Here is a 120,113-nt window from a genome sequence, read left to right as displayed (position 1 = left end):
GTCCTGATTGAGTTATATTATACCTAAAAAACATTTCAAATGGACAGAATCCCATCAGTGTTGATAGCTGGTAGGGGGGTAATGTTGACTAAATATTTATCTGACAATTAGTCAGACATCCTATGTTACTTACTTAAGTAAAACTATGTAGTCCTAATCAGGAAAATGTACTAAAAGTAGACTAATGGCCCATATGTTATATATATAATATTATATATCATTATAACAAAGGCATTCATGTAAAAGCAGGGTTTTACTGTTGCAGCTGGTTGAGGTGAGCTAACGTTTTTAACCATTACGTAGCTAATGATTATTTTCTGCTGATTTTTTTTCTCCACAAATTGATTGGTTGTTTGTAAAAGAAATACCAAAAAAAAGACACATTTAAGAAGCTGCAACCATGACATGTATTGCATTAAAAATGACTTCAATGTTTAAATGTTTATGTTATTGAACTAGTGTGTTCTGCTGAAATATGACATTATCCTGCACACTTTGTGTTTCTCTGATCAGGGTGGAGACACATACATATGATGGAAACTTAAAAACAACAATAACAACAACAATTATAAGCATCTATCGAAGTCAGGATGAGGCAGATTGAATATGTATACATATACATGTATATAATGTATAATTTTCATGTTTTTTCTGCAGATGTTCAGGTAATAACAGTTTCTTACTTTTCTCCTTCCCTCTCCCACAGTTTGATGATGGGCCTGTGTGATGGCCTCTCCCACTGTAAACTGGCCCTGGCCTTCGCTGTGTTGATGGACTTACTGGGAGGAGCCGCTCTGCTGGTGGGGGTCTTCGCCCCCATGGAGATCAAAGGACAAGACTTTGGAGACTTACTGGTCTATACTGGTATGATGTAACGGATCAACACTAGTGGCAGCATGATGTGAAATAGAAATGATGAGTTGCAAATGTGTAAATTAGAAAACAGAGATAAAAGTAGAAAAGAGGAAGCAGATAAAAAGTAGAAAACCGAGATAAAAGTAGAAAAGATGACCATGTTCCATTGTTGGAGGTTGAGTTGTGCTCTCAGTTATGTTGATCTGATTGACTCATGGTTGCTTCAGTGTGATTGTTCATTCACAGACATTTTTGTGACTAGCTTTGTTTGTCCTAGTGTTTCAATTTAAAATGTTAAAAAGCTAAATCTAATATATTTTTTTAAAGACATAAAACAAACATCATGCAACTGTATCAGTGCACTAAAACAAGAATGAATATGTACTGTATCTATACACATTTTATTTCTGGGTTTCACTCCTTAACAATAACATTGCAGAACTGCTTAATCAAGCGTCTGTGTTAAAACACATTCAATTCCCCAAACGAACAAAAAAAAAGCTTAACTAGCTATACATTTTTTTGTTTACAGGATGTTATAAAATGTAAAACATAAATCAATACGGAGCTAAAATAAGGAGAGAAATACATCAAAAATAGGGCAAAAAAATCACAGACGAAAGACAGTAATAACGAAGACAAGACAGAGAAAGAAATAATAACAAAGATAAATACACAATGCCACTTCCATTTCTAGCAGGAATAATAGAATAAATAAAATAACACATTAAATACATCTTTACAATACAAGTCTTTTTTTGGATCATTAACTTTTCTGGTTTTAATTAAGCTACTTCACAAAAAAGTGGCAAACAGGTGGATTTCCACTAATTGTACTCGTGCATATGCAACATGATAATATTTCTGTGTGACAGTGTGGCTGTTCGCCACTTGGTGTGTAGTGATAGTGTATAAATACTACATGCCACCTTGTGCTGTGTGTGCAGGAGTATTGTATAGATGCGGTGGCTGTGTTGGGTGGGTTGTGGGGTACAAGCTTTAACATCGACGGTCTGACGTCCAAGAGTGAACTGGGACACATCGGCAGCGCCGTCGACCGGCTGGCTCGAAACCTGAGCCGCAAGATCCGCACGTACACTTATTCATGAAGTCTGAATCCATTTCATGTTTAAAAGTCTTCTGATGCCTGTGTTTGTCGGTATTCATACGAGATACCGACCCTGGATCAAACTCTTCCTGTCTTAGTGTTACACGCATGTCGGAAACATTTTAATTCCAGATGTGCACCTGGTTCTGTTACATAGTTGTGCTATTGATGTTTTATTATGATTGTCATTTTTTATAGTATATAGTGTTATAGATTCAGTATAGCAGTGGCACCTTTCAATAAAAGCCATTTGTAAACATTATAAATGTCTGTTTTTATTTTTTTTTTTTCAACGACCAAGTGTAATGGAAATAGACTTTCAAAAACAGACATTGGGCCTCATTCACCAAACGTTCTTCAGAACAAATCTGTTCTTAAAGCCCACTCACGCAGTTTTCACGAAGATTCTGGCATTCACCAATGTTTTCTTATTTGGGATTTGTTCTTAGGGAAGAACAGAATCTACGCACACTCAAGAGCACTCTTACGCACAATTGAGAGCTGACATGTTTTCGCAAAACAAGTAGTTATACCGTTTTAGTCCATTCTAATTTAAAATGTAATGTCTCTCCTTTATAATTTTGTAACAATTTTTTTTCATTATTTTACACATAATTATATGTTTGTTTGTTTTAATAAATACACACTACACTTACACTTCTGCTCATTTGTAAAGCACTTTGAATTGCCATTGTGTATGAATTGTGCCAGGCCTATACAAATAAACACTCCGTGCTTTGCCTTCAATTCACATCAATTATGTTAGCGGGGAACCTTGCCATCCAATAATAGGTGATTGATCACGCTATTTATATGCCCAAAGTGTGCATATTTCTGCAGACTAGGACTACCCCACACAATGGTGTTTTTCTTTTTGTATGCCTCAGATTTTAGATCAAACCATGTCTTTTTTACTTCATCAGTTCTGCGCCCTTTTCTGGATACAGCATTCACTGCATGAGCAATTGCAAAAGTTTCCAAAAGTCATTTAGATTTGTTGTATTGTAGTCCATATCGACGACGTTTCTTTTCTGGGATTGTTCAGGTGCGGCCACAAATTCCACCTGTGTTGGCGTTTTAAACTCTGGTGGATTTCTGAGGACTATGGTCAACTGCTCCTCAGATCTCTGCAGGGTAAATCCAGACAGCTAGCTAGACTATCTGTCCAATCGGAGTTTTCTGTTGCACAGCTAAAACAACTTTTGAACGTTCATGTTCCACCAAAACAAGTTCCTTCCCGAGGCTATTTTGAAGGCGCCTCTGCGCTTAGCGCCGCCCTAGACGATTGTGATTGGTTTAAAGAAATGCCAATAAACCAGAGCACGTTTTTTGCTGTGTGGATTAGCTAGACCTTCCTCCGCAGCGCTGTGGAGGAAGGTCTGGCAATGCGAGACTAGTTGTATTGAAAACCATTGACGCTGCTGCACATCATATTTCATTTAATGTCAACTTAAATTATACACAAAACAGTGTCAATACCACAATGGAAAAATATTTCCTGAAAAGTTATACAGAGTGCCATAAGTTCACTTTTTAAATGGACTTACACAGAACAAAGGCTATTTATTTATAAGAAAAGACCAATTGTGTTGTAATATTTGAAAAATTAAAGTAAGGAAACCCATTGAAATGCTGGAGCTGGTGCTAATGTTGTAGCAGCTTGTTTCTCTGTGCTGACTTCTCTAACAGCTGACTCAGTCAGAGTTCTGTTGCTCTCTAGTGGTAACAGAAGGAAAGACTCTCTCAGCCTCAACACTCACTCCTCACTAAACCAAACAAGATTTAGGGTATATTTTGATTGCTGTGTTCTTACATCCTCACTGTTGCAAGGTGAGGTGTGTTGTAACTCAGAGGAACCATGAAGGATGTAAATCAGGTCTCTGGATTCAGTTTCTCAGAGAGCTCAGAGCTGTTGTGAGGAGCTGTAAGGAAAAAGCCACTGTTACTGAGCTGCCTTTAATAACCAGAGGATGATGCAGCCTGTCCAGAGGCTGGTCGTTCAGATGAACTCTGCAGATCCACCAAAAGGTGTTCAGTATTTCCAGCCTCTGAACAGGTTTAGCATCTGATGTTTTATCCAGAACCAAGAGACATGCTCCATCTGTCACAATCAATGAGCTGACTCAACAACTTGAATGTGACATTTGCAACCAGCAGCCTCCAACCCCAAGAGCTTTTTATATCTGCTTCTATACATATGTTTTTGTCTTTGTGAAGCACTTTGGTGCAAACTTGTTTGCTTTAAGGTGCTATATGAATGAAAAACTAAAGAAAAATTAAACTTTCCTTTTCAGTTTTCATTTTATTTTATTGGTCACACAAAAGTGTTGCGTTTATAATTTTGTTCAGTATATATACAGTATATACTGTTTATTAAAGGCAGCTCAGTAACAGTGTCTTTTTCCTATATATATATATATATAGCATATATATACTGTATATATACTGAACAAAATTATAAATGCAACACTTTTGTTTTTGCCCCCATTATTCATGAGCTGAACTCAAAGATCTAAGACTTTTTCTATGTACACAAAAGGTCTATTTCTCTCCATGTCTTTACTCAAGTCTGTTTTGCAGTAACACATCCTGGTAACAGCATGTCAGACCAGATACAATAGAATAAAAACAAGTTCTACTCACATGGTGGAGGGAGATTGGCTGAAACAAGAAGAGAAGACAAATCATTTCAGTTGTCACAGTTGAAAACACAATTTGTCATCTTTTCCTATCAAATCTGATCCTCTCCTACTCATTCTCCTATTTACGTTAAATACATATCTTTTACCCTTCACCTTTTACATTTATCATCATCATCATCATGCTACAGTCTCTCTGTTGGTTGCTTGTTGCAAGTAAATGAGAAAACCGTTTACTCCTTTGGTCTCTCACTTTTCTTCTTTTTTGTAAACTGCAAATTTTTGTAAACTCCAAAAGTAGACTAGATAACTTTTCCATTCTCCTCTCTCACCTTTCTTCTTTTTGTAAAAAATGAATCCAGTGGCAGCGGCGAGGACGACAGCAAGAACAGCCACTGCAGCAGTGATGGGAATGGTCCTGTCTGAAGGATTCTCTGTTGAACAAATAACAACAATATGTCAACAACCAGATAGACAAAACAGGTTAGAACAGAAGTACATTTACCTGTGTATTATACCTACTGTACACACATGACTTATTAATCAATTGCATGCATTGTGTGCACTTCCTATTCCAGTCTCACCTCTGTTGGTCCTGATTTCTTCTTTGTCCAGTTTGGTGACGATGTCGTCCTCCACACCAGAGAGATGAAACACACAGTCGTACCTCCTCCAGTCTTCAGCTGGGACTGATGAAAGGTCCAGGTCAACACTCATCTGGAAGGATCCATCGTGGTTGGGGAGGATCTCTCCGAGGTCCACGTCCTCATGAAGCTCCTCTCCATCTTTCCTCCAGAACATCATGGCTCTGTCAGGGTAGAAACCTGTAGCGTGGCAGCTGACTGGAGAGGAGGGAGACTTCTGGAGGAGAGACACTGAGGGAAGATATGCAGAGAGAGAGAGAGAGAGAGAGAGAGAGAGAGAGAGAGAGAGAGATGTCAAATATGAAAGGAAAGAAAACAACGGAAAAAGAAAAACGAAGAAAAATGCAATAGGGAATTGTTAACAGAAGTTGTGAAAATTCTTCCAAGTAAAATAAAGAAGTAAATAAACATCAACCAACAAGACTAAGAGTTTAAAGCCATGCTAGCAGCTCTGAGGTTGTTCTGATGTACAGCGACGCTTTGAGCTAATTTTAGCAGCATGTTGATGTTTGGCAGGTTATAATCTCAGTTCTGCATGTTAGCATTCTAATATTTCCTCATTAGTGCTAAACCTAAAGTACAGCTGAGGCTGAGAGAATGTCATTAGTTTTGCAGGTATTTGGTCATAAATCAAATGTCTGGATAAACAGAAGGATTTGACCTTATGATGGAGTTAGCTGAAAAGTCAGAGGTTCAAAGTTTTTACAATTGATTCTCTGGGGACCATGAATATATGTACAGTATTTTACAGCCATCCAGTCAGTCTGTAACAAGCTGAAGGACAAACAGACCAACTGACAGACCACCTGTCAATGCAGTTAAACTTACTCACCGTATGCTAACTGTGCACTGGCTATCATTGGCTATTGATAGAAAGTAATGTCAGAGCACTCTAACTTGTCAGTCTCTACTGATTGAGGAGGGCTAGATCTAATCTTACCACCACAGAAAACAGCCAAAAAGAAGGTGATGTCAGACTGATTGGAGTGATAATAAAATGGCAGTTCAGTCTGAGCAGACTGTATGAACATTGTTGTGTTCATGAAACTACATCAGGAAATGTGATTCTACCTTTTCTCAGCAGAGAGCTCTTCCCGTAGTCCACATACATCTTCAGCCATTCAGGATACATCTGAGTGAGTCGAAACTCATATTTTTTTATTGTAGATTTCTCAGTATCCCATCTTTGTTTGGTGATGACAGCCTGTGGTTTTAGAGCGATCCATGTCTCTGTCTTCAGGTCGAATGCTAGGAAGTCTTCTCCATCATAACCATACTGATTAAAACCATTGACCTCTCCAGTCTCATCGTCCCACTCACAGCCAATCATCTGCTGGAGAATGTGGACACCTGAGAGACAGAGACTGTAATTATTAATAATGCATAACAACAATAATAATAATAATAATACATTTTATTTATAGAGCGCTTTTGACAGTACTTAAAGACACTTTACATTAATTAAAATGATCATATAAAGCAACACATCAAAAATAAAACATAACATTACTCCCACAATAGGGAGATCTGCTGATTTGATGGCGTGGTGTTTGAAGGAGAGGTTGCTATGGGTGATGGAACCCCATTTCTATTTCACAGCTTAAATAGTAACTACTCTGTACATTCCCAGATGACTGCTGATGGGAATGAAACAAGTGTGCATTCTGTGCACATCCAACTATTATATATATATTTATATATATATATATATACACAAAGTGACACCAGTGTGGGTCACTCCATAGTTTAGGGTTTCAGATGTGGAACATGAAATGAACCATCCCTGCTTGGTGTCCAGCTGAGGACCTGATCTCTCTCCTCCTTGTGTTCTGTTATCATACAACTGGTGCTGTCTAACATCTGCAGCCTTGGATGCAGTCCCAGGTCCAAATGACCAACAACTTATAGTTATTGCATTATTTTCTACATCTTGGATTACCATCTCAGAAAGGCAGCTGCATTTCATTAGTCTGATTTTGTACAATGAAAGTTTACTTTGTTAACAAAATATTTATTTTGTACATGATGAAAAAAAGCCTAGACAGGCTTCCAATTTTCCAACATGCAATATCAAAATCTTAGTTATTTCACTTTTTAAGCGTTATGCAGCAAATCCTGAAATCAAACCTGTACAGACAGATGATAAGGCCCTCAATCCAATTATCTGACAGGTCAACAGAGATCGCAAAAGTTCTCACTTCCCGTACTTAAGTAGAAGTACAGATACTTGTGTTAAAAAATACTCTGGTAAAAGTAGAAGTACTAATTTAACTTCTTTACTTAAGTAAAAGTAACAAAGTACAGGCTTTGAAATGTACTTAAAGTATTACAGTAAAAGTAGCCTTGCGAATGACAAACACTTTTTATGCAAAGCTACCTGGACCACACACGTTACTAGAGTGCAAGATGAGAAACTTCAGTGGACATAAAAACCAGGCTCTTTATATGCCATTGTCTACATTTTAAATGGATGTCTGCCAAACATCACATATATGATTATTGTGACAGAGACTGGGACTCCAGCTTAATAAGATTCTGACTGATTAGCAAGATGAATTCAATTGTGATTCTGTGAGAATTCAGATCCAGTTTCTCTTTTTTAATCGTCCCCTTAACATTTAAAGGAATCTACATGCATGTGTGTGTGCTCAAATATAGAAAGAAAATAAAGGATACAATATGAATTACTAAACATAGAATGCGGCCGAATCTGTCGAGTCGTCTTGTAGTGGTGCGTTACATGCAACGTAGCCTACAGTATATTCCCATCCAATTAGATTGAATTCGGTATTGATCACGTGAAAAAATAATAACGGTAACTCCAGCAAAATTATTTGAAACTTGTTAGTGAGGACTAGATTAGGACCGTATTTAAAGCTGATGCTGGTTTCAAACTTCGCCCCCCCCCCCCCGGTGTGTCTGTAAAACACGGACAACTTCTCTCTTTTGATACTTTACAAGCAACGTGAAACCTAGCTAACAGGTGAAGAACACAAACAATAAATCACTAGCTAACCTACTTTAACTGTGCAGGAACTATAGACCAATACAACAACAGGCTTAAATGAACTGACAACATAAGTTATACGACTCACCGTTCTCAAGGACGCACACACACCATCTCAACTGATTATCCTCCGGACAGCAGTCTCTCTTTCTTTTTTCTCACTTTTTTCTGTGTGGCGCACGCGCCCGCTCGCGGTGTGAATATCTCAGCATCCCAACTTTGTTTGGTGATGACAGCCTGTGGTGATGACAGCCTGTGGTTTTAGAGCGATCCATGTTGATGTCTTCAGGTCCAATGCTAGGAAGTCTTCTCCATCATAACCAAACTGTTCGTAAACATTGACCTCTCCAGTCTCATCGTCCCAGTCACAGCCAGTCATACTCTGGAGAATGTGGACACCTGAGAGACTGTACCTTTTAACAATGCAGTATATAATTACAATATAACAGATAACACTCATAAATACTGTACCTCCAGTTTGGTTGAAGCGTTGCTTAAAGTTCTCCATCCAGAGTTTGATACTGTTAGGTACATTATCAAAACATTCTAGTGAACATCTCCAACTTCTGAGGATTGTCTTTAAATACATTTTCCATCCAGTCCTGTTTTAGCTCTACAATCTTTTTGTTGCTGTCACAGTAACCAAACAGAAGTTCATCCACCACTGCAGCAAACACAAGATCCGACAAGTTTGGGACTCCAGAAGATGCCGTTACGAAAGACTTGAGTGAGTGTTTCACTGCAGGACAAACAAGGTTTATACATTCAGTAGAAATATAAAAACATCATCATCATCATCATCATCATCATCATCATCATCACACTCATCGTGAATATGAGGTATTCAGTATGATTCAGTTAAAACAAATAGTCTCATCATGTTGAAGCTACAGTGAAACTAAACTACACGTGTGTCCCGGAGCTCCACAGGAACAAAGTGGAAAGTGAAGATTCATATATAACCTTTATTTTAAAATCTGGGATATCATTGAGGTCTCTCTCATCTTCAATGATGTCTAGATACAAGAAACAAACGAGAGCAATGCCACACTGAGGTAAAATGATTTGAAATAAGAAAATAATTCAAATGTGATCTTACCTGGAGATGAGACGTGACAGAAGAGAAGCAACAACAGGAACTTTTTCATCTTGTTTTGATAAAGACGTAAACGACCGAGCTGGTTCAGCTGTTTTGTCTTCTGTGTTTTTTGGAGGAAGGAGGGAGTGTCTCTGTTCTGATGAGAGATGGGCGGATGATACAGAAGTTGAGAAACCAGTTTTTCTCCAAACAGTTTATTTACTCACATTCAGAGGGATTAGTAGATCTTTAACCTGTGCTGACCTCTACTGGTGACCAGCAGGAATTACAACAAGATCAACATGTTCTATCTGTGGTCTGTATCAGAAAGATTAGAGCAGATATTATATTCCTAATGTCAGGGGAAAAGGGAATATATCATCGTGTAAATATGATGCTTACAGAATGTGTTTATATTCTATCTGAAAGTGAAAATCTTCTGTACTGCCCCTTCAGAATGGTTTAGAAAAAATATGTTTTTTGAGCACAGGCTGATGAATGAACTTCTGCAAATCAATTTATCAAATAAAAAAACATGACAAATCCCAATATTTCCAATGTGACATTTAAAAGCCGACCTGACAGATCTTTAGTGAAATACTCATCCTACCATTTTATCTTCATGACAACCACATCTGTTTGATCACTGATATCTGTGTTTTTTAAATGACAAGTATCCATACTGACATGTCTTATATACACATATGAATGATGGAAATGATGAACTCAGGTAAACGAGGAGGAGGGTCGCGGCGATTCACGGTGAAAGCGACGAAGAGGAGAACATTTAAATACTGACAGCAAGAATGTGATAGGCTGATAGAGATTGGAGCCAAATCTGGTTGGTTTAAACTAAAAGACTACACACTCCCAATCAGCTGATCAGGGGAAGCAGGAGGAGAGGGAGGTGAATGAGAAGGAGTAAGAAGCATTAGATAGTCTTCCTGACTCAACTCATGCTAATCTTCATGTGGCTAGTTTCCAATAACTTGACCTTGTCCTGTTCCTATTTGAAGGATACTTTATGAAAATGTGTCTTAAACTATGAACATGATGTGGCCAGTTTCCAATTAGGCTACTCTATAAAAAGATAACAATCACAGGGCACACCTCATGAAGGTTTTCCTGAAAAAGCACTTACTTCCTCATTTCACACATCACCTCACACAGCAAGATATGTTGACTAAGTTTCATATAATGAATGAAATACCTATTTGAAGTCACTTATGCATTTTTGAATTTGAAGGATGTTAATAAATGCACAAACATCCAACACATGTAAACTTAATGAATGAGTCACTCAGAGAAACAGAACAAGGCTGTGTTATGATGTTCTCCAGCTCTACAGGAACTGACAAAGGCATTTTACCTGAAACATAAGACAAGAGGAGCAAGATAAATAAATACATCTTGTTTAAAATAAAAGAAGAAAAGAAGTAGTGCTGGAAAGCTCAGCTCATCTTCATTCCAAAAGTTGTTTCCTGGTTTTATGAAATGTGAATGTTTCCCCCTGCAGTATGAGGTGTGTTCCCCTGTGAATGACTCCTTACAGGTGAACAAGGACTTCACTCTGACCAAAAGAGATTTTAGACATGTTCTGGTTCTGTGTAAACGGTTTCATCTGAGTCTCTGTTACCTGTTCCTGCCTGCTTCCACTAAAGCTCTTTGTTTGGGCTTGTCTGCTGCTAAAGTTCAAAACACATTGTATCATGTTACACAACATTTAGCTTGCTTCTTTTACGAGTTAACTTTCATTTAGTCCTTGCTCCTGTAATAAATAAGTCTAGTGTCAGATTCTAAGAGCCTCTGTGCTGCTTCCTTTCCCCTCCAGAGACCTGGGTTGGAACAAAGGTTTAGTGGACTGAAAGATCAGACAGGGAGTCCAGAAAACAGCTTCTGACTTCTGCCTTTAGTTTGACTAATAAAGTTTAAAATCTTATAAATCTGAGTCAGAAGGTTTCACACTTACTTACTCTGACAACAGAAAAAAACTGAATGGATGCATTTTAAATTTAAGAGTCATTTTATTTGACATTAATGATTCTAAAATAAAATACAAAATATGAGAATATCAAACACATCTGACATGCTGAGTGTTGGCTGAGATTCTTAAAGACCAAAACCACACTTAGAAAAGAAATATATAATCTGAATATTTACATATTTACATATTTACATTTTTACATATTTACTATTTACATAGAATATTTTTCTTTTAATTACGCTAAATAATCAGGATGTTGCTGTCAAGATGTCAAACACCAGAGAGGACATTTTATTTACCTCTACTTGATTGGGATGGTTCCATACATGTTACAGTAGTTTATCTATAAGACCCAAACCATATGCATATCTAGATAGAGTACAACTAGAGTTATATAGTTATATAGTGAGTATATGAACTGAATGTTTGAGTATATAAACCTATAATACAGAAAGGATATTAATTACACACACAAACATATTCTTCACCATAAAGATTTTCAATTCCACATAGTGACAAACTCAACATTTTGTCAACTCCTAATACATTTGTTTTTTTTTACACTTTTGTTTTCATGTTGCCTGTTGCTTCATGACTATTTCATGTTATAGTTATAGTCAAGATTTCTAAAGCAAGTTTTTTAGGGGCTTTAATATAAAGGTTTGTTGTAGGAAGCTTATCATTTCAGGTATTGTTTAACTGGAGATGTGAAAAGTTTACTGCTTTACCAGTGCAGGATGTGGTTGTAAATCAGGTCTCTGGATTCAGTTTCTCAGAGAGCTCAGTGAGCTCAGAGCTGTTGTCAGGAGCTGTAAGGAAAAAGCCACTGTTACTGAGCTGCCTTTAATAACCAGAGGATGATGCAGCCTGTCCAGAGGCTGGTCGTTCAGATGAACTCTGCAGATCCACCAAAAGGTGTTCAGGATTTCCAGCCTCTGAAACAGGTTTAGCATCTGATGTTTTACCAAGAACCAAGAGACAAGCTCCATCTGTCACAATCAATGAGCTGACTCAACAACTTGAATGTGACATTAGCAACCAGCAGCCTCCAACCCCAAGAGCTTTTTATATCTGCTTCTATACATATGTTTTCGTCTTTGTGAAGCACTTTGGTGCAAACTTCTTAGCTTTTAAGGTGCTATATGAATGAAGTAAAATTAAACTTAAACTTCCCCTTTCAGTTTTTATTTCATGTTATTGGTCATTTATATTTAGCCATTTCTCTCTATTTGAGGAAAGGTAAGTGAAGCTATTTTGATCTTCCACCAAATCCACAATCCGTGCAATAAAATTTGATCAGCTATTCTGCCCTGCAAAGGCAAAAGACCTTAACTCGCTAGAGTGTGAAACTGAGAAAAATGACTTTAAAGTTTTTGTTTTGTGCAGACAAAAGTATTATAGGTAGGTAGGACTCCCAAAATGTGACAACTAGTTGCTATAATGAAGAAATGTTTGTATGCAAAAAATCTTGAGTTCAAAATTGACCTTTGACCCTTGTTTGGCAGTTACTGTACTCTGCCTTTGTATCATGTGCCAAAAACAAGGAGTCATGCAAAGGCAAAAGGCAGTAACAGATACAATCAGTGTTGCCACAGTTACTTTGAAAAAGTAACTTAGTTACTTTACAGATTACTTGATTTTAAAAGTAACGAAGTTAGATTACAAGTTACTTAATTAGTTACATTCAGCAACTGCCGACAACACCCCTACAGCCTCAACATAAAAATGACAACCGGTTTACTGTGAGGCAGCTCGGCATTGCTAGTAGTAGGGATCTGGTTTATTATGGCACGAAAGAGCGCGAGTCAACCGTGTTTAAGGGCAGCATTTCCGCTACAATTTATAATAATAGGCCTACTGCCCGACCAACTTCTTCAACTCTCCCCCACTTACTGGTTTTGCACCGAAGTCCAGCTTTTGTTGTTTGGGTGGTGGGGGACCTCCTTCTCTCTGCTTCACACCACTTGGTGGGATTTGCTCTGTAAGTTTGACTGCAGTGCTGTGACTCCAAATGTTTCTTCAAATTTGACGTAGTGTTTTTGTAGCTAGATAGCACTTTGTCGCCACCAGCACAGAGTGTACAACGAACCTTAATACTGCCGTCTTTAGCTGACACAAACTCAAAATAGTGACTGTATTTCCAGCTAGAAAACGCGCATCGCTCTCCTTCCTCCATTGTTGTTTACATTTGTGTCGCTGCGTGGTACACGTGAACTGTCCTCATGCTGAAAACGTGACTTTTCGTCGCATACGTGACTTCACTCCCCGCAAGAAGAAAGTAAAAACAATATATATTTTTACTAAGGAAAATGACAAAAATAGTAACGCACAGTGACCTGGACAAGTAACTTTAATTTAATTACTGGTTTGGAAATAGTAACGCCTTAGAAAAAAGTGGTCAGATTAGAGTAACGCGTTACAAGTAACGCGTTACCTGGCATCACTGCATATAATCAATATTTGCTTGCTGTTCACCATACTGACATCCATTATAAGAACACCTAACCAAGGTCTAGTCATCATGGTATTTGTTTTAAATGATATAGAAGACCTTTGGTTGTTCCTATTTAGTGCTATAATGATCAGGATAGTGTGGCAACACTAACACAGTTGAACAGTATGACAGATAAATTACTTTGCAGTACAGTATACAGTATGAATAAATACAAGAAATATTTTCTCAATAAAGATAATTTAATTATAATTGAATACAAATATATTATAATACAAATATATTTATTGTTTAACACTGCCTGGCTAAACAAAGTCAGAATACCTTAACTCAACTTCAGCGTGCCGGAACAAAGGCAAAGAGCCGCAAAGAGCCACACAAATATCTAATTATTTCTAGTACTACATGTTTATGTTTATTTATTACTCGCATCTACAGTAATTCCAGGTCATGTCAAACAGTCATTGTTTTTGGTCTCTCTGTAAGCAGAGAAATCCCTGAGTGAGAAAATAGTTTACTAATTTATAATCTCCATATCTTTACTAAGTCTGTTTTGCAGTAACCTATCCTGGTAACAGCATGTCAGACCAGATACAATAGAATAAAAACAAGTTCTACTCACATGGTGGAGGGAGTTTGGCTGAAAGAAGAAGAGAAGACAAATCATTTCAGTTGTCACAGTTGGAAATTAAAGCTACAGTGCACAGTTTCTGTCGCCCCCGTGAGGAATTAAGTAATGACCACAACACTGTCTGCACATGCACATGATACAAGACCTCTCTGATCGCCCCCACCCCTCCTCTACGCAGTTGCTAGTAGCCAAGGAGGACACGGAGGATTAAAAAAACATGATGATTCAGAAGAGGTCATTATCCAAAGTCACGACACAATCTTCTGAACATACTGTATCCATTCTGAGAAATACAGAGAGAGTTGTGTGGAGTTGATAGTCTTAATTAGCTTTGTAGCAACTCATGTGGCAATGGCTTGAATGTAATGGATGTTCATTAATATCAAAAAGTTACGCACTAAAGCTATAAGATGAATGATAATGAACATCTGTCACCTTTTACCACTGAATCTGATCCCCTCTATTAATCATTCTCCTACTAAAATTAAATAAGTATATTTTACCCTTCTACTCTTCACCTATTACATTTATCATCATCATCATCATCATCATCATCATCATCATCATCATCATCATCGTCATCATCATCATCATCATGTTACAGTCTCTGTTGGTTGCTTTACAATAGTTTGTTTTAACTTTTTAACTTAAAGTAAAAAAAGAGAAAATCTTTTAGATCTTTAGTATCTCACTTTTCTTCGTTTTGTAAAAAATGAATCCAGCGGCAGCGGCGAGGACGACGACAGCAAGAACAGCCACTCCAGCAGCGATGGGAATGGTCCTGTCTGAAGGATTCTCTGTTGAACAAATAACAACAATGTTTACAACCATATAGACAAATACGCATTGAACAGATATTTCTATTTATTAACACCTGTACCACATTACTTATGAACCAATTACATGTTGGTTTGTCCTGCAACGGGTGGAGCAATTACTGACTTATTCCATAATAAACCAAAAGACAAAAGCTTATCCAGCAAAAAACACTTTTGTTTAGAGCCTCACTTTGGTGTTGGCCGAACCATCATGATAGTGCTGACTCTCGCAGGAGTATAAAATGGAGGAAGCTGTTGGTTAGCTGTTAACTGCTCTGTGAAATGGTAGAGTTTGCATCAGTCGTAAGACAGCAGTCAACTGTACAAATGTATCTCTGAAATAAAGGCTGACGGAGCTAGCCCGCTAACTGGTAGTTCCGGCTTTTTTGTGTGTATGTGGTAGTATGGCCACAGATATCAAACAGTAGGCTTACACACAGCATTAGAAAGGTGACAAATCAATAAATCATGAACTTCAGGACAACTGAAGTAAACTAAACACATCTTTCAGTCACTTCCTATTCCAGTCTCACCTCTGTTGGTCCTGATCTCTGCTTTGTCCAGTTTGGTGACGATGTGGTCCTCCACACCAGAGAGATGAAACACACAGTCGTACCTCCTCCAGTCTTCAGCTGGGACTGATGAAAGGTCCAGGTCAACACTCATCTGGAAGGATCCATCGTGGTTGGGGAGGATCTCTCTCGGGGTCCACGTCCTCATGAAGCTCCTCTCTATCTTTCCTCCAGAACATCATGGCTCTGTCAGGGTAGAAACCTGTAGCGTGGCAGCTGACTGGAGAGGAGGGAGACTTCTGGAGGAGAGACACTGAGGGAAGATCTGCAGAGAGAGAGAGAGAGAGAGAGAGAGAGAGATCGGTCAGAAATCAAATTGCTGGATAAACAGATTTGACCTGATGATGGCGTTAGCTGAAAAGTCAGAGGTTCAAAGTTTTTACAATTGATTCTCTGTGGACCATGAATATATGTACAGTATTTTACAGCCATCCAGTCAGTCTGTAACAAGCTGAAGGACAAACGGACCAACTGACAGACCATCTGTCAATGCAGTTAAACTTACTCACCGTATGCTAACTGTGCACTGGCTATCATTGGCTATTGATAGAAAGTAATGTCAGAGCACTCTAACTTGTCAGTCTCTACTGATTGACGAGGGCTAGATCAAATCTTACCACCACAGAAAACAGCCAAAAAGAAGGTGATGTCAGACTGATGTCAGTTTGAGCAGACTGTATAAACATTGTTGTGTTCATGAAACTACATCAGGAAATGTGATTCTACCTTTTCTCAGCAGAGAGCTCTTGCTGTAGTTCGCATATATTTTCAGCCATTCAGGAAAAATCTGAGTGAGGAGAATCTCATTGCGTTTCATTCTAGATTTGTCAGCATCCCATCTTTGTTTGGTGATGACAGCCTGTGGTTTTGGAGCGATCCATGTCGATGTCTTCAGGTCGAATGCTAGGAAGTCTTCTCCATTATAACCATACTGATTAAAACCATTGACCTCTCCAGTCTCATCGTCCCACTCACAGCCACTCATCCTCTGGAGAATGTGGAAACCTGAGAGACAGAATGTAATTATTAATAATGCATAATAATAATAATAATAATAATAATAATAATAATAAGAAGAAGAAGAAAAATACTAATACATGCTATTTATAGAGTGCTTTTGACAGTACTTAAAGACACTTTACATTAATTAAAATGATCATATATAGCAACACATAAATATATATATATAACACATAACATTACTCCCACAATAAGGAGTTCTGCTGATTTGATTGGCGTGGTGTTCAAAGTTGCTATGGGTGATGGAACCCCATTTCTATTTCACAGCTTAATAGGTGATGGGCCAAACGCTGTTATCTGCTTTAGTTTTTGAAATGATCGATCCTCGGCGATAGAGTAGCTGCTTTTTTCACATAAACTAAAACATTTTTGTTTGTTGTTTGGTGTCAAGTCGATCATATTTTTTGGTGTAAAATCTTGAGGAAAACACCATAAAATCTTCTCTAACGGAAACTACACAATCAAACATTTTCCAGCAGGAATCCTATCCGAAGTCGAGAAACATTAACAGCGGCATCCAAGATTCCAGGTGTAATGGCTCCGGTAAATACTGCTGTTTATACCTGTCTTATAACGTTAATGTTAGCTTAGTTAGTGCATGAACTCTGTAAACCGTTAACATATAACGTTATTCCGTTTTATGTTTGTATTTACAGGTAACGTTACATTTGTTAGAAATGACATACAGATCACAGAGAAGAAAACATTTGTTTTGAGGAGATACAGAGCTAACGTGTTAGCATGTAAACGTTAGCTAGATGTAATGTTAGCTAGATGTAATGTTAGCAGTGTGCATCTTAACGTTAACGTAAACACAGTTATTCTATCAGGCTGTAGCGCCGAAATTATATGAAAGACGATTACTAGACAGAGATTAAAGTGGAAAAGATAACATTTATCATATAAGTTTACATCTACTAGCTACATCACCTAATAGCTAGTCATGGACCCCAGGAAGAATAGCTTTTAGCTTATGCTGAAGCTAATGGGGATCCAAATAAAACAAACAAACAAATAGAAGAGATAACGTGTAACGTTATTAGCTAACTACATAAGATTACATCAACTACAGATAACCTAACGATTAAAAACTACAATCTGATTGGTTCAGCTACTAGAGCTGTCCCGCGATTTGCCTAAGCAGATTGACAATCAAAATATACGTTTGTGAAAATATATGATCAAACCAGAGTTGCCAACAAATTTTATTTGACAACATATAATTACTTAATATCGTACATAAAAGAATCATATACTCTATCGATGGAGATCGGTCAACAACACGAAAAAACGCATTCGGCCCATCGTCTATTAAATAGTAACTACTCTGTAAATTCCCAGATGACTGCTGATGGCTATGAAACAAGTGTTATATATATATATATATACACATACATACATATATATATATACACATACATACATATATATATATACACATACATACATATATATATATATATATATATATATATATATATATATATATACACATACATACATATATATACACATACATATATATATATATACACATACATACATATATATACACATACATACATATATATAATACATACATATATATATATATATACATACATACATATATATATATATACACATACATACATATATATATACACATACATACATATATATATACACATACATACATATATATATATACACATACATATATATATACACATATATATATATATACACATACATATATATATATACACAGTGGTGCTCATAAGTTTACATACCCATGCTAAAGTTGATTAAAAAGAGGAATCAAAAATTATCTTTTGGAAATTGATCTTAATGCCTTAATTAAAAAAATGAGGAAAAATCCAACCTTTAAGGACACCAATTTTCTTTGTGAATGAATAATGTATCGTAAATAAATAAATGTTCTTCCTTAAAATACAGGGGCCATAAGCATACATACCCCTATGTTAAATTCCCATAGAAGAAGGCAGATTTTTATTTTTAAAGGCCAGTTATTTCATGGATCCAGGATACTATGCATCCTGATAAAGTTCCCTTGGCCATCATCACATACCCTTCACCATACCTAGGGATTGGCATGGTTTTATTTCAGTTAGCCTAATAGCTGGTTTGATTTGCATTGATCTTATGGAAAGTACCCCATGCCAATCTCTAGGTATGGTGAAGGGTATGTGATGATATGGGGGGGCTATTTTAATTCCAAAGGCCAAGGGAACTTTATCAGGATGCATAGTATCCTGGATCCATGAAATAACTGGCCTTTAAAAATAAAAATCTGTATATATATATATATATATATATATATATATATATATATATATATATATATATATATATATATATACAGAAAGTGACACCAGTGTGGGTCACTCCATAGTTTAGGGTTTCAGATGTGGAACATGAAATGAACCATCCCTGCTTGGTGTCCAGCTGAGGACCTGATCTCTCTCCTCCTTGTGTTCTGTTATCATACAACTGGTGCTGTCTAACATCTGCAGCCTTGGATGCAGTCCCAGGTTTCAGTGACCAACACACCCTAGTTACAGTTATTGCCTAATGTTCTACTTCTTGTATTAGCAACTGGGAAAGGCATCACATTTTCATCAAGTTTTCATCATGTACAGAATGTGTTCTGTACATGATGAAAACTTGATGAAAATGTGATGAAAGACTGATAGAATTAATTCCAGTATTCCAACATGCAATATCAAGATCTTACGCTTAAAGCTTAAGATAGCAAACAAAACCTTTGGATTCCTGAAATAAAACCTGTCCAGACAGATGATAAGGCCCTCAATCCAATTATCTGACAGGTCGATGAAGGAAATGTCTTGTATTTCCTCTTCCTGTGTATGTGACTGTTTAGAATTTCATTATCTCAGGGTGGGAATGAGTTTAGGTCACTTTACAGTTTAGCAGTAAAAGTTAAATGTAACATGCATAAATATTGTACCTCCACTTTGGTTGAAGCGTTGCTTGAAGTGATCCATTTTGGCTTTGAAGAAGTTTGGCTCAACCTCAAAACATGTTTTAGTGAACCAGTTCAAATGCTGAGGATTGTTTTCTAAAAATGTTTTCATCCAGTCCTGTTTGGGTTCTAGTATCTTTTTCTTGGTGTCACAGTAACCCACCAGAAGTTCATCAACCACTGCAGCACCAACGTACTCTGGGAAGTTTGGGACTCCAGAAGATCCAGTGAAGAAAAACTTGAGTGAGTGTTTCACTGCAGTTCAAACAAGGTTTATACATTCAGTATAAATATACGCATATCATTATTTTCAATCATAAATATGATGGCAGTATGATTCAGTTAATCTAAAACATGATAGTCTGGAGCTGAAGTTAAAAAAACTGAAACTAAACTCCAGCTGTGTCTCAAAGCAAAGAAACTAAAACGCAGAACTGAGTTGAAAGTAAAGTAAAGATTTAAAATGTGATCTTACCTGGAGATGAGACGTGACAGAAGAGAAGCAACAACAGGAACTTTTTCATCTTGTTTTGATAAAGACGTGTCCAAGGACCGAGCTGGTTTACCTTCAGTAAAGTTGGAAAGACATTCAAAGATTCAAACTTCCGGGATCAATAACTGTCAATATTTAACAACTTTTATCATAGGCCTTTGGTTCCAAGGTCCGGACCTCGATGGTGGTTAAACGTAGCGTTTGGCTGAAACAAGAAGAGACGACAAATCATTTCAGTTGTCACAGTTGGAAATGCCAGAACACAATTTGTCACCTTTTTCCCATTGAATCTGATCCTCTCCTACTCATTCTCCTACTTACGTTAAATAAATATATTTTACCCTTCACCTTTTACATTTATCACCATCATCATCATCATCAGTGTTGGGAGTAACGCGTTACAAAAGTTATGCAATTACAGTAATGTATTCCTTTTTGCTGTAAAGCAGTAATATAACGCATTACTAATTACATTTTGGTAATATTATACCAGTTACAATCTCAGTAACACGAGTTACAATACATTTTAACGCAACATTTAGTGGTGTTTTGTTTTTTAAAGAATTCACCGAAACATTTCTTCAAAGGAAAAAAAAGGGGTGTTACTGTTGTAGGTACTATACATAAGGTATAAAATAATGCACTTCAGAATAATGTTAGATGCAATGTTATGAGTGTTTATGTGATGTGTGGCGGGAGAATGAGGACCCAAACACAGAGAGAGGCAGGCAGGAGATGGTCGGACTCAGGGATTTATTGCAACACAAAGCGGCAGCATAAAGACTGGATAACTCAAAAAATAAACCGACGGGCAAAGCACAGGCAGGAGTAAACTGATGCAGGAAGATACACAGGGCATAGGGAAGCAACACAAGGACACGGATACAAAACAATCTGACAAGACACAAAGGGATTCACAGAGGTTAAATACATGAGGTAGGGAGCAAACAAGGAACAGGTGGTAACATCAGGTGAAACACATCAGGGCGGGGCAGGATAATCAACAAAGGCGGGTAAACCCAGGAAGTAAATCGGACAAGACAAGACAAGACAGAAAACCAGACTATCAAAATAAAACAGGAAGCAGGAAAAACAGATAGAAAACATGACATCAACTAAACACAGACACTTGACACAACACTAGGCAACACAAGGGATAACAGAGAACACAGGAATTAACCGAAACACACAATACACAATACATCAACACAACAGGGAACAGAAATATACAGAAAATGCAGACACAGAAAACATACAGAAATCAATAAGGCAACAGAAATGAACAAACAGGCAACAGAAATGGGACAAAATGCAAAACAAAACACCGAAACCATAACAGTTTATGTTGTTCTTTGTTTGATTCTAATAGACATTTTTCACGGCACACATGTTATGTCATAGTAGGAAAAGTAGGAATAGTAGGAAAAGCACAGGTGTATTCAAATGTTATGTTATGGTGATGGCTGCATTCCACTTAGGAGAGGCCCTGGTATTGTGCATGCTGACTCACTGAAACAGCTTACTGGGACACTTGATGGAATTGAGCCATCGTTAAGGTTATCAATTTCTGCTGTGCTTTTCCTACTATGACAAGTCAAAAATGTCTGCTGTGAAAAAGGTCCATAAGAAGGAAAAAAAAGGAAAGTAGCCAGTTACATCACTTCCGTTGCGCAGCCTGTAGGTGGAGCTCTTGGCCAGCATCACAGTCATTAAACTACTGACTTGAGAGCTGAACAGTTGCTATTGTTTTAACTGAAGTTATTTCTTCCCCTGTTCAGGGGTAAAACATTTTGGAGGCACCGCTGGGATGAGAGCAATGTGGGCTAGCTTTTCAAGTTGCTAAAGTAAACCCATTTGTCACTCAACCCTTCAAATTACCCAGACCGGTGACATCGGGTGCTAATGTAGCAACTGTGGGCTGCGGGATATCTGATCACAGCCGCTTGCTATCTGAGGTACGACAACGTTACCAGGAGAGCTAACGCCGCTAAGTAGAGCTAACGCTAACACAGCCTTCTACTGTCCCCTTCACCGCATAGAAAATGGAGTCATCGGAGCTAGAGAAACTGCAACTGGAGGCCATACAAGCACTATGCACGCTGCCAAGAGAAAGGCTTGAGGGTTTATGTGACTTTTTGACTATTGCTGGTCCAAAGTTTGAGTGTGTAAGTGGCAAGAACAGAACTGCACTCATTTCACTTATAAGCAACCACCTGCAAAGAAAAGAGTTGGAAGAACTGGAGGACAAAGGTATGGCTGAACTCTTGTGTTTGATGGATCTAATAAATGAGGGTTCAGCGAGATAACTGAACCAGTTCAAAATGACAATGAACAGACAAAACAGGATAATGAGCAAGATAGACAGCAAAGTCAAGCAAAAGATATAATGGAGGAACAGGCTAAATTGATTAAGGAAATTGAGACCCTGCAACTGAGATTATCACTGCTGCAGAAACACAATGATGGTGAAAAACCAGAAAAGAAGGCACAGCCAGCCAGGACCTACAGTAGAATGTCAGTCCCTTATACTGCTCCCCCTCCAGTCTCTCCTCAGTCATGGCATAAAGATCTTAAAATATCTGGCTAAATTGGTGAGCCTGGACAGAAAGATCACCTTACCTTTTCCAGTTTAGCACGGCAGATAGAACATGGTCTAACCAAGGTTGAAATAGTGGATGCTGTGATAAGAGCCATCACTCCTGGCATGCAACTCCGCAGCTACCTAGAGGGAAAGACTGACCTGGCATTACCCACACTGAGACAGATCCTCAGGTGCCACTATCAGGAAAAAAGTGCAACAGACCTGTACAAATAATTAAGTTCTGAAGCACAAGCTGCAAAAGAGACCCCTCACAAGTTTGTCATCTGTGCCAGGGCACAGATGACAGAAGATTTGAGACAGAAGGTCTTATTTGCCTCACAAGAATCAGAGTCAGGATTAAAATATGACCCAGGTCTGGTCCAGAACATGTTCCTTCACACAGTGTTGACTGGCTTGCAAAGTGATAACATAAAAGGTGACCTGTAACCATACCTTGAACTACAAAATGTCTCTGATGAACTGTTACTGGAAAAATTGAACACTTCCTGTGCCTATGAGAGTGAGAGACAGGATAAGAGGAGAATGTTGACACCACAACGCTCTGCAGCCATCCATTCTGCTCAGACCAGCGACAGTCTTACAGTAAAAACAGTCCAGCAGACTAGCAGTAAAGTGCAGCCCGATATTTTATCTGAACTAAAAGAGATGCGGTGACATAGCTCTTTTGAGTGACTTGAAAGCAGACCTTTCTCAAATTAAAGAATGTATACAGAAACCACAGTGCTCACCGGTGCAGCACCCAAATCAAGTAGAAGTCCCACAAAACGGTGTCATCCGGCAAATGACAGCCCCACCACCATCACAAGCGCTACCAGCAGGACAGTGGTCCACGACAGGTTATGACAACCACACTCAGTACAACCACATGTCCACAGCCCTTATTTCCTCCACCAGCCCCTCGGTGCAGAAGTAAATTTTTTGCTTGTCAGCAGAACAATAATGAGGACTGTAAGCATTGCTTCAGGTGTGGCAACAACGAACATTACTCAGCTGGCTGCAGGATGAGAGGACCAAGAAAGTTTAGAGGGGGTTCTTGAAATGGACAAGGGTCGCTCCAGCGGGGCAGGGAGTGACTCACCCCACAAAATTGTCCCAGCAATGTATACACTGTGGCATGGAAGGGGATAAGGTGAGGCTCAGGCAATGTGCATCATGCAAAAAGGCATTTTATTGTTCCAAATCATGTCAGGTTGAGCACTGGACTGCCCATAGAAACCACTGTGCACAGACCTCATGTGAGGCCATCCAAGCCAAAGCACCAAAACAAAATATGACCCCACTAATAGGAAAGAAATACCTAATTGACTGTTACATCCAAGGCAAAATGACTAGAGCTTTATGGGACTCGCAGGTAACAATAGTGGATGAGAAATGGAGGGAGGAAAATGTGCCAAATGTAAAGCTCAGAGACATTAGAGAATTACTGGAAGAAGACAAGATTCTCGATATCACTGCAGCTAATGGAGAAAGTATGCCATATACCGGCTGGGTTGAAGTCAATTTCAAATTAGCCTCTGATGGAGTTCCAACAGTAGATGTGATTGTTCCTACACTTGTCATGAAAGGTGCCAGTCTTACCCGTTCCATCATCGGCTCTAATGTAATAGGACTCATCGTTGATACAGAGCTAAAACAGTCCAACACAACCGACAAACACCAACTGGTCCAGATTGTTACCGTAGCATTTCCTGGCTATGAGACAGATGATGTTCAAACCTGTGTGGAACAAGTGAGTACTGGCCCGAACCAAGAGTACATGGTTAGAACTACAAAAGAGAAATTAAAGGTACCAAAGCACATCTGTTAAAGTAGAATGCCGTGTACAAGCATCCTCTTTTCAGGAAGACACCACTCTGATATTTGAGCCCGATGTAAACCCACAGTGGGCAGAGGGGCTAGAGTTCTGTGACACCCTTGTAAAACTGAGAAAGGGGGTAAAGCCATTTATTGTTGTTGATGTACAGAACCCCACAGACCATGATATTGTGCTAGCTGGGAAAACAATTATTGGAACAGTACATCCCATCCAAGCTGTTTACCCCGCCCCAGTCCTTCAACAGCCTAACGCTGACTTGTCAGCCACAGTGAGCACTGTACATGTGGACACAGAAATCTCCAGTGAAGTTTGGGATACTACAGTTGACTTGAGCCATCTCTCTGAGCCTGAAAAGAAAGATGTACGAACAATGTTAAGAGATGAACACCTACCTCCAGTAGTCTGTGTCAGTAAAAAGTGTGGGGGTTTATGCTTGTGTATTGATTATCGTGAGTTGAATAGGAAAACCATCAGCCGATTCCAAGAATACAGAACATCATGGACAGCCTGGGAGGGAACTCTTGTTTCTCTCTGCTGGACCAAGGAAAAAAAAGGAAAGTAGCCAGTTACATCACTTCCGTTGCACAGCCTGTAGGGAGAGCTCTTGGCCAGCGTCTCAGTCATTAAACTACTGACTTGAGAGCTGAACAGTCGCTACTGTTGTAACTGAAGTTATTTCTTCCCCTATTCAGGTAATGTACTTTTCTTGGTTTATATTTTGTGTAACCTTAACCTGTATTGTTATTTCCAGTCATTAAACTACTGACTTGAGAGCTGAACAGTCACTATTGTTTTAACTGAAGTTATTTCTTCCCCTATTCAGGGGTATAACATTACCGCCTTTGACTCTTTTCTATGGGCTGAAATATGTGCCACCAGAAACTGAATTTGAATCATTTATATTTGAATTTGAATAGCTAAACTTGAATCATTGCATTGAAAAACTGAATCTGAATTTGATCCTCACTGAAATTCAACTCTCTATATATCCTCACATTCAGTTCTCACAATTCAGATTCAGATCACCAAATTCAATTTCAAGTTACTGAGACAGACATCCAGGTAGTTGGAGGATGAAGGAACAGCAATCGAGCGCAGATCGATAGATAGAGTTCAGTGGCGCAGGATCATCAGCACTAAAGATGCCAAACTGTTAAATGAATAAAAAAAACAGCAAGGGATAACATTTCAAAGGTGAGAATGTGTTTTATGATATATAATATGCCGCCTTCGACCTGCAATCTGAGCTCCAGCGGCGGGAGGCGGAGAGTTCCTTGTCCGGCGGCAGCATCTCTTCAGAATCAGAATCAGAAACAGAATCAGAAAGGGTTTTATTGCCAAGTACGTTTTTTAACACTTAAGGAATTTGTTTGGGTGTTGTTGGTGCACATCACACATTCTCTAAATGGAATATTAAACAATATAAGTATAGGTATAAACAATATAAGTATATGTACACAGTATGTATTAAATTAAAAATAAAGATAGAAATAAGAAAATAAAAATAAGATAAAAAAAGTGAATCAGAACCAGGACTGAGCTTAAATCAGAGGTTTCCTAAAGGGAGTCTGGCGGGACTGTGGATGACGAAACATGACTTTAAGTCTCGTTAAATAAATAAATACATGCAGAAATAAATTAATAAATAGTGGAGGGTGAGCCTGGACATTTCAGTCTGTTTAAACTTCACTTTGAAGCAGAAAATCTTAGTTCAGAAGGGTGAAGTTTCTGTTTGGACTCAGATCTGTGAACTGATTATAATAAATATTCTTTGTATTAACACATTAATTAGTCTCTTTGTTTTGTTTTATTATTATAAAGCTACACTTTTAAAGGGGTGATAGAATGCAAAACCGATTTTACCCTGTCATAGTTGAATAACGACAGTTCGGTGGGTAAATAGGACATACATAGAAGCTCAAAATCCCACTGACACCCCTTTACTATGAAAATCTAATTTTTTGAAACTGCCGCTGAAAACGGGCAAATCTCAACAAAGCTAGTTGCTTACGCAAGCGTCTCAAAATCCGGAACCTTTGTCACAGCTGTGGGTGTATTAAGAGAACGGTCACGCCCCAACATTTACATAGGCTACACAACTGACCTGAGATCAGGTAGTCTTCTGAATCTAGGTCACGCAGATCTCTGCTATTCCATTACAAAATTCACTTTTGAAACTTTTTTATGCGAGAAATCAACCATATAAAGTTCAAATATGGGCCGTTTTACGAAAATGGATGGCTAATTGCAAATTTTGTCAGACTGTGTGTCGGAGTTTAGCGCTGGTGCTGCCTGGGTTGCTACATCGCCGCCGTGCCTGTCCTCCGTTACAGACCCCGGCCTGCTGTGAGCTCGATTGAGCTCGGCCGGCGGCCCGGTGCTCAATACATATAATATAATCTTATAATGGATATGTGTGTTGAGTTATTTAAAACTACAGTAACAATCGGGGAAATAAACGCCTCTTGTCCGCGAGTCTCATTGATAGAGCCGCGGTGAAATGGAGTCCATCAGTGAGAGCTAGCTAGCCTCCTCCTAACTCTGACATTCACAAAAATACATTCAATTGAAATCCGAAATCGGACAAGTGTTAGCTAAGCTTTGTAAGACCTCGAGGAACCTGTAATTTTCATGCCGTGACGAAATTCAAACTGTAAATATACTTTAGTTATGTGAAAGTGAGCAAGCTGCGGTATTTCCCCATTGTAATGAATGGGACATATAGCTAGCAGCTGCTCGTCCTACAAAAGCGCCGCGCGTTCATTAAAATGCCTTAAAATCAAATCCGGACACAACGGTTAGCTTTATAAGAAGAATGTTTACGTGGGAAATAAACCGTAAATATATTATAGTTATGCCAGCAGCCGGCTGTGGAGCCCCGTAGTGCAGTATCCACAAAGGGTGACTTTGCGCTGGGTATGGAGCCCAGCAGGCTGCCGCTTTCTCGTCAGACTGTGTGGAGCTCCTAAAGTGCGACACGTCTTACCAAATTTGCAATTAGCCATCAAATTTTGTAAAACGGCCCATATAGTTGATTTCTCACTTAAAAACGTCTCAGAAGTGAATTTGGTAATGAAACATTGCAGTGTCTGGAATATGAGATTCTGTCGCTTCTCTAATGTATGTGTATTGGGGATTTGCTCAACCAATCAGCGCGCGTCTCGAATGTGTGTGTATTGGGGATTCGCCCAACCAATCAGCGCGCGTCTCTAATGTGTGCGTATGGCAATTCGCACAACCAATCAGCGCGTGTCTCTAATGTGTGCATATGGCAAGTCGCTCAACCAATCAGCGTGCAGCTCATCTAAATATTCATGAGAATACCATATTTGGAAGAAAAGCTCTTGTTACAAATAGGGCCAAAACACAGGGATGCATAAGGGCCAATCAAATTTTCAGCCCAACCAATGTTACATACCCCATTAGGAAACCATAAGGAACAGTGTGAAATACCCTGTATAATCATTCTATCAACCCTTTAAATCACAAACAAAACTAACTTTAATATTTATATAAACAATGTAAGAAATGAGACAAACGATCAGATATTAGAGTTGATAAAAATACTCAAATAATAATTTACTATTTTGTGTTTTATTGTGGAAACATGTATAAACTCAGGTGACTGGCTCTTACATCACATTGTATTGCAGCCTTGCTGATGTACAAAGTAAACCATTCAAATGTTTAAATTAATTAACATGTATTTTCAAATATGGATAGCCACACCATTGTACCATTTTGCATGCAGTAGGCTAGGCTAAGGTAAGTAGCGATAGTTCATTTTAAGTTTAGGCTACTTAAGTGGAAGAATGTGACTAATAAACCTAGGCCTACTAGCACTAGGCATTATATTTTGAACATGAAGTATATTATATTAATAGCAAAAGCTTACATTATCTCTGGACTGATCATAAATACATGTCTGACCTTTGGAACGAACCAAAAAAAACTAGAAAATCATATGAGATTTTGACGATTTACGATTTTATTTCCGTTAGACCTTTGCCGACATTGACACACACACACACACACACACACACACACACACACACACACACACACACACACACACACACACACACACACACACACACACATATATATATATAAAACGTTTTTTGAGCATAGGCTGATGAATGAACTTCCGGAAATCAATTTGTCAAATAAAACACCATGACAAATCCCTATATTTCCAATGTGACATTTAAAAGCCGACCTGACAGATCTTTAGCGAAATACTCATCCTACCATTTTATCTTCATGACAACCACATCTGTTTGATCACTGATATCTGTACTTTTTAAATGACAATTATCCATACTGACATGTCTTATATACACATATGAATGATGGAAATGATGAACTGAGGTGAACAGGGAGGAGGGTCGCGACGATTTACGGTGAAAGCGACGAAGAGGAGAACATTTAAATATTGACAGCAAGAATGTGATAGGCTGATAGAGATTGTAACTAAATCTGGTTGCTTTAAACTAAAAGACTACACGCTCCCAATCAGCTGATCAGGGGAAGCAGGAGGAGAGGAAGGTGAATGAGAAGGAGTAAGAAGCATTAGATAGTCTTCCTGACTCAACTCATGCTAATCTTCATGTGGCTAGTTTCCAATAACTTGACCTTTTTTGTTTAATCAGTAAATAGTTTATCAAAGCCCTGTTCCTATTTATGTTCTGGTTCTGTGTAAACGGTTTCATCTGAGTCTCTGTTACCTGTTCCTGCCTGCTTCCACTAAAGCTTTTTGTTTGGGCTAGAAAAATATATTGATATATGATTTAATAGCAGTTTTTGTGTGCGTGGACATTTTTGCCACGAAGGTGTCGAGAGTAAGTTTTTTTTAAAGGAGGGCATGAGGGTTAAAATCTTATAAATCTGAGTCAGAAGTTTTCACACTGACTTACTCTGACAACAGAACAAAACTGAAATTGATGCATTTTTAATTTAAGAGTAATTTTATTTGACATTAATAAAATAAAATACAAAATATGAGAATATCAAACACATCTGACATGCTGAGTGTTGGCTGAGATTCTTAAAGACCAAAACCACACTTTAAAAGAAATATATAATCAAAATATTTACACAACATTTTTCTTTTAATTAAGCTAAATAATCAGGATGTTTCTGTCAAGTTGTCAAACACCAGAGAGGACATTTTATTTACCCCTACTTCATTGGGATGGTTCCATACATGTTACAGTAGTTTATCTATAGGACCCAAACCATATGCATATCTAGATAGAATACAAATAGAGTTATATAGTTATATAGTGAGTATATGAACTGAATGTTTGAGTATACAAACCTATAATACAGAAAGGATATTAATCACACACACAAACTGTTTAACTGCATGTGAAGAGTTTACTGCTTTACCAGTGCAGGATGTGTTTGTAAATCAGGTCTCTGGATTCAGGTTCTCAGAGAGCTCAGAGCTGTTGTCAGGAGCTGTAAGGAAAAAGACACTGTTACTGTGTATATATATATATATATATATATATATATATATATATATAACCATATATATTGGTCATATATATATGACCAATCAAATTTTCTGTCCAGTTCATCCCAAACCAGCTCAATGGGGTTTAAGCCTGGTGACTGTGCTGACCACTCCATGTTTTTAAGCTTACCATCTTCTTCTTTTTTGCTAAGGTAGTTCTGGCATAGCTTGGACTTATGTTTTGGGTCATTATCTTGCTGTAGGATGAACCCCTGACCAACTAGGCCCATACCAGAGGGTGCTGCATGGTGCTGCAAAATGCTGTGGTAGCCGTTTTGGTTCAGGGTGCCTTTCACTCTGTACAAACCACCGACCCTGGATCCAGCAAAACAGCCCCAGACCATCACGCTTCCTCCTCCATGTTTGACAGTTGATGTCACACACTGAGGAACCATCCTTTTGCCTACTATGAACCGAAGATTTCAAATTTTTATTCATCAGTCCATAACACCTTCTTCCAGTCTTCAGTAGTCCATTGACGATGTTTCTTGGCCCAAGCAATCCTCTTTTTCTTATTCTGACGTCTTAGCAATGGCTTTCTTGCTGCAACTCGACCTATCAAACCTGCAGCTGCAAGTCTCCTCTTTACAGTTGAAACTGAGACTTGCTTATTACGACCACCATTAAGCTGTGCTTGAAGCTGTTGTCCTGTGAGCCGCCTATCACCAAGCTGTTGACTCTCAGAAACTTGTCTTCTGATTCTGTTGTGGCTTTGGGTCTGCCAGACCTCTTCCTGTCAGAGTTTCCCCCAGTTTCTGGCTTTTGATGGTGAAGAATAGTGTACTCACTGACACCTTGACTTTCTTCGCAATTTCTCTGTAGTAAAGACCAACATTCTTAAGTGTTATGATGGTCTGTCTCTCTTCCATTGTTAATTGCCTTTTCCCGCCATTTTTATGGCAACACACTACTTTCTGCAGTACAATACTGTTCAAATAATGCTGACGAAGGTACGATACCACAGTGTGTTCCAACAATACTTTTATACAAACAGAGGGGGTTGTAAGTAATCCAGACAAGTTGGAACACCTGTGGGAATTGGTAGCACCAACTTTAAAAGCTTTATCAACCTCCATTGCTGCAGAACAGCTTTACATTATTAACCCATTTCTTGTTCCCTGAAAAAGGCCTTTTTGTAAAGTACTGAAATGTACATTATTTCAAGCTATTCATTGGAGTTGAACTGCTAAAATTTCAATAAAAAACAAAAGAAATTGGGGTGCTCTAAAACTTTTGACCAGTAGTGTAGTAGTGCAACACTTTTGTTTTTGCCCCCATTTTTCATGAGCTGAACTCAAAGATCTAAGACTTTTTATATGTACACAAAAGGCCTATTTCTCTCCATGTCTTTACTCAAGTCTGTTTTGCAGTAACACATCCTGGTAACAGTGTGTCAGACCAGATACAATAGAATAAAAACAAGTTCTACTCACATTGTGGAGGGAGTTTGGCTGAAACAAGAAGAGAAGAGAAATCATTTCAGTTGTCACAGTTGGAAACATAATTTGTCACCTTTTCCCATTGAATCTGATCCTCTCCTACTCATTCTCATATTTATGTTAAATAAATATATTTTACCCTTCACCTTTTACATTTATCATAATCATCATCATCATAATCATCATGCTACAGTCTCTCTGTTGGTTGCTTGTTGCAAGTAAATGAGAAAATCGTTTCCTCCTTTGGTCTCTCACTTTTCTTCTTTTTTGTAAACTGCAAATCCAAAAGTAGACTAGATAACTTTTCCATTCTCCTCTCTCACCTTTCTTCTTTTTGTAAAAACTGAATCCAGTGGCAGCGGCGAGGACGACAGCAAGAACAGCCACTGCAGCAGTGATGGGAATGGTCCTGTCTGAAGGATTTTCTGTTGAACAAATAACAACATGTCAACAACCAGATAGACAAAACAGGTTAGAACAGAAGTAAATTCATCTGGGTATTATACCTACTGTACACACATGACTTATGAATTAATTGCATGCATTGTGTGCAATAGTTTAAAATCAAAAACAAAAAAATGACTTGCTTGTTCCATATTAAACTAGATGACAAAAGCTAAACCACCAAAAAGACACTTTTGTTTAGAGCTCCACCCAACAGAGGAAGCTGTCCTGTTAGCTTTAAACTGCTCGGTGAAATAGTAAAGTTTGTAATCAGTCTTAAGACAGCAGTCAACTGTACAAATGTGTCTCTGAAATAAAGGCTGACGGAGCTAGCCCGCTAACTGGCAGTTCAGGCTTTTTGTGTGTATGTGGTAGTATGGCCACAAGATATCAAACAGTAGGCTTACACACAGCATCAGAAAGGTGACAAATCAATAAATCATGAACTTCAGGACAACTGAAGTAAACTAAACACATCTTTCTGTCACTTCCTATTCCAGTCTTACCACTGTTGGTCCTGATCTCTACTTTGTCCAGTTTGGTGACGATGTCATCCTCCACACCAGAGAGATGAAACACACAGTCGTACCTCCTCCAGTCTTCAGCTGGGACTGATGAAAGGTCCAGGTCAACACTCATCTGGAAGGATCCATCGTGGTTGGGGAGGATCTCTCCGAGGTCCACGTCCTCATGAAGCTCCTCTCCATCTTTCCTCCAGAACATCATGGCTCTGTCAGGGTAGAAACCTGTAGCGTGGCAGCTGACTGGAGAGGAGGGAGACTTCTGGAGGAGAGACACTGAGGGAAGATCTGCAGAGAGAGAGAGAGAGAGAGAGAGAGAGAGAGAGAGAGAGAGAGAGAGAGAGAGAGAGAGAGAGAGAGAGAGAGAGAGAGAGAGAGAGAGAGATGAGAAAGGTCAAACATGAATGGAAAGAAAACAACAGAAAAAGAAAAATGAAGAAAAATACAGTAGGGAATTGTTAACAAAAGGTGTGAACATCAACCAACAAGACTAAGGGCTAGATTTATCAAGCCGTTTGCGCCTGTTTCCAGGCGCTAATTGGTTGCAAAGACGGACGTAACCGATGCGGCATATTTACAAACAGGGCGCACTTGGGTAGAATCGCAGATTGTCTGCCACATGAGCGAGAAGAGACAAGTTGCGCTTTCAATATGCGTTCGTGGGAGGGTCGTGGGGAAAGTGGGAGTTCCACCCAAAAAGGTGGGAGGATAAGCGCAAAGTGCACCTAATTATATATTCCGTGGTATTTACAAAGACTGTCAGTAAGACGCCCACTTATCTCGGGGGGAAATTCTCCACCTCTTAAAAGCAGGTCTAAACCAGCTGCAATCGAGTTTCCTCGTAGACCTTTATGCCGCTGGTGAAATGGCAACAGTAATTTGAGCAAGACGAAGCCATAGGCGAGGCTGAAAATATTTTTAAACACAAGAATTACACTTTGTCAGTGAACACAACATCATTTAGCGTTACAGATCAAGCAGCCATGTAATATTAGAGTTACTGGAAGAAATCAAAGATGACACTGAATCTCCCACTCAGCGTTCACATCCCATTCCAGCAGTTGTTAAACTCCTCGCTACATTACAAATATTGGCATCAGGATCATTTCAAACAGTCCTAGCATCAGCAGTGGGAATATCGCAGTCTGCACTCAGCCGTATCATAGCACCAGTACCGCTTTGCTACAGCGCAATTTACGGTATAGTGGGCGGAGAAGGACGCTGATTGCCTGATGGGTGCCAGGGTTGATAAATACTACGCAAAATGTGGAAGCATAGCGTGCGTTATTACCGAACTCGCATAAACAGACGCAGCGCAAACTGCACTAGTGTTAGTAAATCAGGCCCTAAGAGTTTAAAGCCATGCTAGCAGCTCTGAGGTTGTTCTGATGTACAGCGACGCTTTGAGCTAATTTTAACAGCATGTTGATGTTTAGCAGGTTAACTCTCTCAAATGTGATTCTACCTTTTCTCAGCAGAAACCTCTTGCCGTAGTCCACATACATCTTTAGCCATTCAGGACAAATCTCAGTGAGGAAATTCTCATTGTATTTATTTCTAGATATCTCAGCATCCCATCTTTGTTTGATGATGACAGCCTGGGGTTTTGGAGCGATCCATGTCGATGTCTTGAGGTCCAATGCTAGAAAGTCTTCTCCATCATAACCATACTGATCAAAACCATTGACCTCTCCAGTCTCATCTTCCCACTCACAGCCAGTCATCCTCTGGAGAATGTGGTCACCTGAGAAACAGACTGTAATTATTATTAATAATAATAATAATAATACATTTTATGTATGCTTTTGACAGTACTTAAAGACACTTTACATTAATTAAAATGATCATATAAAGCAATACATAAAAAAAATAAAACAACATTACTCCCACAATAGGGAGTTTTGCTGATTTGATTGGCGTGGTGTTTGAAGGAGAGGTTGTTATGGGTGATGGAACCCCATTTCTATTTCACAGCTTAAATAGTAACTACTCTGTACATTCCCAGATGACTGCTGATGGCAATGAAACAAGTGTGCATTCTGTGCACATCCAACTGTTATATATAGCCTATATCGCATTGCTCACATCTTACCTGGCAGACGGAACCTATCGGGTAGCTTGGAGAGGATCTAGCTCAGATCCTTGCCCACTCAAAACTGGGGTTCCTCAGGGATCAGTCCTGGGTCCCCTCCTCTTTTCTCTGTTCACCAACTCTCTCGGGTCTGTCATTCAGTCGCACGGCTTTTCTTATCACAGCTACGCAGATGACACCCAACTAATTCTCTCCTTTCCTGAGTCTGAAACTCAAGTAGCAGCATGTATCTCAGCCTGTCTGACTGACATCTCTTCTTGGATGTCCACACACCATCTGAAACTCAACCTTGACAAGACTGAGCTCCTTTTCCTTCCAGGGAAGTTCTCTCCTACCCAAGACCTGACTATAACAATTGACAACTCTGTGGTAGTCCCCACCCAGACTGCTAGAAACCTGGGTGTGACACTTGACAACCAACTCTCCTTCACTGCCAACATTGCTGCAACTACCCGATCGTGTAGATACATGCTGCATAACATCAGAAGGATACGTCCCCTTCTAACGCAGAAGGCGGCTCAGGTTCTGGTTCAGGCTCTAGTCAGCTCACGTCTAGACTACTGCAACTCCCTCCTGATTGGCCTGCCTGCATGTGCCATCCGACCTCTGCAGCTCATTCAGAACGCAGCAACTCGGCTTGTCTTCAACCTCCCCAAGTTCTCTCACACTACACCGCTCCTCCGCCCCCTTCACTGGTTACCAGTGGCTGCCCGCATCCCCTTCAAAACACTAGTACTTACATACAGGGCCACGAACGGATCAGCCCCAGACTAAATCCAGGACATGGTTAAACCATATACCCCAACCCGCCCACTTCGTTCTGCATCAGCCAAACTGCTTGCTGCCCCCTCACAGCGAGGGAGAACTAATCACTAAATGAAATCCCGATGTTCACTGTCCTGGCTCCCAAATGGTGGAAAAAGCTCCCCACCGATATTAGGATGGCCGAAAGCCTACACATCTTCCGCCGAAGGCTAAAAACACATCTCTTCCGACTACACCTCGGATAAAAAAAAAACCTTCTTGAATGAATCTTGAACCTGCACTTTCATTTCTCTCTTTGTAGCTTTGCTTATTTAAAGCTAATGTACTTGCACTTACTACTTGTTGTCTGGAGTTTGAACCTTCACAGTTGAAAGCACTTAATTGTAAATCTCTTTGGATAAAAGTGTCAGCTAAATGACATGTAATGTAATATACAAAGTTACAGTGTCAGTTGGTGCAAGATGAGGTGCGGGCAGAGGTGGAGAAAGATCGCCTGACCAAGATGGTCACGGCTTGGAGAACATGGCGGCAGCGGCAGCAGGTAGTAGTAGCAGCAGCTTGGCAGGCGCTGATTCTTCACCTATCCTAAAGACACCTGGGAAGCCGCCTGATATAAAAACTGCCGTAACCATCTGGACATTGTGGCCATTGACAAAAGATATCAATGCTCGGGCCTTAAGTATGCTAATTGTGTTGCTTTACCTGATGGCTCTCTCTACTACGCAAATGTATGGGAGCTGGGTAGCTGCTTGTGAACGCTCAAACTCACTTGGTGGTGAACGCTCAAACTCACTTGGTGGTGTGCCAAAGACGCTCGCTGGTCCCTTGGATTCGTGGAGCCAGTATATAATCTACTCTAACGTGCTGGACGGTGGGCGAGCCGTTTGCCAGGATGATCACCGCGGTCAGCTACGTGGTCAGCTACGTGCACGGAGAGTGGGTCGTCACGCAAAAGTTCAGCGAGGAAATGCGACGATTCTTTGCATTATGCTACTGCTATGCGGGGATGTTCATGCAAATCCTGGCCCTATGGTCGTACAACATTCACCACAGCTGAATACATCCACGGCAACACCAGTGACCTCCATGCCACAAGGTAACATCTTAACATGCTGTGTGTCCAAAACTGCAGAACTCAGCTCGCTGCAGACTATTGTCACCTCCAAACAACGAAACACTAAACTTTTTCAAACAGTTAATCATGCATCGGTACTATGGAATCCTAGAACAAAACCTAGCACAAATGTCATTCATTTTACTTGCTGTATATCGACCACCAAATGCGACAAATGAATTTTATCTTGGCTTAGCTGAAATACTTAAAATATATGAAAGAAAAGAAACTCTGTTAATGGGTGATCTGAATATAAACTGGCTTGATAAATTAAGAAAGAAAAAACTTAACAAACTCGGTACAAATGACTCAAATGATAAACAAGCCAACTAGACTAACAAAAAAATCCCAAACTTTAATTGACCTCATATTTACAAATAAACCAGATAGGGTGACTAAAACATACAATTTAATAACAGGTCTGTCAGATCATAACCTCACTCTAGTTGCTAGAAAAATAAATAAATCCAGGTATAGGGACAAACAGCAAATAAAAAATAAAAATAAAATGTTCCATATTCCTAAGAGAAATCAAATTGCACTGATGAATGATTTAAATGAAATAGATTGGGAGTGTAAAGTTGACAGTAAAGGCTGTGAGTATACATGCAATAATATTACTTTAACTTTACAGGAGACCGTTACCAAATATACAGAATTAAAGAGAAACAAAACTAATAAAAAGAAATTGCCATGGTTTGGTAGCTCTCTTTGGGATCTAATGAAGCAGAGAGATCTGGCACTAAAAACCTTTCTGAAATCAAAATTGACTACTGATCATTATGTATATAAAAGTCTAAGGAACAAGGTTACCACGCAGCTTAGAAAAGCCAAGGCAAATTTTTATTTAAATCTGATTAAAGATGCAAAAGGAAATAGTAAACTTCTTTGGAAAGGTATGGATAAATTACTTGGAAAAGAAAAAACACATTGTGATCGTGTGCAACTGAAAATAAATGGAGTTATTTTAAATGAGAATACAGAGATGGCAACGCATTTTAATGATTACTTTTTAGATTCTGTGCGGAACCTGGCAGACACGTTCCCGAAATCAATTTGTGAACATAGCTTTACTTGTGATGAGTCTCTCTTTAAATTACTTCATGTAGAAGAAGTGACAGTTTTAAAAGTAATATCACATTTAAATAATAGTAAATCTAAGGATATTTTTGCCATTGATTCTGTGTTTTTAAAAGAGCACAAGGAAATTTTAACTCCAGTGTTAACTTAAGTTATAAATCAGTCTATAAATGAAAGTATTTTTCCTACAGCTTTGAAAACAGCTATAGTAAAGCCTATACACAAGTCAGGAGACAAGCTCCAGGTCTCTAACTATAGACCTATAAGCATTCTTCCTACTATCTCCAAAGTCTTTGAAAAGGTGGTTGCAGCCCGGCTAGTGGAACATCTTGACTACAATGCTGCATTACATCCTCTCCAGTTTGGTTTCAGAAAACGATACTCAACGGAGACAGCATGTTGTTATTTAATAGAGGAAATAAAATCAAGTCTGGATAGCGGAGGAGTTGTAGGGGCGGTCTTTCTTGACTTGCGTAAGGCATTTGATACAGTAAACCATGAATTACTGATAGATAAATTAACAAATTTCTCTATTAGTATAAGTACAATTAATTGGATTCAATCTTTTCTCAGTGCAAGGCAGCAGTGTGTATCAATAAATAATGTATTATCTCCCTTACGAGCATGCACTATGGGTGTGCCGCAGGGCTCTATATTAGGGCCCTTGTTGTTTTCTCTTTATATTAATGATTTTCCGTCTGTGTGTAATAATGCTAAAATGATAATGTACGCTGATTATACAGTGGTGTATATTCATGGTAAAACTATTAAGGATGTTGCCCGAAAGTTAACTGAGGAAATGAAAAATATTTCTATTTGGCTAAAAAACTCTCATTTAACTTTGAATGTTGACAAAACGGTCTCTATGTTTTTTACAAACCGCCGTAAGCTCTCGTCATGTAAAACTGATCCAAAAATCATAATTGAAGGTCAGGAAATATCAAGGGTTGACCAAATTAAATATTTAGGAGTCATTCTTGACCCAAATTTAAATTTCAAAAAACATATTAAAAAGACAACCAACACGTTGAAAATCAACATAGCACAGTTTAGATATATTAGGAACTCTTTGACCATAGATGCATCTAATTTATATCTAAATGCGATGATAATTCCGCACTTTCGTTTCTGCATGACGAGTTGGTCACAGGCATGTAAAACAGCATTAAGGCCCCTGGAAACATTGTACAAAAGTTCTATTAAGGTTCATGACAAGAAATCTCGGCTATTTCACCACTGTCATATTCTTAAAAAACATAGTATATTAAGTTTTGAAAACATAATCATATATTCAAATATCTGTCTTTTGTTTAAGATAATAAATGGTATTGCAGCTCCTCCGGTTAAAAAGTATATCTTACTGAGCTCAGAAATTACAACTCGAGCGACTCGAGCGACTCGAGCGACTGCTCGGGGTGAGTGTAGGATTCCACAGTGTAAAACGGCATTTGGCAGCTCAGCTTTTTCAAGTGTGGCTATCAGACAGTGGAATAAGTTGCCAACAGAGCTGATAACATGTGCAAATTTAAAATAAAATTCATATCGGGCCAAAAAATGGCTTCTTTTAAAACAAACATGCTCACATAATGTATAGCAATTGATGTGTATGTGGGAGTGTATTAGTAAATTAATGCTGAGGAATGAATGAAGGGTGGGATCATTTTAATGCTCATTTGAATGTTGGTTATAGGATAAATGTTTTTATTCAATTAAATTTGTTGACATCAGCCTGCCCAGGGACTACAGGTGGAAACTAGCACATGTGCTACAACCTGGTATAATGCATTTCTCCTGTCTAAGGTTAATGTATATTGTACGTTGTCCCTGTTTAAATAAATAAATAAATGAAATGAAAAAATGCAACAGCAAGGTGCCTGGACTAGGTGGGAGAAGTCAGAGAAGCGCAAGATCACCTGGGCAGAGCTGTAGAGCTCTGAACCACTGTGCATCAAGTTCCTCATCAGCTTGGTGTACGACCTCCTACCTAGCCCATCCAACCTACACCACTGGGGCTTAGTAGACTCTCCAGCATGCCAACTGTGCCAAAGGAGTGGCACACTGGAGCATATCCTCAGCTGCTGTCCAAAGGCTTTGGGGGATGGGCGGTATCGCTGGTGCCATGATCAGGTCCTCAATGCTCTGGCAGATACAATCAATACAGCGATTCAGAGCTGTCCCCTGGGAAGACAGATTGGAGAAGGCAAATGAGCGCAAGAGAGCCAAGTATGCGGAGCTGGTGGAGGAGTGCAGCGGCTGGAAATCACGTAGTGAGCCAGTGGAGGTCGGTTGCCGGGCTTTTGACAGTCGTTGCTCCGAACAATCAAACTCCTTGGAGTTAAAGGACAACTGTGCAGATGAGCCATAAAGAACATCTCTGAGGTTGCCTAAAAAGCCTCACGATGGCTGTGGATCCGGAGGGGGGATCCGTGGAGAAGCACGCCACTTGAACCCAGGAGACTGATCACCCCCGGCAGGGTTGCCCAAGCGAGGGTGTCTGTTGATTAAAGACCCGAAACACCTGTTGGCCTCGGGTTCACCACTGATGACATGTCCAAGTAGCACCAGGCGGTGTATGTTAGAACACCAGTGTGGGTCACTCCATAGTTTAGGGTTCCAGATGTGGAACATGAAATGAACCATCCCTGCTTGGTGTCCAGCTGAGGACCTGATCTCTCTCCTCCTTGTGTTCTGTTATCATACAACTGGTGCTATCTAACATCTGCAGCCTTGGATGCAGTCCCAGGTTCAATTGACCAACACAACCTAGTTACAGTTACTGCATTATTTTCTACTTCTTGGATTAGCAACTGGGAAAGGCAGCTGCATTTCATTAGTCTGATTTTGTGCAATGAAAGTTTACTTTGTTAACAGAATATTTATTCTGTACATGATGAAAAAAAGCCTAGACAGGCTTCCAATTTTCCAACATGTAATATCAAAATCTTAGTTATTTCACTTTTTAAGCGTTATGCAGCAACACAAAGCTTCAGATGGCAAATGAAACATTTGGATTCCTGAAATCAAACCTGTCCAGACAGATGATAAGGCCCTCAATCACATTATCTGACAGGTCAATGAGGGAAATTTATTGTATTTCCTCTTCCTGTTTATGTTATTGTGAATATATTTTGACTATTGATGTTTAGAATTTCATTATCTCAGGTTGGGAATGAGTTTAGGTCACTTTACAGTTTAGCAGTAAAAGTTAAATGTAACATGCATAAATACTGTACCTCCACTTTGGTTGAAGCGCTGCTTGAAGTCATCCATTTTGGCTTTCAAGAGGTTTGGCTCAATCTCAGAACATCTTTGAGTGTAAAACTCCAACTGCTGAGGATTGTTTTCTAAAATTGTTTTCATCCAGTTCTGTTTTGGTTCTACTATCTTTTTGTTGGTGTCACAGTAACCCGTCAGAAGTTCATCCACAGTTGCAGCAGTCACGTGCTCTGGGAAGTTTGGGACTCCAGAAGATCCAGTGAGGAAAAACTTGAGTGAGTGTTTCACTGAAGGTCAAACAAGGTTTATAGATTCAGTATAAATAGACGCATATCATTATTTTATCATAAATATGATGGCAGAATGATTCAGTTAATCTAAAACATGATAGCCTCGAGTTGAAGTTAAAGTGAAACTAAACTCCAGCTGGGTTCCAGAGCTCCACAGAAACTAAACACAGAGCTGAGTTCAAAGTAAAGTAAAGATTTAAAATGTGATCTTACCTGGAGATGAGACGTGACAGAAGAGAAGCAACAACAGGAACTTTTTCATCTTGTTTTGATAAAGACGTGTCTGAGGACCAGAGATGGGAAGTAACGAAGTACAAATACTTCGTTACTGTACTTAAGTAGATTTTTAGGATATTTCTACTTTACTTTACTATTTTTTTTTGTGGCGACTTTTTACTTTTACTCCTTACATTTTAACACGAATATCGGTACTTTCTACTCCTTACATTTAAAAAATTGGCTCGTTACTTTAGTTTTGTACAAGAGGTCGTAATGTCGGAGAATAGCGCGGACACGCGCCTCACACCGCGAGCGGGCGCGTGCGTCACACAGAAAAAAGTGAGAAAAAAGAAAGAGAGACTGCTGTCCGGAGGATAATCAGTTGAGATCTTCCTAGGCCAGACTCCTCCTGAGCATTCGGAGAGCATGTACATTGGAACAGGCTAGCAAGTGCACGTCATTGCGTGCTTGCGTCATTGAAAATGTTTCGCCGCCTTCAGTTCCGCGCTGCATTTCAAAACACTGGACGAAATGTCAATGCGAAATGGTTGTGGAACTGTGAAGTTCAATTTTTTTGTTGAGAAGGTGAATCAGCGTCAGTCTGCTTGCAGGAGGAGAATATTCTGTCGGCAACTTTGCCGCAACGTGCTAAGGTAGGTAACGTTACCAACACTGATAGGCTTTAATGTAAGCAATAGTCTTTTTCTCTTATTTATCCCATGTCAATAAAATTAAAAATTCGTGGGAGTTCATGTTTGTAGTTGTCATAACACTTAACTGGTAAGGAGAATTGTATTAATTAATCTTAATTACATTAAGCTTACAGTAGTTGTTTACAATAGCTTGTAGTTTACTGCATGTAACATTAGCTCATTGTCCAGTAGCTTATAGCTTTCAAACAAATGCAGTGCAAAATATGATCAGTAACTACAAGGTAAACTACCAGCTAATGACCTACCACAGGCAGTATGATATGCAGTAAACTGCAAGTTAGAAAGGTTAAATAGTACTATAGACACACAAGCTACAAGGCTACATCCAACATATGAAAAGTCATAATAACACCATTGATAAACACCCACTAACACAGTAAAGGTAGCTAGGTGTAAGTGTTAAATGGTCAACAGTTGTCAGTTAAGACCATGATGAAGACCACTACACAGTTACATTAAGTACTTTAATGTTACAGTATGCTTACATATATTTGTGATACAATTCTAATCTTACCAGGACAGGTTGTATGACTACTGGACTAACCTAAAGCTTTCTCCTTTTGTCTGCAGTCTGGAACCACTATCATCAGCATCTGAGTCTGGTCGTCGCTTCATGTTGAATATTGTGTACAGTATATAGTAATGTTTGAATAAATGTTATAATAAAAGATAGGATTCGTTAATGTCTTTTTAGAGCTTCTATGCCTTACAAGTTATTGAAACAGGTACCATCTGAATATAATTATTCAGTTAGAAATAGACATTGAAAAACAGTTTATATTAGGCTATATACACACCCAAAAACGTAATGACACAGACAAACCAGTTAATTTAATGCATTTATTTTCAGAATGCCAATCTCTAATAGGCTTTAGCAAATAATCTAGCTATTCATCTCTCTTTGGCCTCTTGTCTCCCTGCTTGTCTTTTGTTTTCCCATCCTCAGTCACCGCCTCCATGTGTCCCTGTTAAAAGACAGCAAAAACAAGAAAAATAAGTTTACCATTATGAATGCTATAACGTAACGTTATATTGAACCATAGGCGGCGCTAGGCTATTTTTAGGGGTGCTGAAGCACCACTTTCACAATGAAATGGACTAGTCCGCCCCCGTCCACAATGCGAAGCGAAACACAAAAGGTGACAGAGAAATGGGAAGTACACAGAGAAGCAGACAGACGAGTTAAACGCTTTAAACCTTTCTTTTTATAACAATGGTCTAAACGGCCAAGTGTAAAAGTTACCCAAGCGGCTCAAATAAAAGAAAAGACGATAGACTGTTGCAGGAATCTGCCTCCGTGCCCGTGGCCGATGATAGTGGTGCTGGTGTCGGCTACAGTGACATGCACAGTGAGGAGGAGACTTTAGGAGGAGGGGACAGAGGCGACACACCTGCGGTAAGCACAATTCCTTTAAAACACTTAAACCCTTGATTGAACTGTTGATGATAAACACTACAAACAAAAAAGTAGGCATGCTTTCTGTATGATTGTATTAGTGCCTATATTAACGTTGCACATCATGACATCATGCAAACGTTCTTAACGAGAATTGTAGCTTTTCTATCTGCATTGGCAGACAAAAAATCACATAAATCTTCAAATTATAGCATAGGGCCTCTCTGAATTGATAATCATAAAACAAACAACAGTTATAGGAACAGTTTGGAACACCTTCTCATTCAATGTGTTTCTTTATTTTCATGACTATTTACATTGTAGATTCTCATTGAAGGCATCAAAACTATGAATGAACACATATGGAATTATGCAATTAAAAAAAAGTGTGAAATAACTGAAAACATGTCTTATATTTTAGATTCCTCAAAGTAGCCACCCTTTGCTTTTTTTGATAACTCTGCAAACCCTTGGTATTCTCTCAATGAAATTCATGAGGTAGTCACCTGAAATGGTTTTCACTTCACAGGTGTGCCTTGTCAGGGTTAATTAGTGGAATTTTTTCCCTTATTAATAAAAAAGCAAAGGGTGGCTACTTTGAAGAATCAAATTAATCAAGTTATTTCACACTTTTTTGTTAAGTACATAATTCCATATGTGTTCATTCATACTTTTGATGCCTTCAGTGAGAATCTACAATGTAAATAGTCATGAAAATAAAAAGGAAACGCATTGAATGAGAAGGTGTGTCCAAACTTTTGGCCTGTACTGTATATATAGCTTGTTTTATGATTATCATTTCGAGAGGCCCTATGCTATAATTTGAAGAGGTCTATTATGAGGTTTTTGTCTGCCAATGCAGATAGAAAAGCTACAATTCTCGTTAAGAACGTTTGCATGATGTGCATGATGTGCAACGTTTATATAGGCTACTAATGCAATCATACAGTAAAGCATGCCTACTTTTTTATTGTTGTAGTGTTTATCATCAACAGTTTTATCAAGGGGTTAACCCTTGTGTGGTCCTTCGGGTCCCAGTGACCCGAAGGACCACACAAGGATTATGTACTTCCCTTTACTTTGTTGAGAATTGCTCTCTAAACCCTGTTTCTTGTAAAGTAAGTAAGTAAAGTTTATTTCTAGAACACATTTAAACACAGTTTAAGCTGACCAAAATGCTGTACAAACAAGAACTAAGGTGCTGTATTAACCCTTGTTTAGAGAGCAATTCTCAACAAAGTAAAGGGAAGTACTAATCCTTGTGTTGTCCTTCGGGTCACTGGGACCCGAAGGACAACACAAGGGTTAAATGTTTTAAGGGGAGTTGTGCTTAGCCTACCGCAGGTTGTAGCCTCACTCCCTCTCTCTGTCCCTCTCCACCTAAAGTCTCCTCCTCACTGTGCATGTCACTGTAGCCGACACCAGCACCACTATCATCGGCCACGGGCACGGGAGCTGATGAAGGTCCTGCTACTCCCGAAAACATGTCTTCTCGCTTTTTTCTTTTATTTGAGCCGCTTGGGTAACTTTTTACATTTTGGCGTTTAGACCATTGACATAAAAGAAAGGTTTAGAGCGTTTAGACTCGTCTTGCTCAGTCTCTGTGTACTTCCCATTTCTCCTGTCACCGTGTGTTTATCTTTCGCGCTGCGGGGCACTGTGGGACGGACTAGTCCATTTCATTGTGAAAGTGGGGGGGTGTTGACCTCTCTCAGCAAGCAGGGCGCCTGCAGCTGCTGGGGGCACTGATCTGCCAATTCCCCACACAGTGAAATGATAGAAAACAGAAAAACGCTTCGCGGCACAGAGGATTATTAGGGCCCGAGCGCCGACAGCGGCGAAGGCCCTATTGAAACTGAAGGAATTATTGTTTCTTTCTATTATTATTTTCCCATCAAATGAATTGGCTTTTTGAGGGGCTTATTATATTCAAAAACTCACCAAATTTGGCGGTCGCATCAAGTCTGGTGAAAATTTACGCATTTTAAGGGTTTCGGGAATAGGCGCACAAAAATGGCTCGCTAGCGCCCCCTAGAAAGTTAAGAAAATTGAGCCCCTGCAGCGCATTTAACGTAGACTCACGAAACTTGGTACACATATGTAACATGTCAAGATGTACAAAAAACTTCATTAGAGCCATACCCTAAACCCAACAGGAAGTCCGCCATTTTGAATTAAATGTTCGAAATTAGTGCGATTTTGGCCATTTCCACATGTCGTACTTTAACGAACTCCTCCTAGAGATTTCATCCGATCAACTTCAAACTCGGTCTGTGCCATCTTAAGAAGTTAAAGATGAAAAGTTGTTAAAAGAAAAACTTTTCGTCATAGGGCGTGGCCGTGGCAGGGCGGCCATTGTGTGTGTTTCGCCGCCGAAACAGGAAGTGGGTGTAACTCGAGTGTACGTTGTCCGATTACCTCGAAACTTTTCAGGATTCATAAGAGTCCAACCCTGAGGACAAATAAAGGCCGATATTTACTTAAAGTCATAGCGCCCCCTAGTGGCAACAGGAAGTAGGCCTAAAAATCAAGGTGCTATACTTTAACGAACTCCTCTTAGAGATTTCATCCGATGGTCTTCAAACTTGGTCTGTACCATCCCAACACCTTAACGATGAAAAGTTATTAAAAGAAAACTTTTCTTCAGACGGTGTGGGCGTGGCGTGGCGGCCATTTTGAGTGTTTAGCGATGAACAAAGAAGTTGTTGTAACTTGAGTGTACGTTGTCGTATCTGCCCGAAATTTCTCACAATTGACAAGGGTCCAGGCCTGAGGACACCTACAGGCCAAAATTGACTTTTGGTCATATCGCCCCCCCCCCTGGCATCAGCAAATCTGCCTTATATGACAAACATCATCCGATTTACATGAAACTCAGAATGTGTGGTCTACGTGTGATACTGAGCCGCCCCCTATAATATGGCCACGCCCACTTACTCAGGCCACGCCCCCTTTCATAACATTTGAACCGTTTAAGGTAGAGTCTTGTGTGAGGTGTCATTGAACTCAGCAGAGAGTTCCTTCTTTATTGGTGATGGTTTGGCCCGCCCCCTATGCATAAGCCACGCCCCCTTTCATAACATTTGAACCGTTTAAGGTATACCCTTGTGTGAGGTATCATTGAACTCAGCAGAGACTTCCTTCTTCATTGGTGATGGTTTGGCCCGCCCCCTATGTTCAAGCCACGCCCCCTTTTATTACTAATGGCCCGATTGATGTAAACACTTGTGTGAGGTATCATTGAACTCAGCAGAGACTTCCTTCTTCATTGGTGATGGTTTAGCCCGCCCCCTATGTTTAAGCCACGCCCCCTTTCATACATGCTGACCCATTTAAGGTAGAGTCTTGTGTGAGGTATCATTGATCTCAGCAGAGGCTTCATTTTTAACTGGTGATGGTTGGACCCGCCGCCTATGCTTTAGCCACGCCCCCTTTCACAGCTAATGAACCGTATGACGTAGAGTCTTGTGTGAGCTATCGTTGAACTCGGCAGGGAGTTCCCTTTTCATTGTTGACGTTTTGCGGCGTCTGAGTGCCGGGCGAATGAACGGTCGCAAGGAGCGGCGTCCGCCGGTAACCCCGACGCGCGCAGAGGCGCGAGGGCCCGTCCATCGCTGCTCGCAGCTTTAATTTATAAATATTTTTTTAAGTTAAGTGGCTGCACGGTTCGCCCGTGCCAAAAACCGCCACTAGTTTGAGCACTAAACGATTTCACATTATCACAATAAGGACTTTATTTTCAGGGGTGCTGAGATGATTATGAATATTGATCCTATTGATGTAAGTATCAATACTAAAACAGAGTTGGTAGAATCTATACTTTACCATGTTGTAATGCCAGACCTACTCCATAGTTTAAAAAAACAGCAATGTTCCTCTATTAGCTGTGTATTACAAAACTGTTGTGATTTATAGGTTTGTACAGAAGAGTTTCTCTGTTCTAATCTAGTAGGAAAAAAAACAAAAGCATTTAATTTACAGAACTCCAGTTTGGTGCTGCTTGAAACTCAGTTTCTGCTTTAAAGAGATGACCAATGGCCTCATGAGCCCTGCTTTTCTAGTTATTTGGCTCATCTTCTATTCATTTTCTGACCCAGTCTTGTCTGGGTTCTGGCATTGTCATGCTTCTGTCATAATTAGATACTAATTTTTACTAACGCTTGCGACGACATAACGTGGGATGTTTGGGACTCCAACGAAGTTAAATGAAAACACAGAAAAAAAAACACCAAGGCAACAAAACACACCTCCCACAAAACCCTTCACAAAAGAAACAAACTGTTATGCCGAGTTTTGCAACCCTGCCGAGAATTGCCTCCAGCCCTCCACCATATATTTTGATTGCTGTGTTCTTGCATCCTCACTGTTACAAGGTGAGGTGTGTTGTAACTCATCATGAACCATGAAGCAGATAAAACATCACACTGGCAGGAAGGTTTTCTGGGAAAACTGCTAGACTTTTATTCTCAGTCTTCAAAAAAAACAAAAACATTAAACACAGAAGTTAACACGCTAACATTCTACTCGCACATGTAGGATTAGAGCCCGCCTCTTCAGGTCAAACTGGCCAATCAGGTCATTACTCAGGTCAGTAATCAGGTGTGTTACATCCATTAAAATCAATCCTTTGTTAATTGATGTTGGACATTTAAATAAAGAAAACCTAATGAGATTAAATGTACATTTATTAACAAAATAGTAAGTGAGGGAGGGTGGGTGCTTCCTCACACATTTAATAAAAAGTTGGAGTTGAATTACTTTTATTGTTGTAATGTTTAAGGCCTGATAAACTTCCGCAAATCAATTTATCAAATAAAAAAACATGACAAATCCCAATATTTGCAATGTGACATTTAAAAGCTGACCTGACAGATCTTTAGTGAAATACTCATCCTACCATCTTCATGACAACCACATCTGTTTGATCACTGATATCTGTGTTTTTTAAAAGAAAGGTATCCATAGTGACATGTTTGTTTCTTGTGCTGCTGTAACATCTTATTTCCCCTCTCTAAGGATCAATAAATAGTTATTTCTTCTGATCTTACATTCAGAGTGATTAGTAGATTTGTAACCTGTGCTGACCTCTACTGGTGACCAGCAGGAATTACAACAACATCAGCAGAACATTTTCTATCTGTGGCCTGTATCAGAAAGATTAGAGCAGATATTATATCCCTAATGTCAGGGGGAAAGGGAATGTATCATCTTGTAAATATGATGCTTATAGAATGTGTTTATATTCTATCTGAAAGTGAAAATCTTCTGTACTGCCCCTTCAGAATGGTTTAGAAAAAAAAAGCTGATGAATGAACTACCGCAAATCAATTTATTAAATAAAAAAACATGACAAATCCCAACATTTCCAATGTAACATTTAAAAGCCGACCTGACAGATCTTTAGTGAAATACTCATCCTACCATTTTATCTTCATGACAACCACATCTGTTTGATCACTGATATCTGTATGTTTTAAATGACAAGTATCCATACTGACATGTCTTATATACACATCTGAATGATGGAAATGATGAACTGAGGTGAACGGAGAGGAGGGTAGCGATCATTCACAGTGAAGGCAACGAAGAGGAGAACATTTCAATATTGACAACAAGAATGTGATAGGCTGATAGAGATTGGAATTACATCTGGTTGGTTTAAACAAAAAGACCACACGCTCCCAACCAGCTGATCAGGTGAAGCAGGAGGAGAGGGAGGTGAATGAGAAGGAGTAAGAAGCATTAGATAGTCTTCCTGACTCAACTCATGCTAATCTTCATGTGGCTAGTTTCCATTAACTTGACCTTTTTTGTTTAATCAGTAAATAGTTTATCAAAGCCCTGTTCCTATTTAAAGGATAGTTTATGAAAATATGTCTTAAACAATGAACATGTTGTGGCCAGTTTCCAATTAGGCTACTCTATAAAAAAGATAATCACAGGTCACACCTCATGAAGGTATTCCTGAAAAAAATCACAGCACTTACTTCATCATTTCCCACTGTGTTAATAGACCTGTTCCATAGCTGAGCTCCCCTGGATCTAATAGAGAATTTACAGAGCCTAGTATGGAACATTGGAAGATGTAAATGTTTGGCATGTCTTGTATTATATTCATGTAAGTCAGCATTAGACTGAAAAAAAAAAAATACTACACAAGGCACCAGAATGGCTGGTTTGGTTAGTTTGGTACTTATTTGGGACATTCCAAAGTTGTTTCTTGGTTTAATTAGATGGGAATGTTTCCCCTGCAGTATGAGGTGTGTTCCCCTGTGAATGACTCCTTACAGGTGAACAAGGACTTCACTCTGACCAAAAGAGATTTTAGACATGTTCTGGTTCTGTGTAAACGGTTTCATCTGAGTCTCTGTTACCTGTTCCTGCCTGCTTCCACGAAAGCTCTTTGTTTGGGCTTGTCTGCTGCTAAAGTCCAAAACACATTGGATCATGTAAATCAAGATTGAGCTTGCTTATTTTATGAGTTAATGAGTTACTGAGTTAACCGTCATTTAGTTGTTGCTCCTGTAATAAATAAGTCTACTGTCAGACTCTAAGAGCCTCTGTGCTGCTTCCTTTCCCCTACAGAGACCTGGGTTGGAACAAAGGTTTAGTAGACTGAAAGATCAGACAGTGAGTCCAGAAAACAGCTTCTGACTTCTGCCTTTAGTTTGACTAATAAAGTTTTAAATCTTATACATCTGAGTCAGAAGTTTTCACACTTACTTACTCTGACAAAAGCAAAAAACTGAAATGGATGCATTTTAAATTTAAGAGTAATTTTATTTGACATTAATGATTCTAAAATAAAAATACAAAATATGAGAATATCAAACACATTGACATGCTGAGTGTTGGCTGAGATTCTTAAAGACCAAAACCACACTTTAAAAGAAATATATAATCAGAATATTTACATATTTACTATTTACATATAATATTTTTCTTTTAAGCTAAATAATCAGGATGTTGCTGTCAAGTTGTCAAACACCAGAGAGGACATTTTATTTACCCCTACTTCATTGGGATGGTTCCATACATGTTACAGTAGTTTATCTATAAGACCCAAACCATATGCATATCTAGATATAGTACAAATAGAGTTATATAGTGAGTATATGAACTGAATGTTTGAGTATATAAACCTATAATACAGAAAGGATATTAATTAAACAAACATATCCTTCACCATAAAGATTTAATTCCACATAGCGACAAACTCAACATTTTGTCAACTCCTAATACATTTTGCATCATGACTCTTTCATGTTATAGTTATAGTCAAGATTTCTAAAGCAAGTTTTTTAGGGGCTTTAATATAAAGGTTTGTTGTAGAAGCTTATCATTTCAGTTATTGTTTAACTGGAGATGTGAAGAGTTTACTGCTTTACCAGTGCAGGATGTGGTTGTAAATCAGGTCTCTGGATTCAGTTTCTCAGAGAGCTCAGAGCTGTTGTCAGGAGCTGTAAGGAAAAATACACTGTTACTGAGCTGCCTTTAATAACCAGAGGATGATGCAGCCTGTCCAGAGGCTGGTCGTTCAGATGAACTCTGCAGATCCAACAAAAGGTGTTCAGGATTTCCAGCCTCTGAAACAGGTTTAGCATCTGATGTTTTATCCAGAACCAAGAGACATGCTCCATCTGTCACAATCAATGAGCTGACTCAACAACTTGAATGTGACATTTGCAACCAGCAGCCTCCAACCCCAAGAGCTTTTTATATCTGCTTCTATACTTGTTTGCTTTTAAGGTGCTATATGAATGAAATAAAATGAAACTTAAACTTCCCCTTTCAGTTTTTATTTCATTTTATTGGTCATTTATATTTAGCCAATTCTCTCTATTTGAGGAAAGGTAAGTGAAGTGATTTTGATCTTCCACTGAATCCACAATCCATGCAAGAAAATTCAATCAGCTAATTGCTGTCACACAAATACCTCATTATTTCTAGTACTACATGTTATTTAGTACTCCCAACTACAGTAATTCAAAGTCATGTCAAACAGTCATTGTTTTTGGTCTCTGTAAGCAGAGAAATCCCTGAGTGTGAAAATAATTTACTAATTTATAATCGCCATGTCTTTACTCAAGTCTGTTTTGCACTAACACATCGTAGTAACAGCAGGTCAGACCAGATACAATAGAATAAAAACAAGTTCTACTCACATTGTGGAGAGAGTTTGGCTGAAACAAGAAGAGAAGAGAAATCATTTCAGTTGTCACAGTTGGAAATTAAAGCTACAGTGCATAGTTTGTCGCCCCCCCAATTCTAAGTAATGTCAACAACACTGTCAGTGCATCCACATAATACAAGCCCTCTGTGATTGCCCCCACCCCTCCTCCACGCAGTTGCTAATAGCCAAGGAGGACAAGGAAGATTAAAAAAAACATGATGATTCTTCAGAAGAGGTCATTATCTTCTGTATCTTTAGTTTCTGCGCGGGAAAGTCACAACACAATCTTCTGAACATATCCATACTGAGAAATACAGAGAGAGTTGTGTGGAGTTGATAGTCTTAATTTGCTTCGTAGCAACTCATTTGGCAATGGCTTAAATGTAACGGATGTTCGTTAATATGAAAAAGTTACGCACTAAAGCTATAACATAAATAATAATGAACATGTCACATTTTCCCACTGAATCTGATCTCCTCTATTAATCATTCTCCTGCTAACGTTAAATAAGTATATTTTACCCTTCTACTCTATTACATTTATCATCATCATGCTACAGTCTCTGTTGGTTGCTTTACAATAGTTTGTTTTAACTTAAAGTAAAGAGAAAATCTTTTAGTTCTTTAGTATCTCACTTTTCTTCTTTTTGTAAAAATGAATCCAGTGGCAGCGACGAGGATGACGACAGCAAGAACAGCCACTCCAGCAGCGATGTGACTGGTCATGTCAGAAGGATTCTCTGTTGAACAAATAACAATGTTTACAACCATATAGACAAAGAAGTATTGAACAGATGTATTTATTTATTAAAAGGGGTGATAGAATGATTATATAGGGTATTTCACACTGTTCCTTATGGTCTGTATGTAACATTGGTTGGGCTGAAAATGGCCTGGTTGATATTTTATTGGCCCTTATGCATCCCACAATCCAAGATGGCAGAAAATATGTTTGTCCTGTTTTGTTTGTTTCTTGTCTGGAAAGGGCATCTCTTTTAAATAATATTTTAACTTTGAAAATCACAACATATGGATTTCTGAAGCATTCTGAGTGGATTACTGTGTTCCGTTGTGGAGTTTATTCGCTTGATTCCTGGTACTTTTGGGCCTCTGTATCTCTGCACTACTGACTCACAGTTTCTTTGGAACAGCAAGAGGTACATCTGTGTGTTTGCCTCGGATGGGTGAGAGAAACTTTAAGCACATTACTGTGTTTTACTGGTGAATGTCTTTAAACTGGAATTGCTGGAGTATTTCTGTGTAGCTTAGCTAGCTGTGGGCTAGTAGCCATTTTGTGCCTTGGCCTACCCTACATGGACTTTTTATTTTGGCTCATCCACCTCTAGCCTAATCCTCACTCCACTACTAATCAGCTAGCTTCCACCAGTTTTGAACTTAAGCTCTGTTACTAGCTATAACTAACAGCTAGAAACTAGTCAAAGGCAAAAACTGCAACAACTCTATGCACTACTCTTAGCACTACTTGCAGCAAAGTAGGTGGCTTACTCATAGCCGCTACTAGCTAGCTACCACTAGCTGCAGTTTTAGCCCTCACTGCTTGCTGTCACCAGCCACGGCCTCTACCACCAAGCTGCTGCCTGCCTACCTCAGCTGTGGCACCCACCTCTTCATCATCACCACCTCAGAGGGCCTGCCTGCTACGGCCGCAGCTCCCTCCACCTCACCAGTCTATTAACTGCTGCAGCTTTAGTGGATACAACCTCAACCATCAGTCTATCACCGGCTAAAGCCCCAGCTGCCTCCATCTCTGGGCTGTCATCTGTCATAATCACTGGACTTGTCATCTGCTACAGCCTTAGCTGCCTCCACCACCAACACATTTGTGGTTTGCTACGGTCTCAGTTGCCTCCTCCACCACCGCACTTGTCGTCTGCTAAGGTCTCAGCTGCCTTCATCACTGGACTTGTCGTCTGCTACAGCCTTAGCTGCCTCCATCCCCATCAGGCTGTAACCGGCTACAGCCTAAGCTGTCTGCAACACTGGACTGTCATCTATTTCAGCCTCATTTGCCTCCACCACCACTGGGCTGTTGCCTGCCTCAACTCACCGGTCTCCTGTTAACTACTCACTGCATTGTTATCTATTTCACCGTTTGCTACACAAAGCTCTCTCTAGTGTTTTAAAAATGATGCTTTATCTAGCCTTGTTTATCTTTCTGATCCCCCTTCACAGTGGGGTTGTCAAACTGTAGTCAGAGAATGAGTCCATCCATATGCAGTTCCCTTATGTAGTCTCAAGGCCTGGGAACTTTCCCATTATCCAATTTAAATCCCAGGTGCCAAGTCGATCATTTATGTTTCTTTACAAGGCTACAAATCTATTATACCTTCACTGTCTCTCCATTTTGAAGGATTGGTTTATTGTCTCTACAGACTCACTCCCTGCCTTTCTAATATCATCAAATTCTAGATCTGGTATTTTCTGCTACAAATCAGCTAAATCCAGACTACTTGTTATTATTTTATTATTAATCTCTGGAAATGTTCAGCCTAATCCGGGACCTAATAGTTTTACGCTGTGTGATACACCTGAAGATTTTAAATCTAGGTCTGGCCTAGGTATTATTCACCTAAATGTTCAGAGTTTAATGTCCAAACTGGATATGGTTAATTTATGGGTCAGGTCAACTGATGCTGACATTGTTGTTTTATCTGAAACCTGGTTGACCAAATCTGTCCTTGATAAAGATATTGGCATCGATGGTTATAATGTGTATCGCTCAGATTGTCCAAAAAGGGGGGGAGGTGTTGCTATTTATATCAAATGCAAATTTAACTCTAGTTTAGTGCTCTCAAAATCTGTGAGTAAACAATTTGAGTTTTTGGCCTTAAACTTTGAAGTCTCCAAAGACCACTATATCAGGGTGGTTGGTTGTTATAGAACTCCGTCTGCATCAAATGAATCTTCATCTATATTATCGAATTTGTTAAGTCAAGTTATTTGTAATGACACTATTGTTGTGGGTGATCTAAACTGGGACTGGCTGAGGCCGATATCAGATGCTTTTAAAGAGCAGTGTGATAATTTAAATTTGACTCAATTAATTAATACCCCTACTCAGCCAAACCCAAAATATCCAGAGAAGTCATCACTCATTGATTTAATCTTGACCAATGTCCCTTTTAAGTACTCTGCAATAGGTGTTTTTGCAAATGATGTGAGTGATCACTGTGTGATTGCTGCTGTTAGAGACACAAAGGTGCCCAAGTCTGCGCCTCGTATTGTTGAAAGGCGAAATATGAAAATGTTTGTTGAGCAGGGTTTTTTACATGACTTATTTTATTTTGATTGGAGTAGAATTGCCCTGATTGATGATGTAGAATTAGCCCTGACCTTCTTTCAGAACAGTTTTCTTGATATTCTGAAAAGACATGCACCTATCCGTAAATTTAGGATTAAGGGGCGGGACAATCCCTGGTTTACTTCTGAGATATCTAATTTGCTCTACGAGAGAAATGTAGCCTGGGCAAAAGCAAGGAAATCAGATACTGACGCTGATTGGCTTGTTTTCAGACAGTTGAGAAACAGATTTACTTGATGGTTGAATTTTACCTATCTGAAACCACAGAGAATTTAAATGACCCAAAAAAATTCTGGAAAACTATTAAGTCATTATCTGCATCTATTAAATCAACAGGTTTTCCGTTGTCTCTGGTTAAGAATGGTGTGACTATATCTGACAAAGTAGAAATGTTAAATTGTTTTAATGAGCATTTCATCTCATCTGGGTTCTTGTTTGACACTGTTGCCCCTACGGTGTTGGAGCCTGTAAATGATACCTTTACTACTGACGAAAACATTTTTAGTCTTAGCTCCTTCTCTGTTGCTGATGTTCATAAAGCCCTGAAACAATTGAATCCTCAAAAACCTGCGGACCCGATTACTTAGAACCTTTCTTCTTGAAATTAGCTGCAGATATCCTAGCTGAACCTTTGACTCATCTTTTTAATCTTTCACTGGTCACAAACTAAATTCCCATGGTATGGAAGTCTGCTTATGTTTTACCACTTTTGAAAGGAGGTGACCCAATTTTGCCTAATAATTACAGACCCATTTCCAAACTATCAGCATTGGCCAAAGTGTTGGAATCCTTGGTTAGTAATCAAGTAAAAGAGTATTTAAATGCTCAGTCAGTTTTATCTAAGCATCAATCTGGGTTCAGGAAAAAACACAGCACTACCACTGCTGCCATAAAAGTAATTAATGATATAGTCAAAGCACTTGATGATAAGAAACACTGTGTGTCTCTGTTCATTGATTTGTCCAAAGCATTTTACACTGTTGACCATAGCATACTAGTTCAGAGACTGATCAGTATAGGTATGTCTGAGCACTCTGTGGGCTGGTTTATCAACTACCTCGCTGATAGGACTCAAGCTACACAAGTTGAAGGCCTAACGTCAAAATGTGTATCAATCTGTAAAGGGGTTCCCCAGGGCTCCATTCTGGGGCCACTTTTATTCACTATTCATATAAACTGTCTGGGGGAAAATGTCCAACATGCATCGTTCCATTTTTATGCTGATGATACTGTTATTTATTGTTGTGCAGCTACCATTAAGAAGGCATATGAATGCTTGCAAACTGCGTTCGACAGAGTGCAAGCACAGCTTTATCAATTAAAGCTTGTGCTTAATGCTGAGAAGACCAAAGTAATGGTCTTTTCAAACTCAAGGAAAAAGGAGTTGGACCTGAATATTGTTACTGATCAGGGTAAAACAATTAAGGTAGTTTCATCTTATAAATATTTAGGATTTTTAATTGATGATCACCTTTCTTTTAAGCTTCATATACAGAACCTAGTAAAAAAGTTGAAATTGAAGCCAGGTTTTTTCTTTAGAAACAAATCTTACTTTTTCTGCTAGAAAAAGGCTAGTTGATGCCACATTTCTCTCCATTATTGATTATGGTGATCTGTTGTACATGAATGCCCCATCAAAGTGTCTTCAGATGTTGGATGCTGTGTATCATGGAGCTTTAAGGTTCATTTCAAATTGCAGACCCCTCACTCATCACTTTATACTTTACTCCACAGTAAATTTGCCCTCTCTGTCAAATCGCCGGCTTACTCACCTTTATATGTTCATATACAAAGGCATTTTAGGCAGGCTCCCATGTTACATATCTGAATTTCTTTCTTTTACACAGAGAACTTGTGGTTTACGGTCCCAGAACACTATTTCATTGAATGTACCTCAAGCCCGGACAGAGATGTTTAAAAAGGCTTTCATGTTTGCTGCTCCTTCTACTTGGAATGACCTACAGAAAACACTCAAATTACAGTGTCTAATTTCCTTAAACGATTTTAAAGGTTATGTTAAAACCATAGAACATGAGTCCATCCACACGTGTAAATGTTTTAAGTAATGGTACTTTTAGTTAATTGAAATGCACTTGAGATGTCTTTGCCTCTTTTGTGATTGTAAATTGTTGTTTAATGTAACTAACTTGTTCTGCTATCTTGGCCAGGTCTCTCTTGAAAAAGAGATTTTATATCTCAATGAGACTAACCTGGTTAAATAAAGGTTAAATAAAATAAAAAATCCCTGTGTTTTGGCCCTATTCATAACAAGAGCTTTTCTTCCAAATATGGTATGCTCATGAATATTTAGTTGAGCTGCGCGCTGATTGGTTGAGCGAATCACCATACACACACACACATTAGATACGCACGCTGATTGGTTGAGCGAATCCCCAATACACACACCTTAGAGACGCGACAGAATCTCATATTCCAGACAAGAAATCAACTATATAAAGCTCAAATATGGGCCGTTTTACGAAAATTGATGGCTAATTGCAAATTTGGTAAGACTTGTCGGGCTTTAGGAGCTCCACACAGTCTGACGAGAAAGCGGCAGCCTGCTGGGCTCCATACCCAGCGCAAAGTCACCCTTTCTGGATTACTGCACTACAGGGCTCCGCGGCCGGCTGCTGGCATAACTATAATATATTTACAGTTTGAATTTCATCACGCCACTTAAATAACATCTACCCCAATGTCTTATAAAGCTAATCTGTTAGGTTCCGGAGAATGACGGACCCAAAAGCAGAGCTGGTAGGCAGCGGAGTAAATAAAAAATGAGCTTAATTCCAAACCAGGAAAACATACAAACAAAAGGAGACCTGGAAAAAGCAGGCAGAAGAAGTCCAAAAAGAAAATGAAGTACAAACAAAAAAAAGAATAAACTCCAACAAGGAACACAGTGACAACAAACTAACACACAATCCAAACAGAACACAGTACAATGATCTGACACTGGACCAGGGGAAGACAATTTCTAAATACACAGGGTAACGAGGAAACACAAGACAGGTGGCACAAGGCTGGGAAACAGGTGAAACACATTAGGGCAATCACAAGGGCGGCAAAACACAGGAAGTAAAACAAAATAAGACAAGACAGAAAACAAGACCGTCAAAATAAAACAGAAAACAGAACAAAAATACAAAACAGATTACCAAAATAAGACAATACACACCAAACCCATAACATAACCGTTGTGTCCGATTTGATTTTAAGGCATTTTTATGAACGCGAGGCGTCTTGTTAGGACGAGCAGCTAGCTAGCTAGCTATATGTCCCATTCAATACAATGGGAAACAATTGCAGCTAGCTAGCTACACTTTCGGCATAAAATATATTTACGGTTTGAATTTCGTCACGGCACTTATATAACATCTACCCCAATGTTTCATAAAGCTAACCATTGTGTCCGATTAGATTTTAAGGCATTTTTATGAACGTGAGGCGTCTTGTTAGGACGAGCAGCTAGCTAGCTATATGTCCCATTCATTACAATGGGAAACGATTGCAGCTAGCTAGCTACACTTTCGGAATAACTATAGTATATTTACAGTTTGAATTTCGTTATTGCATGTATATTACAGGTTCCCCAAGGTCTTACAAAGCTTAGCTAACACTTGTCCGATTTCGGATTTCAATTGAATGCATTTTTGTGAATGTCAGAGGTTTTAGGAGGAGGCTAGCTAGCTCTCATTGATGGACTCCAGCTCACCGCGGCTCTATCAATGAGACCCACAGACAAGAGGCATTTATTTCCCTGATTGTTTGTTTAAATAACTCAACAAACATATCCATTATAAGATTAACTGGAACCTGCAGTAAGAGATTGCGGGCGTAACAAGCTCGCTGACCGCGCTGTCAGTCACTCACCGGCCGGCCAGTAGCAGGAAGAGGGGAGGGAGAACAGCGAGCTGCAAGCCCTGGAGCTCTGTCAGGGCAGCGGCGTTTGGTAGTCCAGTCACCCAGAAAAGGGTGAGTTTGCGCAGGTATTGAGCACCGGGCTGCCGGCCGTGACGGTGCTCAATCGAGTTCACAGCAGGCCGGGGTCTGTGACGGAGGACAGGCAGGGCGGCGATGTAGCAACCCAGGCAGCACCGGCCGCTGAAGTCCGACACACAGTCAGACAAAATTTGCAATTAGCCATAAATTTTCGTAAAGCGGCCCATATTTGAGCTTTACATGGTTGATTTCTCGCATAAAAAAGTTTCAGAAGTGAATTTTGTAATGGAATAGCAGAGATCTGCATGACCTAGATTCAGAAGACTACCTGATCTCAGGTCAGTTGTGTAGCCTATGTAAATGTTGGAGCGAGACCGTTCTCTTAATACACCCATGGGCGTGACAACGGTGTAAGGTTGATGCTTACGTAAGCTTCCAGCTTTGTTGAGATTCGCCCGTTTTCAGCGGCAGTTTCAAAATATGAGATTTTCATAGTAAAGGGGTGTCAATGGGATTTTGAGCTTCTATGTATGTCTATTTACCCACTGAACTGTCGTTATTCAACTATGACGGGTAAAATCGGTTTTGCATTCTATCACCCCTTTAACACCTGTACCCACATTACTTATGTTGGATAAATTACATTACATTACATGTTGGTTTGTCCTGCGGGTGGAGTGCATTGGTTTAAAAACTAAAACAAAAAAAAATGACCAAAAGACAAAAGCTAATCCAACAAAAACACACTTTTGTTTAGAGCCTCACTTTGGTGAGCGACGTATATTTGTACCTGTTGGCCGAACCATCATGATAATGCTGACTCTTAGCCTGACGTGGTCATACTCAGATTCTAGTCAGAATGTGAACTTCCCGAACTTGAATGTTGTGGGCAGGGCTAAGTTTGGCTGGCACCCAGGCTAGCTGACTCTCACAGGAACAGAGTAAAAAATGGAGGAAGCTGTTGGTTAGCTGTTAACTGCTCTGTGAAATGGTATAGTTTGCATTAGTCTTAAGACAGCAGTCAACTGTACAAATGTTTCTCTGAAATAAAGGCTGAGGGAGCTAGCCCGCTAACTGGCAGTACAGGTTTGTTTGTGTGTATGTGGTAGTATGGCCACAGATATCAAACAGTAGGCTTAAACACAGCATCAGAAAGGTGACAAATCAATAAATCATGAACTTCAGGACAACTGAAGTAAACTAAACACATCTTTCAGTCACTTCCTATTCTGGTATTACCTCTGTTGGTCCTGATCTTTACTTTGTCCAGTTTGGTGACGATGTCGTCCTCCACACCAGAGAGATGAAACACACAGTCGTACCTCCTCCAGTCTTCAGCTGGGACTGATGAAAGGTCCAGGTCAACACTCATCTGGAAGGATCCATCGTGGTTGGGGAGGATCTCTCCGAGGTCCACATCCTCATGAAGCTCCTCTCCATCTTTCCTCCAGAACATCATGGCTCTGTCAGGGTAGAAACCTGTAGCGTGGCAGCTGACTGGAGAGGAGGGAGACTTCTGGAGGAGAGACACTGAGGGAAGATCTGCAGAGAGAGATGAGAAAGGTCAAATGTGAAAGCAAAAAAAAACAACGGAAAAAGAAAAATGAAGAAAAATACAATAAGGAATTGTTAACAAAAGGTGTGAAAATTCTTCCAAGTAAAATAAAGAAGTAAATAAACATCAAACAACAAGACTAAGAGTTTAAAGCCATGCTAGCAGCTCTGAGGTTGTTCTGATGTACAGCGATGCTTTGAGCTAATTTTAGCAGCATGTTGATGTTTGGCAGGTTATAATCTCAGTTCTGCATGTTAGCATTCTACTATTTCCTCATTAGCGCTAAACCTAAAGTACAGCTGAGGCTGAGAGAATGTCATTAGTTTTGCAGGTATGGTCATAAATCAAATAGCTGGATAAACAGAAGGATTTGACCTGATGATGGTGTTAGCTGAAAAGTCAGAGGTTCAAAGTTTTTACAATTGATTCTCTGGGGACCATGAATATATGTACAGTATTTTACAGCCATCCAGTCAGTCTGTAACAAGCTGAAGGACAAACGGACCAACTGACAGACCACCTGTCAATGCAGTTAACCTTACTCACCGTATGCTAACTGTGCACTGGCTATCATTGGCTATTGATAGAAAGTAATGTCAGAGCACTCTAACTTGTCAGTCTCTACTGATTGAGGAGGGCTAGATCAAATATTACCACCACAGAAAATGGCCAAAAAGAAGGTGATGTCAGACTGACTGGAGTGATAATAAAATGGCAGTTCAGTCTGAGCAGACTGTATGAACATTGTTGTGTTCATGAAACTACATCAGGAAATGTGATTCTACCTTTTCTCAGCAGAGAGCTCTTGCTGTAGTTCATATACATCTTTAGGAATTTAGGACAAATCTCAGTGAGGAAATTGTCATTGTGTTTTATTCTTGATATGTCAGCATCCCATCTTTGTTTGATGATGACAGCCTGTGGTTTTGCAGCAATCCATGTCGATGTCTTCAGGTCCAATGCTAGGAAGTCTTCTCCATCATAACCAAACTGATTAAAACCATTGACCTCTCCAGTCTCATCGTCCCACTCACAGCCACTCATCCTCTGGAGAATGTGGAAAACTGAGAGACAGACTGTAATTATTAATAATGCATAATAATTATAATAATAATAATAATAATAATAATAATAATAATTATTATTATTATTATTATTAATATTATTATTATTATTATTATTATATGTGCTATTCATAGAGTGCTTTTACAGTACTTAAAGACACTTTACATTAATAAAAATGATCATATAAAGCAACACATCAAAAATAAAACCTAACATTACTCCCACAATAGGGAGTTCTGCTGATTTGATGGTGTGGTGTTCGAAGGAGAGGTTGCTATGGGTGATGGAACCCCATTTCTATTTCACAGCTTAAATAGTAACTACTCTGTACATTCCCAGATGATTGCTGATGGCAATGAAACAAGTGTGTATGTATAACAACTGTTATATATCTACAAAGTGACACCAGTGTGGGCCACTCCATAGTTTAGGGTTTCAGATGTGGAACATGAAATGAACCATCCCTGCTTGGTGTCCAGCTGAGGACCTGATCTCTCTCCTCCTTGTGTTCTGTTATCATACAACTGGTGCTGTCTAACATCTGCAGCCTTGAATGCAGTCCCAGGTTCAATTGACCAACAATTTATAGTTATTGCATTATTTTCTACTTCTTGGATTACCATCTCAGAAAGGCAGCTGCATTTCATTAGTCTGATTTTGTACAATGAAAGTTTACTTTGTTAACAGAATATTTATTCTGTACATGATGAACAAAAAGCCTAGACAGGCTTTCAATTTTCCAACATGTAATATCAAAATCTTAGTTATTTCACTTTTTAAGTGTTATGCAGCAACACAAAGCTTCAGATGGCAAACAAAACATTTGGATTCCTGAAATCAAACCTGTCCAGACAGATGATAAGGCCCTCAATCACATTATCTGACAGGTCCATGAAGGACATATCTTGTATTACCTCTTCCTCTTAATGTTATTGTGAAGATATTTTTACAACTGATGTTTAGAATTTCATTATCTCAGGGTGGGAATGAGTTTAGGTCACTTTACAGTTTAGCAGTAAAAGTTAAATGTAACATGTATAAATATTGTACCTCCACTTTGGTTGAAGCGCTGCTTGAAGTCATCCACTGCGGCTTTGAAGGAGATTGACTCAACCTCAAAACATCTTTGAGTGTAAAACTCCAACTGCTGAGGATTGTTTTCTAAAATTGTTTTCATCCAGTCCTGTTTTGGTTCTACTATCTTTTTCTTGGTGTCGCAGTAACCCATCAGAACTTCATCCACCATTGCAGCAGCCATGTACTCTGGGAAGTTTTGGAGTCCAGAAGATGCAGTGGCGAAAAACTTGAGTGAGTGTTTCACTGCAGGACAAAAAAGGTTTATAGATTCAGTATAAATAGACACATATCATTATTTTATCATACATATGATGGTAGCAGTATGATTCAGTTAATCTAAAACATGAAAGTCTCAAGTTGAAGTTAAAGTGAAACTAAACTCCAGCTGTGTTCCAGAGCTCCACAGAAACTAAACACAGAGCTGAGTTCAAAGTAAAGTAAAGATTTAAAATGTGATCTTACCTGGAGATGAGACGTGACAGAAGAGAAGCAACAACAGGAACTTTTTCATCTTGTTTTGATAAAGACGTGTCTGAGGACCGAGCTGGTTCAGCTGTTTTGTCTCCTGTGTTTTTTGGAGGAAGGAGGGAGTGTCTCTGTTCTGATGACTGTTGGACGGTTGATACAGAAGTTGGGAAATTTGTTTCACTCCTGTGAGTTTATTTACACTGTGCTATATTGTGCTTCATAATTCCAATTTCCTAATTAATTTCTCCCTTTCCCTTCAACATCTGCATACAATGTTATTTTATTGATGTATTTTTATCTGGTTTGTTTCTTGTGCTGCTGTAACATCTTATTTCCCCTCTCTGAGGATCAATAAACAGTTATTTCTTCTGATCTTACATTCAGAGTGATTAGTAGAGCTGTAACCTGTGCTGACCTCTACTGGTGACCAGCAGGAATTACAACATCAGCAGAACATTTTCTATCTGTGGCCTGTATCAGAAAGATTAGAGCAGATATTATATCCCTAATGTCAGGGGGAAAGGGAATATATTATCTTGTAAATATGATGATTACAGAATGTGTTTATATTCTATCTGAAAGTGAAAATCTTTATACTGCCCCTTCAGAATGGTTTAGAAAAAAAAAGGTTTTTGAGCACAGGCTGATGAATGAACTCTACCAGCGGTCCGTTCCAGAAAGCAGGTTTAGTGAAAACTCTGAGTTTGTTAACCCTGAGATGAGGGAAACTCTGGGTTTTCTGTTTCAGAAAGGGAGGTTAATCAAACCTGAGAGAGAGGGGGAAATCCAGCACGTTTCAGAAAGAGAGGTAACTTAACCTCAGAGTCAGTTACTATGGTAACTGAGCCTGTGAACCTAACCTGGTCGGGAGCAGGTTTTCTTCTAGAAACCTCGAAGGAAGAAAAACGATTCCGCTCAAATAGGTAGTAATCTGGAAATGAAAATGCATCTAGAGTCGGGGCCTCAATATCATCTCCCGATGTATGTTTAACTCCCTGCGAAGTCATACATCTTCTTCATCAACGGGATCGTCGACAAAAGGAAATGCCATGTTTTGAGAAAAAAAAAAAAGTTTTATTGTCAGCCTAACACGGTTAATAAACCAACCCTGTCTTTTTATTCATGCTGATAACAAACTGCGCTAAAATGCACCTGATACAGACTGAATGAATGAATGAGTATCAGAGGGAGGAGACTGAGAGAAGAAATCCTGCTGCCGATCAGGTTAGGTTCACAGGCTCAGTTACCATAGTAACTGACTCTGAGGTTAGCTAAGTTACCTCTCTTTTTGAAACGGGCTGGAGTTACCCCTCTCTCTCAGGTTTGATTAACCTCTCTTTCTGAAACAGAAAAAACAGAGTTTCCCTCATCTCAGGGTTAACAAACTCAGAGTTTTCACTAAACCTGCTTTCTCAAATGTTTATGTTTAATTATATGTTTAATTTATCATATATGAAAAGTAACACTGAGAATCCAGAAAGTAGAGCAGTAAAAAATAAAAGACTTCCCATTTAGGAAGAAACATGTTATTGACATAGATTATTTGGTGTAATATGTAACTCCTACAACCACCAAAATAATACAGATCTTGTCCAGAAGGGTGGCAGATTTGAAGTTTTGGGACTTCATAAAATCTGAACTACTTACAAAATGAATATTTGTGCATCTATTTCTGTGAGCTTTCAGTCAGAGGCGTTCTTTGAAGCCTGATACAGAAATTACTTATTAATTATTACATTAAACGTTTGCACCAATTTGAGTGTGTTTCTCCACAGTTTACCTCTGTTCATTCAACTCTAGCACAGGTTGGGGTTCCCTCACAGTCATCAAATCTAATTTCTAGACTCAGTTTGACTTGTTTTCCTGACAGCTTATAAATAGTTTCAGATATTGATGTGACAGGAACTTTATTAGAGTTCTGGATCCTCTTTTAATCTTAGCTGTAAAAAGACAGTAAGAAATACAAAGGAACCTGGATTTAGTGTTCATTTTATTCAATATTTGCTTTCACATTGTCTGCAGTATGATTGGTCCGAAATTTAAACTTTTCAGTCAAAATGATAATCAATGCATTACTGTAGTTCCAGCTGTTTCCTGTAACTAGTTTGGGACTCCAGAAGTAGCAGTGAAGAAAGCCTGATGGAGTGGTTCATTTATCGGTGTTTTAAGCCCCCAACGTCTCCTTCAAGGCAGCGCTGCCTGGAAGGCACTAGGATTATGCAATGGTTATGGTTATGGTTATGGTTATTGTTAGGGTTAGGGTTAGGATTAAGGTCAGGGTTAGGTGCCTTGAAGTCAACGGTCGCAGCACTGCCTGGAAGTAGACTTTGGGGGCTTAAAACACCATTGAGCGAGTGTTTCACTGTTGGACACAGGTTTTCAGGTCATGGATTTGCATTTTTTAGTAGATCATTCTGTTAGATAACTGGTTGTCAATTCCTTAAGCAGTAAAATAGTTTATCAAAGCCCTGTTCCTATTTTAAGGATTATTCAATTCCAATGTGTTTTAAACAATGAACATGATGAGGCCAGTTTCCAATAACTCTCACTCACAGGGCAGACCTCATGAAGGTATTCCTGAAAAAGGTCTTACTTCCTCATTTCACACCTCACCTCACACAGCAAGATATGTTCACTACGTTCCATATTAAATATATGAAATACCGATTTAAAGTTACTTTATGTATTAAACATCACATAAACATCCAGCACATGTTAACTTAATGAATGAGTCACTCAGAGAAACAGAACAAGGCTGTGTTATGATGTTATCCAGCTCTACAGGAACTGACAAAGGGTTTAAAGTTAAGACTTTAATTTCATTTTACCTGGAGATAAAACATAAGACAAGAGGAGCAAGATACATAAATACATCTTGTTTTAAAAAAAAGAAAGAAGTAGAGCTGGAAAGTCCAAAAGTTGTTTCCTGGTTTAATTAGACGTGAATGTTTCCCCCGCAGTATGAGGTGTGTTCCCCTGTGAATGACTCCTTACAGGTGAACAAGGACTTCACTCTGACCAAAAGAGATTTTAGACATGTTCTGGTTCTGTGTAAACGGTTTCATCTGAGTCTCTGTTACCTGTTCCTGCCTGCTTCCACTAAAGCTCTTTGTTTGGGCTTGTCTGCTGCTAAAGTCCAAAAGACATTGGATCATGTAACACAACATGTACAGTAGCTTGCTTCTTTTACGAGTTCACTTTCATTTAGTTGTTGCTCCTGTAATAAATAAGTCTACTGTCAGACTCTAAGTCTGACAGAGACCTGGGTTGGAACAAAGGTTTAGTAGACTGAAAGATCAGACAGTGAGTCCAGAAAACAGCTTCTGACTTCTGCCTTTACTTTGACTAATAAAGTTTAAAATCTTATAGATCTGAGTCAGAAGTTTTCACACTTACTTACACTGACAATTTTTAATGTAAAAGTAATTTTATTTGACATTAATGATTCTAAAATAAAATACAAAATATGACAACATCAAACACATCTGACATGCTGAGTCTTGGCTGAGATTCTTAAAGACCAAAACCACACTTTAAAAGAAAATGGTTCAAAAACCCCAATGGAAGAAATATATAATCAGAATATTTACACAACATTTTTCTTTTAATTAAGCTAAATAATCAGGATGTTGCTGTCAAGTTGTCAAACACCAGAGAGGACATTTTATTTACCCCTACTTCATTGGGATGGTTCCATACATGTTAGAGTAGTTTATCTATAAGACCCAAACCATATGTATATCTAGATAGAGTACAAATAGAGTATATTTATACAGTGAGTATATGAACTGAATGTTTGAGTATATAAACATATAATACAGAAATGATATTAATCACACACACAAACTGTTTAACTGGAGATGTGAAGAGTTTACTGCTTTACCAGTGCAGGATGTGTTTGTAAATCAGGTCTCTGGATTCAGTTTCTCAGAGAGCTCAGAGCTGTTGTCAGGAGCTGTAAGGAAAAAGCCACTGTTACTGAGCTGCCTTTAATAAACAGAGGATGATGCAGCCTGTCCAGAGGCTGGTCGTTCAGATGAACTCTGCAGATCCACCAAAAGGTGTTCAGGATTTCCAGCCTCTGAAACAGGTTTAGCATCTGATGTTTTATCCAGAACCAAGAGACATGCTCCATCTGTCACAATCAATGAGCTGACTCAACAACTTGAATGTGACATTAGCAACCAGCAGCCTCCAACCCCAAGAGCTTTTTATATCTGCTTCTATACATATGTTTTTGTCTTTGAGAAGCACTTTGGTGCAAACTTGTTTGCTTTAAAGTGCTACATAAATGAAAAACTAATCAAAAATTAAACTGTCCTTTTCAGTTTTAATTTTATTTTATTGGTCAGTAAAAAGACACTGTTACTGAAAGGCTTTTTTTCTACTATCGAATCCACAATCCATGCATGCAAATTCAATAATCTGTTATTTCTGTCACACAAATATCTAATCTTCTTAAATCTTTTCACGTATTTTTTTTTCTGGTTTTGTATTTCTTTCAATTTAATTACATTTTATTTATTACATGTTATTTAGTACTCCCATCTATATTAATTCCAGGTCATGTCAAACAGTCATTGTTTTTGGTCTCTCTGTAAGCAGAGAAATCCCTGAGTGAGAAAATAGTTTACTAATTTATAATCTCCATGTCTTTACTCAAGTCTGTTTTGCAGTAACACATCCTGGTAACAGCATGTCAGACCAGATACAATAGAATAAAAACAAGTTCTACTCACATTGTGGAGGGAGATTGGCTGAAACAAGAAGAGAAGACAAATAATTTCAGTTGTCACAATTGGAAATGCCAGAACATAATTTGTCACCTTTTTCCCATCCAATCTGATCTTCTCCTACTCATTCTCCTATTACGTTAAATACATATCTTTTACCCTTTACCTTTTACATTTATCATCATCATCATCATCATCATCATCATCATCATCATCATCATCATCATCATCATCATGCTACAGTCTCTCTTGTGGTTGCTTGTTGCAAGTAAATGAGAAAATCGTTTCCTCCTTTGGTCTCTCACTTTTCTTCTTTTTTTCTTCTCAAGTCTCATCATGTTGAAGCTAAAGTGAAACTAAACTACAGGTGTGTCCCGGAGCTCCACAGGAACAAAGTGGAAAGTGAAGATTCATATATAACCTTTATTTTAAAATCTGGGATATCATTGAGGTCTCTCTCATCTTCAATGATGTCTAGATACAAGAAACAAACGAGAGCACTGGCACACTGAGGTAAAATGATTTGAAATAAGAAAATAATTCAAATGTGATCTTACCTGGAGATGAGACGTGACAGAAGAGAAGCAACAACAGGAACTTTTTCATCTTGTTTTGATAAAGACGTAAACGACCGAGCTGGTTCAGCTGTTTTGTCTTTTTGTTTTTTGGAGGAAGGAGGGAGTGTCTCTGTTCTGATGAAAGTTGGACGTATGATACAGAAGTTGAGAAACCAGTTTTTCTCCTATTAGTATATTTACACTGTGCTATATTGTGCTTTATAATTCCAATTTATCATCCTAATTATTTTCTCCCTTTCCCTTCTCCGTTTGCATACAATGTTATTTTTTTATTTTATTGTTGTATTTTTATGGGGTTTATTTCTTGTGCTGCTGTATCATCTTATTTCCCCTCTCTGAGGATCAATAAACAGTTATTTCTTCTGATCTTACATTCAGAGTGATTAGTAGATCTGTAACCTGTGCTGACCTCTACTGGTGACCAGCAGGAATTACAACAACATCAGCAGAACATTTTCTATCTGTGGCCGTATCAGAAAGATTAGAGCAGATATTATATCCCTAATGTCAGGGGAAAGGGAATATATCATCTTGTAAATGTGATGCTTACAGAATGTGTTACTATTCATCTGAAAGTGAAAATCTTCTGCACTGCCCCTTCAGGATGGTTTAGAAAAAATATGTTTTTTGAGAACAGGCTGATGAATGAACTTCTGCAAATCAATTTATCAAATAAAAAAACATGACAAATCCCAATATTTCCAATGTGAAATTTAAAAGCCGACCTGACAGATCTTTAGTGAAATACTCATCCTACCATTTTATCTTCATGACAACCACATCTGTTTGATCACTGATATCTGTATTTTTTAAATGTAAAGTATCCATACTGACATGTCTTATATACACATATGAATGATGGAAATGATGAACTGAGGTGAACGGGGAGGAGGGTCGCGGCAATTCACGGTGAAAGCGACGAAGAGGAGAACATTTAATTATTGACAGCAAGGATGTGATAGGCTGGTAGAGATATTAGCTAAATCTGGTTGGTTTAAACAAACAGGCTCCCATAAGTAAAATACCTATTAGAAGTTACTTATGCATTTTTGAATTTGAAGGATGTTAATTAACACACAAACATCCAAGACATTTTAACTTAATTAATGAGTCACTCAGAGTAAGTTATCCAGCTCTACAGGAACTGACGAAGGGTTTAAAGTTACCTGTTCCTGCCTGCTTCCACTAAAGCTCTTTGTTTGGGCTTGTCTGCTGCTAAAGTCCAAAACACATTGTATCATGTAACACAACATGTAGCTTGCTTCTATTACGAGTTCACTTTCATCTAGTTGTTGCTCCTGTAATAAATAAGTCTACTGTCAGACTCTAAGAGCCTCTGTGCTGCTTCCTTTCCCCTCCAGAGACCTGAGTTGGAACAAAGGTTTAGTGGACTGAAAGATCAGACAGTGAGTCCAGAAAACAGCTTCTGCCTTTAGTTTGACTAATACAGTTTAAAATCGTATAAATCCGAGTCAGAAGTTTTCACACTTACTTACTCTGACAACAGAAAAAAACTGAAATGGATGCATTTTAAATGTAAGAATAATTTTATTTGACATTAATGATTCTAAAATAAAAATACAAAATAAGAGAATATCAAAATTTGATTGAATTGTTTTTGCCCCCATTTTTCATGAGCTGAACTCCATGTCTTTACTCAAGTCTGTTTTGCAGTAACCCATCCTGGTAACAGCATGTCAGACCAGATACAATAGAATAAAAACAAGTTCTACTCACATTGTGGAGGGAGATTGGCTGAAACAAGAAGAGAAGACAAATACTTTTAGTTGTCAGATTTGGAAACATAATTTGTCACCATTTCCCATCAAATCTGATCCTCTCCTACTCATTCTCCTATTTACGTTAAATAAATATCTTTTACCCTTCACCTATTACATTTATCATCATCATCATCATCATCATCATCATCATCATCATCATCATCATGCTACATTCTCTCTGTTGGTTGCTTGTTGCAAATAAATGAGAAAATCGTTTCCTCCTTTGGTCTCTCACTTTTTTTCTTTTTGTAAACAGCAAATCCAAATGTAAACTAGATAACTTTTCCATTCTCCTCTCCAGAGGTTAAATTGGGCCGGAGCGCACCGGAGCTCAGCTCCGTCTCCTTCAGCATCAAACATTTTGCCGAGGTTTCAGCCCCGAATGTTTTGAGTGTAGCCCCGAATGTATTTTGAAAGTTGACTTACAAATATGAAACCGGACATCGTTTAGTGTCCACTCTCGCTGTAAAAAGCTGCGCAGCTTCAGGTTTATGGATGCGCTCTGCTGTCGACGTGCTGCGGCAGATGTTTCGCGTTTGAGCTCCGTGCATTTCTGCCATAAGTTTCGGGTTTCCACCTCCGATGTAGAGCAGCGTACAGCCACTTCCCTAAACGTCTCAAACGGGGCTCTGTGTCTGTCAGACGGTCTGAGATCTACCGTATCAGCAGACCAATCACGTAATGCGCAGCAGACTACGGTGCAGCTAGATTATTTTCTGAAATATAGTGACTTTATTCTCGTAATAGCTCGTAATTATAAACTTTATTTTTTTCACAAAATATCACAACTCCTCCAAATCTCAGAGAACACAGATGGGATGAGTTATATTTTCAATGTGCAAAAAGTTTTGCACATGAGCAGAAATCTTGCTCAAACATCTGAAATATTACAGTCCAGAGGTTTATTAATACATTAAATGAATAATGTATCACTAAGGTGAATTATTGTCATATGCACATTTACGGAGGTTACTTCCCAAACAAAAGATGCAAAAGAGGGAAGAATAAATGATGCATAGGCTATATGTGTGCTGACTCAGATATCATTTGAAAAGTCGATCTAAAGGAGAATAAATAGATGAAAGCAATACAGCTTACAGCCTTACTGCAATATTTTCCATTATGTTTTTAGATTTGGATTGTAATGTTTCCCTTTACATAACGATATTTCAGGCATATTTATTCAGAAAAAGGTAGGCCTAGTAGAAATAGGTGCATAAAAATTCACCAAAATGCAGGAAATGAAGTGTTTAATGCTAAAAAAAAATCTGGGGGAGGACCCCCAGACCCCCACATCATAAGTCAGCACACAAATCTGGAAGCAAAACCTTGGCCTTTGGGCTGCCAGGCCAGTTATGATTAGACCAAATGTTGGTGCCATCTAACAAACTGGAAGCTAAAATGAACATACACTGGCTATTAACAAGCTGGGCAAGCCAATCACTGTTAAAAAGGCTATAATAGTGGTTTCTGATTCTCTTAAATCAACATAATTTTCTTGTTTAAAAAGATTTTTACATATTTGCCAACCAATATTTTCAAACATGTTCAAATTCATACATTTTCCAAGGGTGAAATCCATTGCCTGCCTGTTTACATTAGCCTATAAAAGGTAAAAAAAAAAAAAAAATAATAATAAAGTAAGTGAATTGTAAAGTATTTCTCTTTGTTTGAATAACTAATCAACCCTACCTTACGCCATTAATACTGGAAAAAGAGCCCCTTTGGTATAAAAACACATTAAGTCATTTTACGGCGCGATTTTGAATGATGACCATTCCCCGTAAATAAGGGCTCCCCCTCCCTACAAAAGCCAATGTGGTGTATTTTGTAGCGATGCTGCGTTGCTGTGTGGAAAGGAATCCATCGACACTGTTTCTTGATTATAAAGGTTTATTTACATCAAAGAAATCAGCATCATGTACAAGCTCTGCAGAGCTCGGAGAGCGACCAGTTTCCCAGATTCTCAAAAGTCACTCTAAAGTTCTTTGTGTGTGTGCCACATGTGTATATTCCATGAATTGGGGTGGGATCGATAACTAACCAATGGCTTCATGCCAACTGGCTCTGTCTAAAGCCCTATTCGCACGGGATAAGTATTACCTGGTGACCTCCAGTCATTTGTAATAATCGCGGAGGTTGTCTGTGATCTTAATCCCGTGCGAATCGGTCATGTCTGTAATTTGTAAAGTAATAATTCCCCCGCAAATGACCTACCATATTTCGCCGAGAAACGGAGGTCCTGTGATAATATTAGTCCTGTGCGAATCGGCATCTCTGTGATTTGGGGTCTAACTGGCTGCGTTGTCAATTATAAATGAAAAGTTTTGACATCATATCCGGGGGATAATGTCTGTAAATTTGAGTAAAATACAGACTTCAGTTATCCCGTGTGAATGCGCCAGACGAAATACAGACGTGTGGGGGTAATTTATAAACTACAAGAGGTCCCTAGGTAATACTTATCCCGTGCGAATAGGGCTTAAGAGTCCATTGATAATGTTTTTTCCAGATGTGTCTTCTGAAAGTAGGCTAAAGTTCATCTGGGTTTCTTTGTTACCCAAAGCTTAAATACAAATCATATAGAATATGCAGATACAATAAGATGGCCATATACCTCACCAATTAAACCACTGCTCCTCTCTCACCTTTCTTCTTTTTGTAAAAAATGAATCCAGTGGCAGCGGCGAGGACGACAGCAAGAACAGCCACTGCAGCAGTGATGGGACTGGTCCTGTCTGAAGGATTCTCTGTTGAACAAATAACAACAATATGTCAACAACCAGATAGACAAAACAGGTTAGAACAGAAGTACATTCATCTGTGTATTATACATACTGTACACACATGACTTATGAATCAATAGCATGTTGATTTAAAATCAAAAACAAAAAAATTACTTGCTTGTTCCATATTAAACTAGATGACAAAAGATAAACCACCAAAAAAGACACTTTTGTTTACAACAGAGGAAGCTGTCCTGTTAGCTTTAAACTGCTCTGTGAAATAGTAAAGTTTGTAATCAGTCTTAAGACAGCAGTCAACTGTAGAAATGTGTCTCTGAAATAAAGGCTGACGGAGCTAGCCCGTTAACTTCAGGCGTTTTGTGTGTATGTGGTAGTATGGCCACAGATTGAACAAAAAAGAACAATGTTTACAACCATATAGACAAAGAAGTATTGAACAGATCTATCTATTTATTAACACCTGTACACACATTACTTATGAACCAATTACATGTTGGTTTGTCCTGCAACAGGTGGAGTGCATTGGTTTAAAAACTAAAACTAAAAAATGACTGACTTATTCCATAATAAACCAAAAGACAAAAGCTAATCCAACAAAAACACTTTTATTTAGAGCCTCACTTTGGTGAGCGACATATATTTGTACCTGTTGGCTGAACCATCATGATAGTGCTGACTCTCGCAGGAACAGAGTAAAACATGGAGGAAGCTGTTGGTTAGCTGTTAACTGCTCTGTGAAATAGTAAAGTTTGCATCAGTCTTAAGACAGCAGTCAACTGTACAAATGTGTCTCTGAAATAAAGGCTGATGGAGCTAGCCCGCGGCACCGCGTGCGTGTGGTGGCGTGTGGCCACAGCTGTGTATGTGCGTAGTAGGCGGACACAGAACAAACAGTAAGCTTGCACAGCAAAGCAGGATAAAGTATACAACATGAACTTCAGGACAACTGAAGTAAACTAAACCCATCTTTCAGTCACTTCCTATTCCAGTCTCACCTCTGTTGGTCCTGATCTCTGCTTTGTCCAGTTTGGTGACGATGTCATCCTCCACACCAGAGAGATGAAACACACAGTCGTACCTCCTCCAGTCTTCAGCTGGGACTGATGAAAGGTCCAGGTCAACACTCATCTGGAAGGATCCATCGTGGTTGGGGAGGATCTCTCCGTGGTCCACGTCCTCATGAAGCTCCTCTCCATCTTTCCTCCAGAACATCATGGCTCTGTCAGGGTAGAAACCTGTAGCGTGGCAGCTGACTGGAGAGGAGGGAGACTTCTGGAGGAGAGACACTGAGGGAAGATCTGCAGAGAGAGAGAGAGAGAGAGAGAGAGAGAGAGAGAGAGAGAGAGAGAGAGAGAGAGAGAGAGAGAGAGAGAGACAGGGAGAGAAATCAACTTCTAAAAAGATTACTATATAAAACTACTAGTGGCCAAAACCTATATTGTATCTTTAAATGAAATCCAGACTCAACAGATGTAAGTTAGGCTTACACCATGTAAACAACTTTTCTTTAAGGTAAATGCACTACATGTGCATTTACAATCTTATACATACAATCTTATGAGCTATAAAAACATCTGACAGGGATACATAATAACTCATCAGTTACATAATTTAATTTCCCCTCTCTGAGGATCAATAAACAGTTATTTCTTCTGATCTAACATTCAGAGTGATTAGTAGATCTGTAACCTGTGCTGACCTCTACTGGTGACCAGCAGGAATTACAACAACATCAGCAGAACATTTTCTATCTGTGGCCTGTATCAGAAAGATTAGAGCAGATATTATATCCCTAATGTCAGGGGGAAAGGGAATATATCATCTTGTAAATGTGATGCTTACAGAATGTGTTTATATTCTATCTGAAAGTGAAAATCTTCTGTACTGCCCCTTCAGAATGGTTTAGGAAAAATATGTTTTTTGAGCACAGGCTGATGAATGAACTTCAAACTGCAAATCAATTTATCAAATAAAAAAAAAATCCCAATATTTCCAATGTGACATTTAAAAGCCGACCTGACAGATCTTTGGTGAAATACTCATCCTACCATTTTATCTTCATGACAACCACATCTGTTTGATCACTGATATCTGTATTTTTTAAATGACAAGTATCCATGCTGACATGTCTTATATACACATATGAATGATGGAAATGATGAACTGAGGTGAACGGGGAGGAGGGTCGCGGCAATTCACGGTGAAAGCAACGAAGAGGAGAACATTTAATTATTGACAGCAAGAATGTGATAGGCTGAGAGATTGTAGCTAAATCTGGTTGGTTTAAACAAAAAGACTACACGGTCCCATAAATGAAATACCTATTTTAAGTCACTTATGCATTTTTGAATTTGAAGGATGTTAATAAACACATAAACATCCAACACATGTTAACTTAATGAATGAGTCACTCAGAGAAACAGAACAAGGCTGTGTTATAAAGTTATCCAGCTCTACAGGAACTGACGAAGGGTTTAAAGTTACCTGTTCCTGCCTGCTTCCACTAAAGCTCTTTGTTTGGGCTTGTCTGCTGCTAAAGTCCAAAACACATTGTATCATGTAACACAACATGTAGCTTGCTTCTTTTACGAGTTCACTTTCATTTAGTTGTTGCTCCTGTAATAAATAAGTCTAGTGTCAGACTCTAAGAGCCTCTGTGCTGCTTCCTTTCTCCTCCAGAGACCTGGGTTGGAACAAAGGTTTAGTGGACTGAAAGATCAGACAGTGAGTCCAGAAAACAGCTTCGGACTTCTGCCTTTAGTTTGACTAATAAAGTTTAAAATCTTATACATCTGAGTCAGAAGTTTTCACACTTACTTAACTCTGACAACAGAAAAAAAAACTGACATTGATGCATTTTGAATGTAAGAGTAATTTTATTTGACATTAATGATTCTCAAATAAAATACAAAAAATATGAGAATATCAAACACATCTGACATGCTGAGTGATGGCTGAGATTCTTAAAGACCAAAAACACACTTTAAAATAAATATATAATCAGAATATTTACACATTTTTCTTTTAATTATGCTAAATAATCAGGATGTTGCTGTCAAATTGTCAAACACCAGAGAGGACATTTTATTTACCCCTACTTCATCGGGATGGTTCCATACATGTTACAGTAGTTTATCTATAAGACCCAAACCATATGCATATCTAGATAGAGTACAAATAGAGTTATAGAGTTATATAGTGAGTATATGAACTGAACGTTTGAGTATACAAACCTATAATACAGAAACGATATTAATCACACACACAAACTGTTTAACTGGAGATGTGAATAGTTTACTGCTTTACCAGTGCAGGATGTGTTTGTAAATCAGGTCTCTGGATTCAGTTTCTCAGAGAGCTCAGAGCTGTTGTCAGGAGCTGTAAGGAAAAAGCCACTGTTACTGAGCTGCCTTTAATAAACAGAGGATGATGCAGCCTGTCCAGAGGCTGGTTATTCAGATGAACTCTGCAGATCCACCAAAAGGTGTTCAGTATTTCCAGCCTCTGAAAAAGGTTTAGCATCTGATGTTTTATCCAGAACCAAGAGACATGCTCCATCTGTCACAATCAATGAGCTGACTCAACAACTTGAATGTGACATTTGCAACCAGCAGCCTCCAACTCCATGCATGCAAATTCAATTATCTGTTATTGCTGTCACACAAATATCTAATTATTTCTTAAATCTTTTCATGAATTTTTTTCCGATTTTGTATTCCTTTCAATTTAATTCCATTTTATTTAGATCATATTATGGTCTCTCTGTTAGCGGATTAATCCCTGAGTGAGAAAATAATTTACTAATTTATAATCTCCATGTCTTTACTCATGTCTGTTTTGCAGTAAAACATCCTGGTAACAGCATGTCAGACCAGATACAATAGAATAAAAACAAGTTCTACTCACATTGTGGAGGGAGTTTGGCTGAAACAAGAAGAGACGACGATCATTTCACTTGTCTAAAATATTAGCTGTGTGCAGTCATTGAAGAACTGGGTCAAGGAAATGTCTCTGACACATAGAAGGTTAAGCTTAAGCCTTTAACTATAGTAGAAGCATTTTATGACATAAGAGTGCATTGTGTACCAGACATATAAGCAGAAAACAGGAAAGACCTTGGTGTGTGTGTTTGTGAAGATAATAGTTTCAGTCTAGAAACTAGAAGACACCCCCCTGTGAGGAGAGAATAAAGACACAGGGAAAGCTTAGATCGAGGATCATTTCGGAGGACAACTTGGTGGACCGAGCTCTGACTTTATGTCTGTTGCTAGGGAAACTTAGTCTCTGATTGTGAACCCACAGCTGTGTTGTAACTCTTATGCTGGACTCTGTAAACTCTGCTTAACTGAACCCTTTGTCTCAGATTGATCCTTGTGTTCTGGTAAACTTAAGTCAGATGAAAGAACGCGCGGGAATTAATAAATTGGAGTTAGATTTGACAAGCCTTAGGGCCTTATTTTGGGTAAAATTCCTACAGTTGTCACAGTTCAAAATGCCAGAACATAATTTGTAACCTTTTCCCATTGAATCTGATCCTCTCCTACTCATTCTCCTAGTTATGTTAAATAAATATCTTTTACCTTTCACCTTTTACATTTATCATCATCATCCTCATCCTCATCCTCATCCTCATCATCATCATCATCATCATCATCATCATCATCATCATCATCATCATCATTATCATCATGTTACAGTCTCTCTGTTGGTTGCTTGTTGCAAGTAAATGAGAAAATAGTTTACTCGTTTAGTCTCTCAAATCTTTTTGTAAACTGCAAATCCAAAAGTAGGCTAGATAACTTTTCCATTCTCCTGTCTCACCTTTCTTGTTTTTGTAAAAAATGAATCCAGTGGCAGCGGCGAGGACGACAGCAAGAACAGCCACTGCAGCAGTGATGGGAATGGTCCTGTCTGAAGGATTCTCTGTTGAACAAATAACAACAATATGTCAACAACCAGATAGACAAAACAGGTTAGAACAGAAGTACATTCATCTGTGTATTATACCTACTGTACACACATTACTGATGAATTAGTTGCATATTGGTTTTTCCTGCAACGGATTGTGTGCATTGGTTTAAAATGAAAAACAAAAAAATGACTTGCTTGTTCCATATTAAACTAGATGACAAAAGCTAAACCACCAAAAAAAGACACTTTTGTTTAGAGCTCCACCAAACAGAGGAAGCTGTCCTGTTAGCTTTAAACTGCTCTGTGAAATAGTAAAGTTTGTAATCAGTTTTAAGACAGCAGTCAACTGTACAAATGTGTCTCTGAAATAAAGGCTGAGGGAGCTAGCCCGCTAACTGGCAGTTCAGGCTTTTTGTGTGTATGTGGTAGTATGGCCACAGATATCAAACAGTAGGCTTACACACAGCATCAGAAAGGTGACAAATCAATAAATCATGAACTTCAGGACAACTGAAGTAAACTAAACACATCTTTCAGTCACTTCCTATTCCAGTCTTACCTCTGTTGGTCCTGATCTCTACTTTGTCCGGTTTGGTGATGATGTCGTCCTCCACACCAGAGAGATGAAACACACAGTCGTACCTCCTCCAGTCTTCAGCTGGGACTGATGAAAGGTCCAGGTCAACACTCATCTGGAAGGATCCATCGTGGTTGGGGAGGATCTCTCCGTGGTCCACGTCCTCATGAAGCTCCTCTCCATCTTTCCTCCAGAACATCATGGCTCTGTCAGGGTAGAAACCTGTAGCGTGGCAGCTGACTGGAGAGGAGGGAGACGTCTGGAGGAGAGACACTGAGGGAAGATCTGCAAGAGAGAGAGAGAGAGAGAGAGAGAGAGAGAGAGAGAGAGAGAGAGAGAGAGGGAGAAATCAACTAATAAAAAGATTACTATATAGAACTACTAGTGGTCAAAACCTATGTAGTGTATCTTTAAGTGAAATCCAGACTCAACAGATGTAAGTTAGGCTTACACCATGTAAACAACTTTTCTTTTAGGCAAATGCACTACATGTACATGCCCATACAATCTTATGAGTTATAAAAAAACATCTGACAGGGCTACATAACAACTCATCAGTTACATAATCTCCACATCATAGACAAAGAAGGAAACTATAGACAGAGAAGAAGGATCTGATTTTTTTTTACAGTTTAAAGCAACAACTACTGTATGTTAATGTTCCGTAAAACATCAGTATTTCTATTTTAAAACACTGACACTCACTGACTGCACACTGGCACAATGGCAGTTCAGTCTGAACAGACTGTATGAACATTGTTGTGTTCATGAAACTACATCAGGAAATGTGATTCTACCTTTTCTCAGCAGAGAGCTCTTCCCATAGTTCAAATACATCTTTAGCCACTCAGGACAAAGCTGAGTGAGGAGAATCTCATTGTGTTTTATTGTAGATATCTCAGCATCCCAACTCAGTTTGGTGATGAAAGCCTGTGGTTTTGCAGCAATCCATGTCAATGTCTTCAGGTCGAATGCTAGGAAGTCTTCTCCATTATAACCAAACTGTTCATAACCATTGACCTCTCCAGTCTCATCGTCCCAGTCACAGCCAGTCATCCTCTGGAGAATGTGCAAACCTGAGAGACAGAGACTGTGCCTTTTAACAATGCAGTATATAATTACAATATAACATATAACACTCATAAATACTGTACCTCCAGTTTGGTTGAAGCGTTGCTTAAAGTGATCCATCCAGGTTTTGAAGCTGTTAGGCAGATAATTAAAACATTCACTAGTTATCAACTTCAACTGCTCAGGATGGTTTTTAAGTAAATTTTCCATCCAGTCCTGTTTTAGTTCTACTATCTTTTTGTTGCTGTCACAGTAACCCCACTGAAGTTCATCCACCACTGTAGCAACCACAAGCTCTGGGAAGTTTGGGACTCCAGAAGATGCAGTAACGAAAGACTTGATTGAGTGTTTCACTGCAGGACAAACAAGGTTTATACATTCAGTATAAATATAAAAACATCATCATCATCACACTCATCGTGAATATGAGGTATTCAGTATGATTCAGTTAAAACAAATAGTGTCATCATGTTGAAGGGAAAGTGAAACTAAACTACAGGTGTGTCCCGGAACTCCACAGGAACAAAGTGGAAAGTGAAGATTCATATATAACCTTTATTTTAAAATCTGGGATATCATTGAGGTCTCCCTCATCTTCAATGATGTCTAGATACAAGAAACAAACGAGAGCAATGGCACACTGATGTAAAATGATTAGAAATAAGAAAAGAATTCAAATGTGATCTTACGTGGAGATGAGACGTGACAGAAGAGAAGCAACAAAAGTAACTTTTTCATCTTGTTTTGATAAAGACGTGAACGACCGAGCTGGTTCAGCTGTTTTGTCTTCTGTGATTTTTGGAGGAAGGAGGGAGTGTCTCTGTTCTGATGAGAGATGGGCCGATGATACAGAAGTTGAGAAACCAGTTTTTCTCCTAACAGGTTATTTACACTGTGCTATATTGTCCTTTATAATTCCAATGTATCATGCTAATTAATTTCTCCCTTTCCTTTCCCCGTCTGCATATAATGTTATTTTATTGATGTATTTTTATCTGGATTGATTCTTGTGCTGCTGTAACATCTTATTTCCCCTCTCTGAGGATCAATAAACAGTTATTTCTTCTGATCTTACATTCAGAGTGATTAGTAGATCTGTAACCTGTGCTGACCTCTACTGGTGACCAGCAGGAATTACAACAACATCAGCAGAACATTTTCTATCTGTGGCCTGTATCAGAAAGATTAGAGCAGATATTATATCCCTAATGTCAGGGGGAAAGTGAATATATCATCTTGTAAATATGATGCTTACAGAATGTGTTTATATTCTATCTGAAAGTGAAAATCTTCTGTACTGTCTCTTCAGAATGGTTTAGAAAAAATATGTTTTTTGAGTCTGATGAATGAACTTCCACAAATCAATTTATCAAATATAAAAACATGACAAATCCCAAAATTTCCAATGTGACATTTAAAAGCCGACCTGACAGATCTTTAGTGAAATACTCATCCTACCATTTTATCTTCATGACAACCACATCTGTTTGATCACTGATATCTGTATTTTTTAAATGACAATTATCCATACTGACATCTTATATACATTACATGTAATTTTAGCTGACGCTTTAAGGATAATTTATGAAAATGTGTCTTAAACAATGAACATGATGTGGCCAGTTTCCAATTAGGCTACTCTATAAAAAGATAACAATCACAGGACACACCTCATGAAGGTTTTCCTGAAAAAGCACTTACTTCCTCATCTCACACCTCACCTCAGCAAGATATGTTTACTAAGTTTCATATAATGAAGGAAATACCTATTTGAAGTCACATTTTTGAATTTGAAGGATGTTGATGAACACATAAACATCCAACACATGTTAACTTAATGAATGAGCCACTCAGAGAAACAGAACAAGGCTGTGTTATGAAGTTATCCAGCTCTACAGGAACTGACAAAGGGTTTAAGGTCATCTTGGAGATCAAACATAACACAAGAAAAACAAGAGATATAAATACATACTGTTCTGAAAAAGAAGTAGAGCTGGAAAGCTAAGCTGATCTTCATTCCAACATTGTTTCCTGGTTTATGAAATGTGAATGTTTCCCCTGCAGTATGAGGTGTGTTCCCCTGTGAATGACTCCTTACAGGTGAACAAGGACTTCACTCTGACCAAAAGAGATTTTAGACATGTTCTGGTTCTGTGTAAACGGTTTCATCTGAGTCTCTGTTACCTGTTCCTGCCTGCTTCCACTAAAGCTCTTTGTGATTGATAAGCCCATTGCAAGTCAAAACAGCAGCGGTTAGAATTTTTTCACATATATTCTTTTAAGTCACACTCATGAAACAAAGACATAAGGTGCCTTTGATTGAATTTACACTCTCACCGATGCGACTCCCCCATTCTACCTGGGAATGGGGGGTGGAGATAAATCCAGCAGCATGGAGAAATAAATTGAGCTACTGTAAGCAATTTAACATTAGCTACAATTGTAACAAAAATAATTTAAGATTCTTATGGGGTTTTCAATGGATAATTTAGTAAAATGCATATTTGGCATTTTGTTGTCGCAGTGTTGCATTGCAGAATAACGATATATATATTTGGTAAATCGTCCAGCATGAAATGTCCATTATTTCATGTTTTCAGCGATAAATCCATAAACAATTAGACAACCTTAGAACAAAGGCTTTGGCGCCAATGCACTCCAGCATCACAGCATTAGCGGTCAAAAACCATTTGCCCTTTCCAGGCCAAACACCTGCCAGCAACAATTTGGAGCTCACCTTTATAACCTTGCCCCAGGTAATACCACAGCGACACCCAATGTACATACAAGAAACCACACCCAAAGTCTGAACACTTGAAACAACATATTTGGCTCCTACAAATGGTAAAAGATCAAGCCCATTTCCCCCCTTGAGAAAAATTGTGGTGTTATTATTTGAATATGTTTTTGTAATGGATGATTATGTATGTCTAATTTCAATGGATGGATGATTTTTGGGATCATTTATTGTGTTATGGACTAAAGCTTTTTGCCAATTGTCTTAAGTACTTTGGAAAACACAGATGACAACGGGAACATTTCTCCTCCCATGAGAAATTAATGGACAAATCAAGGAAAAACTATCAAATTTTTTCTTCTTCCTTGTTTTCACACCTAGACATTGCCCAACAATGAAAACAATAATATGACTTTTCCCAAGGCAGTGTCTCGGCTTGTCACAGCCATTTTATTCACAGGTGAAAGCAGCCTCCAGATTGGTCAGGGCCCTAAAGTATAATCCGTTTTTCGTTTTAAACCAAAAACGAAAAAACTAAAAAACGGGTCGATATTTCGTTTTTCGTTTAAATCCAAAAACCTAAAAACGGAAATATGAGCTCCGTTTTCCCGTTTTTTCAATGTCCATGCAATTTGAAAATTAAGTGGAAAATTGCTCGTTTTTCAACTGTTGCTTTTTTGTTATTTATCTTTCCGTTTCAACCCAAGAGCGAGAATACGGGCTCATTTTTATAATGTGCATAATCATTGAAAATCTGATGGAACACAGGTCTCGTTTATAATGTTATTTTGGTCTTACGTCTTAAGATCAAAGTTGACTAAAAGAAATCCGCTCTGGACAGGAAGTAACATTAACGTGTCAAAATAAAAGTATGAGAGCTGTAATAACTGCCAGAAGAACAATGTACTTTAGCTTTTGCCTGTAGCTTGTCAGATTAAGCTACAGTTAATTATTTAGGGTTATATAAAGTATTTAATTGAGCAACATTCATTAATATAAGCCACAAAGGGAGTAAGAATGGATATTGTTTTAAAATAGAAATAGGATTATAATAATTTTTAAATCACATTTTAAATAAAATCTGCATTCCCCTAGCATTATGTGTGGCGTTATTGAATAGTTTTACTCTAATCTTAAATCAGCCAGAAAAAAAAGGCAAAAAATATAAGCTTTTTTTAAATTGCTCTGCAGAATATTGTATGTGACATGGTTGACCACATTAGCTGCCAATGAACATGTCAATGTGATGAAGAACATAAATGAACAAGTTAGAGTGTACTGGAGACTCTCTCATTCTGGTCTGGTCTCCTCAGGCCCTGCAGACTGGACCAGAGTTCACGGTGAGCATGGTAGACCTCCTCACTGCTGGGCCTGTGTCTGGATTATCCTGCTCGTTAGAGGTTCACTGCTCACACTAAGCCCTTGAAACAGTAGTTGGCCAATATTGGATAATAAAATATAATACATGATAGGTATTGTGTGGTTGAATTACAATAAGGAATGGTCAATGGTAAGCACTGTGGCCTCACAGCAAGAAGCTATGGGTTGGAACCCTGGTGGCCCGGGGCCTTTCTGCTTGGAGTTTACATGTTCTTCCCGTGTCTGCATGGGGTTTTCTCCAGGTGCTCCGATTTCCCTCTCCCTTTTACTTAATTGTAAGTCGCTTTGGATAAAAGCACCAGCTAAATGACATGTCATTTAATGTAATGTAATGGAATGAACAAGTGAACTAAAGCACATATAATAAGACTTAGAACATAACACCATAACAACATAAAACTCAAAGAACTAAATAACAAAAACGATGTGCTGCTTGTGTGCTTTTGTGTGTTGTAAATTAAATAATTGGTACCAGTCCTGACTTTGCAATGCATTATTTTTCTGATCAAGATAACTGACATCTCCTTGTAAGCAATATAAATATTTACTGCCATTGTATTGTTGGAGCAGAAGCAGATGGCACATAATCATGCAAATGTTTAATGTTACAACCGAGATATCTCTCTCTCTCTCTCTCTCTCTCTCAGAACATACACTTTCACAAAGGCTGGTGCATGTTTATCATATATAGTATGGTGCTGTGGACTCAAGTGGCAAATCTGAATCAGCAAAGTGACCTACTGTAATATTCTAGAAGTAAAGCACAAGTGTGGTCCAGTCTGCAGGGCCTGAGGAGACCAGGATGAGAGAAGCAACATGGCAGCTTCCTCACTAATATGATGAGAAGTTTGCAATGTGGCCCAGTTGTATCTGCAGGAGTTCTTCATCACACTCAAATTACAGTTTTTCACAATCACTAATTTCAGAACCATGATGTCATTTTTCAAAACTCTATAGACACAAAACTCAAAACGGTTATCACTTGTAACACAGACTGTCCAATGTTCAAAACATTGCATTGTGCATTCATATATTTAAAGAAATATTGCACTTGCACAATCATTTGTTCAAAAAACTAATTGATTGTGAAATACCGTTGAAATGTTACTTTAGATCACCCACACACAAGCTACCCATAGTTTCACTGTGTCATCGTTCGTACAATCATTACAGTTTTTACAATCACTTTGGCACTAATTTCAGAACCTTGACGTAATTTTTCAAAACTCTAGACACAAAACTCACAACCAATGATCAAAATGCACATTTTTCAAAACTCTTAACACTTTTTTCAATTGCTTGGATACAACACACATAAAGCTGAGATCATTTGTTCATTTAACAAAGATCATCTGTTCATTATGACACAACTTAACATCAAAGTATTTCAAAAAGCAATTCACACATTACAGTTCAGATGATTATCTATTCATTTCATTACAATCATCTAAATATCAATTGATACAACTACTCAAAATGATAAGTAACTGTTGCATTACTCTTAATGACTAGTTGTATGGAAACAGACAAACAATATTCCATGTTTAGATCATGAAAGTTTCTAGATAACAAGATTCATTGTCACCACTTAGCGTGGAGCATGAACCAATTAGACTACATTATTTATGGATGTAAATTTTCATCATCCTTCTTTACTGTAATATACTACTGTTTATCAGACACTGTTGCTATGCTCCCATGTACCACCTTTAAGACTATTTACTGTATTGACCGTATTGCACTGTATGGATGCAGGCCCTTGGAATTGCTGGTCCAATTCTGCCAACTTGTTACTGATGATTGAGATATATAATTTATATATACTTTATATATAAAGTACTGTGTGTGTGTGTGTGTGTGTGTGTGTGTGTGTGTGTGTATATATATATATATATATATATATATATAAATATATATATATATATATATATATATATATATATATATATATATATATATATATATATATATATACACTTGTACCACATTGGTCTGTAGTATTCTCTCTACTACTGCAGTACTTTTACAGGGATATATTTATATATATATATAGTACCATAATGAAACAAATATCACCTATTTTGTACTATAATATTTAATGATTGTAAGAACGATGACCCAGTGAAACTATGGGTAGCTTGTGTGTGGGTGATCTAATGTAATGTTTCAATGGTATTTCACAATAAATTTGTTTTTTGAACCAGTGATTGTGCAAGTGCAATATTTCTTTAAAGATATGAATGCACAATGCAATGTTTTGAACGTTGGACAGCCTGTGTTACAAGTGATGATCGTTTTGTGTGTAGAGTTTTGAAAAATGACATCAAGGTTCTGAAATTAGGAGCAAAGTGATTGTAAAAAGCTGTAATGGTAATGCAACAGTTACTTATCATTTTGAGTAGTTGTATCAATTGATAGTTAGATGATTGTAATGGAATGAATAGACAATCATCTGAACTGTAATGTGTGAATTGCTTTTTGAAATAGTAGTACTTTGATGTTAAGTTGTGTCATATTGAACAGATGATCTTTGTTAAATGAACAAATGATCTTTGGTTTATGTGTATTGTATCCAAGCAATTGAAACAAGTGTTAGAGTTTTGAAAAATGATCATTGGTTTTGAGTTTTGTGTCCAGAGTTTTGAAAAATGACGTCAAGGTTCTGAAATTAGTGCCAAAGTGATTGTAAAAAACTGTATTGGCAGTTACGTTGGTCAACCATGTCACATGAATATTCTGCAGAGTTGCAAAAAGAAGCCTTTTCATTTAAGTGGTCAGGTGGTTTAGCCCTTGTGTTGTCTTATAAATTGGGTCATTATAAATGTTATTGGCATAACTAAATTGACCATTTCATAAAGCATGAAGTAATTTTTCACTCAATTCTGGGTTACCCCTTTTATCCAACTTCATTCCACTCATTAGTTTTACACTTATTTTTTGCATTCATGGTCAACAGACCTCATTTACATGAATTATACCTAATTTCTAAGTAAAATGAGGATATACTATTAGTTGTTTTGGATTATAACAGACTGATATTATATTATATTTATATAATATATTATATTATATATTCAATTCACTTTTATTTATAGTATCAAATCATAACAAGAGTTATCTCAGGACACTTTACAAATAGAGTAGGTCTAGACCACACTCTATAATTTACAAAGACCCAACAATTGTGTGTGTCTGTCTGTGTCTTTATGTCTGTCTGTCTGTGTATGTGTGTGTTTATGTGTGTGTGTGTGTTTCTGTGTGTGTGTGTGTGTGTGTGCATGTGTCTGAGTGTGTGTGTGTGTGTGTGTGTGTGTGTGTGTGTGTGTACTTGTAAATATATCTTCTGTAAAGCTCAATGGTGCCTTATTGCACTACCAGGTCAAAATTCACCCGGGAAGACCATAACTACTATAAATTTGAATAAAACACCCAAAATGTTATGAAAGTTGTGAATATTAATTTACTTGCAAAGAGCATTGGAAGGGAACAATGCATGTTGTTTTTGGTTAATTTGGTTGAAAGAAACCCAAATTTCTTATAAGAAACTTTGAAAACACGACAAAGTTAACCCGAAGACAACACAAGTGTTAGATGCCTTTTTACTGGCTGGTGTACGATTAGAGTAACTAGTCAATAACTGCCACACATAGGCTAATAATAGATGAATGCAGATTTCATGTGATTTAAAAATTATTATTTAATAATTAAATACTTTATATAACCCTAAATAGCTAACTTTAGCCTAATCTGACAAGCTACAGGCAAACAATGTATTCATAAAGTGCCTAATTCTTCTGGCAAAAATTATTATAATCCTATTTCTATTTTAAAACAATATCCATTCTTACTCCCTTTGTGGCTTATATTAATGAATGTTGCTCAATTAAATACTTTATATGACCCTAAATAATTAACTGTAGCTTAATCTGACAAGCTACAGGCAAAAGCTAAAGTACATTGTTCTTCTGGCAGTTATTACAGCTCTCATACTTTTATTTTGACACGTTAATGTTACTTCCTGTCCAGAGCGGATTTGTTTTAGTCAACTTTGATCTTAAGACCAAAATAACATTATAAACGAGACCTGTGTTCCATCATATTTTCAATGATTATGCACATTATAAAAATGAGCCCGTATTCTCGCTCTTGGGTTAAAACGGAAACATGAATAACAAAAAAACAACAGTTGAAAAACGAGCAGTTTTCCAGTTAATTTTTAATTTGTATGGACATTGGAAAAACGAGAAAACGGAGCTCATAGTTTTGTTTTTCCGTTTTTGGTTTGAAACAAAAAACGGATTATACTTTAGGGCCCTGACCCAGATTCCTGCTGATGAAGTCATTCAGCCTGATGACTTCATCTGTTCAAGGGGTCCAGGTCCAGGTGGACAGATTCACAGATTCATACAAGGTGCTGCTGGACACCAACACTGCAGTGGCGTGAAGGACGCATCACAAGGATCCAGGTTCACATTCCAACAACAGTCCAGCAGAGTGTCAAGGGGAGTCTGGGTTCAGACGCCGACGGAGAGAACCAGTGCTGACTTCTGCTGACCAGATCATTCCTGTGGTGGTTTCCTGACAGAGCAGGGAGACTGGAGTCCCTGCTGAAGCACCGGGAAAGCTAATGATGGCTTTTTCCTACAGGCTGGAGCAGGCAGCACACACAGCCGGTCCACCTTCATGTTTTAGAAACAGGAGGGATAAGGAGGGAGAGGCCAGTGATGACATCCACAGGTGTCAGACATGGTTTACCAATGCCAACAAAGGGAGCGAGGAGAATTGGGTCAGCAGTAAATCCACAAGGAGACCCTGGGCTCCCCTCTGATCTGTCACTTTCCAGTCAACTGTTAAAGGGCCAATTCTTCGGTCAGAAAGGATAAGGCCTTTTTTTACAGAAGCTGCAGCTGAGCTGATGCGCAAATGTGATGTCATGGGAGCACAATAGCCTGCTAGGGTTTTTGATGACGTTACCGCCTGGCGCTGTGTGCATGAGAATGAACCAGCAGCAATCTGAGATTTTGTCCCACATTTTCAGATTGGACAATATTGAACAAAGAACTTTTCGAAATCTGGATTTCAGACTTTTTTCACAAGTCTGCATCTTTCACTACAGAATGGACATTGATGAAGACTGTTTCCTTGTGCTCACTCCATCTGAACTGACAGCATATATTGAAGTGTGTGTGTGTGTGTATCAGTTTTTAGCTCCTTTGTGATTAAGATCAAACCTAACGCATTCTTTCCTTGAGCCAGATAAAAGATATTTTCTGCCATTGAATAGATTTCAGCCCACCTGATTGCATTACAGATTTGAGACCACCAGTTATAACTTGTGCAGTATTTGAAGTGCAGTGTGGAATGTAGAATTTGGTTGTATCCGTTTTTCTTTGATTTCTAAGATTTTTAAGATTGTTTTTACCTGGTCAACAGCTTTTAACAGCTTCTGATTTAATTAAGTGTATCTGTTTTTGCTTCAATAGAATCCTAGACACAGATCACTGTGTAAAACCAGCTAAACATATTTTGTTAAGAGAAATAACCTTCTTGATGAGGAGTCAGATGATGAGGTCAGAGAAGGACATGAATTTCTTTTATAAATTATGATTTAGTTCTTACAACTTTGCTAATGTCTACATTTTTGTTCAGTAACTTTTATAGTGATATTCACACCTTTTTAAGGTGTGAAGGGGTGGACTGTTAGGTTGTAAAAAAATAAAACCATGCTTATGTTTTGAAAATATTGTTTAATGGGGCCCGCAGCTAAATCTAATCAAGTAACTACACTAATCACCATTTGTCTGGCTCACACCTTCTCTAGCTTCTAGAGAATCAGAAGAGGTCATATCAGTCATTTAGCATACAGGGGAAAGCTCCTTGTCTCCACACATGGAGATCTATTGTATCTGTTTTGGGGGAGCCACCCCCTGTTGGGCCAGACTGGGTTAGAACAAAGGAAATGCATATCTCTGTAGAATCGACACTACCATGATAAACAACCTTAGTCTGTGACCTGAAATTCAGAGGTGTGTCCTTATCCTGAGAGACAGGAATAAATGTGGGATCAGGAGAAAGATTCGGGGCTTCAATCTGTGACCCCGCAAGGGGAACCATGTTGAAGTCCGCTGTTTACAGTGTATTGTTTTGGCATGTCATGGCTGCTAACTGTGTCCCCACAAGGGGAAGCATGTCTGCAGTCTGCTGCTGGCAGTGTTTTATGTTTGATTGTGTTTTGACCGTCGTTTCCATCGTGTTATTCATTAAACCTCTTGCTTAACTTTCAATTCGACCCCAGCCTCTCCTTCCTCCAGAAATCAAACGAACACATCTTTTAGAGATTTTCCTAACAGCGGTACAGGTGGCAGAGAGCAGGCAACACCACAGAGCAAGAAACTTATATCTCCAAGGAGCTCAGTCACATATCTGCAGTGGATGATAAGAGATGCACACAGTACATTTATTATATCAGTGTCATAGTAGTAGCCTAGCATACTTCAACAATTTGCAAAATAAAGTACATTTCTTCACAATAAATAAATAGTTTTGTGTGTGTGTGTAAGCTTTGACCTGCATGGTTCAAGGATGGTTTCCAGCCTGTGAAGTTTGTCCCACTCAGATGTAGTCAACATAGTCAGCTTGTGCTTCTGTCGGCTCAGTGTAGCCTTGATAGCCTCCTGGTTCTTCAGGACACGAGAGATCATGGCGAGTGACAAGTTCCATCTTGTGGGAACGTCCTGAATCAGACTTTCTGTCAGTTGCCCAAGTTGATTTTGCTGCTGGTGGAGCTCCTCTGTATTGGCAGGGCTATGTTTCAAATGTCCCACTATCTTACGGCACTTTGCCAATGTGTCACGAAACCCACTGTCTGCGAGGCAAACAGGGATGCTTCTCTGTAACATATGAGCAACACAAGGCATGTGCTTATATGGAAGCTTTCTCGCCGCAGCAATCGTGTTTCGGGCGCTGTCTGTGCCGAGTGTGGTGATCTTTTGTTGAACTCCCCATGCCTCCGCCACATACAAAAACAGCTGGGCGCAGGCATCGGCGGAAGGCCTGGTGTCTGTTGTTAGCATTGCTAACGCAAATGACTGGAGTTTCCACTCACAGTCAATGATGTGTGAGGTAACACCAAGGTAATTGTGATTGCTAACTGAAGTCCAGTGATCCCCTGTCAGCGCGATATATTCCGCTCCCACCAATACATCTCCTTTTGTTTGTTTTTTCAGTGTCGTACAGCTGCTGGATTTTTAACATAATGGTGTTTCGCGATGGCGGGTTACATGTTATGTCTGAAGAGGCTATTTGCAAATCCTCTGCTAACCCCCTGTCTTCTATCAACGAAACTGGTCTGCAGGACATTGCAATCCATTTAACAAGAGAATTGCTCAGTCGGTCACATGCAGATTTGCTAAGTTTGCGTTTCAGTGTTTGCTCCAGTGTGGTTTGAAGATGACGTTGACTGCTAGAGTTGGTATCACGGGACGTGCTAGGTCGTAGCTCCGGATTAACCATAACTCCTGGATGCTTTGCATTGAGGCCTACTTATCAGGTGGTCAACTAGAGTTGACAAACTCCGGTGATATGCAAATTCCTTGCTGCAGACGATTTTATTTTTATCAACACTTCCATCAGGCCGTTTTTTATGAGTTAATATTCCAATAAATGATGCAGGCAGCGCATTCTCACCTCCTTCATTTTACAGTCGAATGGTGGCTAAAATGGCTCCGGGTCAATGGTCAATACGGAATGGATTAATCTGCGTTATGTTTTTATTTTGACAGCCCTTCTCCTAATACATTTTACTTTATTTTTTAAATTTTTTTCATGTTGCTTGTTGCTTTTTGCATCATGACTCTTTCATGATATAGTAGGGGCTTTAATATAAAGGCTTGTTGTAGAAGCTTATCATTTCAGGTATTGTTTAACTGGAGATGTGAAGAGTTTACTGCTTTACCAGTGCAGGATGTGGTTGTAAATCAGGTCTCTGGATTCAGTTTCTCAGAGAGCTCAGAGCTGTTTTCAGGAGCTGTAAGGAAAAAGACACTGTTACTGAGCTGCCTTTAATAAACAGAGGATGATGCAGCCTGTCCAGAGGCTCGTCGTTCAGATGAACTCTGCAGATCCACCAAAAGGTGTTCAGGATTTCCAGCCTCTGAAACAGGTTTAGCATCTGATGTTTTATCCAGAACCAAGAGACATGCTCCCTCTGTCACAATCAATGAGCTGACTCAACAACTTGAATGTGACATTTGCAACCAGCAGCCTCCAACCCCAAGAGCTTTTTATATCTGCTTCTATACATATGTTTTTGTCTTTGTGAAGCACTTTGGTGCAAACTTGTTTGCTTTAAGGTGCTATATGAATGAAATAAACTTAAACTTCCCCTTTCCCCTTTTTAATTTAATTTTATTGGTCATTTATATTTAGCCAATTTTCTCTATTTAAGGAAAGGTTAGTGAAGTTATTTTGATCTTCCACCAAATCCACAATCCATGCAAGAAAATTAAATCTGCTATTGCTGTCACACAAATATCTATTCTAGTACTCCATGTTATTTATTACTCCCATCGACAGTAATTCCAGGTTATGTCAAACAGTCATTGTTTTTGGTCTCTATGTAAGCAGAGAAATCCCTGAGTGAGAAGTTTTTTTTATAATTTATAATCTCCATGTCTTTACTCAAGTCTGTTTTGCAGTAACACATCCTGGTAACAGCATGTCAGACCAGATTCAATAGAATAAAAACAAGTTCTACTCACATTGTGGAGGGAGTTTGGCTGAATCAATAAGAGAAGACAAATCATTTCAGTTGTCACAGTTGGAAATTAAAGCTATAGTGCCTAGTTTCTGTCGCCCCCCCCCCCCCATGAGGATTTCTAAGTAATGACAAAACTGTCAAAACTGCGCATCCACATGATACAAGCGTTTCATGATAGCGCACAGCCCCCACCCCTCCTCTACGCAGGTGCTAGTAGCCAAGGATGATTAAAAAAACATGATGATTCAGAAGAGGTCATTATCTTCACTCGAGTTTCTGCACGGGAAAGTCACCAGACGCCACAATCTTCTGAGCATAGTCATACTGAGAAATACAGAGAGAGTTGTGTGGAGCTGATAGTCTTAATTAGCTTTGTAGCAACTAATTTGGCAATGGCTTGAATGTAAAGGATGTTCATTAATATCAAAAAGTATACATAAACATAAATGATAATGAACATTTGGCACCTTTTTCCAATGAATCTGATCTCCTCTATTAATCATTCTCCTGCTAATGTTAAGTAAGTATATTTTACCCTTCTACGCTTCACCTATTACATTTATTATCATCATCATCATCATCATCATGGTACAGTCTCTGTTGGTTGCTTTACAATAGTTTGTTTTAACTTTTTAACTTAAAGTAAAAAAAGAGAAAATCTTTTAGTTCTTTAGTATCTCACCTTTCTTCTTTTTGTAAAAAATGTATCCAGTGGCAGCGACGAGGATGAGAGCAAGAACAGCCACTCCAGCAGCGATGTGAATGGTCATGTCAGAAGGCTTCTCTGTTGAACAAAAAACAACGTTTACAACCATATAGACAAAGAAGTATTGAACAGATTTATCTATTTATTAACACCTGTACACACATTACTTATGAACCAATTACATGTTGGTTTATCCTGTAACAGGTGGAGTGCATTGGTTTAAAAGCTAAAACTAAAAAATGTTTGAATTATTCCATAATAAACCAAAAGAGAAAAGCTAATCCAGCAAAAACACACTTTTGTTTAGAGCCTCACTTTGGTGAGCGACATATTTGTACCTGTTGGCCGAACCATCATGATAGTGCTGACTCTCGCAGGAACAGAGTAAAGAATGGAGGAAACTGTTGGTTAGCTGTTAACTGCTCTGTGAAATGGTAAAGTTTGCATCAGTCTTAAGACAGCAGTCAATTTTACAAATGTGTCTCTGAAATAAAGGCTGAGGGAGCTAAACCGCTAACTGGTAGTTCAGGCTTTTTTGTGTGTATGTGGTAGTATGGCCACAGATATCAAACAGTAGGCTTACACACAGCATCAGAAAGGTGACAAATCAATAAATCAACTTCAGGACAACTGAAGTAAACTAAACACATCTTTCAGTCACTTCCTATTCCAGTCTCACCTCTGTTGGTCCTGATCACTGCTTTGTCCAGTTTGGTGACGATGTGGTCCTCCACACCAGAGAGATGAAACACACAGTCGTACCTCCTCCAGTCTTCAGCTGGGACTGATGAAAGGTCCAGGTCAACACTCATCTGGAAGGATCCATCGTGGTTGGGGAGGATCTCTCCGAGGTCCACGTCCTCATGAAGCTCCTCTCCATCTTTCCTCCAGAACATTTTGGCTCTGTCAGGGTAGAAACCTGTAGCGTGGCAGCTGACTGGAGAGGAGGGAGACGTCTGGAGGAGAGACACTGAGGGAAGATCTGCAGAGAGAGAGAGAGAGAGAGAGAGAGAGAGAGAGAGAGAGAGAGAGAGAGAATGGAAAGAAAACAACGGAAAAAGACAAATGAAGAAAAATACAATAGGGAATTGTTAACAAAAGGTGTGAAAATTCTCCCAAGTAAAATAAATAAGTAATTAAACATCAAACAACAAGACTAAGTGTTTAAAGCCATGCTAGCAGGTCTGAGGTTGTTCTGATGTACAGCGACGCTTTGAGCTAATTTTAGCAGCATGTTGATGTTTGGCAGGTTATAATCTCAGTTCTGCATGTTAGCATTCTAATATTTCCTCATTAGCGCTAAACCTAAAGTACAGCTGAGGCTGAGAGAATGTCATTAGTTTTGCAGGTATTTGGTCATAAATCAAATTGCTGGATAAACAGAAGGATTTGACCTGATGATGGCATTAGCTGAAAAGTCAGAGGTTCAAAGTTTTTACAATTGATTCTCTGGGGACCATGAATATATGTACAGTATTTTACAGCCAGCCAGTCAGTCTGTAACAAGCTGAAGGACAAACGGACCAACTGACAGACCACCTGTCAATGCAGTTAAACTTACTCACCGTATGCTAACTGTGCACTGGCTATCATTTGCTATTGATAGAAAGTAATGTCAGAGCACTCTAATGGTGTTTTTCCATTACATGGTACCTGCTTGACTCGCCTCGATTCTACTTGCATTTTTTGGTTTTCCATTATGAAAAAAGTCCCTGGTACCTGCTAACCATACCAAAAAGGTGATGTGAAAACCTGCAGACTACTGATTGGTCGGAGAGAATCGTCACTAATCACTGTGTCAAGCTTCTCCTCGGAATGCGTAGCTCCTATGGCGCCATTTTGATGCTAACAAGCCATCACCTCCCATTAGCATTCCGTTGACTGCCATTCATTTTGATGTCACTTTGACAGCGAATAACTTTACATCTGAAGCGTTTAAAGACTCCATTTGTCCATTGTTTATTTCTAAAGAAACACAACAATGTATAAAAGGCTCCATTACGTTACCTCACGTTATGGCTCCGTAGCAGACATTTTTGTAAAAATAAGCTAACGATTGTGTCATAACCATGCGACTTACTGTCACATAGTAGAGGAATTACTGTATAGTACAGGAGAAGCTCAGACAGTTTCGACTCAAATTTGCTGTTTAAGTTTAATTACTAATGTTAACTAGCATTTTTTTACATTACATGTCATTTAGCTGACGCTTTTATCCAAAGCAACTTAGAATTAAGGGCTTTCAACTCTGAAGGTTCAAACAACAACAAGTAGTAAGTGCAAGTACATTAGCTTTAAATAAGCAAAGCTACAAAGAGACATATGAAAGTGCAGGTTCAAGATATATATATATATATATATATATTTTTTTTTTATCCGAGGTGTAGTCGGAAGAGATGTGTTTTTAGCCTTCGGCGAAAGATGTGTAGGCTTTTGGCCATCCTGATGTCGATAGGGAGCTTCTTCCACCATTTGGGAGACAGGAAAGCGAACAGTCGGGATTTGGTTGAGTGATTAGTTCTCCCTCTCTGTGAGGGGGCAGCAAGCAGTTTGGCTGATGCAGAGCGAAGTTGGCGGGTTGGGGTATATGGTTTGACCATGTCCTGGATGTAAGCTGGGGCTGATCATTTGTGGCCCTGTATGTAAGGACTAGTGTCTTGAAGCGGATGCGGGCAGCAATTGGTAACCAGTGAAGAGAGCGGAGGAGGGATGTAGTGTGAGAGAACTTGGGGAGGTTGAAGACAAGTCAAGCTGCTGCGTTCTGAATGAGCTGCAGGGGTCGGATGGCACATGCAGGTAGTCTAGATGTGAGATGACTAAAGCCTGAACCAGAACCTGAGCCTTCTGCGTTAGAAGAGGACGTATCCTTCTGATGTTATGCAGCATGTATCTACATGATCGGGTAGTTGCAGCAATGTTGGCAGTGAAGGAGAGTTGGTCATCAAGTGTCACACCTAGGTTTCTAGCATTCTGGGTGGGGACTACCACAGAGTTATCAATTGTTATAGTCAGGTTTTGGGTAGGAAGGAAAATGAGCTCAGTCTTGTCAAGGTTCAGTTTCAGATGGTGTGTGGACATCTAAGAAGAAACGTCAGTCAGACATGCCGAGATACGTGCTGTTACTTGAGTTTCAGACTCCGGAAAGGAGAGAATTAGTCATCTGCGTAGCTGTGATAAGAAAAACCGTGCGACCGAATGACAGACCCGAGAGAGTTGGTGTACAGAGAAAAGAGGAGGGGACCCAGGACTGATCCCTGAGGAACCCCAGTTTTGAGTGGGCAAGGTTCTGAGGTAGATCCTCTCCAAGTTACCCGGTAGGTTCGGTCTGCCAGGTAAGATGTGAGCAATGAGGGTGCAGAGCCTGAGACACCCAGATTCTGGAGTGTCGAAATGAGGATCTGGTGGTTCACTGTGTCAAAAGCAGCAGAAAGATCGAGAAGGATGACGACGGAAGAGAGTGAGGTTGTTCTAGCGGTGTGAAGTTGCTCAGTGACAGCAAGGAGGGCAGTTTCTGTTGAGTGGCCAGCCTTGAAGCCAGACTGGTGGGGATCAAGAAGGTTGTTCTGGTGGAGGTAGGTAGAGAGTTGATTATAAATGACACGCTCAAGAGTTTTAGATAGAAATGGAAGAAGGGAGACGGGTCTGTAGTTATTTACCTCAGAGTGAGTCAAGTGGTTTTTTGAGTAGTGGGGTCACTCTTGCCTCTTTGAGGGCATTGGGGAAACAGCCAGTTGACAAAGAGATGTTAATGAGATGGGTGAGGAAAGGAAGAAGGTCAGGAGCAATAGACTGGAGAAGGTGAGAAGGGATAGGATCAAGGGGGCAGGTGGTTGGGCTGGCAGAGGTAATCAAAGTAAGAATTTGATTTGGAGATAGAGGGGTGAAAGGCAAGGCAAGGCAATTTTATTTGTATAGCACAGTTCAGCAGCAATGCAATTCAAAGTGCTTTACACAAGACATAAAAACAAAGTCAAAAATTAATACAAATTGATAACAGATATAAAGCAGTTAATACGAAAATATAAACGATGGAAAGAAAAAACAATTAAAAGTAGATTGAATACAAAAGTAAATTCACAATGGAGTGCAATGAATTAAGAAAAGGCAGTGTTAAAAAAAAAAGGTCTTCAGCCTTGATTTAAAAGAGCTGAGATTAGGTGCCGACCTACAGTTTAGTGGTAGTTTGTTCCAGATGTACAAGCCATAGAAGCTGAATGCAGTGAAAGAGGAAAGAGTACTGGATGTGATGGATGGTAAGGTGATTTCAGGAGGTGTGGTGGAGAATGAAGAGCGTATGTCATCTATCTTTTTTACAAAGTAGTTGACAAAGTGGTTTGGTAGGAGGGAGGAGGTAGACTGGGGGAATCTAGGAGGTTAGAGAAGATAGAAAAAAGCTTTTTAGGGTTCAAGAAAGAGGATTACATTTTGGTTTGATAAAAGGCGCTTTTTGCTGCAGAAATAGAGGCAGCAAAGGAGGAAAGAAGAGACTGATCGGTAAGCAGATCATCTGGGTGTTTGGATTTCTGTTGTTGATCTTTCAGCGTGCACTCAGATAACCATGGAGCTGGGGAGGACTTGCGAGCCTGCCATGAAGTAAGAGGGCAGAGAGAGTCAAGAGAGGAGGATAGAGTAGAGAGGAGAGTGTCTGTGGCAGCGTTGGGAGGCATGATTAAGAAAGAGTCAGATGGAGGGAGGGTTGATAAAGTACATGCTGCCAGAGAAGAAGGAGAGAGTGAACGAATATTACGGCAGACAGGTATGGTGTCTCTTGAGATATGGTTGTGAGCTTGGGAGAGTGGGAGAGAGTAAGAGATGAAGAAATGGTATGGTATGGAGTGGAGTAACAGTGAGGTTGGATGTAGAGCAGTTTCTGGTGAATATGAGATCTAGGTGGTTTCCAGCTTTGTGAGTGGGTGGTGAAGAAGAGTGTGAGAGGGCAAAAGAAGAGAGAAGGTGTAAAAACGCAGCTGACTTCTCTGTCTGGATGTTGATGTCGCCCAGAAGTACCAGCGGAGGGCCAGTTTCAGGGATGTTTGAAAGAAGGACATCCAGCTCCTCCAAAAACTCTCCCAGACCTGGCGGGTGGTAGATAACAATGATGACTAGTTGTACCGGATGCGTTATGGTAACAGCATGAAGTTCAAAAGAGAGTGGAGTGAACTGTGGCAGTTGGTAGAGAGAAAATCTCCACTTGGGGTTAATGAGGAGGCCTGTCCCCCCGCCTCTCCCAGTGGGTCTGGGTGAGTGGGTGAAAGAGTGGGCAGAAGAGAGAGCAGCAGGGCTGGATGTGTGGGTCGGTGTAATCCAGGTCTCAGTGAGGGAAAGGAAGTCAAGGGATTTCTGGCTGGCAAAGCCAGAGATGAACTCAGTCTTGCGAGTGGCAGACTGGCAGTTCCACAGGCCACCTGCAGCAAGGTGTTGAATGTGTGTGGAATGGGTGGGATAGGTAAGACAGGTGGGGTTGCGGAAATGTTGCGAGCTAATGCGTGGTTTGTAGTATCTCCGAGAGGAAACACGGACAGGAATGGAGAAGCAGCACATTTCCAGATAAAGACACAGCAGTGTAAGTGAGATATGAGATATCATAAAAGATATCAAGCCCACTTAACTTCCCACTTAGCGTCCCACGAAGACTCCTGCGTAGACTCCTTTGTCTGTGTCCGCCGAGTCTTCGTCCGATGAGGCTGCCGCTTCACGCAAATGCCAGTATTAAATACAAGGAGGTGATTGCTGTTGGCTACAGGTGGGGAGGCCACACCCTGGCTAATCAGTCAAAGCACCTGATAGTTGTTAACCTCCACTCCCCAACTTCACACTAAACTAGTTTCAGTCACTTTAAGAAAAAACACTACATTTTGCCTAAGAACACAGCCAATCCAGCAACAACACACAGCAGCAGTAGAAAAGTAGAAGAAGCAGCAAAAACCCAAATAAAGTAAGTACTTAACTTAATATCTAGCTCTCCAGTAGTGAGTTCCCTAAGCAGTCAAATGCACTCTTTTTTTTTGTTAGCAATAATTAGCCTGTGCCCATGTTATCTCCTTACATATACCTACGCTTTCGAGTCGAGCCGAGTCAAGCAGGTGCCATGTAACGTCAGAGCACTCTAACTTGTCAGTCTCTACTGATTGAGGAGTGCTAGATCAAATCTTACCACCACAGAAAACAGCCAAAAAGAAGGTGATGTCAGACTGATTGGAGTGATAATAAAATGGCAGTTCAGTCTGAGCAGACTGTATGAACATTGTTGTGTTCATGAAACTACATCAGGAAATGTGATTCTACCTTTTCTCAGCAGAGAGCTCTTGCCATAGTCCAAATACATCTTCAGCCACTCAGGATAAATCTTAGTGAGGTAAATCTCATTGTGTTTTATTCTAGATATGTCAGCATCCCATCTTTGTTTGGTGATGACAGCCTGTGGTTTCAGAGCGATCCATGTCGATGTCTTCAGGTCGAATGATAGGAAGTCTTCTCCATCATAACCATACTGATTAAAACCATTGACCTCTCCAGTCTCATTGTCCCACTCACAGCCACTTATACTCTGAAGTATGTGGACACCTGAGAGAGAGAGACTGTAATTAATAATAATAATAATAATAAGAAGACGAAGAAGAAGAAGAATACATGTTATTTATAGAGTGCTTTTCACAGTACTTAAAGACACTTTACACAGGCATTAATTAAAATGATCATATAAAGCAACACATCAAAAAAAATAAAACATAACATTACTCCCACAATAGGGAGTTCTGCTGATTTGTTGGCGTGGTGTTCGAAGGAGAGGTTGCTATGGGTTATGGAACATCAACTCCATAGTTTAGGGTTTCAGATGTGGAACATGAAATGAACCATCCCTGCTTGGTGTCCAGCTGAGGACCTGAGGGGTATTGCACAAAATCAGGATAAGGGATTAACCCGGGATATTCAGGTTATCCTGGATGAATTTAGCTTTGACTTGGTTGCACAAAAGCAGGTTGAATTAAGCCCAGCCAAGTAACTATGGCGATTTATTCTTTGCAGCTAGCCTGGTCCAGAGCAGGCTAACAGGCAGGCTAAGATTAATCCTGGAGTCTGATGTGTTAAAGGGGTGATAGAATGATTATATAGGGTATTTCACACTGTTCCTTATGGTCTCCTAATGGGGTATGTAACATTAGTTGGGCTGAAAATGGCCTGGTTGATATTTTATTGGCCCTTATGCATCCCTGTGTTTTGGCCCTATTTGTAACAAGAGCTTTTCTTCCAAATATGGTATGGTCATGAATATTTAGATGGACGGCTGCGCTGCTTGGTTGAGCCTTGCCCCGATACACACAGAAAGACGCGCGCTGATTGGTTGAGCGCTCGCCATACACACGCATTAGAGGTCGTGTGCTGATTGGTTGAGCCGAATCTCCAATACACATACATTAGAAACGAGACAGAATCTCATATTCCAGACACTGCAATGTTTCCTTACCAAATTCACTTCTGAGACTTTTTATGCGAAATCAACGATATAAAGCTCAAATATGGCGCGTTTTACGAAAATGGATGGCTAATTGCAAATTTGGTAAAACTGTGTGTCGGAGTTCAGCTGCCTGTGTTGGGGCTCGCCGCCTGGCCTGCCTTCCTCCACAGACCCCGGCTTGCTGTGAGCTCGATTGAGCTCGGAACGGCTGCTGCAGCCCACAGCACCTCATACCCGCAAAGTCACCGTTTGGGCTGGTGGACTACTACTAACGCCGCTGCCCTGACAAAGCGCCAGGGCCTGCATCTCCTCTCTTCCTGCTAGCTAAATGGCCCGTGTGTGAGGCGCGGTCAGCGAGCTTGTTACACCAGCAATCTCTTACCAAATGTTACACACATGTCACGCCACTTAGCTATACAACATATAACTATATGTTTTATAAAGCTAACAACGGTGTCCGATTTCAAGTTAATGAATATTTGTGAGCTGTAACGGGTTTCGTTAGCTGCGACTGTCCCTGCAATCCTATGTGTACAGATTGCGGCTAGTTAGCTTCATTTTTGGTCGTAATTTGAGTATATTTACAGTTTGAATTTCCGTCACGCCACTTATACAACATCTAACTATATGTTTTATAAAGCTAACAACTGTGTGTCCGATTTCAAGTTAATGAATATTTGTGAGCTGTAAGGGTTTCGTTAGCTGCGACTGTCCCTGCAATCCTATGTGTACAGATTGGCGGCTAGTTAGCTTCATTTTTGGTCGTAATTTGAGTATATTTACAGTTTGAATTTCATCCACGCCACTTATACAACATCTAACTATATGTTTTATAAAGCTAACGACTGTGTCCGATTTCAAGTTAATGAATATTTGTGAGCTGTAAAGGTTTTCGTTACGCTGCGTCCCTTCAATCCTATGTGTACAGATTGCGCGCTAGGTAGCTTCATTTTTGGGGTTCGTAATTCGGTATATTTACAGTTTGAATTTCGATCCAGCCTTATACAACATCTAACTATATTTTTTATAAAGCTAACAACGGTGTCCGATTTCAAGTTAATGAATATTTGTGAATTCCAGAGGAATTCTAAGAGGAGGCTAGCTAGCTCTCATTGATAGAGCTCCCATCCCGCCGAGCTCTATCAATGAGACTCATGGACAAGCGGCGTTTATTTTATCTGTGGTAAGAGAATGCGTTGGCGCAAGCTTCGTTGCCCGCTTCGCCTCACATACACCCGGGCATTTAGCTAGCTAGCAGGAAGAGGGGAGTTGCAGGCCCTGGAGCTCTGTCAGAGCAGCGCGTTTGGTAGTAGTCCACCAGCCCAAACGGTGACTTTCTTGGCGGGTATGAGGTGCTGTGGGCTGCAGCAGCCGTGCCGGAGTTACCGGGGTCTGTGGAGGAAGGCAGGCCAGGCGGCGAGGCAGCAACACAGGCAGCACCAGCCTCTGAAGTCCGACACGTCGGACAAAATTCCACAATTAGACATCAATTTTCGTAAAACGCCCCCATATTTGACCTCTAAGTAGTTGATTTCGCGCATAAAAAATTCTCAGAAGTGAATTTAATGGTAAAATAGCATATGAACAATGTATACATTTTCTGAGATCCTCTGCGACCTAGATTCAGAAGACTAACTGATCTCAGGTCAGTTGTGTAGCCTATGTAAATGTTGGGGCGGTGACCGTTCTCTTAATACACCCATGGGCTGACAAAGGTTCCGGTTTTTGGGAGGTTGACGTCAACTTCCAGCTTTGTTGGGATTCGCCCGTTTTCAGCGGCAGTTTCAAAATATGAAATTTTCATAGTAAAAGGGTGTCAATGGGATTTTGAGCTTCTATGTATGTCCTATTTACCCACCGAACTGTCGTTATTCAACTATGACAGGGCAAAATCGGTTTTGCATTCTATCACCCCTTTAAATCACAGCCCGGTCTCATGGAAGTTCGTGTAAATGTGACGTTATTTGAATCTATTGATACGTGTTCACGGAGACGTTTTTGTCGTTTTTTACGTGGTCGACAACACGAAAATGTGAAGTAATGTATTTCAATGGGAAGCATATTTCGTTACCACAGCACGAAATTGTAGGGAGTAATATAAAAAGCCGAAAATCCGCGTAGGGAGGCTGGCCGAGGTGGTGGATGGGTCAAACAACACAGGACTTTCACCCGGGCGAGCGGGGATCGCGTCCCGTTTGCGGCGCTTTGTTTCCCGGGGATGGCGTCCCTGCGTGTGGCGTTTTGTCCCGCGTGTTACTGTGGCGCGTCTCCCGGCGTTTAAGGCGCCCTTTCTCCGGCGTTTAAGGCGCCCTTTCCCCGTAAGTTTTTTCCTAAACCCAACCTCCGCCATCCCGTTATTGTGGGGCGTCCCCAGCGGGCCGTCTCGCGGGCGCCTCCCGGCTTATGGAGCGTCCTTTTCGGCCGCTTCCCGGCTGGTCCCCAGCGGGCCGCCTCGCGGGCGCCTCCCGGCTTATGGAGCGACCTTTTCGGCCGCCTCCCGGCGTCCTTTCCCCGAAAAAATAATGTGACATTTACACGTAAAAAATAACGTGACAGTTACACGTAAAAAACGAGAAAAACATCTCCGTGAACACGTATCAATAGATTAAGAATAACGTGTACATTTACACGAACTGCCGTGAGACCGGGTTGTAAATCAGCTGCCGCTCTGATCCGAAAGAAATGTGTTTAACAGTTATTCCGTTGTCTTCTGAATGTGTTCTGCTTCATTTTAAAACATGCATTACTTGTTACTATTGCTGTCACGAGTTTGATTTCAATCCTACTACTGCAGTTGTTGAGATGGTAATGGTAAAAAGTGGGACGATACGGAGGAAATGGGCTTTTCCTCCGCTGCTGTCCCCGTGAAATGTGCCCCCGCCCGTGCAACGCTGGGAGGCGGGGTGAGGCAGGGGGATCCTCCCACACCGTGCAGCGGACTCTAAAAGCGGACTTTTAGCATCAATAACGACGACAATGGCACCTAATCAAACGTCCTTTTTTACCAAATAGGAGTGAGAATGTGTTGGAATGCCATAAAAGCTTCTTAATCATTTTATTTTCCATACAATCCATACGTATTCAGTCGGTCCGCTATTGTCTGTCAGGCTTTTTTTTGATAACAGCCGTATTTCCCTTTTTGCATATTATATGTTTCACCTCCTCGTAAATTTCCATTAGAAGCTGCTGCTCAACGGGTGAAACATATGCTACACTCGTCTTTTCCATTTCTGCATCAGTAAATCTGTGATCGATACCGTGATGAGTGGATCACACTAAGTCAAGCTGCGCTTTTTCATTTATCCTGGATTTCTTTATTCTACTTTTGTGCAATAGGACCCTGATCTCTCTCCTCCTTGTGTTCTGTTATCATACAACTGGTGCTATCTAACATCTGCAGCCTTGGATGCAGTCCCAGGTCCAACTGACCAACAATTTATAGTTATTGCATTATTTTCTACTTCTTGGATTACCATCTCAGAAAGGCAGCTGCATTTCATTAGTCGGATTTTGTGCAATGAAAGTTTACTTCCAGGCAGCGCTGCGACCACTGCCTTCAAGGCACCTAACCCTAACCTTAATCTTAACCCTATATTTTAATTCACACAAACCTAAACAAGAATACTGACCCTAGGGAAGCGTTTGAGGCTCGGATGTTGGTTTTATGAGTCTCCCCCACATTTTTAACCCTTACAGCAGAATTGGTTTTAACCCGGGGCAGGCCCTGCAGCACACAACCATCAATGTGGTTTATGCAATTAGGTGCAGGGCCTGCCACAAATTGTATGTGGGGGAGACAAGAAATGCACTATACTTAAGAATTAAACAACACCAGTATATTTTAAATAAGGGCGATGGCACAACTGTTTTATATGCACATTTTAAACTCCATGGTTCTCAAAATGTTCAAAGCATGGGCCTGGAGAGCCTGGACCACGGCTCAGCGTCGGGCAGCGGAGAGGAAGTGGATCCATCTTTAAAAACCATAGACCCTACGGGTTTAAATGAAAAATATTAAAATGGATCCACTTCTCTTTTTAACCTAAGCTTTACAAGGTATTTTTAGAAATATTTCCTCCCACTGCTCTGGTCTCCTCTCTCCCCAGGTTTTATGTGGACCTCCTTTTCCTTTGTTTTTTTCCATCCCTTTCTATTTTAAATTACTTTTTATTGTTTTATAATTAATAACTATTTATTGCAAAATAATTTTTTTTATATATTTACTTCTTTTATGGTATGTTTTTCTCAATTTTCACTATTCTTTCCTTTTTTGGGGGGTTAATGTATTCCTGCAGAGGAGGTCCTACCCAATACTTTAATTTTATTAATTTTAATAAATATTTTGAAGATGCCTTGTTTGTCCTTTTATAACTTTTATTCTGTCTTATCTACATTTTAAGAATTTAATTGGATTTTTTGTCTGTTGCTAATATATAGTTTATATTTATATTTATTATTATTATTATTTTAATTTTATTATTATTGCGAATTGAATTACTTGCCTCAAGATTTTAGCATAACTATACACATGCCATTGGTTTTATGCAATTTATTACTAACAGTTTGGTTTTATTCATATGATGTATTTTAAATTATTTATGTTATTTATTGTGCGGCACTTTTTACTTCTTAAAGCACTTTTAAACATAGCACTTATTAACTCTGAATGGTATGTGTATGGATATTTTTAACCTCAAGAGCAAGTAACGCAGACAGTATTTAATTTTTTTATTTAAATAACATGGTTTTAAGATTGTAATAGAGTTTATTTTATATTGGGACACCAGGCTTTTTATAATTTTTTGTATTACATGACTATATATATGTTTGTAGGCATGTGGGTGTTTTTTATTTAATTTTTTATTATTATTATTTTTTATTATTATTTTTATACCTTGATATTTCTCTGGGAGAGACACCGGAGTAGTTGTGGAGTTGACCTTTTATTTAAAGTTTTAAATTCCCGCTGTCCTTCCTTTCCAGTGGTTCTTTTAACCTCCTTTTAATATCTGGCCGTTTTATTTATTTTTATTTTTTTTAAAACAGCCCCGTCTTCTTTTTTGTTTAACCGAACCTGGTTTTTTAAGGAGTTTTTATAAAGTGTTTTATTCACACCAGTGGTCCCCTTGTGCCCGTGCCCCTCGCAGCAACCATTCTGGGTGCTGCGTTTTAACCCAAACCTAACCCTAACCAGTGCCTCCCAACCGTGCCTTCCAGGCAGCACTGCCTGGAAGGCATCGTTGGGGGCAAAAAACACCAATAAACCCAATTTTCCAACATGCAATATCAAAATCTTAGTTACTTCACTTTTTAAGTGTTATGCAGCAACACAAATCTTCAGACGGTAAACAAAACATTTGGATTCCTGAAATCAAACCTGTCCAGACAGATGATAAGACCCTCAATCACATTATCTGACAGGTCCATGAAGGACATGTCTTGTATTCCCTCTTCCTGTTTATGTTATTGTGAAGATATTTGGACTATTGATGTTTAGAATTTCATTATCTCAGGGTGGGAATGAGTTTCGGTCACTTTACAGTTTAGCAGTAAAAGTTAAATGTGACATGCATAAATACTGTACCTCCATTTTGGTTGAAGCGTTGCTTTAAGTGATCTATTTTGGCTTTAAAGGAGATTGGCTCAACCTCAAAACATGTTTGAGTGTAAAACTCCAACTGCTGAGGATTGTTTTCTAAAAATGTTTTCATCCAGTCCTGTTTTGGTTCTAGTATCTTTTTCTTGGTGTCGCAGTAACCGATCAGAACTTCATCCACCACTGCAGTAGCCATGTACTCTGGGAAGTTTGGGACTCCAGAAGATGCAGTGGCGAAAAACGTCAGTGAGTGTTTCACTGAAGGACAAACAAGGTTTATAGATTCAGTATAAATAGACACATATCATTATTTTATCATACATATGATGGTAGTATGATTCAGTTAATCTAAAACATGATAGTCTGGAGGTGAAGTTAAAGTGAAACTAAACTCCAGCTGTGTTCCAGAGCTACACAAAAACTAAACACAGAGCTGAGTTCAAAGTAAAGTAAAGATTTAAAATGTGATCTTACCTGGAGATGAGACGTGACAGAAGAGAAGCAACAACAGGAACTTTTTCATCTTGTTTTGATAAAGACGTGTCTGAGGACCGAGCTGGTTCAGCTGTTTTGTCTTCTGTGCTTTTTGGAGGAAGGAGGGAGTGACTCTGTTCTGATGACAGTTGGAGGGTTTATACAGAAGTTGAGAAACTTGTTTCACTCCTTTGAGTTTATTTACACTGTGCTATATTGTGCTTTATAATTCCAATTTCTCATCCTAATTATTTTCTCACTTTCCCTTCCCCCGTCTGGTTTGTTTCTTGTGCTGCTGTAACATCTTATTTCCCCTCTCTGAGGATCAATAAACAGTTATTTCTTCTGATCTTACATTCACAGTGATTAGTAGATCTGTAACCTGTGCTGACCTCTACTGGTGACCAGCAGGAATTACAACAACATCAGCAGAACATTTTCTATCTGTGGCCTGTATCAGAAAGATTAGAGCAGATATTATATCCCTAATGTCAGGGGGAAAGGGAATATATCATCTTGTAAATATGATGCTTACAGATTGTGTTTATATTCTATCTGAAAGTGAAAAACTTTATACTGCCCCTTGAGAATGGTTTAGAAACTCTGAATTTGTTAACCTCTGGACAACATCTGTATTATTTTGGTGGTTGCAGGAGTTACATATTACACCAAATAATCTATGTCAATAACATGTTTCTTCCTAAATGGAAAGTCTTTTATTTTATTTTTTACTGCTCTTCTTTATGGTTACTTTTCATATATGATAAATTAAACATATAATTAAAAATAAACATTTGAGAAAGCAGGTTTAGTGAAAACTCAGAGTTTGTTAACCCTGAGATGAGGGAAACTCTGGGTTTTCTGTTTCAGAAAGAGAGGTTAGTCAAACCTGAGAGAGAGGGGGAACTCCAGCCCGTTTCAGAAAGAGAGGTAACTTCACCTCAGAATCAGTTACTATGGTAACTGAGCCTGTGAACCTAACCTGGTCGGGAGCAGGTTTTCATCAAGAAACCTCGAAGGAAGAAAAACGATACCACTCAAATAGGTAGTAATCTGGAAATGAAAATGCATCTAGAGTCGGGGCTTCAATATCATCCCCCTGACGTATGTTTAACTCGAAGTCATACAGCTTCTTCATCAACGGGATCGTCGACAAAAGGAAATGCCATGTTTTGAAAAAAAAAAAAAAAAGTTTTATTGTCTGCCTAACACGGTTAATAAACCAACCCTGTTTTTTTATTCATGCAGATAACAAACTGCGCTAAAATGCACCTGATACAGACTGACTGAATGGATGAGGAAATGAAAGAGCACTGTGTCAGAGAGAGGAGACTGAGAGAAGAGGCCTGTACTACGAATCAAGATCAACATGTCCTGGATCTCTTTCAGTTGTTCAGCATGAGTTACCACGGAGATTGAACCCGATAACAAGTGATCCATCTTCGTGATACAGAAAATCCTGGGTTGAACCTGAAGTTAGCTCGTTAACGCCAAATACTGCTTTGTAGTACAGTAACCCATCTCAGGGTTAACAAACTCAGAGTTTTCACTAAACCTGCTTTCTCAAATGTTTATGTTTAATTATATGTTTAATTTATCATATATGAAAAGTAACATTGAGAATCCAGAAAGAAGAGCAGTAAAAAATAAAATAAAAGACTTTCCATTTAGGAAGAAACATGTTATTGACATAGATTATTTGGTGTAATATGTAACTCCTACAACCACCAAACTAATACAGATCTTGTCCAGAATAGTGTCAGATTTGAAGTTTTGGGACTTTATAAAATCTGAACTAGTTACAAAATGAATATTTGTGCATCTATTTCTGTGAGCTTTCAGTCAGAGGCGTTCTTTGAAGCCTCATACAGAAATGCAAACTGATATTACATTAAACGTCTGCACCAATTTGAGTGTGTTTCTCCACAGTTTACCTCATTAAACTCTAGCACTGGTTGGGTTCACTCACAGTCATCAAATCTAATCTCTAGACTCAGTTTGACTTGTTTTCCTGAGTCTGACAGCTTATAAATAGTTTCAAATATTAATGTCACAGGAACTTAATTAGGTTGTAGAGTTCTGGATCCTCTTTACGTCTCCTTCCAGGCAGCGCTGCCTGGAAGGCACTAGGATTAAGCAATGGTTATGGTTATGGTTATGGTTATGGTTAAGGTTAGGGTTAGCTTAAAACACCATTGAGTGAGTGTTTCACTGTCGGACACGCAGGTTTTCAGGTCATGTATTTGCATTTTTTAGTAGATCATTCTGTTAGATAACTGGTTGTCAATTCCGTAAGCAGTAAAAGAGTTTATCAAAGCCCTATTCCTATTTTAAGGATTATTCAATTCCAATGTGTCTTAAACAATGAACATGATGAGGCCAGTTTCCAATAACTCTCACTCACAGGGCACACCTCATGAAGGTATTCCTGAAAAAGAACTTACTTCCTCATTTCACACCTCACCTCACAACACAAGATATGTTTACTACGTTCCATATTAAATATATGAAATACAGATTTAAAGTTACTTTATCTATTTTTGTGTTTGAAGGATGTTAATAAACACATAAACATCCAGCACATGTAAACTTAATGAATGAGTCACTCAGAGAAACAGAACAAGGCTGTGTTATGAAGTTATCCAGCTCTACAGGAACTGACAAAGGGTTTAAAGTTAAGACTTTAATGTCATTTTACCTGGAGATAAAACATAAGACAAGAGGAGCAAGATACATAAATACATCTTGTTTAAAAAAAAAGAAAGAAGTAGAGCTGGAAAGTCCAAAAGTTGTTTCCTGGTTTAATTAGACGGGAATGTTTCCCCTGCAGTATGAGGTGTGTTCCCCTGTGAATGACTCCTTACAGGTGAACAAGGACTTCACTCTGACCAAAAGAGATTTTAGACATGTTCTGGTTCTGTGTAAACGGTTTCATCTGAGTCTCTGTTACCTGTTCCTGCCTGCTTCCACTAAAGCTCTTTGTTTGGGCTTGTCTGCTGCTAAAGTCCAAAACACTTTGGATCATGTAACACAACATGTAGCTTGCTTCTATTACGAGTTCACTTTCATCTAGTTGTTGCTCCTGTAATAAATAAGTCTAGTGTCAGACTCTAAGAGCCTCTGTGCTGCTTCCTTTCCCCTCCAGAGACCTGGGTTGGAACAAAGGTTTAGTGGACTGAAAGATCAGACAGTGAGTCCAGAAAACAGCTTCTGACTTCTGCCTTTAGTTTGACTAATAAAGTTTAAAATCTTATAAATCTGAGTCAGAAGTTTTCACACTTACTTACACTGACAATTTTTAATGTAAGAGTAATTAATGATGAGACATTAATGATTCTAAAATAAAATACAAAATATGACAATATCAAACACATCTGACATGCTGAGTGATTCTTAAAGACCAAAACCACACTTTAAAAGAAATATATAATCAGAATATTTACACAACATTTTTCCAACATCCACCACTCCAGAAGCCACAAACTCTTGGAAGTTTGGGACTCCAGAAGATGCAGTTACGAAAAACTTGAATGAGTGTTTCACTGCAGGACAAACAAGGTGTATTCAGTATAAATATAAAAACATCATCATCATCATCACACTCATCGTGAATATGAGGTATTCAGTATGATTCAGTTAAAACAAATAGTCTCATCGTGTTGAAGCTAAAGTGAAACTAAACTACAGGTGTGTCCCGGAGCTCCACAGGAACAAAGTGGAAAGTGAAGATTCATATATAACCTTTATTTTAAAATCTGGGATATCATTGAGGTCTCCCTCATCTTCAATGATGTCTAGATACAAGAAACAAACGAGAGCACTGGCACACTGAGGTAAAATGATTTGAAATAAGAAAAGAATTCAAATGTGATCTTACCTGGAGACGAGACGTGACAGAAGAGAAGCAACAACAGGAACTTTTTCATCTTGTTTTGATAAAGACGTAAACGACCGAGTTGGTTCAACTGTTTTGTCTTCTGTGTTTTTTGGAGGAAGGAGGGAGTGTCTCTGGTCTGATGAGAGATGGGCGGGTGATACAGAAGTTGAGAAACCAGTTTTTCTCCAAACAGGTTATTTACACTGTGCTATATTGTGCTTTATAATTCCAATTTCAATCATCCTAATTAATTTCTCCCTTTCCCTTCCCCGCCTGCATACAATGTTATTTTGTTGATGTATTTTTATCTGGATTGATTCTTGTGCTGCTGTAACATCTTATTTCCCCTCTCTGAGGATCAATAAACAGTTATTTCTTCTGATCTTACATTCAGAGTGATTAGTAGAGCTGTAACCTGTGCTGACCTCTACTGGTGACCAGCAGGAATTACAACAACATCAGCAGAACATTTTCTATCTGTGGCCTGTATCAGAAAGATTAGAGCAGATATTTTATCCCTAATGTCAGGGGGAAAGGGAATATATCATCTTGTAAATATGATGCTTACAGAATGTGTTTATATTCTATCTGAAAGTTAAAATCTTCTGTACTGCCCCTTCAGAATGGTTTAGAAAAAAAAACGTTTTTTGAGCACAGGCTGATGAATAAACTTCCACAAATCAATTGATCAAATATAAAAACATGACAAACCCCAATATTTCCAATGTGACATTTAAAAGCCGACCTGACAGATCTTTAGTGAAATACTCATCCTACCATTTTATCTTCATGACAACCACATCTGTTTGATCACTGATATCTTTATTTTTTTAATGACAAGTATCCATACTGACATGTCTTATATACACATATGAATGATGGAAATGATGAACTGAGGTGAACGGGAGGAGGGTTGCGACGATTCATGGTGAAAGTAACGAAGACGAGAACATTTAAATATTGACAGCAAGAATGTGATAGGCTGATAGAGATTGTAACTAAATCTGGTTGCTTTAAACTAAAAGACTACACGCTCCCATAAATAAAATACCTATTTGAAGTTACTTTATTTGCATTTTTGAATTTGAAGGATGTTAATAAACACACAAACATCCAAGACATGTTAACTTAATGAATGAGTCACTCAGAGAAACAGAACAAGGCTGTGTTATGAAGTTACCCAGCTCTACAGGAACTGACAAAGGGTTTAAAGTTACCTGTTCCTGCCTGCTTCCACTAAAGCTATTTGTTTGGGCTTGTCTGCTGCTAAAGTCCAAAACACATTGGATCATGGAACACAACACAGCTTGCTTCTATTATGAGTTCTCTTTCATTTAGTCCTTGCTCCTGTAATAAATAAGTCTACTGTCAGACTCTAAGAGCCTCTGTGCTGCTTCCTTTCCCCTACAGAGACCTGGTTGGAACAAAGGTTTAGTGGACTGAAAGATCAGACAGTGAGTCCAGAAAACAGCTTCTGACTTCTGCCTTTAGTTTGACTAATAAAGTTTAAAATCTTATAAATCTGAGTCAGAAGTTTTCACACTTACTCTGACAACAGAAAAAAAAACTGAAATTGATGCATTTTAAATGTAAGAGTAATTTTATTTGACATTAATGATTCTAAAATAAAATACAAAATATGAGAATATCAAAAACATCTGACATGCTGAGTGTTGGCTGAGATTCTTAAAACCAAAACCACACTTTAAAAGAAATATATAATCAGAATATTTACACAACATTTTTCTTTTAATTAAGCTAAATAATCAGGATGTTGCTGTCAAGATGTCAAACACCAGAGAGGACATTTTATTTACCCCTACTTCATTGGGATGGTTCCATACATGTTACAGTAGTTTATCTATAAGACCCAAACCATATGCATACCTAGATCAAGGACAAATAGAGTTATATAGTTATATAGTGAGTATATGAACTGAATGTTTGAGTATATAAACCTATAATACAGAAAGGATATTAATCACACACACAAACTGTTTAACTAGAGATGTGAAGAGTTTACTGCTTTACCAGTGCAGGATGTGTTTGTAAATCAGGTCTCTGGATTCAGTTTCTCAGAGAGCTCAGAGCTGTTGTCAGGAGCTGTAAGGAAAAAGCCACTGTTACTGAGCTGCCTTTAATAACCAGAGGATGATGCAGCCTGTCCAGAGGCTGGTCGTTCAGATGAACTCTGCAGATCCACCAAAAGGTGTTCAGGATTTCCAGCCTCTGAAAAAGGTTTAGCATCTGATGTTTTATCCAGAACCAAGAGACATGCTCCATCTGTCACAATCAATGAGCTGACTCAACAACTTGAATGTGACATTAGCAACCAGCAGCCTCCAACCCCAAGAGCTTTTTATATCTGCTTCTATACATATGTTTTCATCTTTGGGAAGCACTTTGGTGCAAACTTTCTTGCTTTTAAGGTGCTATATGAATGAAAAACTAAAGAAAAATTAAACTTTCCTTTTCAGTTTTCATTTTATTGGTCATATATATATATATATATATATATATATATATATATATATATATATATATATATACATACATACATACATACATACATACGTACATACATACATACATACATACACACACACAGTACCGGCCAAAAGTTTGGACACATCTTCTCATTCAATGCGTTTCCTTTTTATTTTCATGACTATTTACATTGTAGATTCTCACTGAAGGCATCCAAACTATGAACGAACACATATGGAATTATGTACTTAACAAAAAACTGTGAAATAACTGAAAACATGTCTTATATTTTAGATTCTTCAAAGTAGCCACCCTTTGCTTTTTCATTAATAAGGAAAAGAATTCCACTAATTAACCCTGACAAAGCACACCTGTGAAGTGAAAACCATTTCAGGTGACTACCTCATGAAGCTCATTGAGAGAACACCAAGGGTTTGCAGTGCTATTAAAAAAGCAAAGGGTGGCTACGTTGAAGAATCTAAATTATAAGACATGTTTTCAGTTATTTCATACTTTTTTGTTAAGTACATAATTCCATATGTATTCATTCATAGTTGTGATGCCTTCAGTGAGAATCTACAATGTAAACCGTGACCGTGGATCCAGAAAAACAGCCCCAGACCATCATGCTTCCTTCTCCATGTTTGACAGTTGATGTCACACACTGAGGCTCCAAGTCTTCTCTTTACTGTTGAACTGAGACTTGCTTATTACGACCACTATTAAGCTGTGCTTGAAGCTGTTGTCCTGTGAGCCGCCTATCACCAAGCTGTTGACTCTCAGAAACTTGTCTTCTGATTCTGTTGTGGCTTTGGGTCTGCCAGACCTCTTCCTGTCAGAGTTTCCCCCAGTTTCTAAGTGCCTTTTGATGGTGAAGAATACTGTACTCACTGACACCTTGACTTTCTTCGCAATTTCTCTGTAGGAAAGACACATTCTTAAGTGTTATGATGCTCTGTCTCTCTTCCATTGTTAATTGCCTTTTCCCCGCCATTTTTATGGCAACACACTACTTTCTGCAGTACAATACTGTTCATATAATGCTCACGAGGGTACGGTACCACAGTGTGTTCCAACAATACTTTTATACAAACAGAGGGGGTTGTAAGTAATCCAGACCAGTGTGAACACCTGTGGGAATTGGTAGCACCAACTTTCAAAGCTTGATCAACCTCCATTGCTGCAGAACAGCTTTACATTGTTAACCCATTTCTTGTTCCCTGAAAAAGGCCTTTTTGTAAACTTCTGAAATGTACATTATTTTTTTTTTAACCTCAGGCAGTTCACCACTTACCTTTGTACCATTTCAAGGTATTCATTGGACTTGAACTGCTAACATTTCAATAAAGATTTTGAAAAATTGGGGTGTTCTAAAACTTTTGACCAGTACTGTGTGTGTATATATATATATATATATATATATATATATATGTATGTATATATGTACCTACCACCGAATCCACAATGCAAATTCAATAATCTGTTATTTCTGTCACACAAATATCTAATTATTTCTTAAATCTCTTAATGTATTTTTTCTGGTTTTCAATTTAAATCCATTTAATTTCTTACATGTTATTTATTACTCCCATCTACAGTAATTCCAGGTCATGTCAAACAGTCATTGTTTTTGGTCTCTCTGTAAGCAGAGAAATCCCTGAGTGAGAAAATAATTTACTAATTTATAATCTCCATGTCTTTACTCATGTCTGTTTTGCAGTAACACATCCTGGTAACAGCATGTCAGACCAGATACAATAGAATAAAAACAAGTTCTACTCACATTGTGGAGGGAGATTGGCTGAAACAAGAAGAGAAGACAAATCATTTCAGTTGTCACAGTTTAAAATGCCAGAACACAATTTGTCACCTTTTCCCATCGAATGTGATCCTCTCCTACTCATTCTCATACTTACGTTAAATAAATATCTTTTACCCTTCACCTTTTACATTTATCATCATCATCATCATCATCATCATGCTACAGTCTCTCTGTTGGTTGCTTGTTGCAAGTAAATGAGAAAACCGTTTACTCCTTTGGTCTCTCACTTTTCTTCTTTTTACAAACAGCAAATCCAAAAGTAGACTAGATAACTTTTCCATTCTCCTCGCTCACCTTTCTTCTTTTTGTAAAAAATGAATCCAGTGGCAGTGGCGAGGACGACGACAGCAAGAACAGCCACTGCAGCAGTGATGGGAATGGTCCTGTCTGAAGGATTCTCTGTTGAACAAATAACAACAATATGTCAACAACCAGATAGACAAAACAGGTTAGAACAGAAGTACATTCATCTGTGTATTATACCTACTGTACACACATTACTTATGGATGAATTCCATGCATTGTGTGCACTGGTTTAAAATCAAAAGCTAAAAAATGACTTGCTTGTTCCACATTAAACTAGATGACAAAAGCTAAACCAACGAAAAAAGACACTTTTGTTTAGAGCTCCACCAACAGAGGAAGCTGTCCTGTTAGCTTTAAACTGCTGTGTGAAATAGTAAAGTTTGTAATCAGTCCTAAGACAGCAGTCAACTGTACAAATGTGTCTCTGAAATAAAGGATGAGGGAGCTAGCCCGCTAACTGGCAGTTCAGGTTTTTTTGTGTGTATGTGGTAGTATGGCCACAGATATCAAACAGTAGGCTTACACACAGCATCAGAAAGGTGACAAATCAATAAATCATGAACTTCAGGACAACTGAAGTAAACTAAACACATCTTTCAGTCACTTCCTATTCCAGTCTCACCTCTGTTGGTCCTGATCTCTGCTTTGTCCAGTTTGGTGACGATGTCGTCCTCCACACCAGAGAGATGAAACACACAGTCGTACCTCCTCCAGTCTTCAGCTGGGACTGATGAAAGGTCCAGGTCAACACTCATCTGGAAGGATCCATCGTGGTTGGGGAGGATCTCTCCGAGGTCCACGTCCTCATGAAGCTCCTCTCCATCTTTCCTCCAGAACATCATGGCTCTGTCAGGGTAGAAACCTGTAGCGTGGCAGCTGACTGGAGAGGAGGGAGACTTCTGGAGGAGAGACACTGAGGGAAGATCTGCAGAGAGAGAGAGAGAGAGAGAGAGAGAGAGAGAGAGAGAGAGAGAGAGAGAGAGAGAGAGAGAGATACACAGGAATCAATTTATGAAAAGATTACTACATATAACTACTAGTGGTAAAAACCTATATAGTGTACCTTTAAGTGAAATCCAGACTCAACAGATGTAAGTTAGGCTTACACCATGTAAACAACTTTTCTTTTAGATAAATGCACTACATGTACAGGCCCATACAATCTTATGAGCTATAAAAACATCTGACAGGACTACATAACAACTCATCAGTTACATAATCTCCACATCATAGACAAAGAAGGAAACTATAGACAGAGAAGAAGGATCTGACATTTTTTTACAGTTTATAGCAACAACTATGTTAATTTTCCATAAAACATCAATATTTCTATTTTAAAACACTGACACTCACTGACTGCATACTGGCACAATGGCAGTTCAGTCTGAGCAGACTGTATGAACATTGTTGTGTTCATGAAACTACATCAGGAAATGTGATTCTACCTTTTCTCAGCAGAGAGCTCTTCCCATAGTCCAAATACATCTTCAGCCATTCAGGAAAAATCTGAGTGAGGTGAATCTCATAGTATTTTATTCTAGATATCTCAGCATCCCAACTCTGTTTGGTGATGACAGCCTGTGGTTTTGAAGCGATCCATGTCGATGTCTTCAGGTCGAATGCTATGAAGTCTTCTCCATTATAACCATTCTGCAAAAAACTATTGACCTCTCCAGTCTCATCGTCCCACTCACAGCCTTCCATCATCTGGAGAATGTGGACACCTGAGAGACAGAGACTGTACCTTTTAACAATGCAGTATATAATTACAATATAACATATAAAATTCATAGATACTGTACCTCCAGTTTGGTTGAAGCGTTGCTTAAAGTGATCCATCCAGGGTTTGAATCTGTTAGGCAGAATATCAAGACACTCTAGAGTGTACCACTCCAACTGCTGACGATTGTCTTTAAATACATTTTTCATCCAGTCCTGTTTGGGTTCTAGTAACTTTTTGTTGCTGTCACAGTAACAAAACAGAAGATCATCCACCAGTCCAGAAGCCACAAGCTCCGACATGTTTGGGACTCCAGAAGATGCCGTTAAGAAAAACTTGAGTGTTTCACTGCAGGACAAACAAGGTTTATACATTCAGTATAAATATAAAAACATCATCATCATCACACTCATCATGAATATGAGGTATTCAGTATGATTCAGTTAAAACAAATAGTCTCATCATGTTGAAGCTAAAGTGAAACTAAACTACAGGTGTGTCCCGGAGCTCCACAGGAACAAAGTGGAAAGTGAAGATTCTTATATAACCTTTATTTTAAAATCTGGGATATCATTGAGGTCTCTCTCATCTTCAATGATGTCTAGATACAAGAAACAAACGAGAGCAATGGCACATTGAGGTAAAATGATTTGAAATAAGAAAATAATTCAAATGTGATCTTACCTGGAGATGAGACGTAACAGAAGAGAAGCAACAACAGGAACTTTTTCATCTTGTTTTGATAAAGACGTGTCTGAGGACCGAGCTGGTTCAGCTGTTCTGTATTCTGTTTTTTCTTCTTGAAGAGGGAGTGTCTCTGCTCTGATGAGAGTTGGGCGCATGATACAGAAGTTGGGAAATTTGTTTCACTTCTGTGAAAATCTGCTCCACCACATTGTGCCAAATGAAGAATACCACGTGACTTTAATGTCATCACATTTTTTATTCAGTTTGACAGTTCGGAAAGTTTTGCAGTTAAACCTTGTGATCGGCACATTAGTGGGATAAGAAGAGAGGAGGATAATTGAGAAACATGGCGTTGTACACTAGAAAGACAGTTATTAATAATGAAGTCTTATACTAGGGGCATCAATCACATTTTATTACGATACGATATATCGATTCTTTGGAAGATACAATATTTACTGATATCACAAAATCTGCCACGATACAATGTTGATCTGATTCAATTCAGGGGCCTGTGACCAATAACAGACGATACCATCAACCTATTCTAACTTTACTTCAGATAAGACGAGTGCTTAGGGACCGTCTACAAATTACAACACCGAACACTGAAGAGATACAACACAAATATTTATTAATTTAATGATTAAATATGCTAGTATCTCCAAACTTACCTCAATTATAACTTGTCTCCTGCTAGTTGTACTACAACACTTACTTTAAAAAAAATAAGCATAATCATACTTTTGGGGAATATTGTTTGCCAAAAACATTTAATATTTTAATAATTAAAAAGAGTTGTGTCTCTAAACTTACCTCACACATAATTAGTCTTCTGCAGGTTGTACTACAGCACTTACTTTTCAAAATGATGCATATGCCTATTTTTGAAAAGTAAGTGCTGTAGTGAGAGGTGGAGTACAGAGATGGAATGGGAGTGTGTGAACTTGAGAGAAGGGGGAAGTTTTTCTTTTAACTAGGCAACATTTTAGTGTTTTCTTTTTCGTCAACAATATTCACGTTGATATCACCACAGTCAGCGTTTGAAGTCGGCGCTGCTGTCTCGTCATCATTATCGTTAGGGATTTACCACTTCAGCAGAGGTAAGAATATCCAAACAGGCTTAGTGGCTAAATGTTAAAGAGCAACATTTTAAAATCAGACAGGCAGGCACGTGAACAATGTTACTATTAATTGTTGTGTGTAATAAGTGCTTTAGAAAGCTTTTAGGGATTACCTCTGCCCTTGTGTAGCAGTATGTCACAGCTGATTTTGTCTTTCCTGTAAAGTTCAATCGTGTCTTCACATAAAGAGCCAGACCCTTTAATCAAAAAACTAAATCTGTACAAAAGGAATTAAACAGCAGTGCAAACAAATCATGTTTTTAATAACCTCACTTATGTTTATTTAAAGCTACCATCGTCGTATCTTTGTCACATATTTTCTTTACAGCTATAATGTGACTGACGTCTTAAATGGCTAAAACTACCTTAGAAGTTTGATTAGCTTTTAGTTTAAGGCTTGTTTAACTAAAGGTGTTAATACTTCACGTCACAGCATCTCTACTGTTGTGTTGTCCCACAAGACGTCACAGTGTGCAGGGTGGTGTGTTAGTGTAATAGTGTGTTCGGTGCATATTCCAGCCAACTTTATTTTCTTAACCCTTGTGTTGTCCTTCGGGTCCCAGTGACCCGAAGGACAACACAAGGATTATGTACTTCCGTTTACTTTGTTGAGAATTGCTCTCTAAAGCACCTTAGTTCTTGTTTGTACAGCATTTTGGTCAGCTTAAACTGTGTTTAAATGTGTTGTAGAAATAAACTTTACTTACTTACTTTAAAAGAAACAGGGTTTAGAGAGCAATTCTCAACAAAGTAAACGGAAGTACATAATCCTTGTGTTGTCCTTCGGGTCACTGGGACCCGAAGGACAACACAAGGGTTAAGTGGTACTGTCTCAAAAGGGAAACAGGATGTTCCATTTGTCGACAATGAAAGGGAGGGGGGTATGGATATTACTACCTTATGTCATTTAAAATGCAGTGATTGTGTTAGATTAGCCTTGTCACTGTTGTTGAATTGTTTTCAGCCCCAACGAAAGCAGTAATGTTTCATGTTTCATTTTCGTTTAGATATGTTGATAATTGTGATCGGTGAATCACCTGTGTATTGGGGTACATGCACATGAGCGTCTCTCTCTCAGTCTGCTTTGGAAACAGAGAGAGAGAGAGACAGGTATGTTAACAGAGTATCCCGCTTATAAATGTAATTCCAATGTTGATGCACTATGCCATGACTATGTTCTGGAGGAGTGATGAGGGACAGATGTGGTGTGTAGGGCTGGAGTCTGTATTGTATTGTGAAAGTTTGAAGCGCCGGTGCATGCCCGCGGCATTATGGGAAATGTAGTTTTCCTGTGGGATTCGTATAGAATGAATGTGATGTGTATTTGTACTGTTTGTGTGTGTGTGTGTGTGTGTGTGTGTGTGTGTGTGTGTGTGTGTGTGTGTGTGTGTGTGTGTGTGTGCATGAGGTTTCAGTGTTTACCTGTGAGGCAGGGCACGTTTACTTTATTTTGCATTTGTTTTAC

At 38.9% G+C, this 120,113-nt stretch overlaps 8 protein-coding genes and 2 pseudogenes across 18 annotated transcripts; all 10 read right to left on the bottom strand.

Moving 5' to 3' along the window:
* Positions 1-3,820: 3,820 nt before the first annotated feature.
* Positions 3,821-9,463, bottom strand: LOC120571350 (annotated as a pseudogene).
* A 1,103-nt stretch (positions 9,464-10,566) lies between these two features.
* On the bottom strand, positions 10,567-20,417 carry LOC120571346 (annotated as a pseudogene).
* Positions 12,102-41,538, bottom strand: LOC120571347 (major histocompatibility complex class I-related gene protein-like). Of its 6 annotated transcripts, XM_039820247.1 has the most exons (8): positions 41,401-41,538; positions 40,915-41,184; positions 34,096-34,386; positions 32,616-32,918; positions 31,989-32,090; positions 31,660-31,677; positions 30,097-30,168; positions 12,102-12,124 (listed from the first exon to the last, which is right to left on the bottom strand). In XM_039820247.1, exons 1-7 carry the CDS (start codon positions 41,447-41,449, stop codon positions 30,119-30,121), a joined length of 1,083 nt encoding a protein of 360 aa, XP_039676181.1. In that variant the 5' UTR covers positions 41,450-41,538; the 3' UTR covers positions 12,102-12,124; positions 30,097-30,118. The 6 variants fall into 6 exon arrangements, with proteins under 6 accessions (XP_039676181.1, XP_039676184.1, XP_039676180.1 ...); XM_039820250.1 differs by lacking the exon at positions 31,660-31,677; XM_039820246.1 differs by lacking the exon at positions 12,102-12,124 and having other exon boundaries at positions 29,853-30,168.
* Positions 41,539-42,945: 1,407 nt separating this feature from the next.
* On the bottom strand, positions 42,946-63,242 carry LOC120571351 (major histocompatibility complex class I-related gene protein-like). Of its 2 annotated transcripts, XM_039820254.1 has the most exons (7): positions 63,115-63,242; positions 62,626-62,895; positions 61,296-61,574; positions 60,195-60,497; positions 52,325-52,428; positions 51,681-51,698; positions 50,697-50,975 (listed from the first exon to the last, which is right to left on the bottom strand). In XM_039820254.1, exons 1-7 carry the CDS (start codon positions 63,161-63,163, stop codon positions 50,940-50,942), a joined length of 1,059 nt encoding a protein of 352 aa, XP_039676188.1. In that variant the 5' UTR covers positions 63,164-63,242; the 3' UTR covers positions 50,697-50,939. The 2 variants fall into 2 exon arrangements, with proteins under 2 accessions (XP_039676189.1, XP_039676188.1); XM_039820255.1 differs by lacking the exons at positions 50,697-50,975; positions 51,681-51,698; positions 52,325-52,428 and adding an exon at positions 42,946-43,084.
* Positions 63,243-66,611: 3,369 nt separating this feature from the next.
* On the bottom strand, positions 66,612-80,312 carry LOC120571349 (major histocompatibility complex class I-related gene protein-like). The gene is made up of 8 exons (XM_039820253.1): positions 80,208-80,312; positions 79,602-79,871; positions 79,245-79,523; positions 78,430-78,732; positions 77,781-77,882; positions 76,866-76,883; positions 76,266-76,337; positions 66,612-67,075 (listed from the first exon to the last, which is right to left on the bottom strand). The coding sequence occupies exons 1-7, from the start codon at positions 80,254-80,256 to the stop codon at positions 76,288-76,290; spliced, it is 1,071 nt and encodes a 356-aa protein (XP_039676187.1). The 5' UTR covers positions 80,257-80,312; the 3' UTR covers positions 66,612-67,075; positions 76,266-76,287.
* Positions 68,530-74,293, bottom strand: LOC120571360 (BOLA class I histocompatibility antigen, alpha chain BL3-6-like). The gene is made up of 4 exons (XM_039820263.1): positions 73,955-74,293; positions 72,861-72,962; positions 70,169-70,186; positions 68,530-68,545 (listed from the first exon to the last, which is right to left on the bottom strand). Coding segments are annotated over exons 1-4 (342 nt in total). The 5' UTR covers positions 74,175-74,293; the 3' UTR covers positions 68,530-68,543.
* Positions 80,313-80,326: 14 nt separating the features above from the next.
* Positions 80,327-110,101, bottom strand: LOC120571345 (major histocompatibility complex class I-related gene protein-like). 3 transcript variants are annotated; one of them, XM_039820244.1, is made up of 8 exons: positions 110,069-110,101; positions 106,626-106,764; positions 106,140-106,409; positions 99,385-99,663; positions 93,779-94,081; positions 93,076-93,177; positions 92,395-92,412; positions 80,327-80,343 (listed from the first exon to the last, which is right to left on the bottom strand). In XM_039820244.1, coding segments are annotated over exons 1-8 (1,131 nt in total). In that variant the 5' UTR covers positions 110,087-110,101; the 3' UTR covers positions 80,327-80,341. The 3 variants fall into 3 exon arrangements, with proteins under 3 accessions (XP_039676178.1, XP_039676176.1, XP_039676177.1); XM_039820242.1 differs by lacking the exon at positions 80,327-80,343 and adding an exon at positions 91,504-91,661; XM_039820243.1 differs by lacking the exons at positions 80,327-80,343; positions 92,395-92,412 and adding an exon at positions 91,504-91,661.
* Positions 89,645-91,409, bottom strand: LOC120571358 (zinc finger BED domain-containing protein 4-like). The gene is made up of 2 exons (XM_039820262.1): positions 90,203-91,409; positions 89,645-90,058 (listed from the first exon to the last, which is right to left on the bottom strand). Exons 1-2 carry the CDS (start codon positions 90,706-90,708, stop codon positions 89,950-89,952), a joined length of 615 nt encoding a protein of 204 aa, XP_039676196.1. The 5' UTR covers positions 90,709-91,409; the 3' UTR covers positions 89,645-89,949.
* Positions 91,504-117,694, bottom strand: LOC120571344 (major histocompatibility complex class I-related gene protein-like). 3 transcript variants are annotated; one of them, XM_039820239.1, is made up of 8 exons: positions 117,522-117,694; positions 116,920-117,185; positions 116,563-116,841; positions 115,740-116,042; positions 115,106-115,210; positions 114,773-114,790; positions 112,534-112,605; positions 112,089-112,389 (listed from the first exon to the last, which is right to left on the bottom strand). In XM_039820239.1, the coding sequence occupies exons 1-7, from the start codon at positions 117,677-117,679 to the stop codon at positions 112,556-112,558; spliced, it is 1,179 nt and encodes a 392-aa protein (XP_039676173.1). In that variant the 5' UTR covers positions 117,680-117,694; the 3' UTR covers positions 112,089-112,389; positions 112,534-112,555. The 3 variants fall into 3 exon arrangements, with proteins under 3 accessions (XP_039676175.1, XP_039676173.1, XP_039676172.1); XM_039820241.1 differs by lacking the exons at positions 112,089-112,389; positions 114,773-114,790 and adding an exon at positions 91,504-91,568 and having other exon boundaries at positions 112,513-112,605; XM_039820238.1 differs by having other exon boundaries at positions 112,089-112,605.
* Positions 97,120-99,121, bottom strand: LOC120571356. Its single transcript, XM_039820260.1, has one exon. The coding sequence runs from the start codon at positions 98,683-98,685 to the stop codon at positions 97,843-97,845; it is 843 nt and encodes a 280-aa protein (XP_039676194.1). The 5' UTR covers positions 98,686-99,121; the 3' UTR covers positions 97,120-97,842.
* Positions 117,695-120,113: the final 2,419 nt, after the last annotated feature.

Source organism: Perca fluviatilis, chromosome 13 (assembly GCF_010015445.1).
Source record: "Perca fluviatilis chromosome 13, GENO_Pfluv_1.0, whole genome shotgun sequence".
NCBI classification, from domain to species: domain Eukaryota; kingdom Metazoa; phylum Chordata; class Actinopteri; order Perciformes; family Percidae; genus Perca; species Perca fluviatilis.
The sequence above is the reverse complement of the archived record's forward strand: the minus strand, read 5'-3'. Positions and strand labels throughout refer to the sequence as shown.

Coding starts and splice junctions, on each gene's coding strand:
- LOC120571360 (XM_039820263.1), bottom strand. CDS start 74,174: ATGATGTTCTGGAGGAAAGATGGAGAGGAGCTTCATGAGGACGTGGAC. Junction 72,963..73,954: donor AGAGATCAGGACCAACAGAG/GTGAGACTGGAA, acceptor TTTGTTCAACAG/AGAATCCTTCAGACAGGACC.
- LOC120571358 (XM_039820262.1), bottom strand. CDS start 90,708: ATGCTAACAACAGACACCAGGCCTTCCGCCGATGCCTGCGCCCAGCTG. Junction 90,059..90,202: donor ACCATCCTTGAACCATGCAG/GTCAAAGCTTAC, acceptor CATCCACTGCAG/ATATGTGACTGAGCTCCTTG.
- LOC120571356 (XM_039820260.1), bottom strand. CDS start 98,685: ATGATATCTCATATCTCACTTACACTGCTGTGTCTTTATCTGGAAATG.
- LOC120571347 (XM_039820247.1), bottom strand. CDS start 41,449: ATGAAAAAGTTCCTGTTGTTGCTTCTCTTCTGTCACGTCTCATCTCCA. Junction 34,387..40,914: donor GCGCTTCAACCAAAGTGGAG/GTACAGTATTTA, acceptor TAATAATTACAG/TCTGTTTCTCAGGTGACCAC. Junction 32,091..32,615: donor AGAGATCAGGACCAACAGTG/GTAAGACTGGAA, acceptor TTTGTTCAACAG/AAAATCCTTCAGACAGGACC.
- LOC120571345 (XM_039820242.1), bottom strand. Junction 94,082..99,384: donor GAGCTCTCTGCTGAGAAAAG/GTAGAATCACAT, acceptor CTCTCTCTGCAG/ATCTTCCCTCAGTGTCTCTC. Junction 93,178..93,778: donor AGTGATCAGGACCAACAGAG/GTGAGACTGGAA, acceptor TTTGTTCAACAG/AGAAGCCTTCTGACATGACC.
- LOC120571349 (XM_039820253.1), bottom strand. CDS start 80,256: ATGAAAAAGTTACTTTTGTTGCTTCTCTTCTGTCACGTCTCATCTCCA. Junction 79,872..80,207: donor CTGTCACGTCTCATCTCCAC/GTAAGATCACAT, acceptor TTTGTCCTGCAG/TGAAACACTCAATCAAGTCT. Junction 78,733..79,244: donor GAGCTCTCTGCTGAGAAAAG/GTAGAATCACAT, acceptor TCTCTCTTGCAG/ATCTTCCCTCAGTGTCTCTC.
- LOC120571344 (XM_039820238.1), bottom strand. CDS start 117,679: ATGCGCCCAACTCTCATCAGAGCAGAGACACTCCCTCTTCAAGAAGAA. Junction 117,186..117,521: donor CTGTTACGTCTCATCTCCAG/GTAAGATCACAT, acceptor TTTGTCCTGCAG/TGAAACACTCAAGTTTTTCT. Junction 116,043..116,562: donor GAGCTCTCTGCTGAGAAAAG/GTAGAATCACAT, acceptor CTCTCTCTGCAG/ATCTTCCCTCAGTGTCTCTC.
- LOC120571351 (XM_039820254.1), bottom strand. CDS start 63,163: ATGAAAAAGTTCCTGTTGTTGCTTCTCTTCTGTCACGTCTCATCTCCA. Junction 60,498..61,295: donor GAGCTCTCTGCTGAGAAAAG/GTAGAATCACAT, acceptor CTCTCTCTGCAG/ATCTTCCCTCAGTGTCTCTC. Junction 52,429..60,194: donor AAAGATCAGGACCAACAGAG/GTAATACCAGAA, acceptor TTTGTTCAACAG/AGAATCCTTCTGACATGACC.